Raw genomic sequence first — 144179 nt, forward strand, 5'->3', positions numbered from 1 at the left:
TGCAATATGCTAGTTTCAATTTGGCCGAATTATGAAGAGTAAATAACGGATGTGTTAAAAGGCCTGAACTTAGCTTTACTTAATATGTACTCATTGTGTTAGCATTCTCTAGAGAAATAGAACCAATAGAATACAGATAAGCAGGCAGACAGATATATTTCTATCTACCTGTAAAGAGATTTATGATAAGGAATTAGTTCATGTGATTACAGAAGCTGAGAAGTCGCAAGAGTTGCAGGTGGTAAGCTGGGAAATCCAGGATAGCTGATGGTGTAAATAATGGTAAAGTTCCCGCTGAACATTGGCAGGTTCAAGACCCAAGGCCAGCCCAGGTTTTAGTCCAAGTCAAAGGCCAAAAAAGAATGGCATTTCATCTCAAAGCAATCAGGCAAGGGGAGTTTCCTCTTACTGGAGGGAGAGTTAGCCTTTGTGCTTTGTCAGGACTTCAACTGATTGCATGAGGTTCGCCTACTTTAGGGAAGGCAATCTACTCAGTCCACTACTTCAAATGTTACTCTCATCCAAAAACACCCTCACAGATACTCCCAAAATAATGTTTGACAAAATACCTTGTAGCCTAGTCAAGTTGACACAAAATTAACCATCATACCCATCATGTTTCTAGATTGAATAACCCCTCCAAGCCAGTGATAATTCTGTTCTACCTTTTCACACTTATTTCACTAATATAGAGGCTGATCCTTTGCTCTCAAAAATGGCAGTTCTTAGAGTGACTACAATACATATTTGTGCTATATCCTAAACAGGCAATGATCAATCAATACCTACTAACATATTCAGTGGCTCCAGTGTCTACCTCTAATTTGATTTCTGAAGTTAAGCCAACCAATTTCTTTGAAACTACTGCTACTTCTTTTACCCAGAAATCTGTAAGAGTGATATTTTTCACTAAAAATGTTTTTCATTGGGTATTTCAAGAAATATAATGGTAATCCCACATGAAAGCTCCATGAAATAGCCAATTAGATATAATGCTCAAACTCAAACTGGTCATATGTCCAATCTGTGGGAAACTGTTTATTGCCTTCACTATCTGATAAGCATAGACAGAGAACTCCCCAAAACCCCCAGAAGGCTGGGTGCCTTTGAAGCCCTAGCAAAGCTCGGAGCTAGGTGCCACCTCTGTTTGTCCAGACAGTGGTAGCTGAAACTACTCCCCCATTTATTATTATGTAAATCCTTGCTGATGGGCTAGTCTGCCTGTTACAGGGGGTCACCTGCCTAAGGGCTATGCTATGGGGGCATCCCAAATCAATAAAAGCTTGGTGAGGCCTGAGCACAGAGGAAGTCTTTCAGGACTTGCAACCTGGTCCCCCAATATTGCAAAATTATCTCGTGTCTTTTTCTCTCATTTGTTGTGCGGCTCCTCTTTCAGATACCAAACCCTACTCCACGCAGAACGTGGAGGGAGTCTTACTCGACACAATCCATTAGATTTGTAACAGAAAATAACTGCACACTTGTCATCCTGCCTTTGTCATTTCATTTCTATTACTATTATTAACACAGATGAAAGGACCCAGGAGTGATACATAATAACTAGAGAAGTTGAATAAGTCTTAGAAGCCCTTTATGCTATGCCTCTAGCATAGAAAATGCACCTTTATAGTTGTTCAGATTAACTCATAATTAAATGTCATCTTAAAGGCAAAATATATGTATTTCCTAGTGAATTAATGGATATCTTATGAAAGATGGACTAATGGCATATACTTCAGTGAGATGTTATCATGGATATAACTGATAAAATGTAACCTTATGTATTGGAGAAAATTTTTGAAAATATTCAGCTATGTCCATGAGCTTAAATAATTCATCCCAAGTTATTTCCCTCACAAGCACTCAGGTTATTCTACTCCCTTGAGACCATATTGGAATCAGGAGTTGAAAGTCAACAACTTTCAATTAAAATTTTGGAAAGGCATTTACATGAAGGAATATAATAGTCTCTTCAACATTGATATTACTTACTTGTATTACCTTCAACAACAACACAAGTTTCAAGTCTCATTGAAAAGTGATGGGATCAGTAGATGAGTGGATAAAAAAGCTGTGGCACATTTGCACCAGGGAATACTATGCAGCAATAAAAAGAAAGATCTCTTACCCTTTGAGACAGCATGGAGGGACCTGGAAAGTACTATGCTAAGCAAAATAAGCCAGTCAGAGAAAAGTAAGTATCACATTATCTCACTCATATGTGGAATCTAATGAACTGATGAACAAAATAGATCCAGAGACATAGAACCATGAACAGATTGAGGAATCTCAGAGAGAAGGCAGGGGAGGGTGGGTGGATCGGAAGAGATCAACCAAAGAACCTGTATGCATATATGCATAACCCACAGACACAGACTATAGGATGGTGAAGGCCTGGGGCAGGGGCGGGGGTGAGCTAGAAGAGGTCAATGGGGAGCGGGGGAAGGGGACATATGCAATATTTTCAATAATAAAGATTTTTTTTAAGTAATGGGAAAACTGTTTGAAAAGTATAGCTAAGTAGGAATGTATAGCTATCCATACAGATTCCCTCTTGCTATAAAAAGTCCACTTCCAAAAAAACACATTAGGCACATATACTCAGTGTCTAGGATGCACAGTTTTAGAGGCTCATGAAAAATGTCTGATTTTTTTTAATCAGAAGAAAATAATAAAGTTAATGTCAAAGAAAAATTTCAATATATAAATATATTCTTCATATCAATACAATCACAAAACATATTTTTAAATAATTTTTAGGGATGATGAAGCCCATGAAGACAAAAGGGCTTAGAGCCTATAAAAGTTATAATGTAGCCCTGCTCCCAAAGCCATATTCACCCTATATAGCCCTGCTTCCCTGGTCATAGCTGATTGAAATATGGATAAACACTTGGCCTAGGCCAGGTCTATCAGATTCTCCTATGAGTATAAAATTGAGATTTAAACGTATCAGCATTTGTTCTGTTTGTGGAAACCTGTACCCTTGTAGGCTTTGGTGCAGTTATGTCTGTGAAAAAGTGAAGAATGTCTACAAAAGTAAAAAAGAAGAGAGATAATATGGCCTGTGAAAAAGAAGAATGAAACTTGGAGATGTTGCCTGAGTTCTTGGTGGTCTCCAGTCTCTGTATATTGAAGGCTGTTTATAAAGACTTTCTCAGATTCCATGAGATGCCCCAGTATCCTTCCTTAAATTCCATGATTTGGCCACACTATTTGAAATGATTTTCTGCTCATTTTAATCCAAGAGTACTATATTAGTTTGCTGAAGCTGTTATAACAAAGCGCCACAAATTGGATGACTTAAACAACGGAAATGTATTGTCTCACAGTTCTGGAGACTAGAAGTCTGAAATAACGTTATCAGCATGGTTAGTTTCTTTTGAGGGAAAGCTGTGTTGCCCACCTCTCTCTTTGGCTTGTCAATGGCTAGCAGCTCTCTATATCTCCTCCTATTGTCTTTCCTCAATGTGTGTTTGCGTCCAAATTTCCTCTCCTTACAAATACAATAGTACTATTGGGTTAGAGCCCACACTAATAAGCTCATTTTCACTTGATTACCTCTCTAAAAACCCAATTGCCAAAGAATGTTACATTCTGAGGGGTTAGAACTTCAACATGTGAATTTGTGGGAAGACACAATTCAACCTATAACAAGCACTAAAACAAGAGGGGCAATGTATATTATATTGTAGAGTGTCCATGGATTATTGTCATTGATATTTTAAAATATTGCTTATCTTTTTATTGAATTTTAATTTTTAAAAGGCACTTTTAAAAATTATATATATAATTTATATATTTTCTTCTCCTTTTCTTAAACTTGGCTCCCATGAACTGAATTTAAATTTCCAAAACATGAACAATATCTCATAATGGCAAAGAACATGTACTCTATAGTCAGACTGTCTGTGTTCAAAGCCTGCCTCTACCGCTAAAGCACCGTTGTAGGCAAGATGTCCCATCTCCTGTGTCTCAGTTTTCACAACTATAATGTAAAAATTAAAAGAATATCTTACTCTTGGGGATGTTATGGAGATTACATTAACTGATGTATGTAAAATGCTTGGCATAGAGTGAATGCCAACTAAGGGCTTGCTAATATTGTGGAGACTGAACCCTCACTTCTGCACTGGTCTTCTTTCATGAATTTTGCCCTTTAAAATGGCCATGAGCCAAACCTTAGCTGCTGACAGCCTTCTTTTGATAGATGTTGGGAGCACAGACTTACCTTGGGGCCAGGTTTCCTGGGTTCAGATCTGCCACTTACTTCCCTCTGAGGAGAGCATACTACTTCTCTTTCCTCTCCTGTAAAATTTAGATAATGATGATGTCTACCATGAGGGGTTTATTGTCATAATTGAATAAGTTAATTTAAAGCTTTCAGTACATTTCAAGTGATGATAACACTTATGCTAGTTATCATCATTACTATTCAATGAATTAACCAGGTGGCAATCCTGACACTAACCAGAGCAACCAGTGACATAGCACTGACCCTGTTGAAGCTCATTGACAGACCACTGCTGGACCTCAGAGCATCTTGTGGGTTTTCAAATACTCTCTACTTTTTTGGAATTTATAGTCAGGGTAAAAACCCTAATTTGAATAGCTTTGGCCTTTGTATTAACATCAATTAGTCTTCTCTTTTGGTTTATTTCAAGTTTATTTTTTTAACATTACATGGGCTTAAGAAACATAAATCTTAAATTTGTCATTTTACTTACAAGTTAAAGGATAGATACAACCTCCATGCAAAATATCTATAACCACATGCCTGCAATTAAATATCTCTGGACCACTGTTCCCAAAGCACAGGAAATGATGTGTAAAATGTTCATTGGTATTTATACTATATATAAATGTACTTGAAATTTATTAGCCTTCCTTTGGAAAAGAGAATCTAATTTTCTTATTAATTACTAGAGGCCCAGTGCATGAATTCATGCACTGGTGGGGTCCAGCCAGCCTGCTTCAATCAGGGTGGATCAAGCTGGGCTGACCAGGGGGAGGGGATGCGGGAGGTTGGCCAGCCAGCCCTGCCCCTGATCAGGGGTGTGGGGGGGCTGATCAGGGGAGGGGCCACAGGCAGTTGGCCTGCCCTGCCCCCTGGTCAAACTCCCGAAGGGACAATTTGCATATTAGTCTTTTATTATATAGGATAAGGAAAGTAATTTCCCTAAGGTAAAGAAATCAACAGAATTTATATATACTTGATAACAATTTGATAACCACTTTCTTCAAAGTCTCTGTATATGTGACATAAAGAAAATAACAATTAGATGGAAAATATGCAAAACAAGATCCTATTTTATTTGCATTTCAGAGCAAGCAAACTGACAATGCAATATTACTTTGCTGATACTATAGTGTAAGCAAGAAATTTAGTCACACTTTTGATAAAAGAGATCACTTTAAAATTCTATACTTGTATAATTTGGGGAGTCCTACACATAGAAGTACAACATTTCCCATAATGGTGCTAATTACTGCACAGTATTCATGACCTTTAGAACACCAAGATTAATTCAAACAAAAATAACAGATGGTCGTTCAGGAAAACAAACTTTTATATTACCTTTTTTTTTTCTTTTCATGTGCAACTGTTAGAGAAAGCCATGTTAGAAGTTCATTGAGACCTAATTATGTATTGTTTTCTATACTGCATTCTGCATATTTTATCTCAATAACTATATATATATATATATATATATATATATATATATATATACACACACACACACACACATATATATATACATATATATATATATAAATTTTAGCTTAAAAAAGAAGAATATTATCCTGATTAAATATCATGTTGGAAAACATATTTTATTTATCTTGGCAAAAGTTCCACTCATTTGATAAGATAAAAGAATAGACTTTCCAAATATTTTAGGTCATGATTTATTATTTCATGCTCTATGTTTGCTTTTGGAAGTTGACCACTTTGGGAGAATTCAGATGAGAGCAAATGAAAGTACTAACTGGAACTTGAAGCAAGTGACATCTCCCTACATCAGTTTATACCATTTTTGTAAACAAATAAAATCTGGGTAAATTTACAAAAATAATTGAGAGACTTTCAGGGAGATACACAGAGGATCTCTCAAGGGAGTGGCATCATAATTCATAAAAAATATGTTAAACTTAAAATATATTCATCTTGACAAATTTACACACTGTGTTTTGCAAAACCTGCTAATTCAGCTTTGTGGGTTTTAGCCCCTTGCCTCAGATGATAGAGTAGACAAGTTTTCAACAAACTATCTAAGTGGTTGTTGTCATCTGGGACAGTACTAAGCAGTCCCATTCCTGACCTAAATCTCAGTTCAACAACTAGCACCATTATGCAGTCCTGTATACCTGTCTTTACTTCTACTCTTTGACTACCAGCTATTCTCCTCTACCTCTATGATATAGAATTGGAAATGAATTTATTAGTGACTGAATTAAATAGTTCAGTTTTTAAAAAAGACTGAAGTCAAATGTTACCATATAATATATGGAACCTAATATATAGCAGACAAAAATAGGATGACCTCACTATATGAGTAGTATTTGTATTAGCTACTACTTGCCATTCAGAGAGATTTCACACACACACACACACAACAAACAGCTGGATTAATTTTAATAATCAGCATCCTCTGGTACAAATTGTGTGAACTACTTGCCTGAATTTTGCTACTATATAGCCAGTATTAGCGAAGATATTCTACTCTGCGTACTGCAACATGATCAATTTCAAAAATTAGTTAATGATAGTCGTTCTTTAAAGCCCAATCGCCAAACCTGGTGATTTCTCTCTGGATTGTTTCAGATTTGGTCCTGGTAGAAAATTACCTTTCTAGATTCTCCCCTGTCTTACTATTCTGAGTCTCTACTGAAAACAATTTATGATCACATACTCTGTGGTCTCAACATCAAGACTGCAATTATAAATGAGTTGATAACTTTCTCAGTCATTTGGACAGATTCTAAACTTAGCAGTGTAAAATTAAATGATTTTCATGTTATTAATGTCATGTTACACAGAAGTTCCAGTGTATAGCATAAGACCTAATGCAAACCTACAAAGATCTCACCTTAGTAGTGACCACCCCTCCTTGATATTATTCTTAGAATCTTACAAATAAGCTTAGGAATTAGTTCATTCCTCATATAACAATATATGGAGTCAGAATTTGGCTCATGTGATTAGACTGAAGATGAAATTTTCACTAAACCATGAACTCTATATTTGGCAGAAGAAATGATGTCATCATGAAAACCATTGGCCCACTCACTCCACATCAGTATAAATCCTTGCTGAGGCTAGAGATTTACATTTTCAGTTTGGCCTTCCTTTTCATTACTGGAGACTTTGATTTCTTTTCATTACTTGGGGTTCTCTCATTTTCTTTCTCTACTTTCAATGTTCTGCATATATCACACACCTGTATTTGTCTTTGATAATGGAAAAAAAAGACTCATCACTTTCAATGCTCACTCAACATTCCTTCATCATCTTGGGAATATCTTCACCAAAATATATTGAAATGTCACTAGAGAAAAATGAATGCATATAGAATGTCTGAATATTGCTGGGCTAGATCTATATCTCTATCTCATTAGTTAGCATGCAGCCTTCTAGATTTCAAACCCAGCAAAAATAAAAAAAACAAATGGATTTGAGAACATCAGGCACAAATAGAAATGGCCCTTTCTCTGATTGTATTAATGTTCTACCAGATATTTATCAATTTATGTCTTTTTCTTAATCAATTTTTTACATCATACTCAAGTAAATTTCATTTGTTTCTTCACTCCACAGATATTTTTTATTGTGTACCTTCTATGGGCCAGCAGCTACTATAGGCCCTGGGAACAAAGAATGAACAAAACCAGTAAAGTCCCACTTTCATAAAGTTTACATGTTAGTGGGAGGAAGGGGCAATAAGCAAATAAATGTACAGTATGTCAAATGAGTGGAAAGAACTAAGAAAATAATCCACGAGAGCTAGAATGCATCATGGGGCAGTCAGGTTGCCATTTTATCAAGGTGATATTTGAGTAGAAACTTAAAGGAAAATAAAGAAGTAAGTCACATGTATATCTGGGAAAAGAGCACCCCTGGCAGAAGATGGATTATAAAAGAAAATTCTTTGCAGTATGAACTGATCAGGACTGGCTTAGACGAAACGTCTTCTCCCAAATAATGAGCAGGTCAGAATGAAAAATCCTTTCAAATATTGTATACCATGTTATTTTCTAAAAATTTTGCAGAAGTTCTCTAAATATATTATTCATTTAACCCTTACTTATACTTTCTAAATTCTTACAAGTTTGTATTACAAAATCAATGTCTCTAAACTAAACTTCAGCTCTCTAAGGTTTTCTGTTTTTTAACAATGGAGGGTAAGTTAGTGAGGTTATATTGTGCTGTATAGTTGTTTGGTTACTTGCTAAGAAAACTTTCTGCAAGTTTCTAGACTGTGGGAGTAGAGGGAGGACAAGGAGCATGACAAATATCCTCCTCCTTATTTAAGAGCTTAGATTTCAAGTGACACGTGTATATTTCTAATATAGGCTGCTGCTGCTCATAGTAGTATGGACGTTTCCTATAACAAGATGCTATACTCATTGAAAGTGAAAGAAAATCCCTATCCTCACAGGCAGCCTCCAAAGGCAGTCTGATAAATGCATTTAGATGTTTGAACATAAGCAGGAGAAAAAGAATACTTACCAAATGGAGCAGATGCTAAATGAATGAGTGCAAGCTATTTTATTCTTTGAGAGGAATGAAATGCTTCATAGTTATTCCTTTTCTTTCATGTTTGTACCCAGTAAATGGTTCAATTAACACTAGGCATTTAGACCTCTTTCTTTGACCATAAGACCAGCAGGAAGATGAAGGAAACAGTAAAGATTTCTAGAGGTTCAAACTGATAAGAGTGAAAATGAGAGATGACACTCTCATCACTGGCTTTAAGCTCTTTCAGCTTCAACATTGATTATTCTCCACAAGTAACTATCTTATGTGCAGGAACAGCAGATGAATTTACACACTGTAGAAATAATTTAGAATGCTGATTCCATAATGTTTATCCCAAAACTAAGAAACATTGACCAAAACAATAGGAAAATTCCCATCCAAAATAATGTGAGCAGTTTGAAATTTTATTTTTGTGTCTTGCCTTTATTCTCGGTACCTCCTATAAAGAGCTTAGTAGTCCCTCTTTGTCATTTATCTTCTCAGTGTTTACATGTATAAAATAGTAAAGAGAAAAATAATCATTTTTAATGACTGAGACAAAGAGAGCTTAGATAAAATGTTAAAGAGCTCAGTGGATTATTGAAGCAATTAAGCAAAGAATTTATGCAAAAATTCATAGATATTTATTTGGAATAAACATGTTTTTTTGTCAGGCTTTAGGCCTATCTCTTTCAAATAATCACTTTGATTCCTTCTTTACTCTTTATGGAGAGACACAGGCTAAGTAATCTGCATAACATATATTATCTATATGCTGCTTTCAGTACCATCATCTGCTTAATCAACATTTATGCTTACTTAACTTTTTTAATTTAAAAAGGAAGATTAATTTAGCCATTAATTTCTGATCTAAAAGTATAAGCTTCTACCTTGCCAAACAAATAACTCGCACTTGCAAATGACTGTGTGATTCCCCTTGACTGATTTTTAGTGACAAACGGGCATAGTGACTTTAAAAAGGATAACATGCTACTACTGCAGCACAAAAATTTATCAGAAAAATGTTTATTAAAAAATAGAATACACTATTGCATCTCTGCTTTCATTAAAACCATGTTAAAAGTAAGACAAGGAATGAATGGAAATAAAGAAGATATATTATGGGTTAGTTTGTTACCATCATGAGTAGTTAGGTTTAATCATATTTATATTCAACTGAAATTTCCTAAATACCTACTACATACCCAGCACTATGCCAAGTTCTTTCATCCTTCTTTATCTCATTATCTGTCATCTATTCCATTATGCTATTATTATCCTCATTTTACATAAGCAAAAACAAATAAACAAAAAAACAACAACCCAAGTTTCAAAGAAGAGACTTTAGATTATACAACTTTGTATGAAACTGGATATAAACCAGGGTTTCTAATGTCTTCATGTATTTCCAACAGCACATAGTGGTTTTGATATAGTAGGCAGTTAGACATGAGCAGAGTAAGAATGATAGGCCAGGTACTGAAGGTCACCAGAGAGGAAAGCCCCAGGTACCCAGCAGCCAGCAAAACTGCGGTGGGAGCTCACCCCCAGGGTGACCTTTCCTCCCCTAGCACATCACAGGCCATGCAGTTTACACCCCCTGACCTTTCATATCACTGGTCATGTGGTTCAGACCCTCCCCTGACCTTTCCTCCCCTCACATGTTTCTAGTCATGTGGTAGAACCCTTAGGGGAGGAACAAGGGGGCCAGAGATTAGCCTCATTTGACTCCCATGCAAGACCCTACAGAACTGCTCTTTTAAGCATTCAGGACTAGAGATAACATCTCAGGTCCAGGCCCAGAAAAGCAGAAAGGCCATGCAGGGCAATGCCCAGGCTGACATAAGGACATGGACCAGCTGCAATGACTAATGACCTCCTGACCTGGCACTAACCAATCAATGAAGACTACAATCCTGAAAGGATACACCTGGAAAGCTAATGAATATTCTACTGGGATCCTCCCCAGAGATCTCCAGATAAAAACACTCAAGACAAAGGACTCAGTGCCTTTCTCTCTCTCCCTCCCTCCCTCCCCTTGGAGCATGCCCCTTTCCTTTCCCCAGGCGAGTTTTCTTTGCCTTTCTTTCTCCTAAGCTCCAAGGGCCCGTTTTTTGGCCTCTGTAACTTGTTTTTTTCTACCTCTATGGCTTATAAACTTTTGCTTGTATTTGAGTTTCTTGGCTCTGAATTCTTTCCCAAACTCAAAAACCAAAGTCTAACATCTGGTGCCGTTCGCTGTTAACAGTTTGTTGATGTAATAAACATCCAAAGCTGTAGAGAATTTTTATAAGACTTTATCTGTGCCAAACTGACAATTGCTGGGAAGCAATATCTCCAATGGCCTGGAGAATGACAGTTTTGCAGTTTCTTTGGCATTAAGGAGAAAACATAAAGAAGATGACATGAAGACGGGAGAAAGTAAGGCAGGGATTGGATTACATAATAATTACAAAATTATGTGCTCTCTTGAGTGCTGTTAAGCTTCTGAGATGTCTGAAAAAGAGACATTTCAAAGGTGTGTAAAGCTAGATGCACAGAAACAATGAAACAAGGCTTGTTAAACAAAGATAAACCTTTTGCTAATGCCTGGGCATGCCTAGTTCAGAATTTATCATCAGATCACCCTGTAAGGTCACTTTCAGTTAGAATATAGTGCTCCTTTTTTATCCACAGTTTAAAAATAATGCGTATATTTTAAAACTTGATGATTTCAACTATCCAGTAGTTTAAAAGATACACAATATATGCCATATTTACTATACCAGGCCTCACCATCATTAGATATGAGGCTTGGGGGAATTACGTCTCACATTATAGAGCAGGGCAATCATGTAAGCCAAGGTGGATAGTAGTTTCAATAAGGTTGTGGTAAAGAGATTCAGAAAACACCACTGTGAAGAGACAGTTTTGGAACTCCCTTATCTGCCTAAAAGCAGAGCCTCCCAAAAGAATTCAACTCTCATAAATCTCTTCTGGAGAATTTTATGGCCTTGAGGAAGATGGAAAAAGACCACTTGCAGCTGCATAACATTGTTCCAAAATGTCTTATCTCCTTTTTGTTCCTCTAAGAACCCCTTTATTTTTCCTGAAGGAACAATTTTTTCTTCCCAGAAGCCTTTTCTCTCCCCTCCCTTTCCCCTTTTAAATTAGATAGATAAGACCCTAACTTTAGACATGGAGTGAGATACACTTCTTTTGTGTGCTCCATGTCCATGGGAATTAACTTGGTGAGGTTATTTTTTCTTGTTAATCTCTCCTTTGTCAGTTTAATTCACAACTTTCAGTCACTTAACCTAAGTAGGTGGAGAAAATTTTTTGCCTCCCTGACAGTTTGGTGATGGACTCCTCGATCACTTTGGAGGCTGCAGCAAAGATCTCAGGACCACAAAGCAAGCAAAGATGAATTTCCTTGCTCATGAGTCTCCTCGATCTCTATGCAAGGGTCTGGTAGAATGAGGACAGTAAGAGTCTCTCCTGACTTTTCCTTCCAAGATTTAGATTAGCAGGAGGAAACACTTGAAGAAACTAATTCTTTAAGCATTGAGACTCGTTTGAGTACACTTGTTATAGATCCTTTCCTTCTCAGGAATTGCCATTCTGTCATGTTTGTTCTGTTTTGTATCCTGAGAGCTTGGCTTGGATCTAGAGAGAGCATTCTCTCTCTGGTTTTATGCCTGCTGGGTCTGCAATCAAAGGTGGCCAACCGTCAGACTGGGGAGGGAACCCAATAATTTATAGTTGACTGTACAAATATGTGGATAGCCTGAGCATCCCATTTGCAGTTGGAGTCCTACAGATAATTTTCAGCTCTCAAGGAGTTCATCTAAGTCTCTTTTTTTCTCTTTGTCTATCTTTGGAAATTACTCTGGACTATGGGGGCTACATCTTTTGTATCCTCCTGGGAGATGCCTTTGTGTCCATGATTAAGTCATAAAAGGGCTTCTTATTGTTGAGTCACATTTATGGAACAATTATATCTTTGGTGATCCTAAATCATCAATATCCTGATGACATATCCTTTGATTTGGAAATGCTTTTATACTTAAAAGGAATTTTAGAGACCTCTAATCCTAGACAAATTTCCTATAGGTACCTATAGGAGGATCAAATTGAAAGAACAGCTATGTTGTGCCTAGTTTAAATACTCACTTGACAAAATTAAAGAACAGAAATCAGATTTAGTACAAAAATTAAAATCCTAAACCCACCATAAACTCTCTCAACCACAATTGTGTTGTAGTCATGTAAAAAGTCAGATGACCCATGGAAACATTCCTCTTCACCAAGATAACTAATGGGCAGACCCTCTTCCACAGCTTCCTGTAAATGATCAGAAGTTGGCTCAGGGAGGCCAGTATAAAGAACCTGATAGTAGCTATTTTATGTCTTCCTTCCAAATGTTAATTGGGCTAATATGGAATTATGTACTCATAAGAAAAAAAATATATCCTAAAGGCTTTGTTAAACATCTTATATAAACATTCCATAGCTCTAAATCCAAGAACACCAGAACACAGAAATCTATTCATGGCTTGGTTTGAAATTTTCATGATGTTAAAAAAATAATAAACAAATTCAAAATAATGTGATTGAGTGGGTGAGTCAGCTCTTAGAATTATCAATGAGGCTATTACCAGTTCTGTGAAAATATCTTGCAAGAAAGCAATAAAAAGTAGGAATTCAAATTAATAATTCTCACCTTAAAAATCAAGTCTTTGCAGAAATGGAAATATAACTCTAGGAGTAAAAAAGCCCACCCATTTTTCTTACAAACCACAAAGTTTTCCCCATTTCATTCATCTCAAGACACTTGAAGATACTCTAAAAAGCCAGAACCATGGAAAAAGGACTGTCTTGCACTTAAAAGAAAGGAAAATGACAATTTCCTTAGGTCTCAGCTTCCTTAGTCTTAACTAGGTCTCAATCTGGGCCTGTAAAAACTGCAGAGTCCTAGCTGGGTAGCTCACTTGGTTAGAGCATCATCCCCATATGCCAGAGTTATGGGTTGGATCCCTGGTCAGGGCATATACAAGAAGCAACAAAAGAGTGCATAAATAGCCAAAACCGGTTTGGCTCAGTGGATAGAGCGTTGGCCTGCGGACTGAAAGGTCCCAGGTTCGATTCCGGTCAAGGGCATGTATCTTGGTTGCGGGCACATCCCCAGTGGGGAGTGTGCAGGAGGCAGCTGGTCGATGTTTCTCTCTCATCGATGTTTCTAACTCTCTATCTCTCTCCTTTCCTCACTGTAAAAACTCAATAAAATATATTTAAAAAAAAAAAAGAGTGCATAAATAAGTGGAACAACAAATAGCTGTTTCTCTCTCTCTCTCTCTCTCCTCTTTCTCTCTCTCCCTCTATCTCTCTTTCCCTCCCTTTCTCTCTTTATCTAAAATAAATGATTTTTGAAACTGCAGACTCCCAGCAAAAATCATTTTTTCTTCCTTCCCCATGCCAGTTTTTAAAAAAATTATAAATTGTTTTTTAAAACTCAGAAATATAAAAACTAACTGAAATATTGTTTAATTCCTGCAGTTTGGAGAAATCTTTAGTAACTAAGAGTTTGCTAGTAAACTTTGTATTCAGAGTTGTCAACACTAAATAAAACTCAGACATACAATTTTTATTCTACCTGGGTTTATTAGCCAAGTAAGCTTATGACATATCTAATATATGTTTAAGATTATAAAATTTATAGATTTGATTTTAATCAAATTGAGTCATAGTTGTTATAGACTTTATTTCAATAATAATTGTGTTTTATATTTACTTAGAAGTAGATTCCAATTGAGATCTTATGCTCAATTAAGGATAGATACTCACTGAATATCCACAACATGTCTAAATAAAATAAAATATGGAAACATTAATTATTAAACATAAATTTTATACTTTTGGCTTCTTATTTTTATAGAGAGAGTAAAGATATTTGGGTTTGTTAATAAATATGTTCTTTTTGCCACATTAAGAAATTATACTATAAAGAAGCTTATGAGTAGAAAATATGAAATGGTGTATTCATAAACTTGCTAATCCACTACAGGTTACTGATTTATAACATACAGTTCACATTGTTTATTTCCTCTTTTTCTCTGGAAATTAAGATTACTAAGGATTAAGAATTTTAATTAACATATGTAAATGAAACTACTAAAAATAATAAAGAATGAAGGAAAAAATTTCTTAAGTAAAGTATTTTAAAAATGTAGGGTATTTTTACTAAGAAAAAAAGGAGAGTAAATTGTGCTAAAGTAATTATATAGAGGTAGTTTAAAGGTCATTGCTGATGAAAATATGAAGAAAAATACATGAATAGATATAGAAAGTTATAAAGGTTTGGTAGAAAACAAATATGTAGAGAGAGAATGGGAGCGACTGTTACCTCATGTAGTCAAGCTGGCTGAATGAATAGATTTATTATAAGGTTCTCAAATAAGCTTTAATATCAATAATGTACCAATGCAAAAACTAGTGGGGGGTTTTTATTCTTAAAAGGACAATTATTTTTGAATTATTGCCCTTTTCTTAATAAGAGATTATAAAAGATCCTTTTATTTTTTTAACGTTTTTGAATCACCAAGCTAGGAAGCAAAGAGTCTGTGTCTCATCAGAATAATTTTCTTTGTGTTGTCTTCATCATGTCCTCAATTAGTTAAGAGGACCTAGTCTTCTGGAGCTTTCTCGATGTTAAAAGAACTAATTTTTTAAAAATCATGTTACCTCCTGTATTTACTTTAAAATATCACTTTGGGTGAATAGATAACTAAGTATGGTTTCATAGTGATCTGTAATCCTATTAAATCAAGTGTTTCAATGTTCTGACACTTTTTACTACTTTCCAAAATCAAATTCTAAATGGAGTCTTCTTGACATCAAACTAACTTTGACATTTTAAGAGAGCACCTAGAAGAATTTGTTCTCAAAGGATTTGCTCTACCACCTTATAAAAACATAGATGTTAAACATTATATTTATTTAATGCCAAATTTCAACCAATTGGAAGCATTGTGAAATAAGTAGAGACACTTAACCCTCTTAGGTTATATTTATATGTGTATATGTTATAAGTATTTCAGAAATTTTATAAAGTTCCTGACATTTGACAATATCCTTGCTGTCCATGATATGTCTTGGTATAATAGTATCAATCATCATTTAATTTATTAACTTAAAATGTGCTATGTGACAAAGACAACCAAATTCCCTTTCAATTATAATGAACGTTCATCAAATATTTAACCATGATACTTAAAGCTTTTTTGTCATTCACAGTTATTGTTTCACTCTGATGCTTTCTTGTCTCAGAGATTGATGAAAAGGGCTATAACAGGTACTCTAAAGTACAAACTTCTGATAGCATTGCTGAGATGACTTTAAAATCATACACTGGATTTCCAAAATGGTAACAGAGTAAGTGGATGCTACACTGACATGTTTCCAGGACCAAACTGGAATTTCAACTAAAATACAAAAAACAAAACAACAACAAAAAATCTTGAATAATCAACTGAAGATTAGCTGGAGAGAACCCTGATAACCAAGGATAGAAAGTGGAGCCCACATAGAGACTGGTAGGAAATGCAGAGGTGAAAAAGGGCTAGCCATTCTAAGCAAATAGCAGCTGAAGTTCCAGAGGGATGTCTCAGCTGTGGAGGGTTCTAACTGAAAACTCTGGGGTCTAAACCACAAGCTGGGCTCCCCAGCCAAGAGAACCAGAACTGAGAAAAGTGCTCACATAACATCTGGCTGTGAAAAATAGCAGAGTTTCTGTGTGCCACAAAGAGAAAGCTGGAAATGCAGGCAACTTCTCAAAGGGCCAATGCACAAAATTTCATGTATAGCTACTCACCTTGGGCTCCAGCAGAGGGAGGATAGAGGGGACTGGAGATGTGTAAGCAGAAGGCAGGATTGTGGGCACTGGGGTTAGACCTCAGAAGGCAGAAAGCCCGGTTTCCTGTGCTGAGTCATTCCTTCATGCTGCAGATAACATCTTTCTCCTGCGAACCTTTGATAACCAGTTGGTGCTTGCCTGGGGAAAAGGCAGTTGCCCTACCCTTTTGGAAAACCCATTACCCAACCTGTATAGTTTCTGAGGCCCATTAAGAGGCTGAGAGTAACAATCAGCCTACAGGCAGAAGCAGTTGCCCCACCCAGTTGGAACACCTCTCACCCCACACTGTGGTCAATAGCCTAGGGATAATCAAGACTGAATACAATCACACTGGAGGAAGAGGTGGGTATCTGGGGGCTTTGAGTCTTTGTCTTATCTAATTCAGGGGATGGAGCACATCTTGGTCTTTTCTGAAGTCACCCAGCCCCAACAGAGGGAGTCACAAGCTGAGGATTGCTGGTAGCTCCAAACAGAGTACTTACAGCCAGTAAGAAACAGTATCTAATACTGTCATGCACTAGAGTTTCAGAGGCTTATCATATCTACCTAATACATAGTCACAAATACAAACAGGCAGCCAAAATGGCGAGACAATAACACAAGCACCAAACAAAATAACAAGAGAATTCTCCAGAAGAAGAGCTAAATAAAATGGAGATAAGAAATTTATCAGACATATACTTTATAATAATAATGGCAAAGATGCTAAACAATATGAGAAAAGATATAGGAAGTATGAAGAATTGCATACCACTGATAAAGAACATAGTGGAAGGCAGAAACAGCAACTTATGAGAAGCTGAAGTTTGGATCACTGGAATTAGAAAAGAGGATAGAAAAAAATCACTCAATCAGAGAACCAAAAGGAAAAAAATAATTCGAAAACAGGGTACAGCTTTGGGGAGCTGTGGGACAACATAAAACATGACAATCCTATATAATAAAGATGTAATATGCAAATGGTCATTCCATAACAACTGACTGCATAACAACCGGATCACGGATCAGCAGGAGGGTGGGGCAGTGAGCTACAAGTGGGCGGCAGAGAGCTACAGGAGGGGGCAGGGCTACAAGCTATGGGAGGGGGGTGAGGGGGAGGGTGGCCGATGGGAGAGGGGCCAGGGGGAGCTACAGGAGGGCATGGCAGCAGGCGGAGAGCCACAGGAGGGCAACAGTGAGCTACTGGTGCATGGATTTGTGTGTAGGGCTACTAGTATTCATATAATAGTAGTACCAAAAGGGGGAGAAAGTGAGCAAGAGAGAGAATGTGTTTGAAGAAATAATGGCAGAAAACTTTCCTAACCTGGTGAAGGAAAAGTATACAAGTTTAGGAAGTCCTAAAAGTTCCAAGCAAAAAGAACACAAATAGGCCCAGGACCACACACACCATAATTAAAATGCCAAAAATTAAAGACAAAGAGAGAATCCTATAGGCAGCAAGAGCAAAGCAATTTGTTACTTACAAAGCATCTCCCATAAGACTACTAGCTGATTTCTCATCAGAAATTCTACAGGCCAAAAAGAAATGGCATGAAGAATCCAAGATAATAAAAAGCAAGGATCTGAAACAAAGATTACTATATCCAACAAGGCTATCATTCAAAATAGATGGTGAAAGAAGGAGCTTCCCAGAAGAAAAAAGGTTAAAGGAGTTTGTCACCACCAAACCAGGACTGCAAGAAATGCTCAAGGGACTGCTGTAATTAGAGGAAGAAATAGAGAGAGAGAAAAACACACATAGGCATAAAGAAATAAAATGGGAATAAATAGTACCTAATAAATAACCTTAAGTGTAAATGGATTAAATTATCCAATCAAAAGACAAAGGGTAGCTGAATGGATATGAAAACATAACCCAAATATATGCTGTCTATAAGAGACCCACCTTAGAACAAGAGTCACACATGATGAGAATGGAGGGATGGAACAAAATTTACCATGCAAATAGAAACAAACAAACAAACAAAAAAGCTGGGGTGGCATTACGCATATCTCACAAAATAGACTTCAAAATGAAGACCATCACAAGACACAATAAAGGGCGCTACATTTTACTAAAGGGATCGATCCAACATATATGTTTGCCCTCATAAACATATATGTACTCAATATAGGAGCACCTACACATTAAAAAAAAAAAAAAAAAAACTAGAGAAATTTAAGTGAGAGATCAACAGCAATACAGTGATAGTAGGGGACTTTTAACAACCCATGAAATCACTGGGTATATCTTGCAGACAAAAAATTAACAAGGAAATAATGGCTCTTAATGACAAACTGAATTAGAGGGATTTAATTGACATTTACAGAACATTTCACCCCAAAGCTGCAGAACATACATTCTTCTCAAGTGCACATGGATCATTCTCAAAGATAGACCAGATGTTAAGATACAAAACAAGTCTCTAAAAATTCAAGAAGATCAAAGGTATAAGCGACTTCTCAGATCATAATGGAATGAAATTAGAAATCAACGGCAATAAAAACACTAAAAATATTCAAGCACATGGAGACTAAATAGCTTGTTATTAAACAATGAATGGGTCACCAATGAGATCAAGAAAGAAATAAAAAACGTCCTAGTAACAAATGAAAATGAACACACAACAACCAAAAACCTCTGGGACACAGAAAAAGCTGTCCTGAGAGGGAAACTCATAGCACTACAGGCCTACCTAAAAAAAAAAGAAAAAAAAAAAAAAGAAAAATTAATGATAAATTATTTAACCCCACAACTTGAAGAATTATATAGGGACCAATAAGAAAAGCCAAGCATAAGTAGAAGGAAGGAAATAATAAAAATTAGAGTGTAAGTAAATGACAGAGACTAAAAAAACAATACAAAAAAATCAATGAAAACAAGAGCTGGTTCTTTGAAAAGAAAACCAAGATTGGTGAACCTTTAGCCAGACTCACCAAAAAACAAGGAAAGAGGAACCAAATAATTAAAATTAGAATGAAAGCAGTGAAGTAACAACAGACATCACAGAAATGCAAATGAATATAAGAAAAATACTATGAGCAACTTTATGCCAACAAGCTGGACAATATGGATGAAATAGACAAATTCCTAAAAAAATAAAATCTTCCAAAACTGAGTCAGGAAGAATCAGAAAAACTGAATATGCCAATAACAATTGAGAAAAATGAAGCAGTAATAAAATAAAAAAAACTCCCAGCAAACAAAATCCCTGGCCTGGACAGCTTCATAAGGGAGTTTTACAAACATTCAAAGAACTATCACCTATTCTCCTCAAAATATTACAAAAATTTCAAGAAGAAATACTTCCAATTTCTTTCTATGAGGCTGGCATTACCCTAATTCCAAAACAGATAAAGACACTACAAAGAAAGAGAATTACAGACCAATATCCCTGGTGAACATAGATGCTGAAATCCTCAACAAAATTTTGGCAAATTAGACACAGCAATACATTAAAAAGATTATATATCATGACCAAGTATGATTTATTCCAGGGATACAAGGCTGGTCCAATATTCACAAATCAATAAACATGATATATCACATAAACCTATGAAAAGACAAAAATCACATGATCATATCAATAGACTCAGAAAAAGCATTCAACAAAATCCAACACCCATTTTTGATTTTAAAAAAACACACAAACAAACAACTCTCAACAACATGGGAATAGAGGGATATACCTCAACATGATAAAGACCATATATGACAAACCTACAGTCAACATCATACTCAATGGGCAAAAACTAAAACTATTTTCACTAAGAACAGGAACAAGACAAGGATGTGCATGCAAAGCCGGCATGGCTCAATGGTTGAGCGCCAACCTATAAACCAGGAGATCCTGGTTCAATTCCCTGTCAGGGCACATGCTAGAATGCTGGCTTGATCCCCAGTGGGGGAGGTGCAGGAGGCAGTTGAACAATGATATTCTCTGATCATTGATGTTTCTATCTCTCTTTCCCTCTTCTTTCCTCTCTGAAATAAAAAAAATATATATGTATTTCAAAAAAATGTCAAGGATGTTAGCTCTCACCACTCTTATTCAACATAGTACTGGGAGTTCTAGCCACAGTGATCATACAAGAAGAAAACATAAAAGGCATCCAAATTGAAAAGGAGGAAGTAAAACTCATTATTCGCAGATGACATGATATTGTACATGGAAAACCCTAAAGACTCTACCAGGGAAGAAGCAAGATGTCAGCATAGGTAAAAACCAATACTCACCGCCTCCCATAAACACACCAAAATTACAACTAAAATACAGAACAACTATCATTCAGAACTGTCTGAAAACTGGGTGAATGGAAGTTCTACAACTAGAGAAGTAAAGAAGATAGTGTTTGAGACTGGTAGGGGGAGTGGAGGTGTAGAATGGCCTGGTCTGACACTCACTTGTGATGTTTAGTATCCAAGGAGGTCACCCATGAGGTGCAAGGGATCCCAGCCACACACCAGACCCCCAGCTCAGGATTCTAGAGTTGGAAAGAGAAGTCCCCTTAACTTCTGGCTGTAAAAACCAGTGTGGATTTTGGCTGAGTGATGGATAGGCTGCTGGCGACCCAGGTGTTCTTTTTTAAGGGCCAGATCATGAACTTACTCAAACTCAATCCCTCTGAGCTCTTGTACAGGTGGCTTTGGGGGACCCAGACACATGTGGGAAGAAACTGGATTGTTTTATATCAGGGAAGGAACTCGGGGACTACTTTCTCCAAGACTGCCAGACTCTGGTGCTTGCATGGATCGTTTTTCCTGCGCTGGGACCTCCCCAGTCAAATGGGATGACTGGCAGCTATATTTGAGTTTCCATCAGCTGGGCTCACACTGATTGCTCCACCATGGTGATTCCCTGAGACACCACCCCATCCAATCTGTAACCCCAACCAAGCTGTTTGTAGAAGCTTTTCCATATGAATGGTTTGTCCTGGCTCAGGCTTCAGACTTTCTTAAAATATCTCAAACAAGCTGCTACTGGTGTCATGTGCCCAAACCTATCAATAAAAGACTCAAGAGCATGCACTATCACCAGGTCTGCCTTGCTTCACAGTTGATACTTGCATGGGGACTTCCTAGCCCAATACAAATAGCAGCAATCTACAGATCTATCTGTAGCTCCTGCTGGTTGACCCCAGGCAGTGGCTGACTTGGCACCTCCCTGGAGGCCCTAGAGCAAATGCACCCATTGGGCAGCTTCAGATCATAGTAAATTACAACTCTACACATTCACAAGCCACACACTCAAGAGGCAGACTCAGTGAGCACCAAAGCTCCACCAAAGCAAATCTTTCTCCACAAGGGTGTTTACTGCACAGCAGCTCTCCCACTGTCGATGCAGTGGGTCCTCATAGCCAATTGGCCTGGAGGTCAGTTCCTCCAGTGAGGCCAACAAAAGTTAAGGCTCAACTAGAAAAAGACTATGCACACAGCCCACACAGGAGTGCACCTGGAGCCACTGGGCCCTACAGGACACCTACTACACAAGGCCACTCTACCAATTCCAGGAGACATAGCGGCTCTAGCTCTACCTAATACATAGAAACAAAGACAGGGGAAAAGCCAGAATTCAGAGACAAAGAAACATGTCACAAATGAAAGAAATGGAACAAGCAAACTGCTGGATACAGAGTTGGAAATCATATTATAAAGTTATTCAAGGATCTTCATGAGAGCTTCAAGGGACTTAGTGAGACTTTAAAGGACCTTAGTGAGAAGACAAAGATATAAAGAAGGAACAGTCATAAATTAAGCAAACGCTAACTGAAAAAAAGGATTCAACAGTAGAGTAGAGGTTTCTGACAATCAAATAAACAATTTGGAATATGAAGAAGCAAAAAACACCCAATCACAAGAGAAAAAAAAATCCAAAATTATGAAGTTACTGTAAGAAGCCTCTGGGACAGCTTCAAGCATTCCAATATTCACATTAGGGGGGGTGCAAGAAGAAGAGAGTGAGCAAGATATCGAAAACCTATTTGAAGAAATAATGACAGGAAGGAAAATGGCGACTGGCAGGAAGGTAGGGAGGGAGAGAGTGTGAGAGAGTGAAGGAGCGATAGAGGAGTGTGTGGACATGTGTGGTGTGTGTGTGTATGAGCTCAGGACAGTTAGATTCTGCAGGTCTTCCAAGGGGCTGCCAAACCGGGCAGTCTTAGACAGCGGAGCCCTGCTCCCAGCGCGGACACTCCTGGGCAGCCAGCGCGGGCACAGAGACCATGCCATCCTGAGAAAAAGAGCTGCTTGAGACTAGGATCCTGGCCTCAGCACCACCCAGTTTGGTCTCAGATGCAAACTAGGACCCTGCAGCCCCTGGGGACAGAGGCCTGCGACTGCAGCTACAGACCCACAGGCACCAAGAATCCAGACATCCCTACGGCAGATTTCTGTGAGTAACAGAGCCTATCCCCCCTCCTCACAGGCTCAAGGGCAGCGCCATAATAACTGATAGACCCGCCCTTTGTACTTCGTGCACTGCTGCGGAATTTGAGCCTGAGAATTTGCAGACACTGGTAATCTGTTCCCTGTAGCACCTCTGCAAGAATTTGAGCCTAGGAGTGCTCAGACACAGGGAATTTGTTCCCCGCAAGGCAATCGGGCTACCAAACCCGAAGCACATGCAGGGTGGTAGTGCCACCTAACTTGGATTCTGGGCAAGTGCTCACTGAAGTCCCCCAAGCTGACCTGGACCCCGATTCTCCAGGCGGGAGGCAGCACTAAGCACCAGTGACTTGACTCTGTTTCTTATCACGTGTGCCTGGGATCCCTGATTCCCAGTGCATTCACACTAAGAGCCAGTGACTCCAATTCTTGGTGCATGCGCACACAGGGACCCTGAATCTCAGTGCAAGGCTGAGATACTGTATTCTTGGGGAACTCTGACTCCTGGCACACGCTATGGGGCTCTGATTTTCAACACACGCCAGGGGGGTCTCTATTTCAGCGTGGTGCAGGCGGGGTCCCTGATTCTAGGTGAGCACATGAGGCCACACTGACCGCTGGTAACACTGACTCTGAGCGAGCCTGATTCCCACCAACCCACCACAACCACACATCTTAGTGTCAGAGCTCTTCAGTGACACTAGGATGGTGCAAAGCTCCCACTGCACACGGCCCAGGCCCACGCAACTCGACGTTTGAATATTCTGGTGATAGTCAAAATGGGGAGACGACACAATCCCCAGAGGAAAGAAAATGAGGAGTCTCCAAGAAAAGAAATTAGTGAAATTGAAGCATGCAACATGACAGAAAAAGAATTCAGAGTAATGGTAGTACAATTCATTCACCAGATAGATGAGAAAATCAACAACCTATGCAAGAATCAGGAATAAATGAAAAGTGATATAGCTACAATAAAAAACACCATGGAAGGTTTCAACAGTAAACTAGAAGAAGCAGAGGACCGAATTAGTGAGTTAGAAGATAAGGTAGAGAAACAAGTTCAATCTGAACAGCAACTGGAGAAAAAAATTAAAAAGCAGGGGAGAGCCTAAGTGAGCTTTGGTACAACATGAAACTAAGTGACATACACAAGATAGGGCTGCCAGAAGGAAGGACAAGAAGAGCAGCAAGGATTAGAAAATCTATTTGAAGATATAATGACAGAAAACTTCCAAGATATGGGGAAGGAAAAAGTTACACAAGTACAGAGTCCCAAGCAAGATGAATCCCAAAAGACCCACACCAAGACATGTCATAATAACGATGGCAAATGTACACAACAAAGAGAGAATATTAAAGGCTACAAGAGAGAGACAGAGAGTTACCTACAAAGGATCCCCCATCAGATTATCAAATGATTTCTCAACAGAAAAACATCAAGTTAGAAGTGAATGGAAGGAGGTATACAAAGTGTTGCAAAGCAAAGGACTGAATCCAAGAATACTCTATCCAGCAAGACTATCAATCAAAAGTGAAGGGGAAATCAGGAGCTTCCCAGACAAAAAAGGGCTAAGGGAGTTTATCACTACCAAGCCAGCAATGCAAGAAATGCTAAAGGGAATGCTGTAAAAAGAAGTAATAAAAAGGTAAGAAAGAACACAGGCACAAAAATAGAAATGACTACAAACAAGTACCTTTCAATAATAACTTTAAACATAAATGGACTAAATGCTCCAATCAAAAGACATCGTGTGGCTGAATGGATAAAAAGACATGACCCATATATATGCTGTCTACAAGAGACCCATCTCAGAACAAGGGACTCACACAGACTGAAAGTGAAGGGATTAAAAAATATCTTTCAGGTAAATGGAAATGAAAAAAGCTGCGGTGACAATACTTATATCTGACAAAATAGACCTCTAAGTGAAGGCCATAACAAGAGATAAGGAAAGCCACTTCATAATACTAAAGGGATCTATACAACAAGAGTATATAATCCTGATAAACATATATGTACCCAATGCAGGAACACCCAAATACATAAAAAAACTGCTGGAAGATATCAAGGGAGAGATTGACAACAATAAAATCACAGTAGGGGACTTAAACACACCACTGACATCATTGGATAAATCCTCTAGACAAAAAAGCAGCAAAGAAACAGCAATCCTAAATGACTCACTAGATCAGATGGACTTAAATGACATCTTCAGAACATTTCACCCCAAAGCCACGGAATACACGTTCTTCTCAAGTGCACATGGGACATTTTCAAAAATAGACCACATATTGGGTCACAAGCAAAGTCTCCCCAAATTCAAGAAGATTGAAATCATACCAAGCATCTTCTCAGACCACAGTGGCATAATATTAGAAATAAACTGCAATAAAAACAACCCAAAAAACTCAAACACTTGGAAGCTGAATAGCATGGTACTAAATAATGATTGGGTTACCAATGAGATCAAAGAAGAAATTAAAAACATCCTGGAAGCTAATGACAATAAAAGCACAACAATCCAAAATCTATGGGACACAATGAAAGCAGTCCTGAGAAGGAAGTTTATAGCTCTACAGGCCTACCTCAAACAACAAGAAAAAATGATAGTAAATCATCTAACTCTACAACTCAAATAATTAGAAAGAGAGCAACAAGAAAAGCCCAGAGTGAGCAGAAGGAAGGAGATAATAAAGATCAGAGAAGAAATAAATGACATAGAGACAAAAAATAATAATAATACAAGAGATCAATGAAACCAAGAGCTGGTTCTTTTAAAGTATAAACAAGATTGATGAGCCTCTAGCCAGGCTCAACAAGAAGCAAAGAGAGAGGACTCAAATAAACAAAAACAGAAATGAAAGAGGCGAAATAACTGCCGGGGTCCAACCCCAGCAGGTCCAGGGGTCCCCAAAGGTGTGGACGGAGTCGGCGAAGAAGGAACGACACAGAGGCAGCATTCAGTTGATCAGCAGCCTAGCCAGGATCTCTAGCCAGGATCTCCAGCCAAGTTCTGGTCTGGATCTCCAGCGAAGTTCTGGTTAGGATCTCCAGCCAGGTTCTGTGTCCATGTTCTCTTGCTAGGTTCTCCAGGTTCTCCACACAGGTTCTGTAGCCATGTTCCCTCTCTAGGTTCTCCAGCCAGGTTCTGTCCAGGTTCTCCAGCCAGGTTCAGTCACCAGGTTCTAGTCAGGTTCTCTTGCCAATTTCTGTAGTCAGGTTCAGTCCAGGATCTTTTGCCATGTTCTCTCCAGCGAAGTTCTTCTGTCTCTAGGTTCTGTGTAGGTTCTGTGTAGGTTCCTGTGTCTAGGTTCTGTGTCTGTTGTCTTGTTACATCTGTATTTATACCAGTTGATTCCAATCCTATCAATCTCTATTCCAAAGGTTAGGGCGTTTCTTATCTCCATTCCAGGGAGTAAAGATTATGTACCTTAAGCATGATTGTTCATAGTTAAAGTGATTAATTACCCGCCTGGCACTTAGTTAAGAGGTTTTATTCCCTCAACTTCAGGGGGAAATCCCTACCTGGGGAAACAACCTTTCTCAGAGACCTTGGTTAAAACACATAGTGCTAAGAAGGTGAGCAAACATATTAAGAACAGTATGCCATATATGCCAGGTCCCTTGAAACAGCAAGCATGGACCGGCTCCTGGCAAATTCCCCCTTTTTAATTTTTTAAAAGCAGGCATTAAAAAGAAAAACCCGAAATGCTCTCTTGTATCCATTTTAAGAGTAGGATTGGCGCTTTCCTCTATTACCTGAGTCCTGATCTATCACCCCAGGGAGAGCTTGCCAATCCTGCACTTTCCCAGGGTGGAAAGGCTGCAGTGGGGTTAAGGATAAGGTTCCTTGGGCCTACCTCCTCCCATGCCTTTGCATTTAAAAGATTCTGGACCCGCTGGGGTTGGACCCCAGCATATGCTTGCTACAAGAGAGCATTTGGAGTTTTTCTTTTTAATGCCTGCTTTTAAAAAATAAAAAAGGGGGAATTTGCCAGGAGCCGGTCCATGCTTGCTGTTTCAAGCAACCTGGCATATATGGCATACTGTCCTTAATATGTTTGCTCACCTTCTTGGCACTATGAGTTTTAACCAATGATATCACCAATAAGGGTTTAATCTCCAATATTTTTTAATTAAATCTTTATTGTTCATATTATTACAGTTGTTCCTCTTTTTTCCCTCCATAGTTCCCCTTCACCTGGTTCCCACCCCACCCTCTGCCCTTACCCGCCCCCCCACTGTCCTCATCCATAGGTGTACGATTTTTGTCCAGTCTCTTCCCACACCCTCCACACTCCTTTCCCCCTCGAGAATTCTCAGTCCACTCCCTTTCTATGCCCCTGATTCTATTATATTCACCAGTTTATTCTATTCATCAGATTATTTATTCACTTGATTTTTAGATTCACTTGTTGATAGATGTGTATTTGTTGTTCATAATTTGTATCTTTACCTTTTCCTTCTTCTTCCTCTTCTTACAGGATACCTTTCAGCATTTCATATAATACTGGTTTGGTGATGATGAACTCCTTTAGCTTCTTCTTATCTGTGAAGCTCTTTATCTGACCTTCAATTCTGAATGATAGCTTTGCTGGATAAAGTAATCTTGGTTGTAGGTTCTTCCTATTCATCACTTTGAATATTTCTTGCCACTCCCTTCTGGCCTGCATAGTTTCTTTTGAGAAATCAGCTGACAGTCATATGGGTACTCCCTTGTAGGTAATTGACTTTCTTTCTCTTGCTGCTTTTAAGATTCTCTCTTTGTCTTTTGCTCTTGGCATTTTAATTATGATGTGTCTTGGTGTGGTCCTCTTTGGATTCCTTTTGTTTGGGGTTCTCTTCGCTTCCTGGACTTGTAAGTCTATTTCTTTCACCAGGTAGGAAAAGTTTTCTGTCATTATTTCTTCAAATAGGTTTTCAATATCTTGCTCTCTCTCTTCTTCTGGCACCCCCATAATTCAGATGTTGGTACGTTTTAAGTTGTCCCAGAGGCTCTTTACACTATCTTCATATTTTTGGATTCTTTTTTCTTTTTGTTTTTCCGGTTGGGTGTTTTTTGCTTCTTCGTATTTCAAATCTTTGACTTGATTATTGCGATCTTCTAGTCTGCTGTTGGAACTCTGTATAGTATTCTTTATTTCAGTCAGTGTATGCTTAATTTTTAGTTGGTCCTTTTTCATACCTCGAGGTTCTCACTAGATTTGTTGAGGGTCTCACTAAGTTTATCGGCAGTTTCTAGAGAATTCTTGAAAAACCTTAAAAGTGTGGTTTTGAACTCTATATCCAGTAGTTTGCTTTCCTCTATTTCTGTCATTTGTGACCTGTTTCTTTGTCTCTGCATTTTTTATGCTTCCCCATGTTGGTAGAGTGGCTTTCTGTGCTAGGTGTCCTATAGGGCCCAGTGGCTCAGCCTCTCCAATTACCTGAGGTGGACACTCTTGGTGCACCCCTTTGTGGGCTTTGTGCACAGTCTTATTGTAGTTAAGCCTGGATTGTAGTTGGTATCACTGGGAGGAATTGACCTCCAGGCCAATTGGCTGTGAGAATCAGCTGTGTCAACAGTGGGAGAACTTCTGAGCTGGAGACACCCTTCTGGGGCAAGACTTGCTTCAGTGGGTCTTTGGTGCTCCCTGAGTCTGCCCCCTGAGTGTGTCCCTTATGGTTCTGAGGAGTTGTAATCTGGATGGTCCCACTCTGACCACTAGGTACACTGACTCTTGGATCTCTAAGGAAGTGCTAATTTAGCCTCTGCCTGAGGCTACCCAGCAGGAGCCCAGCTGTAAAGTAATACAAGCTTCTGTGAGGCCGTGGGCCTTCTTTTGGAAGTTCTGGGTTTCTCTGACCCAGCTGCAGTTTGTTAGGTAATTTTCAGATTGCTAAGGGCCAGGCCTTTCATATGCAAAAGCCTCTGGGCACAGCTTGGGTGGGGCAGGGTTTCTGGGGATCAACAGGGTGGAGCAAGCAGCTATGGCTGCTCCTCAGTCCTACCCTAAGAGGCCCCACTTCTCAGTGACCCAGTAATCACTGCAAGTACCTCTGAGAGAAAGCCGCCCTCAAGTTCTGACTGATGCCAGAGAAGTCCAGTTTCTCCTGTATGAATCTGGGTCCCCAGAGACTTGCCTGGAACTGGAGTTCAGAGAAGTCAGGAGCTTGAGACTCCCTTCCAATTGAAAAAGACAACTGTGTCCTCAGTTTCCAGACCTTTCCACGTGCACCTCTGTACCTCTGCACTTTATTTCTGCGCCTCCCCTGAGTCTCAGTGTGCTTTTCTCTTTCCTTCTAGTTGTAGAATTTCCACTCAGCCAGCCTTCCTGTGGTTCTGGATGATGTCCATTTTGTCTTTTAGTTGTATATTTGAAGTGGTTGTGCGAGGCCGCAATTTCCGGTGTTTACCTATGCCGCCATCTTGGTTTCTCCTAATCTCCAACATTTACAGGGAACTCATACAACTGAACAAAAGGAAGATAAACAATCCAATCAAAAATGGCAAAGGACCTAAATAGAAACTTTTCAAAAGAGGAAATACAGAAGGCCGAAAGACACATGAAAACATGCTCAAATTCACTAATTGTAAGAGAGATGCAAATCAAAACGACAATGCGGTATCATCTCACACCTGTCAGAATGGCTATCATCATAAAATCAACAAACAACAAGTGTTGGAGAGGATGTGGAGAAAAAGGAACCCTTATGCACTGCTGTGGGGAATGGAGACTGATGCAGCCACTGTGGAGAACAGTATGGAGTTTCCTGAAAAAACTAAAAATGGAACTCCCATTTGACCCAGTGATTCCACTTCTAGGAATATCTCCCAAGAAGCCAGAAACACCAATCAGAAACTATATATTCACCCCTATGTTCATAGCAGCACAATTCACCATAGCTAAGATTTGGAAACAGCCTAAGTGCCCATCAGCAGATGAGTGGATTAAAAAACTGTGGTACATCTACACAATGGAATACTACGCTGCGGTAAAAAAGAAGGAATTCTTGCCATTTGCAGCAGCATGGATGGAACTGGAGAGCATTATGCTAAATGAAATAAGCCAGTCAGCGAAAGATAAACACCACATGATCTCACTCATTTGTAGAATATAGAGAACAACATAGACCAGGGATGGGCAAACTTTTTGACTCGAGGGCCAAAATGGATTGTTAAACTGGACCAGAGGGCCGGAACAAAAGCATGGATGGAGTGTTTGTGTGAACTAATATAATTCAAAGTAAACATCATTACATAAAAGGGTACAGTCTTTTTTTTTTTCAATAGTTTTATTCATTTAAAACATTTTAACAAGAAGAATGTAAACCCTAATTATTATAATTTGAAACTTCAAAAACTGGAGGAATCATAGCACAATAACATACCTTATATTGAAGATGGCAAAGGCAAAATAAAATTGCCTAACAAAGGAAAGGTACAAAAGCCTTTCAAATCAAACTTAAATATAATAAAATAATTTAAAACTAAAACAAATAGAAAAAAACAAAATGTATAAACAGTAAATTAAACATTTTCTTTAGTGCAACTTCCAATTTATGCCCGGGACGTAGATGTAGATGACAATGTAGACTCGGTTGAAAGGTTTTTGGTCTTTAAAACATCAACTTCAGTTTGTCAATACTCAGGTACTTGAGCTTTTATATAATTTAGGACTCAAGTCCTCAACTCTAAAATCTGGAAGGTTTAGTAATATGAAGCTGGAGGAAATGTAAATCCCCAGCCTCAGTTTTCCCATCTTTAAAATGGGAAGTCTGGAACAAATGATACTGTATCAATCTGTGATTGTGGCATAACAAAACACTCCAAACTTAGTGGCTAAAGACAATAACCTCTTATTCCTTTCTTTCAACCAATGGGTTGGGAGGTCTCAGGTAGGTTCACTCATACATCTGCTGTGAGCCGGCTGGTCAGCTGTGGTTAGCTAATCTAGATAGCATCACTGGGGAAACCCACTTCTTCTGTGCTGGACTCCTCTTGTCTGTCCTGCACACTAGGCATAGAATGTTCTCATGGAAGTACCAGGAGCCACAAAAGGAAACAGAAATGCATAAGTGAGCTTCAAGCTTCTGTTTGCATTAAGTCAACTATAAGCCCATTAGCCAAAGCAAATCACACAACAAAGTTAGGATCAGTGTGGGAGCTCGCTACTGCAAGGCATGTAACAATTTTCCATGGACAATTGAAGACACTAATACAACCAATTTATTATAATCTTTACAGTATATTTTCAATAATTGAGTGTAGGGTTGTTTGTCTGTTTTTAAGAGACCTGCAGCACAAACTACAGAGAAATACATTGAGGGTAAAGAGGAAAGAAAAATTGCTCCTCTTCTTTAAAAATAAGGCTCCATGTAATTGGCTATGACTAGCCTATACCTGACAAAATATTAGACATTTTAGATATTTTAATTAAAAGTTAGTGCCATACAACTGACTGATCTACATTTCATTCTCTTTCCTCTTAATATTTTTCTGTCAGTTTTTAAAAATCAATATAGTAACTAGGCAAGAAAAATTCAAAGAATAACCATGTTCAATGAATGCATGATTACATACATTTTCACTTTTCATTCCCATTCACAGGCCAAAAAACGAAAAGACAAAGAAATAAAAAGAAGGGGAAAGGGATATAGCATTTTTTAAAAGAAAAATTAGTGGAAGGTTTATTTTCGCACATTTACTTAAATGCTCATTGAAGTCTTCTTACAATATCAAATTGCATCTTTTTCTTGGGATAGTAATACAGGTAGATATTGAGGAGTAAATTGGATCAAGTAAGTTGCATTGCGATGTCATTCCCAGGAATTTACAAACCACATCCAAATAAAAGAATTCTTTCTTTATTGACCTCTTCTTTTAGGAACAGAGAGGGAATCTATTAAATTTCAGGCTCAAGTCATGCCTATAGACAGTCTTAAAATCCAAGGCTATAAGTCATAATCTTGGTGACTGGTTAAATCATCCAGTAATAAAAAATGCATTTCTTCCTTGTTTTGAAGGGTAACCCTGAGAACCAAGGTATGGTAGAGGACAAAGTTTTGCAAGCACATATAAATCATAGTTATGTTTTAGTAATAGTTATGATATCTGCTTCCAAGCTCTCTCTTTTTTTCTCTCAGGTAGATCCCAATATTTTGAACAAACACACTTACAGTAGTGTATATACCTCTACCCATACAAATGGGTTAAGGCAATAAATATTCAACTCTAAAATGCTAATTTTCTAACACTTCCTCAATTGGGTTAAAAGCTGTGATCAGTTTTACATTGTAAAGTTAGCTGACATCAATCATTCAGTATGGCAAGACAAGAAATCTGATATTTGGCTTCCAAAGCCTTTAACTAATATACCTGAGGGTGGGGAATAGGAATCATCTATAGTGGGCCTTTTCCTGTTCAAAATTTCTTAAAAGCTCATGTTTTGTCCTGAACAAATCATTTTAATTTTAGAATCTACTTCATAACATGGCTCTGTTAAGATAGTATAAAAGTACAGTGTGTGCAAAAGTAGATTTATAGTTGTTTATATGGAAAATAATGCAATAATTAATAAATAATACAAGAATAGTTTTGTGTACTCACTCCTGTAAACCTAACTATGCCACACCCTGTATTTAAACTGTAAAATTTTTTATCTTCTTTCATTACAAATCCCTGTGTAACTTGGCACAATAGGACGAAGCTGCAAGCTTATCCTGTGTTTTCAGTGACCCATGTCCCACTTCCAGGTGTCCCAGTTTGGGAAACACAACTCTAGGTCAGTTTGGTGCAGTATCTGTAGTGTCCTGATGATTAAAGTTTCATTTTCTCTAAGTTAAACCAAATTCTAATATAAGGCTGTGCATTGGGTATTGAACCTGAAATTTCTGGCTTCAGTCATTACAGACTCCATGCTTGCCTCCTCTGTCAGGATCCAATTCTTGTTTGAAGAATTACATGAGGTTGATTCCAATTTCTCTGCAGATTTCACTTGGATAACACAAATTGCTACTTTTTGGTTTACTATCTCTGATTTACTATCTGATGAATTGTTCTGCCCTACCATTATAGTTATTGCACCTATGGTTATAAATTGAGCCCCCAAAAGGAGGTAGAATCGGTAAAACTCTATGCCAGTCAGAAAGTATCAGTGGAAGATTGGAACTATATTCCAAAAAAAGGTTAGAATCCACCTACTAGTTCTGGGAAACATAGATTCTTTTAAAATGTCACATAACACGATCAGTAATTACCTATCACACTGCTAGGCAAGCCCATCATTTCAGAAAGTCCTTCCCAAATGGTTCAAGGTAAAACCAAGTTTCCTCAACTGCCATTTAGATCATCAAACCAAAATATACTTTTTTGCTTTTAACTTAATTTTAATTTGTGTCTGGTGGGAAGCCCATCAACCCAATCCCCTCCACCGCCACCCCCCACTCCCGCAACCCCTTGGGCAGTTTTCGAAGACAGAATTTGGATTGGGGTGGGGCAGAGGTGGCAGTGTCCAGCCCAGGCAGCGGGGTCACATGTTACAGGTCTTGAGAAAGAATAATGGTAGGGAAATAGGAAAAGGAATAAACTGGAGAGAAGAAACATGTTTTGTTGAGATTTTATTTCTTATTTATAAAACTGAAGAGTGAAATATATTTTCAGCTTATCTCTTCATTTAAGGGAGAAGGAAAGAAACCTAAAGGAAGCCCCCTGCTGGCCACTCTAATTTCTATCCTATTTGCTCCTGTCAAAATAAATAAGTAAAAATCTTTCTTTACCTATATTTAAGGCACAATTTAATCTTCTATTATTATTTTTATCTATTATATCTCTCTTTAATAAAATAAATGCATATATATAAATATAAATTTCTAAAGGCAATTTGGTAACTTGTCTTTCCATTATCATAAGAAAATAATTAGTGTTGTAGAAATATATATTTAATTTTAAAGTTGCATTTAAAAATGATATCACCAGTATATTTCTTTTTGTTATTTATACATTATAGCAAAAATATTTATGTTGATTATTTCAAACTTATGGAAGTCTTTAAAAATAAAGTAATAATTCAGAATTTCATTCAAAATATTGATAATAACTTTTTTTGTCTTTTCTAGAAAATTAACAGTACTATGCATAGCAAAAATCCTGAGGCTGGAGAATAAAAATGGTGACAGAGTAAGTGGATGCTACATAGATATGCTCCCAAAGTGGAATTACAACTAAAATATAGAAGAACAACCCTGAAAAATCTACTGAGGAATAGCTGGAGAGAACCCTGATAACCAAGGGTGGAAAGTGGAGACCGCATAGAGACCGGTGCGAAGGGTGGAGGCATGAAAGAGTTGGCCAGGCTCCCACAGAGAGCAGCTGAAGTTCCAGTGAGATATCTCAGGTTTGGGGGGCTCCCACTAAGAACTCTTGGATCTAAATCCCAAGTTGGACCCCCCAACAGAAAGCACCAGAACTTAGAAAGGTGCCCACATAATATCTGAAAGGCAGCAGGACTGCTGTCTGCCAGGGAGAAAGAGCTGAAAATGCAGGCACATTCTTAAAGGGCCAACACACAAAATTTTATGTGTAGCCACTCACCTTGGGCTGCAGCAGAGGAAGGCCAGAGTAGACTGGAGCTATGTGAACAGAAAACAGAGTTGGGGACTCTGGGTTTAGAGCTCAGAAGGCAGATATCTTAGTTTCCTGTGCTGAGTCATTATCTCACACTGTGGAGGTCATCTTTCTCAGACTGACCTTTGCTATCCAGGCAGTATTAGCCTGGGGGAAAGACAGTTGACCCACCCTATTGGAAAGCTCTTTGGCTCACCCTGTGGAGTTTCTAAGGCCCATTAAGGGGCTGAAAATAACAATTTGCCTCCAGGAAAAAGCAATTTTCCCATTCTCTCATCTCACCTGTGCACCATTGCCTGAGGCTACTCAAAACTGAATCCAATCAGCCTACAGGTAGAGGTGGGTCTCTGGAGGCTTTGAGTCTTTGTCTGATCTAATTAGTCAGAAACAGCATTTGGGTCCATGCCACAGACACTGACACAGATGGTACAGGGAGGCAAACAGCAGTGGAACCTTGCATGCATCACCCAGCTGCAGACGCCACCCTCAACTTCACAGTGAAGCAAAAGCCATCAGGACCCCAAGCACCTGAAGCTGACACCAGTGGAACCAACTCCATGGGGGAGAGAGTACAGTTCAGAACTGGGACAATCAAGGCATGAGACTCAAGGCAGACCTAGCCTCTGGACTAAGGAATCCCTAACCAATGGCTGACTAGGGACTTCCAGCTCTCAGACCTCAATAAGATTGCCCAGGGCCAGAAAGGGGCAGTGAATCATATTCAGCTGCACTAGAGAAGCTCCCAAGAGACCCAAGGTAGATACATGAAGGGACCAGACTTAACAACATCAGAGCAATATCCAGCAAGCCCCACAAAGAGCAGACCCAGAGCACCTGTATAACAGCTGGCACAACGACATTAGCGTTGACACTGGCAGCAAGTCAGAGGGGAGATCGCTCCAATGAATGGGACATCAACAATCAAGTCCCAATTACAAAAGGGGAGCCAAAATAATGATCACAAAGGGGCAGTCCTAGAGCATTCAGCTCAAGTGAACAAAGGGAGTGCACCACTGGACCCCTTAAGACACTTTCTACATAAAACCATCCCACAAAGACTGAGAGGCATAACAGTTCTATCTTATACATAGAAGCAAATACAAAAAGATAGCTAAAATGGGGAGACAAAGAAATCATCCCCTAATGAGAGAAAAAAAGGAATATCCAGAAAAAGAACTAAATGAAATAGAGGAAAGCAATCTATTAGACATAGGGTTCAAATCAATGGCTATAAAGATTCTTAAGAAACTTAGTGCAAATTACAACAGCATGAAAATGGAAATAGAGGCCATCAATAAGAACCAAACAGAAATGATGAAAGATATGTCTAATATCAAGAACACACTGGAGGGATTAAACATAGATTGAATGAAGCAGAGGATCTAATCAGCAATTTGGAAGACAAGGTAGAAATAAATACCCAGTTAGAGCAGCAAATAGAAAAAATAATTAAAAAGCAGGAAGAACGCTTAAGGGAGCTCTTCGACAACATGAAATGTAACAACGTCTTCATTACAGGAATACCAGAAGGGAAAGAGGGTAAGCAAGGAACAGAGAACCTGTTTAAATAAATAATGATAGAAAAATTCCTCAACCTGGTGAAGGAAAATGTCACACAAGTTCAGGAGGCATAGAGAGTCCCAATCAAGATGAACCCAAAGAATTCCATACCAAGACAATCATAAATAAATGGCAAGTGTTAAAGACAAAGTAATAATCTTAAAGGCAGCAAGAGAGAGACAGAAAATTACCTACAAAGGAGTTCCCATTAGAATGTCAGCTGACTTCTCAATAGAAACACTTCAGGCCAGAGGGCCGTGGCATGAAGCACCCAAAGTAATGAAAATCAAGGGCCTTAATCCAAACCTACTGTATCCTTGTAAAAAAAAAAAAAAGGCTATCATTTAAAATTGAACATGAAAGAAAAACCCTTGCAGACCAAAAAAAAAAAAAAGTTAGAGTACATTACCACCAAACCAGCAATGCAAGAAATGTTAAAGGGACTGCTTTAAGAAGAAAAAAAAGAGAAAGGATAATAGTCATATAAAACAGAAAATTGGAAATAAATAAATGCCTATAAATAATAACCTTAAATGTCAATGGATTAAATGCTCCAGTCAAAAGACATACAGTGACTGATGGATAAGAAAATATAACCCATTTATATGCTGTCTACAAGAGACCCATCTCAGGAATAAAGATACACACAGACTGAGAGTGAAGGGATGGAAAAATATATTCCATCCAAATGGAAAAGAAGAAAAAGCTGGGGTAGCAATATTCATATCTGACAAAATAGTCTTCAAAACAAAGGTCATAACAAGAGACAAAGAAGGCCACTACATAATACTAAAGGAAATGATTCAACCAGAAAATATAACCCTTGCAAACAAATATGCACCCAAAATAGGAGCACTCAAGTACATAAAAAAACTCTTGATAGATTTTAAGGGAGAGATTGACAGCAATACCTTCACAGTAGGGGACTTTGACACACCACTGACATTATTGGATAGATCTTCCAGACAAATAATTAACAAGGAAACAGAAGCCTTAAATGACACAGTAAATCAGGTAGGTCTAACCAATATTTACATAACAGAATATATATTCTTCTCAAGCACACATGGAACAGTCTTAAAAAAGATCACATGTTAGGGCATAAAAAAATACTATACAGATTTAAGAAGATTGAAATCATACCAACCATCTTATCTGATCACAATGGCATGAAGTTAGATATCACCTACAATAAAAAAAAAAAAACACTCTAAAACACTCAAATACATGGAGGCTAAATAGCATGTTATTAAACAATGAAATGGTTAACAATGCCATCAACCAAAAATTAAAAATTTCCTGGAAACAAATGAAAATGAACACAAAACCACCCAAAACCTATGGATCACAGCAAAAGCAGTCCTGAGAGAAAAGTTCATAGCACTACAAGCTTATCTCAAGAAACAAGAAAAAGCACTAATACATTATCTTACCCTACAACTAAATTATTTAGAAAGACAACAGCAAGAAAAACAAAGAGGAAGTAGAAGGAAGGGAATAAGGGAATAATAAAGATCAGAGCAGAAATAAATGACATAGAAACAAAACAAAACAAAACAAAAAGTAAAAAAGATCACTAAGTCCAAGAATTGGTTCTTTGAAAAGAAAAACAAGATTGATGAACCCCTAGCCAGACTCATCAAGAAACAAAGAGAGAGGACCCAAATAAATAAAATCAGAAATAAAAGAGGCAATATAACCACGACACCACAGAAATACAAAGCATTGTAAGCAAATAATATGAACAACTATAAGCCAACAAACTAGACAAACTGGGTGAAATAGACAAATTCCTAGAAACATACAATCTTCTAAAACTCAATCAGGAAGAATCAGAAAGCCTGAATCGGCCAATAACAACTGATGAAATTAAAGTAGTAATTAATAAATTTCCAGCAAATGAAAGTGATAGGTTGGATGGATTTACAGGATAATTTTATCAAACATTTAAAGAAGAATTAACACCTATCCTCCTCAAACAATTCCAAAAAATTCAAGAAGAAGGAAGACTTGCAAGCTCTTTTTACAAATTTGGCATTATCCTGATTCCAAAACCAGATAAAGACACTACAAAGAAAGAAAATTACAAGCCAATGTCCCTGATGAACAGAGATGCTAAAATCCTCAACAAACTACTTGCAAATCGAATCTAGAAATATATTAAAAAGATCAGATACCATGATCAAGTGGGATTTATTTCAGAGATGCAAGGCTGCTACATTATTCACAAATCAATAAATGTGATACATGACATCAACAAATGAAAACCACATGACAATATCAATAGATGGAGAAAAAGCATTTTACAAATCCAGCACACTTTTTTGTTAAAATCTCCCAGTAAAATGTGAATAGAGGGCTCATACCTCAACATAATAAAAGCCATATATGACAAACCTACAGCTAACATATTACTCAATGAGCATTTCCCTGAAGAACAGGAACAAGACAAGGATGTCTGCTTCACCACTGTTGTTCAACACTAGGGGCCTGGTTCATGACATTTGTGAACTGGGTGGGGTCCCTCGGCCTGGCCTGAGACCTCTCGCAGTCCAGGACCCCTTCGGGGATGTCTGACTGCTGGCTTAGGCCCACTCCCCTTGGACATTGAAAAAATAAATAGAGGAAGATACAAACAAATGGAAGCATATACCATGTTTAAGAATTGGAAGAATTAACAGCATTAAAATTATATCACCCAAAGCAATCTATAAATTTAACATAATCCCTATTAAAATACCAATGGCATACTTCAAAGAGCTAGAACAAATACTCCAAAAATATATATATGGAACCATAATAGATCCTAAATAGCTGAAGCAATATTGAGAAAGAAGAATGAAGTAGGAGGAATCACAATACCTGATATCAAACTATACTACAAAGCCATTATAACCAAAACAGCCTGGCACTGGCACAAGAACAGTCATATAGACCAATGCATCAGGACAGAGACCCCATAAATTGACCCACACCATTACAGTCAATTAATATTTGACAAAGGAGGCAAGAGCATACAATGGAGTTAAGACTATCTCTCCAACAAATGGTGCTGGGAAAGCTGGACACACACATGCAAAAAGGTGAAACTAGACCACCAACTTACACCATACACAAGCATAAACTCAAGATGGATAAAATACTTAAATGTAAGGCATGAAGCCATAAAAATCTTAGAGGAAAACATAGGCAGTAAATCTCAGACATCAAACATGTTTATAGATACATGTCCTAAGGCAAAGGAAACTAAGGAGAAAATAAATAAATGGGACTACATCAAAATAAAAAGCTTCTGCACAGCAAAAGAAACCACCATTAAATTGAAAAGGGAGCCCACTGAATGGGAGAACATATTTGTCAATGATACATCTGGTAAGGGGTTAATTTCCAAAAAATATAAAGTGCTCATACAACTCTATAAAAAACAATCCAATTAAAAAATGGGCAGAAGACCTAAATAGACATTTCTCCAAAAAGGACATACAAATGACCAAGAGACATATGAAAAAAATGCTCAAAGTCACTAATTATCAGATAAATTCAAATTAAAACCACAATGAGGTATCTATCACCTCACACCTGTTAGAATGGCTATCACCAACAAATCAACAAACGACAAAGGCTGGAGAGGATCTGGAGAAAAGGGGGCACTAGTTCACTGCTGGTGGGAATGTAGATTGGTGCAGCCACTATGGAAAACAGTATGAAACTTCCTCAAAAAATTAAAAATAGAACTTTCATTTGACCCAGCAATCCCACTTCTGGGAATATATCCCAAAAAGCCCAAAACACCAATCAGAAAGTATACATGCACCCTTATGTTCATAGCAGCACAATTTACCATAGCTAAGATTTGGAAACAGCCCAAGTGCCCATCAGTAGATGAGTGGATAAAAAAGCTGTGGGACATTTACACTATAGAATACTATGCAGCTGTAAAAAAGAGGTATCTCTTATCCTTTGGGACGATATGGATGGACCTGGAAAATATTATGCTAAGTGAAAAAAGCCAATCTGAGAAAGACAAATATCACTTATTTCTGATCTCATTTATTTGTGGAATCTAATGAACAAAATGAATTGACCAACAAAATAAGGTTTGAAGCATAGAAGCATGGAACAGACTGACATACCTTGATTTAAGGTTGGAGGGAGGAGAAGAGATAAACCGAACAACTTATATACAAATTCGTGCACCTTGAAAGGGACTGTGGGCCATGAGGCTGTGGTGGGCACAGAGTGGGGTTTTGACCCATCCTCCGTACTCCTGCCTGGCCCCTCCTGCCACAGCCCCCAGACCCCTGTCTGCTGGCAGCCGCTCCCATACACTGACATCAACGGAGCAACTGGGGCCAGTGCCAGCAGCAGATGTGAGCAGGGCCAGTGCCAGCAGTGGGTGCGAATGGCAGCTGCTGCCCCGATCACCCGTCGGGAGCAGAGGGAGGTGGAGAAGCCCTCAGGAGTGATCAGGGCCAGCAGCTGCCACTCACACCACTGATGGTGCCAAAAGATTGGAACCAGTGCCGGCCACCGGCAGTCGGTGAGAGTGGTGGCTCCAGCACCAGTTGCAGGTGCGAGCAGGGACATCACTGTCAGCAGGTGCGAGAGGCAGCTGCCAGCCCTGATCGCCCCTCAGGAGCAGGGGGAGGTGGAGAAGCCCTGAGAGGCAACTGGGGCTGGCGCCGGGTGCCAGCAGTGGGTGCAAGTGCCCAGCAGGACAGCAGCACACAGAAGCAAAGAATTTTCAGTAACCACCACAGGCTCGCCCCAATGATACCAACTGGCACTCCACCTTGGTGTGACACCCCCACTCACCTGCTCCACCACCCCACCATGGCTGATGCCCATGTTCTGCACTCTGCTGCCTTTTGCCAACACCCGCCATGTTCTGCATGTGCCCCCTGGTGGCCAGCACATGTCACAGAGACTGGTTGTTTGATTGTTCAGCCATTCTGTCTATTTGCATATTAGGGTTTTATATATATAGACTAGAGGCCCGGTGCACAAAATTTGTGCACTCGGGGGCGGGGGGAAAGGTGCGTCCCTCAGCCCAGCCTGCGCCCATTTGCAGTCCAGGACCCCTTGGGGGATATCCACCTTATTGACTTAGGCCCACTCCCCGGGGGATCAGGCTTGAGCTTGCAGTCAGACATCCTTCTGGCAGCCAGGGAGCCCTCAGGGGATGTCCGACTAAAGGCTTAGGCCCCCAAGGGTCGGGCTTAAACTGTTAGTTGGACATTCTTAGTGCTGCCACGAAGGTGGGAGAAGCTCCTGCCACCATCACTGCACTGGCCAGCCATGAGCCAGCTTCTGGCTGAGTGGCACTACTCCTCGGTCTGACCTAAACCCTAGAGATTAGTATTTCATTTTACAACTTTTTCTCGGTTTATAGGCAGCAGCAAACTCAGACCACACAGTCGGGTGTGCACGAAATGTTGCTTTCTTTATCGTTTAGCAACCAAACCTAACTTCAACTTCAGCCCCCATTCTGCCAAGTGAAAAAACAAAAACAAAGTATTATTTAACTTAGGTTCCCCACCCTGTTCTCTGGAGCTGTGCTTCTGTGTCAGACAGTGTATGTCTCAGGCAGAGGTGCCAGAGAACCGAGCAGGTCAAGGACATCTGGACCTCACTCAGTCTTCTGTCTGGGCTGGGCCCCACCCAGCTGCCCTTGACCCTCACCTCAGAGCTCAAGTCCATGCTGATCCCTGGTATATTCTCCTCATCTGGGCCTGGAGGCCTCTTGAGTCCAATTCGCTCTCTCCCTCCCTCCCTGCCACCTTCTCTCTCTCTCACACAAAGAGCTATTGGGCTTTCTGGGGTGAGGTCCTCTGACACCTCCTCAGCCCCGTTGCAGGGGCACCATCTTGGTGCCTGGGTCACGGCCACAAAGCTGTGTGGCTGCTCTCAGACCCTCCGTCTCCTGCTGCCTTAGGGAGTGACTCAGCGGGAGGGGAGGGTCACAGTCCTTTTTACATGGCCGCCAACCAACACTCAGCGTTCTTTCCCTCTAGTTCTCCTTCTCCTCCTCACCCCAGTCCAGGCACGTCTATGTGCAGGGCGGGGGAGGGTGGAGGCAGGCGTGTCTCTGAGCCAGCACACAGGCTTCCAGATCCACTGCTCCCCCAGGAGGCCTTCCACGCTCTGGACCTCGACACCCAGAACCTGCCCCCTCTCAGCTGCAGGTCTTTGCCCGCAGTGGTCAAGTCTGTTTAGATCAGTGGTTCTCAGCCTTGGCTGCACATTAGAATCACCTGGGAATCTTTTTAAAATCCTGATTTCTGGGCCTCATCCTCCGGAAATTCTGTGTCTTTGTTACTAATGTTGTGGCTCTACCCCATAACAAAGAAACAGAATTTCCGGAGGATGAGGCCCAGAAATCAGGATTTTAAAAAGATTCCCAGGTGATTCTAATGTGCAGCCAAGGCTGAGAACCACTGGTTTAGAGGCTTGAAGTCAAGAAGTGCCTCTTCATTCTCTGCTTTCTGGAGGCGGTCAGCGTGGAACATTCCTGCCTGGAGTGGGGAGGGGTCTCTGAGTGTTAAGAATACCAGGAGGGGGAGCACAGACTCCTCCTAGAGCTCTGAGATGGGAAAGGCAGCACCCCCTCCCCTCTAACCCCAGGATGTTTCTTTAGAAGCAGAAGCCTCATCCTGTGCAGGGGCCTGTGCTGGCTGCCTCAGTTTCTCAGCGACAACGAATTTGATGAACATCTTTTCCCCACTGCAGTAGCTGCTTCATTTGTTGGTTCCCGCATTTTTCATTAGCTGCTAAATCGCCCCTGTGGCTGCAAACCTGTTGTGCCTGACTCAGCCAGTGGGGAGCTATGGGAGCTCTGCAGGGACAGGGGAAGTGGGAGGGGGGCCCGGCCTGCAGAGAGGGTCAGTGGTGCCTGCCCGGCTGTCTCAGAGGATGTGGCTTAGGTTAGGTCCTGTCCTTTGGCGACTTTAGGAGGGGAGGCCGTGTCCTCCGCTACCCACTTTGACTCAGGGGTGGAAGTTCTTGCTCTCTGGCCTCATAACTCAGTGGATCATAGTGGAATGCGGCAGGCAGGCAGCTTCTGCCGCTGCACACAGGCACGGGCTGGTGGCTTCTGCAGCCGCACACGGGCACAGGGCCTGCAACCCGGACCGGATCAGGTCACAGGCGGCGGCAGGCAGCTTCTGTGGCTGCACATGCTGTGGGCAGGCGGCTTCAGAGGTTGCACATGGGCTCGGGCTGTGGGCTTCTGCTGCCGCATAGGGGCACGGGCTGTCGGCTTCTGCTGCCGCACACGGGCACGGGCAGGCGGCCTCTGGGGGGTCGGGGTTGCCGCCTGGCCTGCTCCGGGGGCCCTCCCGCCCTGCAATCACCATGGCGATCTCGGGGTGCAGGCCAGCCGCCTGTCCCGGGAGTCCGGTGTTGCGGCAGCTCCCGCCCTCTGATCGTGGGGCGCAGGCCCTCCCGCCCTCCAATGGCCATGACCATCGCTGGGTGCAGGCCAGCCGGCAACCCCGCCACGGGGGGGACCGGGGTTGCTGCCTGGCCTGCTCCTGGGCCCTCCCACCCTCCCATAGCCAGGCTCAGGCCCTACCCCTCCCATCGCCATGGCGATCTCTGGGCGTAGGCCAGCCAGCAACCCCAACCGGCTTTCCAATGGCAATCACCGGCTGAAGGCAGCCTTTACCCACCCCCCAGCTCTTGCCTGCCGCCTGGGTTGCGGATCACCATTCTTCAGTCCTTCCCCTTTGGCCTCCCAGCATTGGGACGTATGCAAATTCACCTCCATCTTGGCTGGCAGTTAATTTGCATATTGCCCTGATTAGCCAATGGGAAGGGTAGCGGTCGTATGCCAATTACCATGTTTCTCTTTTATTAGAAAGGATATGCATAGCCTGTAGACATGGACAATGGGGTAGTGACAACTTGGAGGCTTTGGTAGGAGCTTGGCAGAGGGCAGTAAATGGGGAGAAAATGGGAGATATCTGTAATGCTATCAACAATAAAAAAATATTTTAAAAATAAATAATTTTTAAAATCCTGAGGCTGCTTAGCCCAGCTGGCATGGCTTGGTGGTTGAGCACCAACCTATGAACCAGGAGATCACGGTTCTATTCCTGGTCATGGCACATGCCCAGGTTGTAAGCTTGATCCCCAGTGTGAGGCTTGCAGGAGCAGCCAATCAATGATTCTCTCTTATCATCAATGTTTCTATCTCTCTCACGCTCTCCCTTCCTCTTTGAATTTAAAAAAAAAAATCCTGAGGGTGCATTTATTTCATGCTGTAACTTGAATCTCTGATTAAGTAATTTCATAGCCTTATTCTTTAGAAAATAGAACTCCTAAGGGCAGCCTGACCCAAGATTCACAGAAATGTAAATAACAAAAGTATTTCTCTCTTTACATAAAACAAATATTTTACTACATCGCATACTACAATAACCTTTCTCAAGTACAACACAGAAATATTAACATCTATAAAATATGATTAATACTCAAAGCCTACTTATAAAGCAAAAGCAGCAGGGGAAATGACACCCCATAAATTTAGTTACAGTTTTGATAGAAAGCGTGATAATTGAAACAGGAGTATTCCCATGAAGAATTTGTGCCCTGTGATAGTGATAATTATATCAAAACAAACTTCTTATAACATTTTTCTTCATTTAGCTCCAGTATCTTCTGAATGAAACTTTTGGGTATCTGTGAAAAGTGCAGAGAGACTGACAACTTTTGTGGTATTAACTTGACCCTTGTCCAGGCTTTCTCTTATATAAATGATCCCTTCCTTATCCCTGCTGTCATTGGTTTTGAAGAAGTGCATGGTTGGGCCATTTGACATCTTGTCTCTTAGACCAGGAATGAGTCAGTTACTCACAGCCAAGTTCATGAGTCATTTTTATAACATTACTATTCTACATGATACCCTTGACCTCTCAGATTGGTGGTGTGAGCAGAAAGGCTAAGTTTTTTCTGAGACAGAGTCTAGTCAACAACTTTATGGCAGTCCTTTTGGACTAAGCTTTGCCTAATACCTACAAGTTGGTCATGAGGTACTCAAGGGATTAGAAATGTATCACTTGACAAGTTTTTCAGGTTAGTAGCAAGAGAGTAAACAACTGTGTCATCTAGGAGGTTCCAAAGTCCAGGGTCCATTCAGGGCAACTGCAGTAGCTTCCCTTTCCTAAGTCTAGGAGTTCTACCAACAAGAGCCCCATAAGGAGAAACTTCCCAAAGCTAAACCTTGAAGACCATAGCCTGCCCAGCTAACAGCCAAATGAAAAGGCAAGGTTGCCCATGAGTCATCAGACAGTTGGAAAAGTCCTTGCAGCTGGCACATACCATAACATAAAGTGCCTCATGGCCATGTGGAAATGACATCAAGGAAGAATGTGGGGGTCAAGCCAGAATCTGCGCATTAAACCCAGGAGGATTTGTTTGGGCCTCCTGTTTAGATAGAGAACAATGGTTTCTCTATTGTTTCTGTTGTTTTGTTATTTTGTTTTCAAAAAATAAGAAATTCTCTCTCTGGCCTGACCTTATCCTGCTCTTGAAATTGCTGGATGGTCATTGAAACCTTCCATTGCAGAGATGTTTCTGATGGAGGTGCTATTGAAACTGGTTAGGGGATGGATTTTCTCTTTCTGGCTGTGACTTCCATGTGCAAGACACTATAGCCTTCACAGATAGAAGAACATCTTTGTCCTTAAAAGGAAAACTGCCAGCACACTTGAGAGTTGGACTGAGCCACTGAAGCAATCCCTGAGAAGAGTGAGGTCGTCTTTAACAATTCCTGTTTACTTTCCTGAAGAGAGATTAGGAGAAGGAAATAAGACTTCATTTTTACGTAGTTTTCATGCTGCAAATTATCAGCTGAAACCAAATATTATTCTGAATCAAACAACCCTAAAGTTATGCACAATTCTAATATCTGTTTAATTAATCAACATATTCATTAATAAATAATAAACCATTTTATTTGTTTTAGAGTGTACATATAGGCTATATACTCATAAATATTTGAATATAGGCAGTATGCTTGGCAGAGAAAAACAAGCTTTTCAGAGGTCTTTGTTATCTGAAAGTTTGGAGGGGGAAATAAAATTTTAATAAACATATTTTTACCTAATCATAGAAAAAGCAAATAAAATGAGTTTCTAAATTCTGAAAGAAAAAGAGATAGATTATAAACTATAAATGCTTTCTCACTTCAGACCTTCATCTTATGACAGCATTGCCTGTGTAATATTGCTAATCTTGAAATAGTAAGAGGATGGTGAAATTGATATAGTTACATATACATGTATAAATAGGCATTGGTAAAAGTAGGTTTACAGTTGTGATTACTCAAAACAGTTTATTGTATTATTATTTATTAATTCTTTTTTCTTTTTTTATTGTTTAAAGTATTACAAATAGTAGTACATATGTCTCCTTTTTCTTTTCTTTTTTTCCCAATTGACCTTCCCCCAGCCTCCCCTACTATTAATTAATTCTTGTATTTATTGTTATTGTTAACCTAGTTTTGCCCACCTCTGTATGTAAAATTATATCTAGAAGCTAATAAGCCTATATCAGTATTAGTATATTAATACTGATTGAAATAACTTAGGAGCTTATACTAATAGAAAATATATTCTGATGTACTAAAATTTTAATAACTATACATATAAATATACATCCTATATAATAAAAGGGTAATATGCAAATAGACCGAACAGCAGAACAACCAATCAAAGCGTAATATGCTAATGATATGCTAAGGCTGCTCAACCACTCACTATGATGTTCACTGACCACCGGGGGCAGATGCTTCAACTGATAGGTTAGCTTGCTGCTAGGGTCCGGCCAATCAGGACTGAGTGAGATGGTCTGGACTCGCCCTGGAGCCCTCCTGTAGACCCTCCCTGGCCCTATGTGCCCCAGTGAGGTCCCTCAGCTTGGCCTGCACCCTTTCACAATCAGGAACCCCTCAGGGATTTCAGAGAGCTGATTTAAACCAGATCCTGAAGGCCACTCCCCTTGGGAGGGTGCCAGATGCAGGGCTCATAGTGAGCGCTGCTGTGGCAGTTCTCGCCTCTCCTGATCAGGACTGATTGGGTGTGAGCCCGCAGCAGGCACAGTGGGGCCAGGATGAGTGGAACCGGCAGGTAGGAGCTGCAGGCAATGTTGGACTGCAGTTTTTTGGCCTGATCCCTGCAGGCCACCCAGAGGGACCCCACCCATGCACAAATTCATGCACCAGGCCTCTATTATACACATAAATAGGAGGAATGCCATGTGACAGCGAAGGCAGAGGTTGGAATGATACAGCTACAAGCCAATTAAAAACCAAAGATTATCGGCAAACCACCAGAAAGAAGAGGCAAGGAAGGATTTGTTATAGGATCCAGAGGGAGCATGTTCTTGCCAATATCTTGATTTCAGGCTTCTGTCCTCCAGAACTGTGAACAAAATGTTTCTGTTGTTTTAAGCTACCCAGCTTATGGTACTTTGTTATGGCATCTCTAGGAATCTAATATAGATACTACTGACAAAATATTTAGTCTTTCCTTACCACATTTTCTTAAAATACTCTTGGCCACAGACTTCTGTACACCATAGTTTTCCAGAAGACCTGCTACACAATTCACAGGACTCCTTGCTGCCCCTCACATTCTGATGTCCTTTGAGAGACCTCAATAATTCCATTGTATCAACTATCATTGATATGTTAGGGCCTCTCAAGTTCATATCTACAGTTTGAACTTCTCTAAAGCTCCATGAGCCAACCTATGGCTAACTTTTCCCACAGCACACCAAACTCTAATATTCATTAGCCTCGCTCATCCTTTGAGGTTCACCATTCTTTCAGCCATGTCCCCTGGGAGTCCTGAGTGAGGCTGACACTCCTCTGGTTTTATAATGTTCTTAAGAACAAGAAATACATCTCTGTGAAACCTGTCCTAAAGATAAATTGGAAAAGTCTTAAACACTCTGACTAATTTGGCATGTTTTCCTTCCCTTCTCTGTTGCTCTCAATGCCTTGAAGTGAAATATGACATCTCCTACCCCCTAGGATTGCTCCCAAATGGGCCTCGGTATGGAAATAAGATTTGTCTCTCTCTCTTTGGCCCCAGGTAAAGGGCAGGAAAAAAAACAGTCCAATAACAATGTTGCCAATGGAAAGGCTACAGATCAGACTAAGATGAGGAAACAGAGTGAAACCGAGAGTGTCCGCCCTTGAGGTGACCAGGAAGCGATCCTTTTGAGCCATGCCAACAACCTATTCCCTTTTCAGTGAATAATTTTTAAATCAGTGCTGTAATGTGTGGTCCAGTAATCAAGATGGCATCTGGGTTGCTCCCCCAACAAGAACACATTGTTTTTGTCATGAGCCAGAATCCCAGCGTCTGTATTCTGGGTCTAGGAGGCAGAGTTCTCTCTGACTTCATCTGTCTCCTTTGACAAGGTGATCGATTTTAGCTTCTCCAAGAAAAGATAACCCCTGCTGCTCCTTCTTGGGGAGGAAAAACACATCCTCCTTCTTAGGAGAGGTTGAAAGAAAAGCTAAGTACAAGAGTGTGTAAAGAATATCCATTTGCATGTGGTCTCCCTTTAAATGTTATACCCAGAGAAGGTATGTGTTGAGTGATTGTGGCAACAGGCTGAATTTCTCCTTCTTGCCTAAACCCGTGGTCGGCAAACTGCGGCTCGCGAGCCACATGCGGCTTTTTGGCCCCTTGAGTGTGGCTCTTCCTAAGCCTTAGAAGTACCCTAATTAAGTTAATAACAATGTACCTATTCATATAGTTTAAGTTTAAAAAATTTGGCTCTCAAAAGAAATTTCAATGGTTGTACTATTGATATTTGGCTCTGTTGACTAATGAGTTTGCCGACCACTGGCCTAGACAATCACTTATTTTGACAGGAGCCTCTTTTCAGTAATAAGATATCAATTCTAGTTTCCTCTATTTACATAACAAAAATACTGGCTGCTTGTTGATGCAACTTTTACATATTTTTTGAGATCAAGAATGCTGAACTTTGAAAAAAGACAAAAAGCTTTTTACTACAAAACAAAAAACAAACAAACAAACAAACAAAGAACAGCTATAAGACAGCTACCCTAATTTGAATGGAACAAAGCTAATCCTTGTACTTCCTGTTCCTTTTGACACACCTGAGTTCTCACAGTCCCGGAAAGTCATTAGAGACAAGAAAACTTTGTGATTATTTTAGAATGTCAAAACCAATGTGCAGAATTGACTTTCTATCAGAAGGTCCTTGTGGAATAGGATGTGAAGATATCTTGTTAAAACAGCTACCAGCTGCATAGTGAAACTTTTAAGATAAAAGTTAAGAATGAAAACTTATTTTAGCTCTTCAAATGAAAAAAGAAAGAAAAGCAATTTTGCTCCTGGTTGGGAAAATGTTGTTTTAATGTAGACAGCTTTAATTTGTGAGTGAATAAGAAAACTCAGTTATTAAGTCTTTATCATTTTATTAGTATTGACAACTAAAAATATATAAAATACTAGAGGCCTCGTGCATGAAATTCATGCACTTCGGGGGGGTGGGGGGAGGCTGTTCCTCAGCCCAGCCTGCACCCTCTCCAGTCTGGGACCCCTTGGGGGATGTCCAACTGCCAGTTTAGGCCAGAACTGGCAGGGATTGGGCCTAAACCGGCAGTCGGACATCCCTCTCACAATCCAGGACCACTGGCTCCCAACCACTCACCTGCCTGCATGCCTGATCGCCCCTAACCGCTCCCCTGCCGGCCTGATTGAAGCCTACTACTCCCCTGCAGGCCCAATCACCCCCAAGTGGCCTTCCCTGCAGGCCTGATCACCCACAGCTGCCCTCCTCTGCTGGCCATATTGTGGCAGCCATCTGTGAGGATGTGGGGAAGGCCATCTTGTGATGACATGGGGGCGGCCATTTTGTGGCAGCCATCTTGTGATGATGTGGGGGTGGCCATCTTGTGACGACATAGGGCAGTCATCTTGTGGTGGCCATCTTGTGATGACATGGGGGCGGCCATTTTGTGGTGGCCATCTTGTGATGACGTGGGGGTGGCCATCTTGTATGATGTGAGGGCATGATGGTCACCTAGGCTTTTATTAGTACAGATATGTATGAGTTTATAACAAATGAAAGTTTATAATTAAAAAATACATACATATATATATATATATATATATATATATATCCATTAACTTGGAAAAATAATTAAATAAATAAATAATAAAAAATATATAGGTATGCCCTGACTGGTTTGGCTCAGTGGATAGAGTGTCAGCCTGCCGACTCAAGGGTCCCAGGTTCGATTCCAGTCAAGGGCATGTACCTTGGTTGTGGGCACATCCCCAGTAGGGGGTGTGGAGGAGGCAGCTGATCGATGTTTCTCTTTCATCGATGTTTCTAACTCTTTATCCCTCTCCCTTTCCCTCTGTAAGAAATCAAAATATATTTTTAAAAAAATATATAGAGAGGTATATATTTCTAAATAGAAGATCTCAACACCCTCTCTATTTATATCTTTTTAAACTGAATATGACATATCATACTTATTCAGATTATTTTCTCTTATTCAATCTTCAGTGAAGGAAAATGTAGCTTTCTTCCTGAGGAAGAAGAGATTTCACAGCAGGTTTAATAAAATCAATCAGTTTTACTACTAGATATGGAATATTTCCTTGAGGACTACAGAAAGCTGAAGCTGATTTTTCTTTGTCAACAGACAAATCATTAAATGAAAGAATCAGTATGAGAATACTTCTCACTACTGAACCAGGAGACTGGAATGGATCAGATTAACTTCACATGCATGCATACATATATTCCTGTTCTCTTCATCCATATCTTGTTCTGTTTTCTCTCCAGTACTGAGAAGGTACCTCAACTCTTTTGACAGATACTAAAACTTCAAAGGAAAGGAAACTTAAAATGTGTAAACTATATTATATAGAGAAAATATATTATTGTTCAATAACTTTGAAAATTACTTTGTTACCTTAAGATTACATGCTTTCTTGCCTCCCTCCCCTCTCTGTCACATTCTCTGCCACTAGGTATGGGCTTGGCTCTCCCTTACACATAGTCACCCAGAGAGTTAATATACGGATACCTGGTGGGGATTTCTTACTTAAATCTGTTTCCTCTCCAAACTGAGAAGAGTTGAAGACCTGGGTCCTTTAAATGAATGATCATTTCCTGATCTATAAAATAAACAATCTAGGAAAGCAATTTAAATGAATATAAGGAATTTACCAAAACTCAATAATAAGTGGACAGGAGGAGGGTTTAAAAGTACGCAGTTTTCTTTTATCACTTCCTCATGCCAAAAACAGACATGGGAAGTAGGCATACATAAAAAACTTATAAAATGCTAATAGTTCCAGTTTCAAACTCCATCCTAATAAACATAAACATAATTACTTTAATAGAGTTCTCTATTCTGGATACCAAATTCAAACTTTCTATGATAGATAAATCTTATACTTTTTTTTCTCTCTCTCCCTTAAGGCTAAGCCCTATGAGTAAGTAGAGAACTTGTAAGACTGGTTCTACTAGCAAACTCTAAAGGCTTCATGCCCTATTTACTACATTGGAAGAAAGCAATGTTCTCCATTTATCTCATTTTTGGTTTAGCCTGAACACATGGATTTTTCTGAAGCTCTGCCAGGTTCAGACCAGATACTACTAGGGCCACAATGACTGTAGGTTACTACACGGACTACCCCCACGGTTTACCTGTGAGATCACTTTAAAATTTCTATCTGGACCTGTTTTCATGTATGTGTAAATAGCTCTGGAGAATATTAAGCAGTTGTATTATCAATAAATTGTGCTTATCTCTGGATTCCAGCATGCAAGACTTTTGAAATGACCAACTAAGATAAAGACCTAAGTGACATGTGTTAAAGAGAAAAGACACTATGAATGGAAAAGACAGAAGAGGAATATGTGGAGGTTACTTTCTGCAATATGTATCTAGGGTGATTGTTCTCCAGTGCTTTTTTTAGAACCCCTTGCTGAATTGGTTGTTTTCTTGTTTTGTTTTGTTTTTTTGCTTCCCTGTAATGAATAACAAATCAACACAAAGAATTTAGAATTACTTAGCTGGTGATATCAGATGAGTTCAGAATACTCAATAAAGGTTTTATGTAATAAAAATAAAAAGGGGAGGTCTGTTTTTATTCCACTCTCATTTCTGAAGAACTATAAATATCTCTGTAGCACAACTCTTGCTTCCACACTGTGTCCTCTACCCTCAACCTACCCCCCTTTTATTCTTTTCTCCTAAAAAATATTTAATATAGAGAGAAGGAATAAGAGCAGGGCTTCATAATTTTTATTCTCATCACCAACCCTGGCTAGAAGTTTTTTCTAGTAAAAGGAGGTAGTCATCCATTTTAGTTAGGTAGGCTAAACAATTGAAGTAAATATCTATGAAAATGTAATGGGTGAAATAAAATAGTAGTGGATTTATCTCTCAAGTGACAAAGAAGGCTAGAAGTTTAGGTCATTGGGTTGTAGCGGGTAGACGGTTGCTGTGCTACCCAACCCAGTAGGAGGGTAATGCTTCTCCTTCCTTAATATGTGATTTCTAAGTTCTGCCTTGTCATCACTATTTCAGCTTGTGGGAAGGAAGAAAGAGCTGTAGGAGTAGGCATGCAAATTTTCAAGACAAGACTTGAATGGCATCCATCATTTTTGCTCACACTTGACTGGAGAGAGCTTAGTTCTCTGGCCACAAGGAGCAGAAAAACGCAGTCCTTAACTGGGTGACTGTCCCAGTTATGACTCTAATGTGGGAGAAGTGAAGCATAGGTTTTTGTAGAAAACTTGTAATCTCCACCACACCCTCCAATCCCTTTCATAATCTCAAAAGAACATGAGGATAAGATGTATGTCCAAGGTCCAGCCAGTATTGCTCAGTGGTTGAGCATTGACCCATGAACCAGATCAATGTTTGATTCCTGTTCAGGGCACATGCCTTGGTTGCAGGCTCGGTCTTAGTAGGGAGTGTACTAGGGGCAACCCATTGATGATGCTCTCTCATCATTGATGTTTCTATCTCTCTCATCTCCCTTCCTTTCTCTGAAATCAATAAAAATAAATAAATAAATAGATAGATAGATAGATAGATGGATGGATAGATAGATAGATAGATAGATAGATAGATAGATAGATAGATAGAAAGATAAAAAAGATGTAGGTCCAAGAATTAATTGTTCTGAGTCCTTTGCAGAAAAAAACTATTCCTATGGCTTACATAAATCATCTACAACAGAAATGCATTTGCCTGATGAAGTGTTAAGGTCTTCTTATGAATTATTATATATTCTTATTTTATAGAAGTACTAGAGGTCCGGTGCACAAAATTCATGCATGGAGTGAGGGGGTTCCCTCAGCCCAGCCTGCACCCACTCCAATCAGGGAGCCCTTGGTGGATGTCCGACCACTGGTCAGACACCCCTCTCACAATCTGGGATTGCTAGCTCCTAACCACTCACCTGCCTGATTGCTCCTAACCCTTCTGCCTGCCTGCCTGATCACCCCTAACCTATCTGCCTGCCTGCCTGATTGCCCCTAACTGCCTCTGCCTGCCTGCCTGATCACCCCTAACTACCCTCACCTGCTGTCCTGATCTCACCACCAACTGCCCTCCCCTGCCAGCCTGGTTGCTCCCAACTGCCCTCCCCTGCTGGCCTGATCTCAGCCCCAACGGCCCTCCCCTGCCAGCCTGATCTTGCCCCTAATTGCTCTTCCCCACTGGCCTGATTGCCCCCAACTGCCCTCCCTTGCCAGTCTGATCTTGCCCCTAGCTGCCTCTGCCTGCCTGATCACCCCTAACTGCCCTCCCCTGATCTCGTCCCCAACTGCCCTCCTCTGCCGGCCAATTTTGTTCTGATTGGTCAGTTTCTAAGCTAGTCAGTGTCAAAAGTTCTGCCTCCTAGGTAGCCATTGGCTCCTCACATTCACCCAGATTTGGTTCTCATTGGTCAGTTTCTATGCCAGTCAGCATCTCTGGGCCTATCAATGGGGCCTGATTAGAAAGGTGGGGCTAATCAGCAGGCCCAGTGGAGGCCAGGAGAAAAAGAGAGGCAAGTTCTGATCAATGGCTGCCACAGAGGCTATGGATCATACCCTGCCTCTCTCTCTGTAGGCCTTTCTCCAGGCCTGATCCACAGCCCCCTAGGCAGTCAGTGCTGGGTCAGTGCACCCACAGAGGCCTCAGTCAGTGCTGGTCACCAGGGCAACCCAGCACTGACTTCCGGTCTGGTCAAGCCTTCGGTCCTTACGACCCTCACTCTTTATTATATAAATTGAGGGTAATATGAGAAAATATATGAAATCCATTTGGAAAAGCTAAAATTATTATATAGTTATACAGTGTTAGAATTAAATTGAATTATTGCTTCATTGTTCAAATCTAAGAATTATAATTAGTTTGGGCTAATGAAGCCAATGCCCAACATTTCCATAACTAAATAAAATGTTGCCTTGTCAGGTGGCTCAGTTGGTTGGAGCATTGCCCCATATGCCCAAAGGTTCAATTCCTGGTCAGGGCACACACCTAGGCTGCAGGTTCAATCCCCAGTTGGGGCACACATGGGAGGCAACCCACTGATGTTTCTCTCTCACATTGATGTTTTTCTCACTTTCCCTTCCTTTCTCTCTAAAATTCAATGAAAACATTCTTGGGTGAGGATTTTTTTAAAAGGTAAAAAGAAAAACTTAAAAAACAAATTTATTGACTAATAGGCAAAATGAAATAGCAGTCAACTCTCAGACAAAGTTCAAACAGAGAGTATACATGAATAAGTATAGATAGAATATATGTCATAGTAAAGCTAGCACTCTTTTGTTGAAAATGGGTCATAGAAAGAAGGCAGATTTAGCAATACAGACAGCACATTTTGTTCAGTCATTCAGCGTCACAGTTCAATGAACATCAAAACTACCATTCTGGTAATATCACTGAGGTTTGGAGGATCAATGAAGTTTGAATGCAAATTATGGAAGCTTAGGAAATGTTAAGACCCTCAGTCAGTGAACCCTGTATAGAGTGTTCAGAAAAAGATTTCAGTTTTGTCCAGATAAATCAAAGTAGGAAGATAAACAAGAGAACCCTTCATAGGGATCATGCAGAAATGCAGATCATAGAATATAACATATTGGCTAGACCCAGGGTTTTAAGAACATCAAAATAAGGATATAGAACTCTATGCCCAATCCCACATAACAATTCTGATCAATACTCTGATATGTCATGTAAAGAGGCCTGCTAAGCTTAGGTAGTTGAGGTCCCCTGAACAACTGACTTTTCTACAGCATTAGAGAGTCAACATTTTGCCATTAAATGTCAGATCAATTCCCAATGATTTAAACATTACCCAGAAGTCTCTGGCTTCCTAGAATCTATAATAATAGTAAATAAAAAACTTCAAACACTACTATTTTCAAGAGTATAAGGAATTACTATTTACTACAAGTTTACAAGGAATTGCTAAATTACTAAATTACTATTTACTATAAGAGTACAAGGAATTACTAAACTACTACATTAGTTTAATCTATCTCACTTGCTCAATTTTTAACATTTTGGTCTCAATTCATTTCCAATGTTTATAAAGCAGTGCCTGTGTTTTTAAAAGATGTATATTATAATTATAATTATTATTATTATTATTATTATTATTATTATTATTACTAGAGGCCCAGTGCATGAGTTTGTGCACAGGTGGGATCCCAAGTTGGGGACGGGGGGGAGGGGGGGGACTCAATTGACCCTCCAGGTGGGCGGTGGGATGCCCTTGCCAGGCCTGGATCCAGATCCGTCCCGCTGACACTCATGCTGATTGTCAGGAATCACCTGGCAGTCGCTTTTATATTGCTTCTTCCTTGCAGAGCATCTAGGGAGGGGAAGCGGCCATGGTGCCCGAGGCTGACTTCCAGGAGCCCTGCGGCACTGGTCCATTAGTGCCTGGCCTGTTCTCCAGAGATTGGACCTGCAGGACAACTGAGAGAGTGAGTGGTTGCCGCTGGGCTGGTGGGCCGCTGGGATGGGTTGGTCAGCTGAGCAGCGCTACTGCTGTGAGAGCACACTGACCACCAGGGGCAACACCTGCATTGAACCTCTGGCCCCTGGTGGTCAGTGAAAATCATAGCAAGTGGTCGACTGGTCGTTCCAGTTGTTCCAATCTTCCGGTCGTTTGGTCACTTAGGCTTTTATATATATACTAGAGGCCCGATGCACAAAAATTTGTTCACTCGGGGGGGAGGGGGGTCCCTCAGCCCGGCCTGGGCCCTCTCACAGTCTGGGACCCCTCGGGAGATAACGACCTGCTGGCTTAGGCCTGCTCCCGGGTGGCAGAGGGCAGGCCCAATCCCTAGGTGCAGCCCCTGGTTGGGTTCAGAGCAGGGCTGATTGGGGAGTTGGGGTGCCGCCCCCTGTCATGAACAGAGCAGGGCAAATTGGGAGGTTGCAATGCCACACTCAGTCACGTTCAGGGTAGGACCGATTGGGGGGTTGGGGCACCGCCCCCTGTCACACTCAAGGCAGGGTTGATGGGGAGGTTGTGGAGCCACCACCTGTCATGCACAGAGCAGGGTCAATAAGGGAGTTGGGGCGCTGCCCCCTGTCATGCACAGAGCAGGGCCCATCAGGGGGTTGGGGAGCTCCCCCCTGTCATGCACAGAGCAGGGCCGATAGGGGAGTTGGAGCACCATCCCCCGTCACACACAGATCAGGGCGGATCAGGGGGTTGGGGCACTGCCACTGTCACACTCAGGTCAGGGCCAATGGGGAGGTTATGGCTCTACCCCGTCACACACAGAGCAGGGCCCATGGGGGTGGGAGTTGGGGCACCACTTTCTATCACCCACAGAGCAGGTCCGATCAGGGGGTTGGGGCACCGCCACTCTCACACTCAGGGCAGGGCCGATGGGGAGGTTATGGCTCTACCCCATCACACACAGAGCAGGGCCGATCAGGGGGTTGGGGTGCCACACCCTGTCACACACAGAGCCACAGGGCGATCAGGGGGTTGAGGAGCCCCCCCTATCAGGCACAGAGCAGGGCTGATCAGGGGGTTGGGGTGCCTTCCCCTGTCACGAACAGAGCAGGGCCAATAGGGAGGTTGTGGCCCCGCCCCCTGTCACACACAGAGCCGCAGGGCGATCAGGGGGTTTGGGCGCTGCCCCCTGTCACACTGATCCCAGTGCTGGGAGGCCTCGCGGCTCCGCTGATCCCGGTGCTGGGAGGCATATTACCTTTTTACTATATAGGATAGAGGCCTGGTGCACGGGTGGGTGCCGGCTGGTTTGCCCTGAAGGGTGTCCTGGATCAGGGTGGGGGTACCTACTGGGGTGCCTGGCCAGCCTGGATGAGGGTATGATGGCTGTTTGCAGCTGGTCACACACCCTTCAGGGTGGGGGTCCCCACTGGGGTGCCTGGCCAGTCTGGGTGAGGGGCTGAGGGCTGTTTTCAGGATGGCGGGTGACTAAAGCTCCCAACCGCTCCTTTTTTTCTTTTTCTTTTTTATTCTGGGCCAGCTTTAGCTTTGAGGCTTGGCTCCAGCTCTTAGGCCTCTGCTGCTAAAAGCAGGTTTCTGGCCTTTATTTACCTTCTCTATTTGAAACAATGTTGCAATCCTGCTGGCTGAAGCCCAGTGGACTAAAGCAGGTTTCTGGGGTTTTGTTTAGCTTCTATATTTGTAACATAGTTGCTTAGAGTTGCAGCTCAGAGGCCCGCAGCGGCAGGCAGGGAACGTTGGAGTCCTCCGTCACTGAAGCAAGCAAGCCTCATGTTAGTTTCAAGCTGCCTCGCTGCCGGCCACCATCTTGGCTGGCAGTTAATTTGCATGTCGCCCTGATTAGCCAATGGGAAGGGTAGCGGTCATATGCTAATTGCCATGTTTCTCTTTTATTAGATAGGACTAGAGGCCTGGTGCACAAAAATTTGTGCACTGGAGGGGAGGGTCCCTCAGCCCAGCTTGCCCCCTATCACATACTGGGAGCCCTCAGGGGATGTCGTACTCCCTGCTCCCTGTTCCCCTTGGGGAGCGGGCCTAAGCCACAGTCTGGCCTCCCTTTATGGGAGGCGACCAGGTTGACCAGGGGAAGGCACCAGCCTCATCACCCCGCTGTTGCAGCCACTGCCAGTCACCGCAGCCACCAAGGTGTTTTCATCAACACGGACTCCAGTCCCTTTTCCTTGAAAAAATGACAACTTTCTTTAGGCATTTTCAAGATGTGTCTTTCATAGAATATGACATTTCTTTCTTTCTTTCTTTTTTTATCCTCACCTGAGGATATGCTTCCATTGATTTTTAGAGAATGTGGAAGAGAAAGGGAAAGACAGAGAGAAACATCAAAGTGAGAGGAACACTTTGATTAATTGCCTCCTGCATGAGCCCTGACCTGGGCCCAGGCCAGGGAGGAGCCTGCAACCTAGGTACATGCCCTTGGTCCGAATTGAACCCAGACCCAGCAGTGGGCAGGCCGAGGCATTATCCACTGAGCAAACCAGCTAGGACCGGATATGACATTTCTTAACCCTCCAGCAGCAGACCTTCCTTTTTTTCTCCAGGAGTGTGGTAAAAAACCCTAGATCACCTATTTGGATTCTTATTACCCAAGTTACTAAGAATATTACCAGTGCCATACAGGGAGCTAAGCCAATGAGCAGTCAGAAAAGGTGTTTCCTCTGTAGTTCACACAAATTGCTGGCTTGGCCCCTGCCCAGGCCTAACGCCTCTGGCCAAGTCATTAGCCCTGGGTAGGGGACCTCCAGCTCCCTCAATCGTTGGTTCAGCCCCTGTGTTGCCCATGATTGCTGGCTCTGTCCCTGCTCCCTGCCATTGCCAGCCCCCTCCCTGCAATCGCTGGCTCCACCCCTGCACAGGCCTAATGCCTCTGGCCAAGGCCTTAGGCCTGGGCAGGGGACCCGCAGCTCCCACCATTGCCAGCTCCACCCCTGCTACCCCTGATTGCTGGAACCATCCCTGCCTAGACCTAATGCCTCTGGCGGGGGCATTAGGCCTAGGCAGGGGACCCCCAGCTCCCACCATCACCGGCTCTGCCCCTGCTACCCGCAATCTCTGGCACTGCCCCTGCCCAGACCTAAGGCCTCTGGCGGAGGCATTAGGTCTGGGCAGGGGACCCCCAGCTCCCCACGATTGCAGGATCCACCCCTGCCCAGGCCTAATGCCTCTGACCAAGGTGTTAGGCCTGGGCAGGGGACCTCCAGCTGCCCACGATCGCTGACTCCGCCCCTGCTCCCCGCGATCTCTGGCACCGCCACTGCCCAGACCTAAGGCCTCTGACCGAGGCATTAGGCCTGGGCAGGGGACCCCCAGCTCCCATCACCAGCTCCACCCCTGCTTCCCGCGGTCACTGGCCGGGGGGCAGGCAAAGGTGCCCGGTTCTCCGATCACCCTCAGGGCCGCCTTTGCCCTGCCACCCGGCTCTTGGCTGCTGCCTCGGTTTCCGATCACTGTCAGTGGCAAGGGGCTTCTTCTGCCCTTCCCCTTTCACCTCCCAGCATTGCGCCTACGTATGCAAATTAACCGCCATCTTTGTTGGCAGTTAATTTGCATATCTCCCTGATTAGCCAATTTGAAGCATAGCGAAGTTACGGTCAATTACCACGTTTGTCTTTTATTAGTGTAGATAGATTATTATTATTATTATTATTCCTAATGTATGTTTATATCTATCTTTTTATGCTCAAGAAATAACTTATCTCTAGAATTCTTATAAACAACATACTATAGATTGTCTATTTTCTTATAGTCCTTACTGGAACTATTCTTAAATTACAACTACCGCCAGAACCGGTTTGGCTCAGTGGATAGAGCGTCGGCCTGCGGACTGAAAGGTCCCAGGTTCGATTCCGGTCAAGGGCATGTACCTGGGTTGCAGGCACATCCCCAGTAGGAGATGTGCAAGAGGCAGCTGATCGATGTTTCTCTCTCATCGATGTTTCTAACTCTCTATCTCTCTCCCTTCCTCTCTGTGAAAAATCAATAAAATATATTTAAAAAAAATTACAACTACCTATGGAAAGTTTTTCTCAATTTAGGTCAAGGATGGCCTATATTTAATTTATCTTTTATCTCATATAATATCTTGCATTTAGTAGACATTCTATGCATAAATTAGTAAAATTTTGGCTCAACTGTATCTCCCTCAACTTGAGGAAGAAGGAGGTAAAAAGGGGGCCCATCCATATGGCTACCATAAATTTGTAGGGGAATTTTTTAATTTTCCTCTCAGGAGTAAAGTGGACCATTCTCTCTGGTCCTCTAAAAGGAGAAGCAAATCTGGTTTTCAATAATCCACAATATGTCAGAACCTCTGTTGTACAACCCTGACAAACAGGCATTTAGCAATAATATTTCCTAACTTGTTCTTTTATATCTTAGGGGTCACCATAAGATTCTTGTATTCAGTGACCAACATATCTCTTTGATGGGCATGGTACATGTTATTTGAATGACCAATTGAAAGAATAAATGAGCCAACAATTGCCATTTCTAGATGCCTAGAAATTTTCAACTGCCATCTGGCTGCTTGATAGTGTTACTTTCATTAGGTGTGATAAGTTTTAATCTAAAATAGCACCTAATTTAGAGAATAGTTCACTTTCAAATCTTCAAAGGAAAGAAGGGGGAAGATTATAGCTCCTTGCACCCCTAGCCTCCCACTTCCATTGTACCTGCTCTACAATTACTGCTGACTTGCCTGCCAGAGTTCCATTAAGGTCTCTGGAGCCCCTGGCACTTGCCTAACTATTCTACTAAATTTAGTCACCAAAGATGACTTATTCTTGACAACTGGGTGCATCAAACCAAAGGGATAATATCAGACCAATATATGAGTGTCTATTTTATCTAAATGCATGAAGGAAGGAAACAAAGAAGAGGGGCTTTGGCTGGTGTGATTTTCCAGTTTTTTGTGGGTGGTGTTTTTCATGTTTTATTATAAATTTAAATATTTGTGCCAAAAGAGGTAATATTCCCGAGAGAATTCCAGAGGCAAGGAACTGACTTCTTGGCTGAGTTGGGTTGTGGGTAATTAGAGTCAGCAAAAACTACTTATTGTACACTGCTTTTCCACTTACCTTGGGTGGGGCTAGGGCAGCTCCCAAATGAGGTGAGGGGTGTGGCTGCCCTTTGCAGCACTCAGATTCTCCCACCACCAGGGAGATATTGGGGCCCAGCTTGAGGAGAGTCCTCACTGTGGATAATTCACATACTGGATTATTTGGCACTGGCACTCTGGAATGTGTTTAACTCTATTCTTCCATTGGCTTAAGATTCAAATACCTGAAAAATAAGTAAATTTTTAAAAAATAGAACTATCATCATTGCCTTGAGTTGAGCCACCTGGAATTTGCTTTAGCCAATTACTAACAATTATGGCATAAACTTTTTATTATTATTATTATTTCTCAAGTGCAACATATATTATTTGCATCGTGATACTTTCCATTTAGGGATAGCTGGCAGACAAAACCCAGTCCTTTCTAAGTTTCCTTTCTAGATGTTGATAAAGGTAAGTGTCAATGACTAGTTTCATGATAACAGTCTGCTCTGCCTGGTGACTTGTCACCTCCCTCCTTGGGGGATTTTAAGATTAACATGACTCTATACTAGACATCTACAATTAAAGGAAGCTATTCAAAACTAGAAAACGTGAGAGGAATTGAGCAAATGGATAGGCCTTATGGAGCAGAAAAAAATTGGTACTAGTAATTTGCCCACCAAAACCCCCAACTAACAGTTATTTGCAGCCCACTGGTCTGTAAGTTCATAGCCTGATCAGATATATTTACATTAGTGCAGTTCTTTGCTCAAATAGTAATCACCTGCCATGGCTGGCCCTCAGAAGAGGAAGAAGGAAAAAATGAGATTGTAAAGTAGAGTAAATCAGTTCAAAGCAGCTGAGAGTGGCTGAGGAAATAGGTGGGGAAACATCTGTGATGTGATGGGAGTTGAATACAGTTGCTGGCACTATGACCCTCCACTTCCAGGCCAAGCAGATAGGCCTCCAGCCAGCCAGACATTGCCTTTGCCCTCCCCTCGAGCTGTTGCTTCATGAGGACCCCAGACAGGATCCTACAGTCCCATCTCCCTCACTTCTTGCAGGGAAAAGGAGAAAAATCATTGCTCACCCTGATCCAAACTTGCCTCATCTCAGAGCTCAGTACCAGTTCCATGCTTTAGTCACACTGGGAGGGTCTCTTGTGAATAAGAAAAGGACAGAATGTTGGATGGAAACACTCCTTGACAGATGGGCATGACAGTGGGGTGAGTAACTAACTGGAGGCAATAAAGGTATTAGCAAATAGCAGGAGGGAAGAGTGGGCTCCGCCCATTACTAGCTCTCCTACTTGCTGTGCCTTGTACAGGAGCCAGGGAGAGCTGCCTATCTAAGCTTCAGATTTAACAGCATGTGGCTCTGGCAGATTCACAACATATTTGTTGGTTTTCTCAGTGTCACAAGTATTGGCTGGGTTCCCATGCAACTACCATTTCTTTGTCACTCTCTTTTCCAACGCCTTTTCTCCTGGTCATCCCTCCTTTCTTTGTGATTCTTTTCTTCTTCTCCTCCCTGGTTCTTATGACTCCTTATGTGATCCTCCATTCTTCCTTTGGGATTCCTGTATTTCTTAAAGAGAGCTTCATATCAATGTCAAGCCTATTGTGATATAACCAGTAACCCTAAAATAACAGTAACCTAGCTCTATCCTCCATGTTAAGGAAAAACAACTGTTGCTGAGAGTCCTATATCTATACAGTGTTTAAACATGAATCACAAAACTCCTTAAGGCAAGAATACCACTGGACCAAAAAAAATGCTATAACAGAAAGGAGTTGTAGATGCTTATTACCTCTTCCCAACTACATTCCATTTTGCAATCAAGCAAATCATTACTTGGGAAATTTAAATGAGTTCCTAAGGTTATAAAACCAATAGTGTGAAGGAGTCACTTAGGACCCAAACTCTTGACTCCATAGCCAGTGATTTTTTTTGCACTTCCTAAGTTTCAATGTAAAATAAAAACCACAGGTCCTCTAGGCCCTTATGCTACATAGGAAACTATTTCTTGCCCCCAATCATGTTTAAATCCCTCTATTACTAAGACAAATGCAGGTAATGAGTCAGAAAGTCTCTTTCGTTCTATTAATTGTTTGACCTTAAGGAAGTCACTCAGCTCCCTGGTTTTCAGTATTCTCTTTCAAAACTGGGGAGGCTTCATCTGGGGTTACTTGTAGCTTCAAAATTCAAGCTTTACTTCTTTCACCAGAATACCAGTCATTTCTAGGTAAATAGTGTTTTCAGTCTTTTAAGCTAAAAATGGTTAAATAAGTAAAAAGGAAAGATTGGGCTATGCTTTTGGCCTAAATGATAACTTTGTGACCAGGGATGAAAGAAGTTAATAGTAATAAGAAAGCTTCCAGGGTCTACTATTTAGAATTTAAATACTTTACTTGAGAGGTTAAAAGTTCAAAGTTGAGTCATAGTCTGAGGTGGCTCTGCTCTTTCTTTTTAATTATCTGAGGTCAGGAAGTTAATAATACCAGAAATCCCCAGTGGAGACTTCTTGTGCACTGTGTGAACTTTAAACTTGCTCATTTTTTTTAAGGGTAAAAAGTTCAGTAGAAACACAGTGGACTTTTCCTCTTAGCTTCTACCCATTTATGCCCCAAGGTCAAAAGTTGAACTGTAAAACAGGAACCCTTGTTCTCTGATCCACATTTAAACAGATCACTTATTAAAAGGTAAACATTCCAAAAGCAAGCCAAGATCCAAAGGCAATCTGTTCAATAAAAGTGAAAATATTGCAGTAAAATGAGTCTTTGATCTTTATCATTTGCCTTGGAATTGAACATCAGAATTTATTTTCTTATTTTTTTTAATCTCAGAGAAAGAGCAGTCACAAAAACTCTTTCCTCACCTAGCTCTGCCCTGAGATTGGCAAATCTGGAAAAGATAAACTTAAGAAGTTTTTAACTGGCCAGTGTGGCTCAGCATCAACCCAGGAACCAAGAGGTCACCAGGTTCCATTCTCCATCAGGGCACATGCCTGGGTTGTGGGCTCATTTGTCACAATTTATCTGTTCAAATGGTGATAATATCAACTGCTTTCCTACCTTAACAATGTTTTACAAATTAATAAGAAAACTACAGAAAACAGAGCCTTAAAATAAAGATATGGGATAAACACACTCATAATAGATGCTTTCCATTTATGTCAATTTTGACAATGTCAGTTAAGTTTTTGGACTTTCTGATTAGTTTTAATATAAATCAAAGCTAGAAGATATGGCTCTGAAGAATCTGTGACCTAAACCCAATTATACTGTAAGTAATTTTTCAGGACATCCTCTGGGACTCCTGGATGCAGCTGGATGACCCAGACCCAAGAGGGACACAGCCAGAAAGGAAGTGAAGAGATCACACAGGGTACTTCCTCTTGCTGGGACTTTCCCCTCAACAGCTGTAAGGAAGTGTGGAAATTCCTTATGAGTCAAAGTGTGACTTCAAAGTAAGGAATGAAATTTGAGAGACATGATCATATTGATTAGGATAGTGAATGAAAGCAAATCCCTGCATTCAGGACAGTGTTTAGGGAAGATTAGGTATTAAATCAGATTATTAGGAGAAGAAGGGGATTTAGACACACATTTAGGCAGGTATTACATTCATGAGAATAACTTCTGGTTTCAATTCATCTTGTGAATATATTCCCATGAATATTTATGCTCCAGTTTATTTTTAAACTATAGTCCTGGTGCATGAATTCATGCATGGGTGGGGTCCCTCAGGGTGGCCTGTAGGGATCGGGTCCCGGTTCACACCCCCAGGCTCACAGCCCCAGCTCACAACCCCAGTCTTGCAGCCCCACAGCTCCACCTGGCACCTCATCTTGGCCTGGCACTGCCCCCTCACCTGCTCCACCGTTGGGACCAGGCTCCCCTCCTGGCTCCTTCTGCAGGGTGATTGGCAGGGCAATCGGGCCCCCACTCGCACCTGCGTTGGCCTGGCACCACCTGTTCATCTGCTCCACCATGCCGCCATGGTCCCTCTCTTGTCGGTGCCCATCGGGGCTGGCAGCACCTCCGCTGCCGCCCGTTGCCAGCACTGTGTCACCAACACCTTCCATGTTCTGTGCCACCACCTGGTGGTCAGCGCACATCATAGTGAGCAGTTGAACTCCCGGTCAAACTCCTAATTTGCATATTAGGCTTTTATTATATGGGATTACTTCATTATGTGTGTGCTACTTGTCTTTTAACCTTCTATCTGACTGACTTCTCAACCAAAAACACTTTTTTCCTGCAAATCACTTCAGTTTATAAGAGGCTATTATTGAGTAAGACTGTTTTGTCTTCTAGGCAACACCCTCAGATCCTCATAGGATAAAAATAGGACAAGATCCATATAAAATCAACCACACACAGCAATCTGAGGAATGTGCTACAAGGGCCACAAGAACCCAGGGTCTTTGCCATCTTTTTTTCATTCCCCTTTGCCTTACATGTTCGTATCCTTCTTCCTGGAATAAAGCCCTTGTCCTTGATACCTGGGAGCTGTACTCTGCCTCAGTACTGCTCTTCATTTTGTTGTTATTTTATTTTATTTTTTAAAACTTCTTGTTAAGAGTATTACAGATGTCACTATTTTTCCCTCCATTGCCCTTCTACATCCGGTTCCCGCCCTGCCCCAGGCCTTCACCACCTTATTGTCTGTGTCCATATGTAATGGATATCCTATCTAATAAAAGAGAAACATGATAATTGGCCGTACCTCCGCTACCCTTCCCATTGGCAAATCAGGGCAATATGCAAATTAACTGCCAGCCAAGATGGTGGCTGGCAGCCAGGCAGCTGGAAGTGAGCATGAGGCTTGCTTGCTTCAGTGACAAAGGACTCTAATGTTCCCCACCTGCCGCTGCCAGCCTCTGAGCTTGCAGTTTGAAACATTGTAACAAATATAGAAGCTAAACAAAACCCCAGAAACCTGCTTTTAGCCAGCCAGGATCTCAGAGCTGGAGTTGAAACAGTGTTTCGATTTTAGAACCCAAACAAACCAGATACCTGCTTTCAGCAGCGGAGGTCTAAGAGCTGGAGCCAAGCCTCAGAGCTAAAGCTGGCCCAGAATAAAAACAAAAAGAAAAAAGAAAAAAAGGAGTGGTTGGGAGCTTCAGTCACCCGCCAGCCTGAAAACAGCCCTCAGCCCCTCACCCAGACTGGCCAGGCACCCCAGTGGAAACCCCCACCCTGAAGGGTGTGTGACCAGCTGCAAACAGCCATCATACCCTCATCCATGCTGGCCAGGCACCCCAGTGGGGATGCCCACCCTGATCCAGGACACCATCCAGGGCAAACCAGCCAGCCCCCACCCGTGCCCCAGGCCTCTATCCTATATAGTAAAAGGGTAATATGCCTTCTGGCACCGGGATCAGCGTGACAGGGGGCAGCACCCAAACCCCCTGATCGCCCTGCGGCACTGTGTGTGACAGGGGGCGGGGCCACAACCTCCCTATCCGCCCTGCTCTATTCATGACAGGGGAAGGCACCCCAACCCCCTGTTCAGCCCTGCTCTGTGCCTGATAGGGGGAAGCTCCCCAACCCCTTGATCGGCCCTACTCTGTGGGCGATAGAGGGTGGTGCCCCAACCGCTCCCCACGGGCCCTGCTCTGTGTGTGATGGGGTAGAGCCATAACCTCCCCATTGGCCCTGCCCTGAGTGTGACAGGGTGTGGCGCTCCAACCCACTGATCTGCTCTGCTCTGTGTGTGACAGAGGGCGGTGCCCCAACTCCCATATCGGCCCTACTCTGTGAGTGACAGGGGGAGCTTCTCAACCCCCTGATCGGCCCTGCTCTGTGTGTGACAGGGGGGAGCTCCCCAACCCCCTGATCGACCCTGCTCTGTGCGTGACAGGGTACGGAGCCCCAAACCCCCTGATGGGCCCTGCTCTGTGCATGACAGGGGGTGGCGCCGCAACCTCCCCATCGACCCTGCCTTGAGTGTGACAGGGGGCGGTGCCCCAACCTCCCAATCGGCCCTACCCTGAGAGTGACTGAGGGTGCCATCGCAACCTCCTGATCCGCCCTGCTCTGTGCATGACAGAGGGCAGCACCCCAACTCCTCAATCGGCCCTGCTCTGAACCCAACCAGGGGCTGCACCTAGGGATTGGGCCTGCCCTCTGCCACCCAGGAGCAGGCCTAAGCCAGCAGGTCGTTATCTCCCGAGGGGTCCCAGACTGCGAGAGGGCACAGGCCGGGCTGAGGGACCCCCCCGCCCCCTCCCCCCCCCCCCCCCCCCCGCCGCCGAGTGCACAAATTTTTGTGCACCGGACCTCTAATATGTATATAAGATCTTTTGTTAATATCTTCTGACCCTCACCCTCTTCCCCTCTGAGATTTGTCAGTCTGTTCCATGTTTCCATGGCTCTGATTCTATTTTATTCATCCATTTATTTTGTTCATTAGATTTCTTGTTTGATTATTTTGATTTTTAGATTCAATTGTTGATAGATATGTATTTATTGCCATTTTATTGTTGTTCATACTTTTTATCTTGGCAGCCTCCACTCTACTATTGAATCCTTGAAAATTATTCTTCATTTCAGTTAATGTATGCTTAATTTCTGACTGATCCTTTTTAATATCTTTGAAATTCTAAGATCCCTGAAAGTCACACTAAGTCCCTCGAAGCTCTCACTAGTCATCCTTGAGCAACCTTAAAACCATTGTTTTGAACTCTGCATCGAGGAGTTTTCTTGTTTCCATTTCTTTCATTTGTGACATGTTTCTTTGTCTCACATTTTGGCTGCTACCCTGTGTTTGTTTCTATGTATTAAGTAGAGCCGCTGTGTCTTCTGGAATTGGTAGAGTGGCCTTGTGAAGTAGATGTCCTGAAGGGTCCAGTTGTTCAGCCTCTGTACTCACCTGAGCTGGACACTCTAGGTGTACCCCTGTGTGGGCTGTGTGCACAGTCATGTAGTTGAGCCTTAATTGCTGTTGGTGTCACTAGGAGGAAATGACCCCCAGATCAATTGGCTGTGAGTACCAGCTGTGACTACAATGGAAGAGTTGCTGTGCAGGAGACTCTCATATGGAGCAGGACTTGCTTAGACGGGCTTTGGTACTCACTGAGTCTTCCCCAGAAGAGTGTTGCTTGTGAATGTGTAGAATTGTAATCTGGTATGGTCTTAAGCTGTCCACTGGGTGCACTAGTCCTGGGTCCTCTTGGGAGGTGCAAAATAAGCCACTAAAGGGGCCACCCAGCAGAAGCTACAGAGAGATCTGCAGATGGCTACTACTTATGTTGGGCTTGCCTATGCAAGGCCAAACTGTGAAGCTAGGCAAGCTGGTGCTAGTGCCAAGTCCTGGGTCTCTTATTAACAGGTTTGGGGCATGCTGATGCCAACTGCTGCTTGTCTGAGAGATTTTAGGAAAGTCTGAAGCCTGACCCAGGACAGGCTAGTCACATGTAAAAGCTGCTGCAAACACTTGAGTGGGGCTGCAAATTGGATAGGGTGGGGTTTTAGGGAATCACCAGGTTGGAGTGAACAGTGTGGGCCAGACTGATGGAAACAGATATGGCTGCCTGTCAGCTCTATGACTGGAGAGGTTCCAACACAGGAACAATAGCCCCTGTGAGCACCTCAGCCTGGGAGAAAGTAGCCCCCAAGTGCCTGTCCCAATGCCAGACAATCCAGTTCTTCCCTTGATGTGTCTGGATCCCCCAAAGCTGCTGCCTGGTGCTGAAGCTCAGAGGAAGCTGGACCATGTAAGTTCATGTGCCATCCCTTTAAGAGGAACTGCCTAGGTCTCCAGCAGCCTCTGTGTCACTCAGCCACAATCACTGCTGGTTTTTACAGCCTGAAGTTACAGGGACTTCTCTTTCCATCCCTGAAACCCTTGGCTTGGGGTTCCCCTTGCTTCTCTGCAGCCAAGATATCCCTCCTGATTATTGGGAGGTGTCATACCAACCAGTTCCATGCCTCCACCCCTCCTACTAGTCTCAATGTTTTTTTTTTTTTCTTTATTGATTAAGGTATTACATATGTGTCCTTATCGCCACATTGCCCTCCACCCAGGCTCATGCCCTCACCTCCCTAGTGTCTGTGTCCATTGGTTATGCTTATATGCATGCATACAAGTCCTTTGGTTGATCTTTCCCCCTTACCCCAACCCTACCTTGCCTTCCCTCTGAGGTTTGACAATCTGATCAATGCTTCTTTGTCTCTGGATCTGCTTTTGTTCATCAGTTTATGTTGTTCATTATATTCCACAAGTGAATGGGATCATGTGATATTTATCTTTCTCTGACTTATTTTGCTAAGCATCATGCTGTTGCAAATGGTAGGAGTTTCTTCCTTTTTATAGCAGCGTAGTATTCCATTGTATAAATGTTCCACAGTTTTTTAATCCACTCGTCTACTGATGGTCACTTGGGCTGTTTCCAAATCTTAGCTATTGTAAATTGTGCTGCGATGAACATAGGGGTGCATATATCCTTTCTGATTGGTGTTTCTAGTTTCTTGGGATATATTCCTAGAAGTGGGAGCACTGGGTCAAATGGAAGTTCCATTTTTAGCTTTTTGAGGAAACTCCATACTGTTCTCCACAGTGGCTGCACCAGTCTGCATTCCCATCAGCAGTGTACAAGGGTTCCTTTTTCTCCGCATCCTCGCCGCCAGCACTTGTCATTTGTTGATTTGTTGATGATAGCCCTCAATGTGTTTTCTTCTTTACTTTTGTAGTTGTAGACTTCCATTCAGCCACTTTTCAGGAGGTTCTGAATGATGGTTGTTCTGTATTTTAATTGTAATTTTAATGTAGTTGTGGGAGGCAGCCAGTACCAATGTTTACCTATGTTACCAACTCGGTTTTGTTTCCTCAGTATTTCTCTTACTTCACACCTCACCTCACTTTCCATCTCTGAAGTAAGTATCCTTCCGTAGCAATGTGTGCAAGGAGTAAATCAGAGTAACTTTCTCATCATATTATAATGTTCAGTCATTTTTTCTGCCTCCAACAATAAAACATGGTCAAATTGAGAGAGTAAAATTTATAATTTTACCCTTAAAAAATTCCATGGGAGGTCCGTCTTCAAAAATATAAAATCAAACCTGACAAAAATGAGATTCGGTGTACCCCTTAACAAATGGCAAAGTTGGGCTAAGACTCAACAGGGTATATAATAGTGAACTTCCACAGTCCTGCCAGCTTTTTGGAATATCACCAGCACAGCAGTTCTCAACTCTGACTGTGCTTTGATATCACATTGGAACTTTAAAATATCCTTGGTGTCTGGGTCCCAGTTGTAGAAAATTTTAATTAATTGGACTGAGGTAGTTCAGAGTCATTAGGGTTTTTAAATGCTCCCAGACAATGAGAACTTAAGGATAAGGACAACTGCACAGGAAGATGTTGTTAAATGGGAATAGCTTCTAGAAGTCAGTATTGAGATTGGGAGTCACAAATGGACTGTCAATGTAAGGACTCCATATTTTTCATAATTTTCTTGAGAAATAAGTTATTCTCCCTTCTGAACTGATTTAGTGACTCTCTGTCACCCTCATGGTAAAATCAAACATCTTGACCAGTCAACATGTTACACCAACCTCTCCATGAAATAGTCCAGTGTTTTTCTTCTTTCTTAACTTCTATGCTTGAGTCAGACAAAACTGCTTTCTAAACTCAAGCTTGTCCTTCTCTAAGTGCCTTTTCTAGTGACAGTAATTTTATAAATTGCTCCTGTTCTGTGATCAGTTAACTGCTCAATTGTACAGTTAACACAGTAGCTGAAAATGGCAGCCTCTGTCTGCCACTGACAATGGGTTATTTTAAATTCCATGGGGCAGAAAGTGTGTCTTTTTTGATGCTAGATTTCCCCCAAAGCAGCTCCTCACCTCTACAGTAATAGAGTTCTAACTAGACATATGTTTTCCTAGAAGAGAGTATTTTCTACCTTCAACTGCAGATGAGAATAATACTCTGGAAGTGAGCAGAGTAAGAAGCTGGAACAAATCTGAGACCCTGAATGACTTTGTGTTTATCCACCCAGTAATTCTGATATGTGTGGACTGTTTGAGCCAAAGCATTTATTTCTGCTTTCCTTATAAATTGACATACCAAATAGTGTAGTTTTTAAACAGTGCAATATGATGTCTACTACCATTATGTCAAACATCAATGCAAGCCAAAAAGACACAATTTAATTGAAATATTAATACTGGTTATCTGCCCACAAAGTGGTTGGAGAAGCAAACATTTTTTCATTCCAAATTTAAAGCTTCATTTAAAAAAAAAAAAAAAAGCTTCATTTGCAAAAGATTTCAAGGTCTCTGACCCAGCCAAGCATTAAACATTCATAGTCACCCTCTTGTTATTAACTGAAGGAAGGAAAACATAGTCAAGTCAGGGAAACAATGTGCTTTATATAGATAATTTTCCTGAGAAATCATTCATTTACCCCCCCCCTTTTTTGAGAGAGAGAGACGAAGGGAGAGGAAGAGAAAGAGAAATATTGATCAGTTGCCTCCCATACACATAACCCAACCAGGAATTAAACCCTCAACTAGGGATGGATTGAATCAGAAACCCAGGCATGTGCCCTGACTGGGAATGAAACCCACGACCTTTCAGTGTATGGGACGATGCTCCAACCAACTGAGCCACATTAGCCAAGGCTCAAGTTATCTTTTATTTTTTTAATATATTTTTATTGATTTCAGAGAGGACAGGAGAGGGAGAGAAAGATAGAAACATCAGTGATGAGAGAGAATCATTGATTGGCTGTCTCCTGCATGCCCCCTACTGGGGATCGAGCCTGCAACCCAGGCATGTGCCCTTGACCAGAGTCAAACTCGGAACCCTTAAGTCCGCAGCCTGGCATTCTATCCACTGAACCCAACCAGGTAGGGCTCAAGTTAGCTTTTAACTACAAATACATAGTCTATTCACCCTTCAAACAAATTTAGGGTCCTTACTAGCATATCAGACAAGAAAGCTGTATATTAAAATAACTGGGGAGATTGCCCCAAAAGTTATTTTCCTTATAGTCCCAACCAAAGGGTAAGAGAGTTTACTATCTCAGCTTTGAGGCAATACTGGGCAATCCCAGCAATTTAGACATTAAACCAATTGTGGGATTACCCTAGAGCAGTGATGGCGAACCTATGACACGAGTGTCAGAGGTGACACGTGAACTCATTTTTTGGGCTGATTTTTCTTTGTTAAATGGTATTTAAATATATAAAATAAATATCAAAAATATAAGTCTTTGTTTTACTATGGTTGCAAATATCAAAAAATTTCTATATGTGACACGGCACCAGAGTTAAGTTAGGGTTTTTCAAAATGCGGACACGCCGAACTCAAAAGGTTCGCCATCACTGCCCTAGAGTCTAGGGCCTAGACCTATCGACCAGACTAACAGCCTTGATTTTATACATTTTCATTCCATTTTTTATCTTACATACATTTGATAATATATATCACTTATAAATCAGTCCATGAACTATCCTCATAATGGCTGAACCATTCAGAAAATAAGTTTTGAAATCAAATGAACCCATTTAAGGCAGCTACAAATCTCAAAACCATTCTGTCAACTACCCAAGCTGGAATGAGATCAGCCTTTAAGAGTGAGGACACCAGAGATCCTATGCCAAGGGAGAATAGGTTAAAAAAACAGACACAGGCCCTAGCCAGTTTTTCTCATTGGTTAGAATGTCAGCCTGCAGACTACAGGGTCTCAGGTTTGGTTCTGGTCAAGGGCATGTATTTCAGTTGCAGGCTTGGTTGGTGCATGCAGGAGGCAACCAATCAATGTGTCTCTTCTCTCTCTCCCTCTCTCTCTCCCTCTCTCTCTCCCTCTCTCTCTCCCTCTCTCTCTCTTCTCCCTTCTATTCTCTCTAAAAAAATCTATGGAAAAAATTTCCTCAGGTGAGCATTAATCCAAAAATAAATAAATAAATAAAATAAATAGACACGGGTTGTAATATATGATTTCTTTTTGTGAGCTACCAGGCATGCAAGGGCCAAATTCCTGATTTAATGCCAAAATGCTGCATTTGTCATATCAGAAAGAACTACTAAGCACAGTGAGTTACCCGGGAATACATGGTCTTCATGGAGCAGAAGAGAACTGTCCTTACATCATCTAAAAAATCATTTAAGCCTATATCTTTTCATCCGTGATTTTAATAATGAAATTACTAAGATGTGAGATAAGGTGACTCAGAAAAACTTACTACCTGTAAGTACTTTAAACAATGTCTTTTCTAGGCATTTTTTTCACATTTTCTAAGTTTAAAAACTCCCAAATGTTCTTGATCATGGCCAGTATTTGATAATATTGTGAGATATATCTGATTTCCTATTCACATTTTTATAAAGTGACTTTCTTTTGTTACCATGACATTGTTCTATCCTTCATCTAAGACATCAATTTTGTGACAGGTGGTATTTGATATTGTGACTAATCTAACATCCACGGATTCAAGGGCAATAATAACACACTACTAACAGTCGCTACATACTTATAATGTGTCAGGCACCTTCAAGACATATTGTTTATTATAATGTGTATTAATTACCATGACAACCTTGGGGAATAGATAACTTTATTATTCCCACTCTATAAGTAAGAAAACTGAAGTTAAACAATACAGCCAGCAGCATACCACTAAGAAGGATCAGGGCCAAAATCTAAAATCGGATGACCCAGCATGTGACATAATACCTGGTGGTGCTATTCCCATTTAACCAAAACTATTTGGAAAGAAGTCATAAAAGTGCATGAATTGAAAAGTTATAGAGTCATAGAAACTGTGGACCAAAGGAAGCTTAAATGTCCCCTAGCTCTTCCTGCCCAAAGTATCAATCCAAGAAATTAACTGGCTGTTCATCAAAAGCAGACAACCAGGCAAAAGAAGATCTAAATAGCTCAAAGAAAATAGCCTAAAAGACAAACCGAAGACTGAACAGAACCACTTCAAAAAGAATGTTAAAGTATTTGTGAATAAAAGACAGACTTCTGAAGTAGAACTCCAGCTTGGCCAGATAACAGACTCGCCAACATATAAGTGCCAGGTGATGTTGTAGATGGGGATGATAAGATTAGAGGAACACAAACCCAGAGAGGATTTTTGTTTGGTTCTTTGGCAGGACTTGACTCTAGGAAATGATGGGGAAATTCTAATTTCTGTGAACAATTTTCACAAGAACGAGAGGTTACAGCTTCCAATGAAGAAGACATGCTGCAAGTGAAGGAAGCAAAGTGCAGTTGGCTCTCAGGCCAGATGGCATTTATCTGAGTGTTTTTTAGAAAATACGGTGTGAAACAGTAGAGTTTGATGAGGACATATATAATATTGGTAAAAAATAGAAGCTATTCTTGAAGATTGTCCAGTTTCTGACACAGTGTCTTTTTTTTTTTTCTTTTTTTTTAAAGAAAACCTGGAGAGACCCCTAGGGATTCAGATAAGTGAACTTTGTCTTGGTGTGAGGACACTGTTTGCAGGGGGAGATGTGTGGGGGAAATCTGAGGACAGTACCAAATAAAATCTGGGGATTAAAATTTGAGGGGCTCCCATCAACTCTGCAGTAATGGGGGTTTCCACTTCTACAACTTTAACATTGACAATGGCTCAAAGCACTTGTCTTTTCAAAAGGTTTGCTAATGAAGAAATGTATGCTAGCTTGCATCAAAACTAGCTAAAGAAGTTAGAATCATTTATTGTGGTTTCCTAGGTCAAAGAACAGAGATTAAAATCTGGTGTTGGAATGAAAATGTAATCACACAAGCATTTTTTAAATGTGGAGGTCTGTGCAAGCCACAGGTAATTGACTCTCATATGACTGACACTATGTGTGGCAGCACCTACAGGGCAAATAATAAAATAAAACACATGTAATCATATGATTGTATGGTCATCATCACTAACATTTACTGACTGCTTACTACAGGGCAGGCACACTGCTTACTCTTTGACATCCATTACTTCAGTTATTCTTAGTCCGCTAACCTCCTTCAGACAGCTGCTCTTTCAGGAAGAAAAATGAAGAGGTACGACAGGGTATCAGCCACAGTCATGAATTTCAAACAAAACTCATCTGAAATATTCTGAATAAAACATGGTCTCCATTTAGAACTGAGTGAAGCCAAGAGGGTTGTAAAGGAAGCCAGAGATGGAATCTGTTCTCTGACCCTCAATCCCTGGGCCTACCAGGAACTTGTATCTTTTAAACCTCAGATAATTGGGCTGACATTGGTTCCAGACTCCACATAATTGCCAGCCCTGAGACTTGAGAGTTCTTATTGTCCTTTTCACTTTTTTTGTTTTTTAATTTCCTGGTCCTTACCTAGTTCTACCTAACTCTGTCCCTACCTAATTATAAATGTTTTGCATTCATTTCCTGATTCCTGCAGCTTGGCTTCTCTTCCCCAAGCCTTTATCTCTGTTGCCCACTTGGGGTTTCAGAACCATGTGGGTCTAAAGCAGGGGTCCTCAAACTTTTTAAACAGGGGGCCAGTTCACTGTCCCTCAGACCGTTGGAGGGCCGGACTATAGTTTTAAAAAAAAACTATGAACAAATTCCTATGCACACTGCACATATCTTATTTTGAAGTAAAAAAACAAAACGGAAACAGATACAATATTTAAAATGAAGAACAAGTAAAGTCAAATCAACAAACTTACCAGTATTTCAATGGGAACTATGGGCCTGCTTTTGGCTAATGAGATGGTCAATGTCCGGTTCCATATTTGTCACTGCTAGTTGTAACAAGCGATGCAAGTGTGCATCAGTTAGTCTAGATCTGGTTGGAGATTTCAGATGTTTCATTCTGAGACTGAGAGGAGGAGTTGAGAGACAGAGGGAAGGAGGGGAGTCGGAGAGTGCGGCGCACATTCCACACACGCGCACAGCGGGCCGGAGACAAGTCGGCTGCTAAGCAACAGGCAGCAGCGGCAAAAACAGCCAGCTGGCAGGATAAATGTTTTCGGTGGGCCGCCTGCGGCCCGCGGGCCATAGTTTGAGGACCCCTGGTCTAAAGCCTTGTCTCAGTGCTGTCTGAAACTCTCCCAAGCATTGGTCCATAACCTCCTGCCACCCAACCCAGTGCTGATGGACATATTGACGCATAAAGATTTAGACACTTCTATTAATTAGTCGGTGCCCCTTCCCAATTAAAATACTTAGTTCAGGGATCTTCACACAATGCTCAAAATACTTTCTGTTCTATCAAGACTTGTTGACTGAAATTTACAGTGTGTGCTGTAACATGACCAAAATCCAAATTACAACATGTGACCTCTATGGCAAGAAAGAGTAAAACATTTAAAAAGCCTTGGACAGATGCCAGATGGTGCTGGACCATGAAAAACTCCAGAGAAAACTGCACTAAACAGAAATAGTAGTACACATACCACAGCCGCTTGACACTTCATTGTACCTTGATTCCTGATCATAAACTATGATTGGGTTGCTTTTCAATATGATAAGCTTATGGAGAGCAGGGTACAATGAAGGGTCAAGTGCAGAGTGCCTACCTTCCCCATCAGTCCTGATGCCAGCAGGAAACTTGCAGAAGCTGAATTTTATGTTAGATTTCCTTTGTGGAGAAGCTCTGACAATTGCCTTGAGTAGCACAAAGCCACACTTAGGAAAGTGGAAAGTTTTGTCATAGCCACATTACACTAGGCGGATAGCTATTTGGAAAAGAATATTTCTGCATTTCATATTTTATGTATTAATTTTTCTATACAGACTCTCTTTTTTCACCCAAATCTAGTTCCCTCCTAGTCTCTCTGTCTCTGTCTCTTCACAGAGCTTACTTTCTCTAAATAACAACTTTCCCTAATGCCTGGAGTGATGGTTACTATTATGTGTCAACTTTGCTAGAGAACAGTGACTATTTATTTAATCATATACTAATCTAGTTGTTGCTGTAGAGATATTTCCTAGATGTAGTTAGCATCTACTATCAGTTGACTTTAAAGCAGATTATTATCAACAATGTGGGTGGGCCTCATTCAATCAGTTGAAGATCTTAAGGGCTAAATTAAGGTTTCTGTGGGGAAGAAATCCTGCCTCAAGACTGCAACATCAGATCCTGCCAAAGAGTTTCCAGCTTGCTCATCTTCCTTGCCCTACAGATTTGGAATTGGCCAACCCTCAAAATCACAAAAACCAATGACTGAAGTAAATCCCTTCATATATATTTTACATATATAGAAAAACTTTCTATATATGTTATATTATATATTATACTAGAGGCCCGGTGCACAAAAATTTGTGCACTTGGGGGGTGGGCCCCTCAGCCCGGCCTGTGTCCTCTCACAGTCTGGGACCCCTCGGGAGATAACGACCTGCTGTCTTAGGCCCGCTCCCGGGTGGCAGAGGGCAGGCCTAATCCCTAGGTGCAGCCCCTGGTCAGGCTCAGAGCAGGGGCGATTGGGGAGTTGGGGCACCACCCCCTGTCATTCACAGAGCAGGGCGGATTGGAAGGTTGCGATGCCACCCTCAGTCACGCTCAGGGTAGGGCTGACTGGGGGGTTGGGGCACCGCACCCTGTCACACTCAAGGCAGGGTCAATGAGGAGGTTGTGACACCACCCCTGTCACGCAGAGAGCAGGGCCAATCAGGGGGTTGGGGCACCACCACTCTCACACTCAGGGCAGGGTCGATGGGGAGGTTATGGCTCCACCCCGTCACACACAGAGCAGGGCCGGTGGGGGGGGGGGGGGCCGCACCCTGTCACACACAGAGCCGCAGGGCATCGGGGGGTTTGGGCGCTGTCTTCTGTCACGCTGATCCCGGTGCTGGGAGGCCTCACGGCTCCGCTGATCCCGGTGCTGGGAGGCATATTACCCTTTTACTATATAGGATAGAGGCCTGGTGCATGGGTGGGCTGGCTGGTTTGCCCTGAAGGGTGTCCTGGATCAGGGTGGGGGTCCCCACTGGGGTGCCTGGCCAGTCTGGGTGAGGGGCTGAGGGCTGTTTTCAGGCTGGCGGGTGACTGAAGCTCCCAACTGCTCCTTTTTTTCTTTGTTGTTTTTTTTTATTCTGGGCCAGCTTTAGCTCTGGCTCCAGCTCTGAGGCCTCTGCTGCTGAAAGTAGGTATCTGGTTTGTTTGGGTTCTATAATCGAAACAATGTATAACTCCAGCTCTGAGATCCTGGGGTGCTGAAAGCAGGTTTCTGGGGTTTTGTTTAGCGTCTATATTTATTACAATGTTTCAAACTGCAAGCTCAGAGACCGGCAAGGCAGGCGGGGAACGTTGGAGTCCTCCGTCACTGAAGCAAGCAAGCCTCATGTTAGCTTCCAGCTGCCTGGCTGCCGGCCGCCATCTTGGCTGGCAGTTAATTTGCATATCACCCTGATTAGCCAATGGGAAGGGTAGTGGTCGTACACTAATTACCATGTTTCTCTTTTATTAGATAGGATGTGAGAAAGTAACCTCACTTATAAATTTTAAGAGTTCCTGAAGCAAAAATAATTTTCCCCCAATATTTCAAATGAATATACTTTAATGAAGGAACCATGCAATGAAAGTGTGGGCAGGGCTAAGGAAACAAAGAAAGGACGGTTAAGCACCAGAGACTAGCAATAGAGAGCAGCAGGTATGTTTCTCTCCACCCCACACAAACCTGGGGCTGAAGGGGTAGGGGGAGGATGCAGCTCTGTTACAATCAAGGGATCTGTGGTTGGGAGAATGCAGCACTGACACAGGGAGGGGGCAGGGAAAAAAAGCCTCTGACCTCTCTCTCTTCTCCTGCTCCCAATCTCCTGTCAGGCAAGTCGGTCTCCAGTTGGTAGAAGCCAACCATGAAGGGAGCCTGGAGATGATGCTAGCAGGAATCACACTGCTCAGGGCACAGAGCAAGCAAAACATGAAGAATGGGTCTTGGGTGGGGAGAGGACCAAACCAAAAATATCCATTATACTCTGGTTCTTCTAAGACTCAAACTGCAAGTTCATACGATTTCTAGCTTTCATAAGAGACTGTTTAATTTTGCTTCTTACCTGCTAATCTACCATACCAATAGATTTATTTCTTATCCAATGCCATTATTTTTCCTGATCCCAAGTCTTATTTATTATTTAATTACATTTGCAATAACCCAGAATTTAATTGCTCTCCCTACAATCTCTATCACTTTTATCAAGCCCTCCCTGAACCCCCAAACTCAATTTTAATCAATTAATAAAGACACACATATCATTTTATAGAAAAATTATAGCCAAAAAGTTTTATAAAGTAATCTGTATATGTGCCGTAGTCGTGGGATAAATATTGTATACCCATCAGATTGTAATCCACCACAATCAGAGAACATGAAGTATGTATTATAAAATATTAGTGGCCCAGTGCATGAAATTCATGCACATGGAGGGGGTGTCCCTCAGCCTGGCCTGCACCTTCTCAATCTGGGACCCCTCAGAGGATGTCCAACTGTTGGGAGATGTCCCTGTGGGATCAAGCCTAAACCAGCAGTCGAACATCCCTCTTGCAATCCGGGACCGCTGGCTCCTAACCGCTCACCTGCCTGCTTGCCCGATGCCCCTAATCACTCTTCCTGCCAGCCTGCTTGCCCCCAACTTCCCCGCCCCCTGCTGGCCTGATTGCCCCCAAATGCCCTCCCCTGCTGTACTCATGGCCCCCAACTGCCCTCCCCGGCTAGCATCCTGGCCCCCACCTAGCCTCCCCGGCCAGAGGCCCTCCACAGCCAAGCGTTCCATGCCCGGCCAATGCCGCTGCCGAGACAGCCAGGCTGCCAGACACAACATCCACTGTCATCACATGCAATTGGTTTAGTTACATCATAAATTCCACCCCCAACTCCATTCAGTAGGAAATGCCAACTACCTGGAACCTATGGAATAATGCCTGGTGACTCCCTGCAGGTGTCTGAGGTGCATATGTGGGAAAAGGTAGGATGTGTGTGTCATATATATATGTATCTATCTCACAGATATGCATGAGTGCGTGTGCCGAGGGTAAAGGACACACAAAATCAAGAGAGTTGGCAGCTACACCTCAGGAGCAATGACTGGCAGGAGACTGGCTCTAGACTGTAACTTTCCAAGCCTATCACAGTACATTTCCAGGACTCATCCCACCTCTGTCATGCCCCCTGCTGACAGGAGGCTGGATCCTTCAACACAGCTATTTCATGTGAGTCCTTTTGACCCCTAACCTCCCAGCATCCTTGGCCAGTATGTCAGGCATGCTGGTCGTTCACAGGGGGCCATAGCCACAGGCTGTGCAGGCCCCCAAGCTGATGTCTTGTTAATCACTCAGTGTGGGCAGGCAGAGCCACCTGAGAGGCTGGCCTCTCACACGGGCACCCAGCTGCAGGGGAAAGCAGGAGCGAGAGTCCCTCTATATGCTGGGTGCTCCTGAGAGAACTCCCACTCCTGGCAGGTGATTATGTGACCCTCCCAGGTGGGAAGAGAAGCTGGATGGCTGTGAAAGGTAGGGTCCTCCCCAAAAGGCAACTGTGAGGCAGCGGGAAGTACAGGCTTTCCCCTGCATGTGTGGTTTCTGAACTGCGTCACCTGGACCTCCAGCCTCTTTAACAGCATGAGACTCAGAGGAGTGCTGTGCCATAGATCCCACCCTCCGAACGCACTGGCAGCTGCACTTGGGGCTCCATGATTCATCCCGTCCTTGACCCACCAAGGGCTGTGAGGCCTGCCAGGTACCCTGCAGGGCTGCTCCTCCTGTCTGCGCCCAGCCTGGCCGGGAGGCCCTCCCTCCGTGGCTGGGCGTGGAATGCTTGCTTCATCACTGATGAAGCAAGAATTCCGCCAGGCTGCTCATGCTGCCCACTCTCAGCAGCTGCCCCCCTGGGACTGAGGGATCCTGGGGGGGCTGAGAGGACTGGGCGCTTTCATCTTGTGGCTATGGGCGCCGCCAGCTTTGTGATGAAGTGACAGTTAATTTGCATATTACCCTTTTATTAGATAGGATGTGTTTGAATAATTTTATTTTCCTTATAGGTGTTCATCTCAAGATACAAAAAAAAGTAGACTTCTCATGTGTCATTTATTATTATCAAAGAGAGAAAGGGGCCTACTCTTATGTGTAGACAAGGAGATAACTGCAGCTGGCACATATGGGATTATCTGTCCATTCCCCTCATCTGGGAATTGCCTGTTTTCTTCATCCCTTTCATGAGGTTATCATAGAAGCTATTCTAGGGCGACAGTAGACTTTAGACTCAAGATCACTCATCATAATCCCTAACCCAGACCTCATCTTCCTAACCAAAGTTTCTAAGTCCCAGCCTGGCACCTGATTTGGGTGGAAAAATTAGAATCTGTTCTTGAGAACATTTCATCTAGAATTGATAATCATTCTTTGGGTACATGAACCATGATGTGTAAAACTAGGAGGCTAACTATCAGTAAACACATTTTCAATTTAGAACAAAAAATAAGGAGAGGATAAGATAGAGAAAACAAATCATATAACCAGAAAAATCAAAGAAAGCCACAGAGAGTCATCATGGTACTCAAATATCTATTTCCAGTTCTGCCTCAAGTCTAGGGGCAATTCTAACTGTGGGTCTTTTAAATCCCTTACTTTGTTTACCTTAGTTTTAGTTATATGGAAGCCAATAAGTCCTAATGAATATACTTTCCACCATCTAAACTTATCAAATGGAAGGCTTAGCCTCACACTGACCAATGGACTTATAAGAAGTAACTTAGAAAATTCCAACTATGCTTATGAATTTTCTACCAATGAATATGACTGACTAATTTTCTATTTCTGTATTGTTTTCTTCAATGGCAGGAAAGTTCAAACCTATCATTGCCATTAGGCTTCACACTAGGAACATGAATTTAAAATATTCTAAAAGCAGGGAATCCTGGGGAAAAGAACACAATTATATTGAAACCTCATTTTAAAAGCTAATTGAACCATATTTTAACTAACACCCTTTGAAATGGAGTAAACACATCATGAAATCCAAAGAAGCTCAGTTACTTAAGCAGACACAACATGATTAGTATTATCACAAAATGACTAACACTGTTTCAGCTGCTCATAGCTTTTGTAGGGGCATAGTATTTCCATCAATCCTAGTTTCCATTTATCAAATAAATTTCCCACAACCTATACAACTTTAATATCTGCTCTTTAAAGGAACATAAGTCTAATAAATAAGCAAATATATGAATTCAGAAAGGGTCTAACTCATCTGTTTTATTTTTAGTGCCTGTTAAGAAAGTATCAAAGGACAAAATACCTAGCACAATGGCCACAGATAAGTAAAATTTACAAATACAAAATAACTAAGTTTCCAAAGAAGGGATTGCCAATACTAGAAGTTTCTTCATATATAGAGTGGTGTAGCCTTGTGTTTAAGAACTTGAGTTCTGCAGGAGGTCACAGTTGGATTCCCAGTCACGACACATGCCCAGGTTGAGGACTGGATCCCCAGTAGGGAATGTGCAGGAGACAACTAATCAATGATTCTCTCTCATCATTGATGTTTCTATCTCTCACTCCCTAACCATTCCTCTCTGAAAATAAAATTACATTTTACAAAAAGAACTTGAGTTTTGGGACCAGATTGCTAGTTTTCCCATCTATAGTCTACTACTTATCATCTATGTAACCTTGGGCAAATCACTTATCTCTGTGCCTGAGTTTTTTATCTTTAACAACAACCACACACAAAAAAACACAGAGCCTCCACAAGTGGTAGTTGAGATTATTTAATAGATTTAACACACGTGAAAAAATCTGGCAGACATTAAACCAGCCGTGGGCAAACTACGGCCCACGGGCCGGATCCGGCCCGTTTGAAATGAATAAAACTAAAAAAAAAAAAAGACCGTAGCCTTTTATGTAATGATGTTTACTTTGAATTTATATTAGTTCACACAAACACTCCATCCATACTTTTGTTCCAGCCCTCCGGTCCAGTTTAAGAACCCATTGTGGCCCTCAAGTCAAAAAGTTTGCCCACCCCTGCATTAAACACTCAATAGGTGTTATCTCTTATTAAGAGGTAATGTATCAATTAGTTTTGTAGCTTCAAATAAAGCATTCAGCAGATTTAAAATGGCAGCATAGTAAGTGGATGCTATATAGACATGCTCCTAAGAACAAACTGGAATTAAAACTAAAATATGGAAGAACAACCCTGAAAAATCTACTGAGGAATAGCTGGAGAGAACCCTGATAACCAAGTATGGAAAGTGGAGACTGCATAGAGACTGATAGGAAGGGTAGAGGTGTAAAAGGGCTGGCCAGGCTCCCAGAGACAGCAGCTGAAGTTTCAGAGAGATATCTCAGCTGGGGGGGGGGCGGGGGTGCAACTGAGAACAGTGGGGTCTAATCCCCAATCCGGGCTCCACAGCAGAGAGCACCAGAACTAAGAAAGGTGCCCGCATAACATCTGGCTGTGAAAAGCTACAGGGCTTCTGTCTGCCAGCCGAAGATGGCTGGATATGCAGACACCCTCTTAGACGGCCAACACATGAAATTTTGAGTGCAGCCACTCAACTTGGGTTCCAGCAGAGTGAGAGCAGAGTGGACTGGAGATGTATGAGGAGAAGCCAGGATGGGGGACTCTGGAGATAGAGCTAGAAAGATAGACACCTTAGTTTCCTATGCTGAGTCATTCCTTCACACTGCAGAGGTCATCTTTCTCAAGCAAATGTTTGCTATCCAGACAGTATTTGCCTGGAGGGAAGACAGTTGGCACACCCTATTGGAAAACCTCTTTAACCATGGTGTGAAGTTTCTGAGGACAATTTAGAGACTGAGAATAACAATTAGCTTCCAGGCAGAAGCAATTGACCCACTCTGATGGAAAACTCACCCCACATAAGGAGGATTGGTTGAGGCTACTCAAGACTGTAAACAATCAATCTACATGCAATCTACATTCCTAAAGTATATATGGAGGCTTTGAGTCTTTACCTCATCTAATTAATCAGAAAGAGCATTGAGTTCCATCATAGGCATCATCTTGGACCACTCAGCAAGGCAAAAGCCAGAGGGATGCGAAGCACCTGAAGCTGACACCTGCAGGACCAGCTCCATCGGGGAAGGGAGTACAGCTCAGAACAGGAACAATCAAGGTGTGATATTCAAGGCAAACCCAGCCTCTGGGCTAAGGAATCCCTGACTGCTGGACTATTAGGGGCTTCAATCACTTGGACCTCAATCAGGTTGGCCAGGGCCAGAAAGAGACAGTGACTCACATTCACCTGCACTATGGAAGTTCCCAGGAGGCCCAGGATAGACACACAAAGGGACCAGATTCAACAACATCAGTGCAAAAATCCAAGGAGCCCCACAAAGAGCAAACCCAAAGTACCTATATAACAGTGGGAACAACAACAATGAGGTTGATCCTCACTGGCATAAAGTAGGAGGGGATATCTCTCCCACAAATGGAACATTTATAATCAAGTCCTAATTACAACAGGAGAGCCCAAATAACACACATAAGGTTCATTCCTAAAGTATCCTGCTCACGTGAACAAGTAGACTGTAGCACTGGACCCTTCAAGACACTTTCTACAAAAGGCCATCCCACAAAGACTGGGAGGCATAACAGTTCTACCTAATACATAGAAGCAAATACAAAGAGGCAACTAAAGTGGGGAGACAAAGAAACCATCCCCTAATGAGATAAAAGAAGGAATCTTTAGAAAAAGAACTAAATGAAATAGAGGAAAGCAATCTATCAGACATAGAATTCAAAGTAATGGTTATAAAGATGCTTAAAGAACTTAGTGCAAATTACAACAACATGAAAAGAAAAATAGAGGACATGAACAAGAACCAGACAAAAATGAAGAATGATATGTCTGACATCAAGAACACACTGGAAGATATTAAAATTAGATTGAATGAAGCAGAGGATCAAATCATCGAATTGGAAGACAGGGTAAAAATAAATATCCAATTAGAGCAGCAAATAGAAAAAAATAATAAACAGGAAGATAGCTTAAGAGAGCTCTGGGACACCATGAAACATAACAACATCCACATTAAAGGAATACCAGAAGGGGAAGAGGATGGGCAAGGAACAGAGAACCTGTTTAAAGAAATTATTACAGAAAAATTCCCCAACCTGGTGAAGGAAAATGTCACACAAGTTCAAGAGGTGTGGAGTCCCAATCAAGATGAACTCAAAGAGACCCACACCTAGACACATCATAATTAAAATGGCAGATGTTAAAGACAAAAAAAAAAATTTAAAGGCAGCAAGAGAGAGACAAAAAATTACCTACAAAGGAGTTCCCATTAAAATATCAATGGACTTCTCAATAGAAAAACTTCAGGCCAGAAAGCAGTGGCATGAAGTGCTGGAAGTAATGAAATGCAAGGGCCTAAATCCAAGACTACTTTATGCAGCAAGGCTATCATTTCAAGTTGAAGGTGAAATAAAAAGCTTTCCAGACCAAAAAAAAAAAGGTTAAAGGATTACATTACCACCAAACCAGCAATGCAAGAAATGTTAAAGGGACTGCTTTAAGAAGAAGAAAAGGAAAGAGAGGGGATCATAGGCATAAAGAAAATAAAATAGCAACAAATAAGTACCTATCAATAACAACTTAAAATGTAAATAGGTTAAATGCTTCTGTCAAAAGACATGGAGTGACAGAATGGATAAGAAAAAAATGACCCATCTATATTATATCTACAAGAGATCCACCTCAGAACAAAAGATGCACACATACTGAGAGTGAAGAGATGGAAAAATATATTCCATCCAAATGGAAAGGGAAAAAAAGTTGGGGGTAGCAATATTCATATCAGACAAACTAGACTTCAAAACAAATATCATCACAAGAGACAAAAGAGGCCATTTCAGAAACCTAAAGGGAATGATTCAACAAGAAAAGATCACCCTTGTAAACATATATGCACCCAATATAGAAGCACCCAAGTACATAAGAAAAAAATCTTGATGGACTTCAAGGGAGAGATTGACAGCAATACAGTCATAGTGGGGGATTTCAACATTCCACTGACATTACTGGATAGATCTTCCAGAGAAAAAAGAGAACAAGGAAATAGAGGCCTTAAATGACACAGTAGGTCAGATGGATCTAACCAATATTTATAGAATATTTCAAACCAAAGCAATAGAATGTATATTCTTCTCAAGTGCACATGGAACAGTCTCAAAAAAAGACCAAATGTTAGAGCACAAAACAATCTATACAAATTTAATAAGATTAATATAATAACAAACATCTTTTCTGATCACAGTGGCATGAAGTTAGAAATCAACTAAAATAAAATAAAAATTTGAAGAGAGTCAATGGGGGGGGGGAGGACATATGTAATACTTTCAACAATAAATATTTAAATAAAAAGTTTTTGAAAGATGATAAAAATTAACCTCAAAAACACGCAAATATATGGAGGCTAAATAGCATGTTATTAAATAATAAATAGGTTACTAATGACATCAAGCAAGAAATTAAAAACTGCCTGGAAACAAATGAAAATGAACACAAGTCCTATGGGAAACAACAAAAACAGTCCTGAGAGGGAAGTTCATAGCCAACCTAAAGAAACAAGGAAAAGCAATGATAAACTATCTAACCCTACAACTAAATGAATTAGAAAGAGAACAGCAAAAAAAGCAAAGAGGAAGAAAAAGAAAAGAAATAATAAAGATCAGAGCAGAAATAAATGAGATAGAGAATTTTTTTTAAAAAAGTACAAAAGACCAATAAATCCAAAAGTTGGTTCTTTAAAAAGATAAACAAGATTGGTGAACCCCTAGCCAGACTCATCAAGAAAAAAAGATAGAGGAACCAAATAAATAAAATTAGAAATGAAAGAGGCAATATAAGAATGGACACCACGGATATACAAAGGATTGTAAGAAAATACTATGAAAAACTACATGCCAACAAACTGGACAAGCTGGGCAAACTGGACAAATTCCTAGAAATATGCAATCTTCTGAAACTCAATTAGGAAGAATTAGAAAACGTGGATAGGCCAATAACAACTGATAAAAATGAAGAAAAACTTACAGCAAACAAAAGTCCTAGACTGGATGGATTTACAAGAAAATTTTACCAAAAGTCAAAAAAGAACTAACACCTATAATCCTCAAATATTCCAAAAAATTCAAGATGAAGGAACACTTCCAAGCTCTTTTACGAAGATAAAGACATACAAAGAAAGAAAATTATAGGCCAATATTTATGATGAACACGGATACTAAACTCCTCAACAAAATATTTGTAAATGGATCCAGTAATATACTAAAAAGATAATACACCATGATCAAGTGGGATTTATTCTGGCAATGCAAGGCTGGTACAATATTCACAAATCTTTAAATGTGAAAAATCACATAAACAAATTGAAAGATAAAAACACTTCATCATATCAATAGATGTAGAAAAAGCATTTCACAAAATTCAGCACTTTTTTAAATAAAAACTCTCAGTAAAGTGGGAATGGAGGGATCTTACCTCAACATAATAAAGGCCATATATGACAAACTTAAAGCCAACATAATACTCAATGGGCAAAAACTAAAAGCATTTCCATTAAGATCAGGAACAAGACAAGTATTTCCATTTTTACCACTCTTATTCAACATAGTACTGGAAATCCTAGCCACAGCAATCAGACAAGAAGAGATAAAAGGCATCCAAATTGGAAAGGAGGAAGTAAAACTCTAATTCTTTGCAGATGGCATGATATTGTACATAGAAAACCCTAAAGACTCTACCATGAAACTACTAGACTTAATAAATGAATTAAAAAATATAGCAGGATAGAAAATCAACATCCATCAGTCAATGGCATTTTTACACACCAATAATGAACCCTCAGAAAGAGAACTTTTAAAAAAAATTTCATTTACCATTGCAAAAATAAAATATAAGATATGTAGGAATAAACTTAATCAAGGAGGTAAGAAACCTATACTTGGAAAACTATAGGACACTGAAAAAAGAAATAGAGGAAGACACAAACAAATGAAAACATATACTATATTCATGGATTGGAAGAATTAAATCATCATTAAAATGTCTATACTACCCAAAGCAATCTATAGATTCAACACAATCCCTATTGAAATACCAATAGCATACTTCAAAGAGCTAGAAAAAATACTCCAAAAATTTATATGGAGCCATAAGAGACCCTGAATAGCTGCAGCAATCTTGAGAAAGAAGAATGAAGTAGGAGGGATCACAATACTGGATATCAAACTATACTACAAAACCATTATACCAAAACAGCCTGGTACCGGCACATGAACAGACATAAAGACCAATGGATCATAACAGAGACCCCAGAAATTGACCCACACCATTATGGTCAATTAATATTTGACAAAGGAAGCAAGAATATACAATGAAGTAAAGACAGTCTCTCCACAAATGGTGCTGGGAATGCTGGACACACACATGCAAAAAGTTGAAACTAGACCACCAACTTACACCATACACAAGATAAACTAAAGATAGATAATAGACTTAAATGTAAAGCATAAACCCATAAAAATCTTAGAGGAGAACATACGCAGTAAAATCTCAGATATCTCATGCTGTGATATGTTTCTGGATATGTGTCCTAAGGCAAATGAAACTAAGGAGAAAATAAACAAATGGGACTGCATAAAAATAAAAGTCTTCTCCACAGCAAAAGAAAATACTATCAAAAGGAAAAGCGAAGCCATTCTATGGGAGAACATATTTGCCAGTGATACATCTGATAAGGGATTGATATCCAAAATATATAAAGTACTCATACAACTCAACAAAAGAAGACAAACAATCTAATTTAAAAAATGGACAGAAAACCCAAATAGACATTTCTCCAAAGAGGATATACAAATGGACCAAGAGGCATGTGAAAAATGCTCAGTCACTAATCATCAGAGAAATGCAAATTAAACCACACTGAAATATCACTTCACACCTGTCAGAATGGCTGTCATCAAAAAATCAACAAACAACATTTGTGGGGGGGAGTATGTGGAGAAGGGAACATTAAGTCACTGCTGGTGGGAATGCAGATAGATGAAGCCACTGTAGAAAACAATCTGGAGTTTTCTCAAAAAATTAAAAATGGAATTTCCATTTGACCCAGCAATCCCACTTCTGGAAATATATCCTACTCCCCACCCCACCCCAAAAAAAGAATATATGCACCCCTATGTTATTTACAATAGCTAAGATTTGGAAAGTGCCCATCATTAGATGAATGAGTAAAAAAGCTGTGGGACATTTACACTATGGAATATTATGCAGCTTTAAAAAAGAGGGATCTCTTACCCTTTGGGACAACATGGATAGACCTGAAAAATACTATGATAAGTAAAATAAGCCCATTTGAGAAAGACAAATATCACATGATGTCACTTATGTGTGGAATCTAATGAACAAAATGAATTGACCAACAAAATAACACTGAAGCATGGAAGCATGGAACAGACTGACATACCTCAAAGTGGGTTTGGGGGGATGAGAGGAGATAAACCAAACAACTTTTATATACTTACTAGTAGCCCGGTGCACAAAATTCATGCACTGGGGTAGGGGGGAAAAAGGGCCCCTCAGTCTGGCCTTCACCCTCTCCAATCTGAGACCCCTCAGGGAATGTCCAACTGCCTGTTTATGCCCACACTTTTAACAGATAACAGCTCCATTGTTGTTTCTTTCTTATGCTTAAAACCATTAGAATTAATAGGTATTACAAGTGTGTACACATTTTGGGGGGACACCCTGTATATCTCTAGTCAGCGGTGAAAGAAACCAACAGCAGATTTGGAACCCCCAGACAGGGAACCTCGCTCACTCCCCACATGTCTCCCCACTTCACTTTCCACCTTCGTGGTCAGCAGGAGAATCAACGTTTTCTCTCATTAATTTGGAAAAGCATGTCCTGTCACCCGCTGCCTGGCAGGAGTGCACTAGGCCCCAAGCAAGCGAGGCTCAGTCAGGGCAGCCTTCGCTCATGGGTGCTGGCACCCAAAGTGCACATTCCTTCTCTACAGTCGCCCCGACTATCCCACTGTTTCACTGAGAGGGCGGAATTCCTCTCTGCCTCTGGATTCTTGATCTTGAACGCTGACCAAAGGCACCTCAGCGAGGGCCGCCCGCACCCACCAGGTGTGTCTGTCTGCACCTGCTCCTGCCTCAGCACCTGCATTAACCCCCTAGAGGTGATCTCATAGCTGCACTGGCCTCCATGGGAACAGGGCATCACCACTCTGGCCTCTCACTGTCATCTCACAGGCGCCCACCCTCAGCACCCAGAACACCCAGACACTCTCCAAAGGACGTGAGCGCATCAGAGGGGATGTGTGCATATCCTGTGGGCGTGTTAGGCATGCTGGGTTGATGGAAGTGCGGTGGAGAGGCGGGGGGAACTTGTGCACACCTTGGTTTGCAACTGTTGCAGGAGCGGGAGGGTGTCAGTGTGCTTGGGGATGTTCACACGCCGGGGTGGGGGGTGGAGGGTGGTGGGGAGAGGGGTGTGTGCACACCGGAGGCCTCTGGCTTTGCAGATCCGCAAATCCCTGTGGTGAGGCCAGGAGGACGTCACTCTGGCCCGCCACGGTGGCTGTCCCTGCGATCCTGCACCTTCTGGGCCAGGAGGCGGATCTTGCGCAGCCACTCCTGGGTGCTGATGGCCTGCAGGCGCTACTTCAGCTCAGCCTGCAGGCTCCACTTGGCGCGCTCACAGCTGCCACCACCGCCATGTGGGGAGTACAGGCTGCCCTCCGCTGGCCTGCCTCCCCTGTCCAGAGGCTCTCTGCGCTGCTCACCTGCCCAGAGTGACTGAGGCTGGGTGGAAGCCAGGCGTCCTGCCCTGCCCAACCCTGGCCGATCTGGCCCTGTGCAAGCTGTCGCCCCACCGGGAAGGGTCACGGATCCGGGTCCCAGGAGCGCGGACAGCCTCAAGCACTGACCCCACCCGGCAGGGTCACAGATCCGGTCCAGGACTGCGGACAACCTTGCCCGCTGCTGCCCCCCTTCAGTATGCAAATTAGCCCACATATTGTTGCTTCAGGGTGGGGGACCCCACTGGGGTGCCTGGCCGGTCTGGCTGAGGGGCTGAGGGCCATTTTCAGGCTGGCGGGCGACTGAAGCTACCAACTTCTCCCTTTTTTCTTTTTTTCTTTCTATTCTGGGATTTATTTAACTTCTATGGCTGTCACCAGAGCTGAGAGCCGGCTTTAGCTCTGAGGCCTGGCTGCAGCTCTGAGACCTCGGCTGCTGAAAGCAGGGATCTGGATTTGTTTCGATTCTATAATTGAAACACTGTTGCAATCCTGCTGGCTGAAGCCCGACTGGCCGAAAGCAGGTTTCTGGGTTTTGTTTAACTTCTATAATTGCAACAATATTTCTTAGACTGCAAGCTCAGAGGCTGGCAGCGGCAGGCAGGGAACCTTGGCTTCCTCCATCACTGGAGCAAGCAAGCCTCCTGTTCGCTTCAGCTGCCTGGCTGCCGGCTGCCATCTTGGTTGGCAGTTAATTTGCATATAGCCCTTATTAGCCAATGGGAAGCATGTCAGAGCTATGGTTAATTACCATGTTTGTCTATTATTATATAGAACTAGAGGCCCGGTGCACAAAAATTTGTGCACTTGGGGGGAAGGGGGGGTCCCTCAGCCCGGCCTGTGCCCTCTCGCAGTCTGGGACCCCTCGGGAGATAACGACCTGCTGGCTTAGGCCTGCTCCCGGGTGTTAGAGGGCAGGCCCAATTCCTAGGTGCAGCCCCTGGTCAGGCTCAGAGCAGGGCCGATTGGGGAGTTGGGGCGCCGCCCCATCATGCACAGAGCAGGGCAGATTGGGAGGTTGTGATGCCACCCTCAGTCACGCTCAGGGTAGGGCCAATTGGGGGGTTGGGGCACCGTCCCCTGTCACACTCAAGGCAGGGTGGATGGGGAGGTTGCGGCGCCACCCCCTGTCACGCACAGAGCAGGGCCCATCAGGGGGTTGGGGCGCCACCACTCTCACACTCAGGGCAGGGCCAATGGGGAGGTTATGGCTCTACCCCATCACACACAGAACAGGGCCCGTGGGGGGGGCGGGGGGGTTGGGAAGCTCCCCCCTATCAGACACAGAGCAGGGCTGCTCAGGGGGTTGGGGCCCGGCCCCCTGTCATACACAGAGCCTCAGGGCGATCAGGGGGTTTGGGCGCTGCCCCCTGTCACACTGATCCCGGTGCCGGGAGGCATATTACCCTTTTACTATATAGGGTAGAGGCCTGGTGCATGGGTGGGGCTGGCTGGTTTGCCCTGAAGGGTGTCCTGGATCAGGGTGGGGGGTCCCACTGGGGTGCCTGGCCAGTCTGGATGAGGGGCTGAGGACTGTTTTCAGGCTGGGGGTGACTGAAGTTCCCAACCGCTCCTTTTTCTCTTTTTCTTTTTTTATTCTGGGCCAGCTTTCCCTTGAGGCTTGGCTCCAGCTCTTAAGCCTCCCTCCAGTCCTGAAAGTAGGTTTCTGGCCTTTGTTTACAATGTTGCGAATCTGCTGGCTGAAGTCCGGCGGTATTTGTTACAATGTTTCTTAAACTGCCAGCTCAGAGGCCTGCAGCCGCAGGCGGGGAACGTTGGTTTCCTCCATCACTGAGGCAAGCAAGCCTCATGTTAGTTTCAAGCTGCCTGGCTGCCGGCCGCCATCTTGGCTGAAAGTTAATTTGCATATCTCGCTGATTAGCCAATGAAAAGGGTAGCAGTCATACGCCAATTACCATGTTTCTCTTTTATTAGTGTAGATTATTTAAGCAATAGCTGAAACCATAACTTGGATATATATGTCATGACTTGTCATTTTAACAATTAGCCTCAGGACTTTACATTCTACAGTTGGCCCCTTATCCATGTGATTGCACACCTTCTCCATACCCAGCATGACTTCCAACTGAGACTATGGATGTATCCAAACTTCCAGGCTTCAAATCATACATCATTGGGAAGGAAGAAAAGACATTTTAAAGAAGCATATTCTCTTATCTTAAATAGTTGCATATTGACAGATTTCTAATTTGTTCCTTTTCCCACCATGTAGTGAACCCAACAGTTTTTTACTTTATTATTTATTTATTTATTTATATTTATGTTTTAATGTTATTGGGGTGACATTAGTCAACATAAACATATAGGTTTCATGTGCGGATTATTTTTTTAATTAAATCTTTATTGCTCAGATTATTACAGTTGTTCCTCTTTTTTCCCCCATAGCTCTCCTCCACCCAGATCCCATGCCATCCCCTGCCCTTACCCCTCTCACTGTCCTCATCCATAGCTGTATGATTTTTGTCCAGTCTCTTCCTGAACCCCTACACCCCTTTCCCCCCAAGAATTGTCAGTCCACTCCCTTTCTATGCCCGTGGTTCTACTATATTCACCAGTTTACTCTGTTCATTCCATTTTTTATTCACTTGATTTTTAGATTCACTTGTTGATAGATATGTATTTGCTGTTCATAATTTTACCTTTACCTTTTTCTTCTTCCTCTTCTTAAAGAATACCTTTCAGCATTTCATATAATACTGGTTTGGTGATGATGAACTCCTTTCTTATCTGTGAAGCTCTTTATCTGACCTTCAGTTCTGAATGATAGCTTTGCTGGATAAAGTAATCTTGGTTGTAGGTTCTTCCTATTCATCACTTTGAATATTTCTTGCCACTCCCTTCTGGCCTGCATAGTTTCTTTTGAGAAATCAGCTGACAGTCATATGGGTACTCCCTTATAGGTAACTGACTGTTTTTCTCTTGCTGCTTTTAAGATTCTCTCTTTGTCTTTTGCCCTTGGCATTTTAATTATGATGTGTCTTGGTGTGGTCCTCTTTTGATTCCTTTTGTTTGGGGTTCTCTGTGCATCCTGGACTTGTAAGTCTATTTCTTTCACCAGGTATGGGAATTTTTCTGTCATTATTTCTTCAAATAGGTTTTCAATATCTTGCTCTCTCTCTCTCTTCTTCTGGCACCCCTATAATTTGGATGTTGGTGCGCTTGAAGTTGTCCCAGAGGCTCTTTACACTATCTTCATATTTTTGGATTCTTTTTTCTTTTTCCTTTTCTGGTTGGGTATTTTTTGCTTCTTCGTATTTCAAATCTTTGACTCAGTTCTTGGGATCCTCTTGTTTGCTGTTGGATCTCTGTATATTATTCTTTATTTCAGTCAGTGGATGCTTAATTTCTAGTTGGTCCTTTTTCATATCCTCCAGGGTCTCACTACATTTTCGGCAGTTTCTAGAAAATTATTAAAAAACCTTATAACTGTGGTTTTGAACTCTATATCCAGTAGCTTGCTTTCCTCCATTTCTGTCATTTGTGACCATTTTCTTTGTCTCCTCATTTTTTATGCTTCCCTGTGTTGGTAGAGTGGCTTTGTATGCTAGGTGTCCTATAGGGCCCAGTGGCTCAGCCTCCCCAGTTACCTGAGGTGGACACTCTTGGTGTACCCCTTTGTGGGCTTTGTGCACAGTCTTGTTGTAGTTAAGCCTTGATTGTTGTAGTTATCACTGGGAGGAATTGACCTCCAGGCCAATTGGCTGTGAGAATCAGCTGTGTCTACGGTGGGAGAACTTCTGTGCTGAAGATACCCTTCTGGGGAAAGACTTGCTTCAGTGGGTCTTTGGGGCTCCCTGAGTCTGCCCCCTGAGTGTGTCCCTTATGGATCTGAGGAGTTGTAATCTGTATGGTCCCACTCTGACCACTGGATACACTGGCTCTTGGATCTCTAAGAAGGTGCTAATTTAGCCTCTGTCTGAGGCTACCCAGCAGGAGCTGTGAAGAGATCTGCAGGTTCCCCTTCCTTGTTTTGGGTTTGGAGGTGCCAGATGAGGCCCAGCTGTAAAGCAACGCAAGCTGCTGTGGGGCCTTGGGCCTTCTCTTGGAAGTTCTGGGTCTGTCTGGCCCAGCTGCAGTTTGTTAGGTAATTTTCAGATTGCAAAGGGCCAGGCCTTCCATATGCAAAAGCCTCTGCCGAAGCTTGGGTTTGGCGGGGTCTCAGGGAATCAACAGGGTGGAGCAAACACCTATGGCTGATCCTCAGTCCTGCCCTAAGAGGCCCCTCGTCTCTGTGTCCTGGTAATCGCTGCAAGCACCTCTGAGAAAAAGCCACCCTCGAATTCCAAGTTCTTTCCACTGCCAGACAGTCCAGTTTCTCCACGTATGAGTCTGCGTCCCCAGAGACTTCCCAGAACTGGAATTCAGAGCAGTAGGGGTCTTGTGACTCCCTCCCAATTCAAAAAGATAGCCGCGTCCTCAGTTGCCAGCCCTTGCCGCGTGCACCTCCATACCTCTGCACTTTACTTCCGCACCTTCTCTGAGTATCAGTGTGCTTTTCTCTTTCCTTCTAGGTGTAGAATTTTCACTCAGCCAGCCTTCCTGTAGTTCTGGATGATGTCCATTTTGTCTTTTAGTTGTATTTTTGAAGTTGTTGTGGGAGGCAGCAATTTCCGGTGTTTACCTATGCTGCCATCTTGGTTTCTCTCCTCATGTGTGGATTATTAATTTACAGAGTCTGTATATAGGACCCAAAATCAAATATTGTCCTCTTTCTTAATGAAACCCAATGTCCTCAAGCCTCAGTCTGCAGCTGGAATGAAGGAACTTAATAGCTGCTCACAAAGTTACAGGCTTCTCTCTGCCACCTACTTATAAGAATCTTAATGCCCTGAAGAGTTTCTTCTACCACCCAAGAAACTCTGTGACCTTTTAGTGTTGAGAAGCCAGCGGTTGTGTTGGTTCAGACTTTCCTGGCTTTTGGCCATGGTCCATGGAGCATCAGGGTGTCTTCCTATCTTAGGTCATTGATCCTTAAAGAGAATATTACCATATGCAGCACAGCTCCTGGATCCACAACACTGCTCTACTTTGTGGCGCCATCATGTAACTGTCTTTCCTTCTCCTCCTTGCTGGGTGGAAATGGAGGAAATCGTTCTAATTCCTGAGTTCACAGTGCTCAGAACTAATCATTGCCCTCACCCTGTCCAGGAAGGAGATGCCATATCACCCTTTGTATATTCTTCTTTCTCATCTCCTAAAGCCTTCCCAGGTCTTCAGATACAAAACTTCATCCTCTTTCCTCTCCCCTCCCTTCTCTAAATGTAAATTGGACATGCAAATATATGGATTGCTGAATCCATAAAGCTGCTCTCAGTTTAAGTCAAGAAAAGACCACAATCAACACCTACATTTGCTCCTTTTGAACATAGACTACAAAGATGAGATTCAGTCACCTCTAAAACATAGTCTTTTGTATTTTCACTAAGAGGAACATCATTCCTCCTAGCTTGCCAAAATTTTTGCTACACTTGATCTTATCCAAAAGGCCGAGAAGCGATTGCCAAAATTTTTGAATGAAAATATGCTGAACTAGGGACAAAACTTTGTCCTGGCTAGGTAAAATGACATGTGATATTGTTCACAGGAAATTATGGCAAACAAAGATTTTCTATCTTGTCACAGAAAGGAAATAGTCATGAATAGAAAGAAGAGAGAAAATAGTAGAATAACCACCAGTTGTAAACTTCACAGAGAGAATTAATAGGTATTATACATTAAAGAGATGGGCTGAAGTGGTATAAGTGCAACGAGATGTAACTTATTTTACCAGTATAACTTTATGTCATCTGGTATTAATCATGGTAATTACAGTACAAGGAACCTGAAAATAGAAAAAATGAGCTTTCAGCAGAAGAGTTGAATTTGCTCACTTATTCCAAGTGTGCTACTGAATAGTGAGATGACTCAGGAGTGACCCAGGACAAGAAATGACCCTATTGAAGACTTACAAAGTGGGAGTTAAAACAAGAAGAAAGGAAAATAGATGCTTGAATTAAGGAAGGTCACCATAGCCTAAAAGAAAAAAGGAAGAATGTGTATTGAAAAACAATGATGACTCCCTTGCTAGTAGTAAAAACTTAATTTAGACTTAGTATGTATGGTCTATAAATCCTCAATTATTACAGCAAAGAGGTAAGTAGTTCTAAAACTAGGTATTTAAAAAATATTTCAATTATTCCCTTTAAAATAGAGACCAATCTCTACTCTAAATACAAAATCTTCTGATTTCATTCTACTTTTCATTATACTAGATATGTAAGACATTATTGTTAGATGCAACGTTCTGCTTAGTTGAATAGAGATATGATTGACATCTTAAATACAAACTGGATTATCAGGCCATATTGCTTTCTTAGAGTCTGAATCGGTGTCATCCCCATCCTTAGTCAATACCTAAGGATGTTTCCCAGGTATCACAATATTATGTTGGCCTAGTTACAAAAGAGAAAGTTACTTTTTAAATTCCTTATGTGCACATTCACACAAGCATGCTTGCTGGTGGATTAACAAGCAGCCTTTGGTCTATAACATTCCCAAGAAACTAATGCACTACTAGCAAAATTATAAGGCATAAACTAGCATGACTTTAAAAGAATCCAAATGTATGTTGCAGCTTTTAAAATATCTATTTGGGAGGCTGCACACTTTTTCTAATAAGGTTGCCATTACTCTAAACATTTCTAGAGCTACTCTTTAAAGATGGCCTTCATTTTGTGTGCCACATTTTTTGAATGGCATATGGTAATGTTTTTTGTTTATTTTTAATGTAAATTTGATTAGAAGTAGCCAAAAGTAAGAAGTAAATCTTAAGAACAAAAAAGAGATTAATAAACCAATAATAAAAAGTCAAAAAAAGCAGATTAAAGTGGGCAATGTTATAAAGAGATAAGATAAACATTAGAAAAGCTTTGTCTGGATGGATCCTTTTGGATGTACTTGCTTTTGATGAACTGTTAATTTTGTTATACCTCATACTTTCAAATATTTTTTGAGATAATTTTGTTACCTTCATTTTCAAAATTGGTAACATCTTGAATTCTGCTCCTGACAAAAAGAATACATTAAATGTGTGTATTACATAGTAAAAACAAAGAATCTACAGAATTACATCATTTACAATTATCAGGGTTGAAAACATTGCCCCAGATATAGTTTAATCCATTTTACAACTAAGCAAAGTACTTGCAAGTAACTCAAACTTTAAAAAATATACATGAAAATGTGAAATTTCTTTTAACTAATTCTTTCCATCTTCTGTGCACAGATCCACTCTGCAAATATGCTTTCACAGGAATTATAATAATATTTATAGTGTCATATTATATATATATATATATATATATATATATATATATATATATATATATAAAAAAGTTTAAGCGACCATCCGACCATTCAACAGGTAGCTATGATGTGCAATGACCATCAGGGAGCAGAAGCTCAATGCACAGGCATGGAAACATGGAACAGACTGATGAATCTCAGAGGGAAGAGGGGAGGGGGGAGGATGAGAAGAGATTAACCAAAGATCTTATATGCAAACTAGAGGCCTGGATTCGTGCACCAGTGGGGTCCCTCAGCCTGGCCTGCAGGAATCAGGCCGAAACCGGTAGTCTGACATCCCCCGAGGGGTCCCGGATTGCGAGAGGGTGCAGGCCAGGTCGAGGGACCCCACCAGTGTACGAATCCATGTACCAGGCCTCTAGTATTTTTATAAAACTTCTCCTATGCTATTTAGTTGTAACTATTAATATTTGTACATTTTTTCTGTGATCTGTTTGGGAAATTTTGATACGAAATGCAGTAAGATAATGTTTTGCTTTAAATTTTAGAACTTGAATTTGATACAAAATTATTCTTCTTACCTTTATATTGTATAAACTAAAACTTATTTATGCATAATCCTTTTCCCTAACACTGTGCTCATTGGCAAAGAGTGATGACTTGAGTGTTTTGTAGCTTCTAAAATAATTGTTCAACATGATATTCGGTTATAGAATGTGGGTTACAAGTCTCTGAAACCTAGAGCAGGCCTAAAACCAACATTCCACCATCTTTCAATTTACCATGCAGAGGCTTCATTCTTATGTCTTTCCTAAGGATTTAATTTGTTTTATAAAATACAGAATATATGTTCTGAAATTCAAATCATATCAAAGTTGAAAATGGCAGAAGAACAGTGAAAATGTGCAATGCATTAAAGGGGTCAAAGGCTAGCATGGAGATGGACATGGCTATAATAAAGTGGTGGACTCAGGGCCCAAGTTTCATTTCTTTCATGATTTTATTTAATGTAGTAATTTTGCCAAAAGACATACAAAATATTGTTTCTCTGAGATGTAGTCTTTAGAGCAGGGTAACTTTACTTCAGAATTATTGGCATTGTGGCCTAGGTGACTCTTTTGGGGGATGGGGTGGAGAATGTGCTAGGCATTGTAAGATGTTCGCAATACCCCTGGCCTTTACCTACTAGATACCATTAACATCTCCACCCCCAACTGAAATGATCAAAAATTATTTCAGATCTAGCTAATTTCTCCCCTTCCCCTCAGGACACTCCCTCCACTACTCCTCCTTCTTCTGAGTTGAGAACCATTGTTTTGAGTAACCATTTCAGTAATTAAAATAATTTTTTGACAGTAAGTTACAAAAGAGGGTTTATATCATGTCATTTGTTGCTCTTTTAGTTTTTTGTTTGTTTGTTTGTTTGTTTGTTTTACTACAAGTAATTGAGGGTGAAGGCAATATATACTAATCCATGTAATATAAATTCTTACCACTGTGTTCTTACATTCCTATGTTCTTTTTAAACTGCATACTTATGTTCTTGCAGTTGTTTGAAATGTTCACAATTAAGAAGAAAAAGTACTGATTATAGATAATAAAAAAATTAATATGGCCCTAAATAGCATATACTCAACATATATATCAAATATTTGCAACATTTATAGCAACAATATGGCTGTAGAGTAAATAGGTGAGAGTTACCACTGGTGAAGTAATGCCCAAAATACCACTGGAGTATTATAGGCCAGGCCAAAGCAAGCAGAGCTCACTTGATTGGAGAGGCACTCCTTTGAAGTGGCTAAAGTACCACCAGTTGGAAAGCATTTGCAAGAAACATTAAGTCTGACTTAACCAAGTAAGCATGCAGTAAGAGTTCAAATATTCTGGAAGATTCCAACATGGCACCCAGACCCAACTACAGAGGCAGGAAGAAGGCAGCAGTGTGGGAGAGAGTGTGAGTGAATGAAGGAGCAAAAGAGGAGTGTGTGGTCATGTGGGGTGTGTGTGTGTGTGTATGTGTGTGAGGCACAATTAGATACCGCAATACCTTCAGGGGCAGGCTAACCAGGCTCTCCTAACTAGGCAGCCTCTGCTACCATTGTAAACAGTAGAAGGAGGCCAACTCGTCCTCAAAGGCCAAGACTTTTTGAAGGGGAGAGCTTCTGTAACTGGGAGCCCAGCCTCACCTCCACCCAGGGTGCCCTCAGATGACACCTGGGACTCTACAGATACTCCTGCCAGGGACCTGCAACCTCGGCTGTGGTCCCATGGTCAATGAGTCTCCAGCCACACTGGGTGCAGGCTCCTGTGAATTCTGAAGCGTGCTCCCCTCTGATCACCCCAACACTTTAGCCCAGGGCACTGCAACACCACAAGCAGCAGGCACGTGAGCAACCTGCTCCTGTCCAAGGAGCAGCAGCCACACAAGCAGACCGCACTCATCCAAGGAGCAGCAGCCTTCTGCAGTCCGCACTGGTCTGAGGAGCAGCAGTCACACGCAGCCTGCACCTGTCCAACAAGCAGCAGCTGGGTGAGCGGCCCACCCCCATCCGAGGAGCAGCAGCCACACGTGCAGCTCACTCCCCCCTGAGGAGCAGCAGCCACACGTGCAGCTCACTCCCCCCTGAGGAGCAGCAGCCACTCGAGCAACTCATCCCACTCCAAGGAGTGGCAGCCACACAGGTAGACCGCCCACATTTGAGGAGCAGCAGCCCTGCACAGTCCACACTGGTCCAAGGAGCAACAGCCACATTCAGCCTGCACCTGTCCAATGAGCAGCAGGTGGGTGAGCAGCCTGCCCCCGTCCAAGGAGCAGCAGCTGCATGAGCAGCCTGCACCCATATGAGGAGCAGCAGACCTACAAGCAACCTGCACCTGTCCAAGAAGCAGCAGCCTCACTAGCAGCCCACCCCATCTGAGGAACAGCAGCAGCATGCAGCCAGCCCCAATCCAAGGAGCAGCAGCCACTTGAACAGCCTGCCCACGTCCAAGGAACAGCAGCCGTGATCAGCTCACCCCAATCCGAGGAGCAGCAGCTGCCGTAGACCAATTTCAGCATGTCATAATTTCAAGAGTTTCATCAAAAGGTTGATTAAACTTGGGGACTCAACAGGGTTGAGTCACACACATATAGTCACCTGTTGGAAATGGCTAAAGGCGTTTCCCCAAACCTGAATAGGAAACTGATTGTGGCTGCCAGACAGTTAAAGGGCATCTTAATCTACATGTTATTGCCTCCTACTGGCCAAACACCTGTACAGCCATAGGCTATTCCCCAAACTGACAATGCTTCTGTACCCTTTGAAACCTTACCCTTTGAAGTGTATTATCTCCACCTTGCCTTAGGACAAATTGTGTTAATAAAAGCAAGGATCCTATACAAGGAGGCACTCTTCAGTTCCTTTAGCTGAAGATCCTCTGACCCCCAATGCCTTTCAAAATTATATCTTGTCTCCGGACTCTTTATTAGTCTCTGGATTTCTATGTCATCTTCGCACAGCCTTTCCCAGATTCCTGAACCCTTCTTAATGCTGGGATATGAACCCCAGCAAGCAGCCTCATCATAGACCCACCTTTGCTCAAGGAATAGCAGCTGTGCAAGCAGCCTCCCCCACCAGCCAGAGGAGACACCACTGCTGCGAATAGCACACAACAGAGGAGCTGCTGCCAACAGAGGAGCAGCCTCTTCTATGACTGCCCAAGGAGCAACCGCACCCCGAGGAGCCACTGCCAGACAAGGAGCAGCCCCTGCATGACTAGACATCTAGATCAGTTGATAAGACCAAAACTAGGTAGACAAAGAAACCCCAAAGAAAAGGAGGACTTGCCAGAAAAGCAGCTAAGTGAAACAGAGGCATGCAATATGTCAGAAAAAGAATTCAGCTAAGGGTCATATGGTTCATAAACCAGATGGAGGAAAAAATCAACAACTTATGTAAGAATAAAGAAGAAATGAAGAGTGATATAGCTGCAATAAAAAAACACCATTGAAAGTTTCAACAGGAGACTAAGAGAAGCAGAGGACCGAATTAGGGAATTAGAAGACAGGGAAGCAAAACACATCCAAAGTGAACTGCAATTGGAGAAAAAAGTTAAAAGACAGGAGGAGAGCCTAAGGGAGCTATGTGACAACATGAAACAAAGCAACATACGAATAATAGGAGTGCCAGAACAACAGGAAGAGAAACAAGGGTTAGAAAACCTATTTGAAGAAATAATGTCAGAAAACTTCCCTGATATGGGGAAGAAAAAAGTCACACAAGCACAGAGAGTCCCAAAGAAAATGAACCCGAAAAGACCCACACCAAGACACATCATAATTATGATGGCAAATGTTCAGAACAAAGAGAGAATATTAAAGGCTACAAGAGAGAGAAAGAAAGTTACATAAAAGGGATCTCCCATTACATTATCAAATGATTTCTCAACAGAAACACATCAGGCCAGAAAAGAATGGAAGGAAATTGACAAAGTGATGCAAAGCAAGGGACTGAATCCAAGAATACTCTATCCAGCAAGGCTATCATTCAAAATTGAAGGGGAAATAAGGAGCTTCACAAGCAATGCAAGAAATGCTAAAAGGACTTGTGTAAAAAGCAGAAATAAAAAGCTAAGAAAGAACACAGGCACAAAAAATAAAAATGGCTACAAAAAATATTTTTCAATAATAACTTTAAACATAAATGGACTAAATGCTCCAATCAAAAGACATTGAGTGGCTGAATGGATAAAAAAAACATGACCCATATATATGCTTTCCACAAGAGACCCACCTCAGAACAAGGGACTCACACAGACTGAAAGTGAAGGGATGGAAAAATATCTTTTGGACAAATGGAAATGAAAAAAAAGCTGAGGAGCAATACTTATATCTGACAAAATAGACCTCAAAGTAAAGACCATAACAAGAGATAAGGAAGGCCACTTCAAAATACTAAAGGAATCGATAAAACAAGAGGATATAACCCTGATAAACATATATGCACCCAATGCAGGAGCACCCAAACACACACAAAAAATTCCTGGAAAATATCAAGTGAGAGGTTGACAACAATCCAATCATAGTAGGGGACTTTAATACACCACTGACATCACTGGATAAATCCTCTAGATAAAAAATCAGTAAAGAAGCAGCAATCCTAAATGACTCACTAGATCAAATGGACTTTATTGACATCTTCAGAACATTTCACCCCAAAGTCAAAGAATATACATATGCACATGGAACATATTAAAAAGTAGAACACATGCTCTGGCTGGTTTGGCTCAGTGGATAGAGTGTTGGCCTGCAGACTGAAGGGTCCCAGGTTCAATCCTGGACAAGGGCACATGCCTGAGTTACTGGCTCGATCCCTAGTAGGGGGCGTGCAGGAGGCAGCTGATCAATGGTTCTCTCTAATCACTGATGTTTCTATCTCTCTCTCCCTCTCCTTTCCTCTCTGAAATCAATAAAAACATATTTTTTTAAAAAAGTAGAACACATATTCAGTCACAAGCAAAGTCTCCCCAAATTCAGGAAGATTGAAATCATATCAAGCATTTTCTCAGATCACAATGGCATAATATTAGAAATAAATTAAAATAACAACAATCCAAAAAAATTCAAACAGTTAGAAGCTGAAAAACATGCTATTAAACAATGATTGGGTTACCAAAGAGATCAAAGAAGAAATTAAAAACATTCTGGAAACTAATGATAATAAAAACACAACAATCCAAAATCTATAGGACACAATGAAAGCAGTCCTGATAGAGAAGTTTATAGCTCTACAGGCCTACCTCAACAAAACAAGAAAAATGGTAATAAATCATCTAACTCTACAACTCAAAGAATTAGAAAGGGAGCAACAAGAAAAGCCCAGAGTGAGCAGAAGGAAGGAGATAATAAAGATCAGAGCAGATATGAATAACATAGAGATCCCCCCCCCCCCCCCCCGCCAAAAAAAAAATCAATGAAATCAAGAGGTGGTTCTTTGAAAGTATAAACAAGATTGATGAGCCTCTAGCCAGGCTCACCAAGAAGCAAAGAGAAAGGAACCAAATAAACAAAACAAGAATTGAAAGAGGCAAAATAATAACAGACCCCACAGAAATACAAAGGGTTGTTAAAAAATACTATGAACAACACTATTCTAACAAACTAGAAAACCTGGAGGAAATGGTCATATTCCTAGAAAAATGCAACCTTCCAAAACTCAATAAGGAAGATTCTAAAAATCTCAATAGGCCAATAACTATGGAAGAAATTGAAGCGGTTATCAAAGAGCTTCCAGCAAACAAAAGCCCAGGGCCAGACAGCTTCACAGAGGAGTTTTACCAAACATTCAAGGAAGAAATAAAACCTATCCTCCTCAGACTATTCCAAAAATTAAAAAGGAAGGAACACTTCCAAGCTTGTTCGATGAAGCCAGCATCATCCTAAATACCAAAACCAGATAAACACAATACAATGAAAGAGAATTACAGGCCAATATCCCTCATGAAGTTAGATACCAAAACCCTCAACAAAATTCTAGCAAATTGGATCCAGCATCTAATCTAATAAAAGAGAAACATGCAAATTGACTGAACCTCTGCTATGCCCCAAGGCACGCCCACCAACCAATCAGAATGACTATATGCAAATTAATCCAACCAAAATGGTGGCGGGCAGCCACGGAGCTGGAGCAAGCAGGAGGTTTGGTTGCCCGGGCGATGGAGGAAGTCAAGCTTCCCTCCTGCCCTGGCCGGCTGTGGCCTCCGCTTAGGGCAACAAAGTTTCAATTACAGAAGATAAATAAATCCCAGATACCTGCTTCCAGCCAGCCTCCACTGGAAACTTGGGTGGCTGAGGGCTGTGGCCAGCCTGAAAACAACCATCAGCACCTCACCCAGGATGGCCACACCCTCATAGGGTGAGGGTCCCCACTGGGGGTCTTGGCCAGCCTACAAACAGCCATCAGCCCCTCGCCCAGACTGACCAGGCACCCCAGCAGGACCCCCAACCTGGAAGGGGGTGTGACCAGCCTGAAAATGGCCCTCAACCCCTCACCCAGGCTGGCCAGGCACCCCAGTGGGGATCCCCATCCTGAAGGAGCTGTGGCCAGCCTGAAAACAGCCATCAGCACCTCACCCAGGCTGGCAAGGCATCCCAGTGGGGAGCACGACCCAGAGGGACTGTGGCCAGCCTGAAAACAGCCATCAGCCCCTCACCCAGACTGGCCAGGCACCCCAGGAGGACCCCCCTCCCTGAAGGGGGTGTGGCCAGCCTGAAAACGGCCCTCAGCCCCTCACCCAGACTGGCCAGGTACCCCAGTGGGACCCCCAACCTGATCAGGGACACCCTTCAGGGCAAACCAGTTGGCCCCCACTCATGCACCAGGCCTCTATCCTATATAATAAAAGAGTAGGGGCGGGGGACGGGCCAGCACGTGCTGGAGATGGCGGAGGTGGCGAGTTCCCACAGCAGCCTGAGCAGCCCAGCTGAGGGCTTGGTGTGCAGCGATGGCGCGGCTGCCGGGGGAGAGCTGGGGGGTCTGGGTGCCGCTGTTCTTGCTGCTGCTGGCGGGGCCCACTGCCTGTGCCACCAGCCCCAGGGACAACAGAGTGGGGCCGGGAGGGCGGGGACCCCAAGGCCACGAGCAGGACGACGCGGGTGCCCACAAAGCGGTGCAGCACCATGACTCCTCCTACGGCACCTTCACGGGGGAGTTCTATGACCTGCGCTACCTGTCGGAGGAAGGTTACCCTTTCACTACTGCTATTCCTGTGGATCCATTTGCCAAAATCAAAGTGGGTGACTGTGGTAAAACTAAGGGATGCTTTAGATATGGGAAACCAAGGCTGCAATGCAGAGACCTGTGACTACTTCCTTAGCTACCAGATAATAGGGGCCAATGTGGAATTTGAGCTGAGTGTGGACACAGATAGCTGAGTAGCAGTTGGATTCTCTTCAGACAGGAAAATGGGTGGTGACCATGTCATGGCCTGCATCCATGATGGCAATGGCAGGATCCTCATACAGCATTTCTATAACGTAGGCCAGTGGGCAAAGGAGATCCAGAGGAATCCTGCCAGAGATGAAGAAGGAGTGAATGAGAACAATCAAGTCACCTGCAGATTTAAACGCCCTGTGAATGTTCCCAGAGATGAAACGATTGTCGACCTGCATTTGAGTTGGTATTATCTGTTTGCTTGGGGTCCAGCCATTCAGGGTAAGCTTGCATTTTGGCATCTGGATTAAACATTAGACACTGCAAAAAAATTTTTTAAAAATAAAATAAATAAAAGGGTAAGATGCAAATTGACCCTAACAGCAGAACAACTGGGAATGACTGGTCACTATGACACACACTGACCACCAGGAGGCAGACACTCAATGCAGAAGCTGCCTCCTGGTGGTCAGTGTGCTCCCACAGGGGGAGCTCTGCTCAGCTACAAGCCAAGCTGACGGCTGCCAGTACAGCAGTGGTGGCGGAAGCCTCTCCCGCCTCCTGAGCAGCGCTAAGGATGTCCGACTGCAGCTTAGGCCTGCTCCCCACTGGCAAGTGGACATCCCCCGAGGACTCCCAGGCTGCCAGAGGAATGTCTGACTGCCAGCTTAAGTCCAATCCCCCAGGGAGCAGGCTTAAGCCAGGAGGTGGTCATCCCCCGAGGGGTCCCAGACTGTGAGAGGGCACAGGCTGGGCTGAGGGACCCCCCCTGAGTGCACAAAATTTTGTGCACCAGGCCTCTAGTTACATTAGAAAGAGCATACACTATGACCAAGTAGGATTTATCCCAGAGGTACAAGGATGGTACAATATCCGCAAATCAATAAACGTGATACATCACATAACAAATTGAAAGATAAAAATCACATAGTATATCAATTGAAGAAGAAAAAGCATTTGACAAAACCCAACACCCTTTCTTGATAAAAACTCTCAGCAAGGTGGCAATACAAGGATCATACCTCAACATAATAAAAGCCATATATGACAAACCTACAGCCAGATCATACCCAATAGGCAAAACTAAAACCATTTCCCCTAAGAACAGGAACAAGACAGGGATGCGCCCTCTCACCACTCCTGTTCGACATAGTACTGGATATACTAACCATTGTGATCAGACAAGAAGAAGAAATAAAAGGTATCCAAATTGGTAATGAAGAAGTAAAACTGTCCTTATTCGCATAAGACATGATACTGTACATAGAAAATCCTAAAGACTCCACCAAAAATTATTAGACTTAATAAATGAATTCAGCAGTGTAGCAGGATACAAAATTAACACCAAAAAATCTATGGCATTTCTATACACCAATAATGAACTTACAGAAAGAGAGGCTAAAAAATCAACCACATTTACCATCACACCAAAAAAAATTAAGATACCTAGGAATAAACTTAACTAAGGAGGTAAAAGACCTATACACGGAAAACTACAGGACACTGAAAAAAGAGATAGAGGAAGACATAAACACGTGGAAGAACATACCGTGTTCATGTATTGGTAAAATCAACATCATCAAAATGTCCATACTACCCAAAGCAATCTATAGATTCAATGCACTCCCCATTAAAATACCAATGGCATATTTCACAGACCTAGAATGAACTTTCCAAAAATTCATCTGGAATAAAAGTAGACCCTGAATAGCTGCAGCGATCCTGAGAAAGAAGAACAAAGTAGGTGGGATTTCAATACCAGATATCAAGATGTATTACAAAGTCACTGTTCTCAAAACAGCTTAGTACTGGCACAAGAACAGACATATAGATCAATGGAATAAAATAGAGAACCCAGAAATTGACCCAAACCATTATGCTCAATTAATATTTGACAAAGGAGGCATGAACATACAATGGAGTCAAGACAACCTCTTCAATAAATGGCGTTGGAAAAATTGGATACATGCAAAAAAATGAAACTAGACCACTGACTTACACCATACACAAAAATAAACTCGAAATGGATAAAGGACTTAAACATAAGACAGGAAACCACAAAAATACAAGAGGAATCCAAAGGCAGCAAAATCTCAGACATATGCCAAAGCAACTTCTTCACTGATACAGCTCCTAGGGCAAGGGAAACTAAAGAGAAAATAAACAAATGGGACTACATAAAAATAAAAAGCTTTTGCACAGCAAAAGAAACCATCAACAAAACAACAAGAAAGTCCACTGCATGGGAAAACATATTTGCCAATGTTATCACCGATAAGGGTTTAATCTCCCACATTTACAGGGAACTCATACAACTGAACAAAAGGAAGATAAACAACCCAATCAAAAAATGGGCAACGTACCTAAATAGATACTTTTCGAAAGTAGACATAAGGAAGGCCAGGAGACATATGAAAACATGCTCAAAGTCACTAGTCATGGGAGAGATGCAAATCAAAATGACAATGCAGTACCATCTCATACCTGTCAGAATGGCTATCATCAACAAATCAACAAACGACAAGTGCTGGCAAGGATGTGGAAGAAAAGGAACCCTCATGCACTGCTGGTGGGAATGCAGACTGGTGTAGCCACTGTGGAGAACAATATGGAGTTTCCTCAAAAAACTAAAAATGGAACTCCCAGTGATCCCACTTTTAGGAATATATCCCAAGAAACTAGAAACACCAATTAGAAAGGATATATGTACCCCTATGTTCATAGCAACACAATTCACCAAAGCTAAGATTTGGAAACAGCCTAAGTGCCCATCATAGATGAGTGGATTAAAAAACTGTGGTACATCTACACAATGGAATACTACGCTGCGGTAAAAAAGGAGTTCTTAGTCATTTGCAACAGCATGGACGGAACTGGAGAGCGTTATGCTAAGTGAAATAAGCCAGTCAGAGAAATATAAATATCACATGATCTCACTCATTTAAGGAATATAATGAACAACATAATGTGATGAACAAAAATAGATCCAGAGACAGAGAAACATTGATAAGACCATCAAACTTCAGAGGGAAGGTAGGGGAGGGTGGGGGTAAGAGGAGAGATCAACCAAAGGACTTACATGATGCATATAGGCCTAACCAATGAACACAGACTACAAGGGGGTGAGGGCATGAGTGGGGGGATGGGGAGGTAATGTGGAGATAAGGATACATATGTAATATCTTAATCAATAAAGAATTTTTTAAAAAATTAAATGACAAAAAAAAGAATAAACTCAAAATGGATAAAAGGCTTAAATACAATTTGGGAAACCATAAAAATCCTAGAAGGAACAAACACACAGCAAAATCTCAGACATCTCTCATAGCAATATGGTTACAGATACATCTCCTAGGGCAAAGGAAACTAGGGAGAAAATAAACAAATGCAACTACATCAAAATAAAAAACTTCTGTACAACAAAAGAAACCATCATCAAAATGAAAAGGTAGCCCACTCTGGGAAAACATATTAGCCAATGATACATCTGGTAAGAGTTAATATCCAAAATATTTAAGGAAATCATACAACTTAACAAAAGGAAGAAAAACAATCCAATTAAAAAATGGGCAAAGGACCTAAGTGGACATACAAATGGCCAAGAGGCATATAAAAAATGCTCAAAGTCACTGATCATCAGAGAAATGCAAATTAAAATGACAATGAGGTATCGCCTCACACTTGTAAGAAGGGCTACCACCAACAAATCAGCATGGAGGGATCTAGAGTGTATCATGCTAAGTGAAATAAGCCAGTCAGAGAAAGACAAGTATCATATGATCTCACTCATATGTGAAATATAAGTAACAAAATAAACTTATGAACAGAGTGGAACCAGAGACATAGAAGCATGGAACAGAGTACAGAATCCTGGAGGGAAGGTGGGGGGTGGTGAGTAGGTGAGAAATAATCACCAATAACCTTGTATGCATATATTAATGGTCCATGGCCACAGGCAATGGGGTGGGGAGGGCCTGGGTTGGGGGGCGAGGTCTAGCTTGTGGTTGTCAATGGGGGTTGGGGTGAGAGGGACACATATGTAATAAACAATAAAAAATTATTTAAAAATATAATAATGAAATATAAAAAAGCCATCGAATTTTGGCTGTTGATTTTGTATCCTGCTACATTGTCAAATTCATTTATTACATCTAGTAGTTTTTCAGTGGACTCTAGGATTTTCTATGTACGGTATCATGTCATCTGCAAATAATGAGAATTTTACTTCCTCCTTGCCAGTTTGGATGCCTTTTACTTCTTGTCTATCGCTGTGGCTAGTACTTCCAGTAATATGTTGAAAAAGAATAATTAAAGCAGACATCCCTCTCTTACTGCTGTTCTTAGGGGGAATGGTTTTAGTTTTTGCCCATTGTATATGATGATCCCAATAGGTTTGTCATATATGGCCTCTATCATGTTGAGATATGATCCCTCTATTTTCACTTTGCTTAGAGTGTTTTTCAAAAATGGGTGTTGATATTATCGAATGCTTTTTTGGCGTCTATTGATATGATCATGTGATTTTTGTCTTTCAATTTGTTTATATGATGTATCAGGTTTATTGATTTTTGAATATTGTACCCTTTTATCCCTGGAATAAAAATCACTTGGTCATGGTGTATGATATTTTTAATATATTGCTCTATCTGATTTGCTAATATTTTGCTGAGAATTTTAGTACCTATATTCATCAGAAATATTGGCCTGTAATTCTCTTTCTTTGTAGAGGCTTTCTCTGGTTTTGGAATTAGGATAATCCTGGCCTCATAAAAAAATCTTGGAAGTGTTCCTTCCTGTTGGATTTTTTTGAATAGTTTGAGGAGGATAGGTGTAAGTTCTTCTTTGAATGTTTAGTAAAACTCCCGGTCTTTTGTTTGCTGAAAGTTTTTTTTATTACTGCTTCTATTTTATCAGTTGTTATTGGCCTATTAAGGTTTTCTGATTCTTCCTGATTCAGTTTTGGGAGATTGTATTTTTCTAGGAATTTGTTCATCTAATCCGCATTGCCCAGCTTGTTGGCATATAGTTGTTCACAGTATTTTCTAACAATCCTTCGTATTTCTGTGGTGTCAGTGGTTACTTCTCCACTTTCATTTCTGATTTTATTCATTTGGGTCCTCTCTCTTTGTTTCTTGATGAGTCTTGCTAATGGTTCATCAATCTTGTTTATTCTTTAAAAAATAAACTCTTGGTTTCATTTATTTATTTATTTATTTATTTATTTATTTATTTATTTATTTTAGTTTCTATGTCATTTATTTCAGCTGTAATATTATTTCCTTCCTCCTATTTTTCTTTGGGCTTTTCTTGTTGTTCTCTTTCTAGTTTTTTTAAGTCATTAGTAGCTTATTATTAATTTTTCTAGGTTTTTTTTTTTTTTTTTTTGTGGTAGGCTTATAGTGCTATGAACTTCCCTCTCAGACTGCCTTTGCTGTGTCCCAGAGATTTGGGTTTGTTGTGTGTTCATTTTCATTTGTGTCCTGGAAGTTTTTTATTTCTTTCTTGATCTCACTGGTAACCCATTCATGATTTAATAACATCCTATTTAACCTCCATGAGTTTGAATGTGTTTGGGTGTTTTTACTGTAGCTGATTTATAATTTTATTCCACTGTGATCTGTGAAGATGCTTGATAGGATTTCAGTTTTCTTGAATTTAGAGATTTATTTTGTGTCCTAAAGTGTGATCTATCTTTTGTGAATAATTCATTTGCACTTGAGAAGAATGTATATTCTGCACATTTTGGATGAAATGTTCTATAAATATCAATTAAATCCATCTGATCCAGTGTTTCCTTTAGAGTCACTGTTTCCTTGTTAATTTTTTGTCTGGAAGATCCACCCAGTGAAGTAAGAGAGCTTTTAAAGTCCCCTACTATGATTGGATTGTTGTTGATCTTTCCATTAAAGTCCTCTCGAAGTTTTTTTTTTATATATTTAGGTGCTCCTATACTGGGTGCATATATGTTTACCAGAATTATATCCTGTTGTTGGATCAATTCCTTTAGTATTATGTAGTGACCTTTGATGTCTTTTGTGATGGCCTTCATTTTAAAGTCTTTTTTTTTTTTTTATCAGATATGAGTATTGTCACTCCAATTTTTTTTCTTTTCCATTTGCATGAAAAATTTTTTTCATCCCTTCATTCTCATCCTATGTGAGTCTTTTATTCTAAGGTGGGTCTCTTGTAGACAGCATATAATTGGGTCATGTTTTTGTATCTATTCAGCTACCCTATGTCTTTTGAATGGAGCATTTAATATATTTGAATTTAAGGTTATTATTGATAGGTACTGATTTATTTCTATTTAATTCTGTATGCCTAGGTTTCTCTCTCTATTTCTTCTTCTCATTACCTCATTTCCTTTAGCATTTCTTATAATGCTGGTTTGGTGGTGATGTACTCCTTTAGACTTTTTTGTCTGGTAAGTTATTTATTTCACTGTCTATTTTGAATGATAGCCTTACTGGATATAATAATCTTCGATTCAGATCCTTGCTTTCCATTACCTTGAGTACTTCACACCATTCTCTTCTGGCCTGTAGAGTTTCAGATGAAAAATCAGATACCCTTTGTAATACTTTAAGCAATAAATTAAAAAAGAAAAAAAAGAAAAAAAAAAGAAAAATCAGGTGTCAGCCCTATGGGAACTCCTTTTAGGTAATAGTTTGTTTTACTCTTGCTACTTTTAAGATTCTCTCTTTATCTTTAATTTTTGGCATTTTCATTAGAATGTGACTGGGTGTGGGCCTGTTTGGGTTCATCATACTTGAGACTCTCTGTGCCTTCTGAGCTTGAGTGATTTTTCCTTTACAAAATTAGGGGAGTTTTCTGCCATTATTTCTTCAAACACATTCTCTGTCCCTTTCTCCCTTTCTGCCTCTTCTGGCACACCTGCTACTCAATTATTGTTATATTTTATGTTGTCCTCCTGCTTATTAATATTTTTTTTCTTTTTGGTGGTCTGATTGAGTGATTTTTTAAACCCTGTCTTCCAATTCACTGATTGAATCCTCAACTTTCCCTAATCTGCTGTGTATTCCTTCCAATGTATTCTTTATTTGTGCTATGTCATTCTTTATGTTTTCATAGTTACTATATCTCTTCTCATGCTGTTGAGCATCTTTACCGTCATTATTCTGAACTCTATATCATATATTTCTTATCTCCATTTCATTCATCTCTTCTTCTGGAGAATTCTCTTGCTCTATCATTTGGGGATATTTTCTTTATCTCTTCATTTTTGCTGCCTGTTTGGATTTGTGACCATGTATTAGGTAGATCCTCTATGTTTCTCAACCTCTAATTCAGGACAGTGTAAAATGCTCTTTCTGACTATTTAGATCAGGCAAAGATTCAAAGTTTCCAGAGATTGCCTCTGCCCACAGACTGACAGGAGTCTGACTTGAATTGTCCCAGGCAATCTAACTCAGGTGTGGTGAGAGTTTTATTCATCAGTTGCTTCTGAGTGAAGGCTAAGTATTATTTTTAGCCTCTTAAATGGCCTCAATGCAAGGTCTTTGCTGATAGGGTGGGTCAAGTCTCTTCTCCCCAGGAAGGCAACTGTCTGTGTGGGAAAGATATCTTCCACTGTGTGAGGGAATGACTTAGCACAGGAAACCCAGGGTGTCTGCCTTCTGAGCTCTAACCCCTGAGTCCCTAATCCTGGTTTCTGCTCACAGTGCTCCCTCCCTCTGCTGAAGCACAAGGTGGGTGTATCCACAGAGAATTTTTTGCATTGACCCTTTATTTTTTATTTTTTAATCCTCACCCAAGGATATTTTTCCATTGATTTTTTTTAGAGAAAGTGGAAGAGAGAGGGAAAGACAGAGAGAAACATTGAAGTGAGAGAAACACATCGTTTAGTTGCCTCCTGCACACTCCCTGACCAGGGCCCGAGCTGGGAAGGAGCCTGCAACCAAGGTGAGTGCCTTTGCCTGGAATCAAACCTGGGACTCTTCAGTCTGCAGACCAACGCTCTATCCACTGAGTCAAACCAGCTAGGGCTGCTTTGGGTTTTTAAGAGTGTGCCTGAATTTCCAGCCATCACTCTCAGGCAGACAGCAACCCTGATGCTTTTCATAGCCAGATATTGCCAGGGCTGACCAGCAGACTCTGAACAATGGATAAATGATTACTCTAACACACGTTTCTGTGAAAGAGAGGGCTAAGGAACTACGTGGATGTCGCCACCAAGTAGGCCTGTTCGCCTGCCTCCTTTGGCTTTTATTGTTATAACAGCTTGAACAAAAATTAATCTTTCGATACAATCAGCAGGGTAAGCATCCTTGAGAAAGCTCATGCTTCTACAAGGTTGGGTCTTTAAAGTCTAAACATAGAGATTCCAGCAAAACACCCAGGGGATTGAACTTGTTTGGAAAAGTCAAGGTAGGGTCTGCCACCTTCTTTTGGCAAGGTCCACCCCAGAGGCGCCTGACCTTTTGGAGAATCCTCCTTTCAGACATTTCAACCAAGTCCCGTGCTTCCCCACAAGATGTTATGTGGGTACCCTTCTCTGTGCTGGTGCTCTCTGCTGGGGAGCCCAGCTTGGGGATTAGATCCCAGAGTTCTCAGTGGGAACCCCCCACAGATGAGATATCTCTCCTGATCTTCAGTTGCTGTGTATGGGCTCCCAGGAAGCCCTTTCATGTCTCCATCCCTCCTACAAGTCTCTACTTTCAGTCCTCAGATATCAGGGTTTTCTCCAGAGAGTCTTCTGTTGATTATTCAGGAAGTTTTTCTGTATTTTAATTGTAAGTCCACTTTGGTCCTGGTATCATATCCCTGCAGCATCCACTACTCCACTGCCATTTTTAATCTCCCTGATTGATTTTTTAATATAGGCCATATGATTGAGACTGCTAAATTCACTTATTAGTTCATTATTTATTATTTTGTATGTTTGGATTCTATGGAGTTTTACATAGGTAAAATTATGTCATCTGTGAATAATAATAGTTTTATTCTTTTTTTAGTATGTATGTTTTACTTCTTTTTCTAGCTTTACTTCTGTGACTAGAATTTCTGATGTGATATAAAAGTTGTGACAATCATTAAAATATTTATCCACATTTTTTTTCTCATGCTAGTCCTCTATGTCCTCTCCTGTAGATCCTGGCTTCTAGATAATATAATTTCTCTTCAGTCTAAAGAACTTCTGTATTTGTTAGGGTACTAACCTGCGGAAGACAAATCCTCTCAACCTTTTTTCTCTCTGATACTATCTTTATTTCAGCTTCATTTTTGAAGGCTATCTTACAGAATATAAATTATAGGCTGGTATTTTTTTCTTTCAGCATTTTAAAGAAGGTTTTCTATTCTTTCTAACTTTTATTGTTTGTGATAAGAAGGCAGAGATTATTTTTATCATTGATCTGTTTGTAGTTGTCACTTTTATTTGTTTATTTTTAAGATATTCTTTTCAATTTTGGCTTATCATAATTTGACTATGTATTTAGGTGGATATTTCTTTGTTTATACTCCACTTAGAGTTTTCTGTTTCTTCGATGGCTTTCATTAATTTTGGAAAATTCTCATTCATTATCTCTTCAAATATTTCTTCTTCCTCATTCTCAGCTCGCTTCTCTTGTGATAGCAATTATATATATGTTAGGTCATTTGATTTTGTCCCATAGATCTCAAATTCTCTATACCATTGTTTTCATTTTGTTGTTCTCTTATATTCTCTCTCTCTCTCTCTCTCTCACTCTCTCTCTCACTGTTTTTGTTAGGCAATTTCTACTGAATCATCTTTAAGTTCACCACTTCTTTTCTCTGCTCTTTTCACTTGCTAATAAGCCCATTGAATGGATTATTAATTTTTTATATCATATATTTTATTTATAGCATTTTCATTTTATCTTTTTAACACTTTTTTTCAAATACAGTTGACCTACAATATTATATTAGTTACTGGTGTACAACATAGTGATTAAATATTTATATAATGTATACAGTTAATACCTGATAAGTCTGATACCATACATATTTGTTACAATATTATTTCTATACTAGAGGCCCGGTGCACAAAATTCATGCACTGGGGAGGGGGTCCTCTCAGCCCAGCCTGCACCCTCTCCAATCCAGAACCTCTTGGGGGATGTCTGACTGCCAATTTAGGCCCAATTCCAGGGATCGGGTCTAAACTGGCAATCGGACATCCCTTTCACAATCCTGGACTCCTAATCGCTCACCTGCCTGCCTGCTGGGTTGCCCCTAACTGCCTCCCTCCCAGCCTGATTGCCTTTCGCTGACTCTGCATGCTGGCCTTGTCACCCCTTACTGCCCCCCTGCTGGCCTGGATGCCCCCAACTGCTCCCCTTGCCAGCCTAGTCACTCCTCACTGCTGCCCCTGCCAGCCTAATTGTCCCCAACTTTCCCCCCTGCTGGCCTGGTTGCCCCCAACTGCACCCCCCCCCTGCCAGCCTGGTCACCCTTAACTGCCCCCCCCACCAGCCTGGTTACCTCTTACTGACCCCCCTGCCAGCCTGGCCCCCCTCAACTGCCCCCCTGCTGTCCTAGTCACCCCTCACGGCACCCTGACCACCTAGTTGCCCCATGCAGCTTGCTGTTCAGTCATTTGGTCATCCCTCACTAACCCCCTTGCCGGCTTGGTTTTAGGCAGCCATCTTGTGAGGGTGTGAGGGTTAATTTGCATATTACCTCTTTATTATATAGGATTCTATGCTGTACTTTATATCCCCATGACTGTTTTTATAACTGGCAATGTGTGCATTTTGATCTCTTCCTTTTTTAACCCATCCCCTCAAGCCCCCTCCCATCTGGCAACCATCCAAATGCTCTCTGTATCTATGAGTTTGTTCTTGTTTTGTTTATTTTTTATTTTGTTCTTAAATTCCACATATAAGTAAAATCATATGATATTGGTCTTTCTCTTTCTGACTTATTTCACTTACCATACTAGGCTCTACAACCATTAATGTTGTCACAAATGGCAAGATTGTATTTTTTTTGTGATTGATTAATATCCCACTATATATTTGTAACACATATTCTTTATCCATTTGTTTATCAATGCTAATTTAGGTTGCTTCAATATCTTAGCTATTGTAAATAATGTGTCAATAAGCATTGAAGTACATTTATTCAAAATTCCTCTTCTTTTTTTTCTTAGTCGCCTCATCTTTTTCACCCAGTCCCCCCAACCCCCTTCCTTCTAACAGCTATCAGTCCATTATCTGTATCTATGAGTCTGTTTCTATTTTCTTTGTTTGTTTATTTTGTCTTATTCTTTTATTTCTGATTTTATTAACTTGTGTCCTCTCTCTTTTTTTCTTGATGAATCTGTTTAAAGGTTTATTGATCTTGTTTATCAATTCTTTTCTCTGCTCTCTCCACATGCCAATAAGCCCATTGAATGGATTGTTTATTTTTTGTAACATATATTTTATTTATAGCATTTTCATTTTACTTTTAACACTTTTTCAAATACAGTTGACATATGATATTATATTAGTTTCAGGTGTACAACATAGTGATTAAATATTTATATAATGTATAAAGTTAATTCCCAATAAGATCAATGAAACAAAGAACCAGATTTTTTGTACTGCTTTTTCAGACTCTGTTTTGTTTATTTCCTCTCTGATTTTTACTTCCTTCTACTCACTTTGGGTGTGAGTATTCCTTTTTTATTTTAGTTTCTCTACATGTAAGGTTAGAATTTTTATTTGGGATTGTTCTTGATTCTTGAGATAAACCTGTATTGCTATAAATTTTCTTCTTAAGATCACTATTGCTGTGTCTCACACATTATGGGTTGTTGTGTTTTCATTGTCATTTGTCTCAAGGAATCTTTTAATTTATTTCTTGATATCATGGTTAAACCATTTATTGTTTAGTAACATGGGATTTTCAGTTTTTTTATTATAATTGATATCTAATTTTATAACATTGTGATCAAAGAAGGTGCTTGATATTTTCAATCTTAAATTTATTAAGGTATATTCTGTGGCCTAATGTGGACTATTGTAGAAAATGTCCATGTGCACTTGAAAAGAATGTATATTCTTCTGCTTTGCAGTAAAATGCTTTGGAAATATCAATTAAATTTATCTAGTCTAGTGTATCATTGAAGTCCACTGTTTCCTTGTTGATTTTCTCTCTGGAAGATCTAACCATTGATATCAATGGGGTGTTAAAATCCCCTACTATAGTTGTATTACTGTTGAACTCTCCTTTTATGCCTATCAAGATTTACTTCTCTATTTAGGGACTCCTATGTTCGGTGCATAAATATAGAAACACTAGTGGCCTGATGCACAAAGATTTGTGCAAGAATGGGCCTTCCTTCCGCTGGCTGCTGGCATCGCCTTCACTCCAGTCCGGAGCCACCTTTCTGCCTTTGTTCTGGCCCGGAGCCACCTTTCCACTTTCCCATGCTACCCAGAGACCTGAAGGAGCAGGGGCGGTGCGGAACCCATCTTTGTTGGTTTAATTTGCATACTCACTCCTGACTGGTTGGTGGGCGTTGAAAAGGTATGGTCAATTTGCATCTTTCCCTTTCATTAGTGTAGATAAGTGTTTGCAAAAATTATATCCTCTTGTTGGATTGATCCCTTTATCATTCTGAAATGTCCTTCTTTGTCTCCTGTTATAACCTTTGATTTAAAGTCTAATATATGTATTGCTACCCCAGCTTTTTTGTTTGTTTGTTTCCATTAGCATGTAATACTTTTTTCCATCACTTACTTTTAGTTTATGTATGTATTTCCATCAGAAGTGGGTCTCTTTTAGGCAGCTTACATATGGGTCTTATTTTCTTATCCATTCAGTTACCCTATGTCTTTTGATTGAAGCATTTAATTTACTTAATTTTATAGTGATTGTTGATAGCTATGTATTTATTGTTATTTTATTAAACCTATTTATGTTTCTCTATTTTTCTTTTATAAAAGTTCTTTAAACATTTCTTGTAATACTGGTTTCATGCTTATAAACTCCTTTAGCTTTTTCTTGCATAAGAAGCTCCTTTTCTGTCCTTAAATTCTAAATAATAGCCTTTCTGCGTAGAGTAATTTTGTTGTAGGTCCTTGCTTTTCATTACTTTGAATATTTTGTGCCAATCCCTCAGACCTGCCAAGTTTCAGTTGATAAATCAGTTAGCAGCCTTATGGGAGCTACCTTGTACATGGTTGTCTTTCTCTTGTTGCTTTAAGATTATTTCTTTGTCTTTAACTTTGGCATTTTAATTATGATGTTTCTTGGTGTGGGCCTCTTTGGATTCATCTTGTTTGGGACTCTTTTTTTAAAATCTTTATTGTTCAGAGTATTACAGATGTCCCCCCATCTGCACCCTATTGCTCCCCTTTACCCAGTTTCTGCTTGACCCCAGCCTTTCACCACCCTATTGTATGTGTCCATATGTAATATATAGATGTATATAAGTTCTTTGGTCAATCTCTATCCACCCACCATCTCTCCTTCCCTCTGAGATTTGTCAGTCTGTTCCATGTTTCCATGCCTTTGATTTATTTTATTCATCAGTTTTGTTCATTAGATTCCTTGTTTATTTTGAGTTTTAGATTCAATTGTTGATAGATATGTATTTGTTACCATTTTATTGTTCATATTTTTTAGTCTTCTTCTTGTTCTTGTTCTTCTTGTTCTTGTTCTTCTTCTTCTTCTTCTTCTTCTTGTTCTTGTTCTTGTTCTTCTTCTCCTTCTCCTTCTCCTTCCTCTTCTTAAAGAATACCCTTCAAGATTTCATGTAATACTGCTTTGGTGGTGATGAGCTCCTTTAGCTTTTTCTTGTCAGTGAAGCTCTTTATCTGACCTTCAATTGTAAATGAGTGCTTTGTTGGGTAGAGTAACCTTGATTGTAGGTCCTTGCTATTTATCACTGAATGTTTCTTTCCATTCTGGCCTGCATAGTTTCTGTTGAGAAATCAGCTAAGAGTCATCTGGGTGCTCCCTTATAAATAACAAACTGCTTTTCTCTTGCTGCTTTTAATATTTTATCTTTGGCTTTAACCCTTGGCATTTTAATTATGATGTGTCTTGGTGTGGGCCTCTTTAGGTTCCTATCGTTTGGAACTCTCTATGCTTCCTGGACTTGTAAGTCTATTTCTTTCACCAGTTAGGGGAAGGTTTCTGTCATTATTTCTTCAAATAGGTTTCAATATCTTGCTCTCTATCTCCTTCTGGCACCCCCATAATACAAGTGTTGGTGCGCTTAAAGTTGTCCCAGAGGCTCCTTACACTATCTTCATATTTTTTAATTTTTGTGGGGTTTTTTTCTCTTCTGATTGGGTGTTCTTTGCTTCCTCATATTTCAAATTGTTGATTTGATTCTCAGAATCCACTACTCTACAGCTGAATTCCTGTATATTATTCTTTACTTAAGTCAGTGTATATTTAATTTCTAACTAGTTCTTTTCCATTATTATTTTTTTTTTTCTTTGGGCATTCTCATTATAAGATCCTTGAAAGTCTCACTAAGTCCCTTGGAGGTCTCAAGAAGATCTTGGTTTTGAGCTCAATACCCAGCAGTTTGCTTTCTTCCATTTCTTTCATTTGTGACGTTTCTTTGTCTCCACATTTTGGCTGCTTTCCAGTGTTTGTTTCTATGTATGGGGTAGAGCTGCTATGTCTCCTTGAGTTGGTAGAGTGGCCTTGTGTAGTAGCTGTCTTATAGGGCCCAGTGGCTTAGCCTCCCAAGTCACCTGAGCTAGGCACTCTAGGTGCACCCCTTTGTGGGCTGTGTGCACAGTCTTGTTGTAGTTGAGACTTGATTGCTGCTGGTGTCACTAGAGGAAATTGACCTCCAGGCCACTTGGCTGTGAGGACCAGCTGTGACTACAGTAGGAGATCTGCTGTACAGGGGACACTCCCATGGAGTAGAACTTGCTTCAGTGGGGCTTTGGTGCTCACTGGATCTCTTGAGTGTGTCAGTTATGGATGTGTAGAGTTGTAATTTGGTGTGGTCTGATGCTGACCACTGGGTGGTGCAGTCAGCCACTCTCTGGGGCCACCCAGCAGGAGATACAGAGAGATCTACAGATTCTTCCTATTTTTATTATGTTTGGAAATGCCCAGGCGATGCCCAGCTGTGAAGCAAGGTAGGCTGGTGCTAGTGCTGAGTCTTGGGCCTTTTATTGATAGGTTTTAGGCACCCTGACCCAGCTGCATCTTGTTTGAGAGATTTTAGTAAAGTCTGAAGCCTGAGCAAGGACAGGCCATTCTCATGCAAAAGCTGATACACACAGGTTGGGTGGGGCTGTAAATTGGATAGGGCGGGGGTCTCAAGGAATCACCAGGGTAGAGCAAACAGAAATGGCTGCCAGTCAGTCCTGCCACCAGAAGGTCCCAACACAGGAACAATGACCCCTACAAGCACCTGTCTGGAAGAAGCCACTCCTGAGTTCTTGCCCATGGCAAACAATCCAGTCACCCCACACCTATGTGTCTGGGTCCCCCAGAGCTGCTGCCCAGCACCATGAGTGGGAGCTCAGAGGAAATGAGTCTGAATAAGTTTGTGCACTGGCCCTTTAAAAGGAACAGCTCGGAGGGAGGGGGGAGAGGGCAATGGGAAAAAAAGGGATACATGTAATACTTTCAACAATAAAGTTTTATTTAAAAATAAAATAAGTAAATAAAAGAAACAGCTGGGTTACCAGCAACCACTGTGTCATTGAGCCCCTGGTTTTTACAGCCCATAGTTACAGGGAGTTCTCTTCCCAGCTCTGGGAGTCTGGTTTAGGCCTAGGACCCCTTGCTCTTTGCAGGGGGCCTCTTGCAGAGACAATCTCCCTCCTGATTACAAAAGCAGTAACATATGGTTGCCGGTCCAGCGCATTCCACGCCTCCACCCCTCCTACTAGTCTCAACATGCTTTCTTCTTTACTTCTGTAGTTGTAGAACGTCCATTCAGTCAACTTTCAGGCAGTTCTGGATTATGATTGTTCTGTATTTTAGTTGTAATTTTGATGTAGTTATGGGAACCAGTGAGTACAGACATTTACCTATGCCACCATCTTGGTTCTCTCCTAATTATTCTTTATTTCAGAGAATGTATGCTTAATTTCTGCTTGGTTCTTTTTCATGTCTTTGATGTTCTCACTAATCTCCTTGAAATTATCACTAAGTCCCTTGAACTTTTCATTAAGATCCTTGAGCATCCTCATAACCATTGTTTTAAACTCTGTATCTAGTAGTTTTCTTTCTTCCATTTCATTTTTTTTCTGGAGATTTCTTCTGTTCTTTCTTTTGTTTCTTTATCTCCACATTTTGGCTGCTTCCTGGTGTTTGTTTCTATATATTAGGTAGAGCTGCTATGTCTCCTGGAATTGGTAGAGTGGCCTTGTGTAGTAAATGTACTAAAAGGCCCAGTGGCTCATCCTCCCCAATCACCTGAGCTGAGCATTCTAGATGCCCCTTATGTAGTCTGTGTGTATTGTCATGTTGTAGTTGAGCTTGATTGCTATTGGCATTACTGGGAGGAATTGACCTCCAGGCTAATTGGCTGTGAGGACCAGCTACAACTATAATGAGAGAGCTGCTATGCAGGAGACACCCCTTTGGAGGAGGTCTTTCTTCAGGGGCTTTGGTACTCACTGAGTCTGCCCTTTGAGTGTGTTGCTTCTGCATGTGTAGAGTTGTAATCAGGCGTGGTCCAAAGCTGTTCAAAGGGTTCACTGATGCTGGGCCTCCCAGGAGGTATGAGGTCAGCTACTGCCTAGGGCCACCCAGCAGGAGCTAGAGAGATCTGAAGATGGTTGCTACTTGTCTTGGGCTTGAAATTGCCTAGGAGAGGCCAAGCCATGAAGCAAGGCAGACAGATGCTAGTGCCAGGACCTGGGCCTCTTAATGAGATGTATGGTGCATGCTGATGCCAGCTGTTGCTTGTTTGAAAGATTCTAGGAAAGTCTGAAGCCTGACCCAGGACAGGCCATTCATATGGAAAGGTTCCTACAAACAGCTTGGGTAGGGCTGCAAATTGAATGGGGTGGGGTAGGGTCTCAGGGAATCACCAGGATGGACAGAACAGTGTGAGCCAATTTGGAGGAGACTCAGATATGGCACCTGCCAGTCAACTCTGCAACAAGGGAGATCTCAGCATAGGAACAATGAACCCTGTGAGCACCCCTGTCTGGGAGAAAGCTGCCCCCGACTTCTTGCTCTGATTCTAGACAATCCAGTTCCTCCTGGTATATGCATGAATCCCCCCATACCACTGCCCCAGTGCTGAAGGAAGGAGGAAATTAGTCCAAGTAAGTCTCTGTGCCAGCCCTTTAAGAGGAACTGCCTGGGACTCCAGCAGCGTCTATGTCACTTGGCCATAATCCATGCTGGTTTTTACAACTCAACATTTTGGGACTTCTCTTCCCAGCACTGGAAAACTGGGCTAAAGGATCTGGTGTGGGGTTGGGGCCCCTTGCTTCTCACAGGATGTCTCCACATCTGAGATATCCCTCCCAATTAGAAAAACACCACGCAGCCCGGCCAATGTGGCTTAGTTCTTGAGCGTTGACCTATGAACCTGGAGGTCACAGCTCTATACCCGGTCATGGCACATGCCCGGTTATGGGCTCGATCCCCAATAGTGGACATACAGGAGGTGCCAATCAGTGATTCTCTCTCATCATTGATGTTTATCTCTCTTCCTCTCCCTTCTCTCTGAAATCAATTGCCGGGGCTGACCAGCAGACCCTGAGTGACAGATGAATGATTACTCTGACACAGGATTGCTGTTAAAGAGTGGGCTAAGGGACTGCCTGGCTAAAGGAAGCAGACAGCCCTGGCCAGTTTGGCTCAGTGGATAGAACGTCGGCCTGCAGACTGAAGAGTCCCCGGTTCGATTCCGGCCAAGGGCATATGCCTGAGTTGCGGGCTCGATCCCCAGTAGGGGACATGCAGGAGGTAGCCAATCAATGATTCTCTCTTATCATTGATGTTTCTATCTCTCTCTCTTCCTTCCTCTCTGAAATCAATAAAGAAATATATTTAAAGGAACCAGACAGCCTTGTTCACCTGCCTCTTCAGGCTTTTATTGTAACTGCAGCTTGAGATAAGGTTTAACTTTTAAATACAATCAGTAGGGTAAGTAATCTTGGGAGGACACATGTGTCTGCAGTCTCCTTTAAGCAAGACACCTAAAGATTAAGCATAAAGATTCTCGTAAACACCCAAGGGTCTGCACGTGCATAGACTTATTTGGAAGGGTCAAGGAATAATTAGGGGTGGCCACCTTCAGCCAACTTCCCTAAGTCAGAATTCTGAGAAACAACTTCCTTAAGTCAGAATTCCGAGAAACAGGGGCAGGCCACCTTCAGCCCATTCCCCTTTTCAGTATTTCTCCTTTACAACTTTCCAACCAAGTTTTCCATGCTTCCCCACATCTCCCTCTTTTTTGTTTCGCTGGATGTAGAAGATAGAGGGAGGTGGCAAACTTTCTGCTTTGGAATGTCAGGGTCTGAAAAGCGTGTTCACTGTTCAAGTTCTGATTTTACAGATTATAAGAAAAACAAGAAGAACAATAGTTAGTTATCTAGAGTGTGTGGAGTGTGAATACACTCCAATAATTGCTCAGCCTCTGCCATCAGCTTCTTCATCATTCCCCAGGTTATTCCAGGAACAGTCTAGGTCCAAGGAAGGCACAACATTTGGGGCTGCAGAGTCCCCAGGCACAAATTCTTCATTTCTGGAAGAAGATTGGTCCCATGCAATGCCATGGTAGGGTTTAATCTAGTGAGCTGGAATCCACAGCAGCCCTATGGGGGTAGAAACACAGACATATTTTCTTCCCCATATTAATAATTTATTGGGTCCCATACAGTTATTAGTGTCCATATCTCACCGCAAGACTTGTGATTTCTGAGGTGGGGTTATTGAGGTAAAGTGCCATTCTACAGAGGATTGAAAACGATCATTCGGGTTAAAAAAAATAAGGGTAAAGAGTGCTTTGGATAATATTATAGGAGGGCCCTTGAGTCCCCCTTTTTTATTTTACTAGAATACCCTTCAGGGTAGCATGGGCACATTCAATGATGGCCTGCTTTTGTGGATTGTAAGGGATTCTCATGGAATGCTGGATGGACAAAGTTCTGCAAAAGGCTGCGAAGCCATGGCTGCTATAAGCAGGCCCATTATCAGTTTATCTTGGTTAATATAGCTACAACTGGAAACACGTCTTATTGAATTCAGGAAAAGAAATATATTGCCACTTACTAAGAATTGCCATATTCTGGCAGGACACGTAGTGAGAAAAAACATAATTTACCAAATTGCTTTAAAAATGCTTCTTTATATCTGAAAAACAAAAAGTTTAAGAATTAGTAATACTTTCAACAAAAGTTATAAAACTTATATAATTATTTTCCATTCATTCAGCCTCATAATAAAATTTTTGTTTTTCCTGATTTTTTCTGCCAGTACTTCTGTAAATCCAGATACTTTATAGAGTAATACAAATGACATGGAATCTTGTCCTTTTTGCAAAACACAGTATTCCAGAATAATAATTAGAGCTATAAATAAAAGCATCAGATGGTTATTATTATTTGACAAAGCTTCCCATGTACCTTAAGCAGAAAATTTTCCTTCATGAGAGAGAAAAAAAACTCCTGAGGCATTCCAGAGCCTATTGGAATGATCTAAAACCAATTCTAGGTCAAGAAAAAGTTTCTTAAAATTCAAACCCTGGAAGGATTGTCAAACTTATTTTACCAAAAATTATATATCAAAGTATATTAGACACAAACATAGGCTAGCAAACTTCAGTTCCCAGGATTAAAATATGGCTTTTCTTTAAATACCCAATTAATATGACATATAACCATTTTAATAATTTATAAACTTTTGCTTCCTGGGTAGAACAGGAAATATCTTTTCACTTTTAACAGACTAGAAAAGGACTAACCAAATTTAGGTTTATTCTCTAACTTCATTTGTCCTTGGGTGTGGTCAGCAAATGACACTAATTGGACTTCCACTATCTGTCTCCCTGAGTAGGTGGATATAAGCTATTTATCCTCTGGTTAGGGAGGCAAAATGCAAATCATTTACTCTTTAGTGTCCTTGGTTTAGGAAAGATAGGATTTACTAGATGGCTCCAAATTGCTGTTTAACTATCTCAGTTTCCCTGTTCTGCTACTCCTGGCTTACTGGCCTGTGTCATTTATATAATTTCCTTTTCAACATTTCTCTTTACAAACATTATACAACTTTCACAAACTTTTCTTCAGAAACCTTACAGCTTTTGGAAATAACCAGTTTTAGAGCCTACTTTATTTTCTCTTCAAAATGCATCTCCATGCCTTCTATTGCACCAAAACCATAAACTCTTTCCCGTTAGAATTCTTAACCTTTAGAAACCTTAATTTTTAGGTGACATGTAAGTAATGAACATTCCTCAGATTAGCAATACATATTTCAAATAAAATACAAGACTTATTCATCAACAAATTCAACTCCATCCTCTACATTCTCCATATGAGGCAAACTCAGATTAATTAATCTTTCAGTATCCTGTTATTTCAAAATACCTAGATATTTAATAATTCTTACTATTTAACTCTGCAAAACTCTAAAGTTATAAGTTACCAAAGACTTTGGAAAACTATAGTTAGCCATATATAATTATCACTGAAAATGCTTTATCATGTACCCTTCACTTTGGTTATATTTATTTTGCCTTAACAACTTTGAGGTTTTTAAAGCCAATTATTATTACCCAAGGCATTTTCTTGGTAAATTTTGTAACAGGGATAACTCACTGACTTTCAGTGGCTTTAATGTTAAAGTACTATTATTTTATTTGTTTTACAAAAATGGGAATGGCCTCCACATTGCTATTTCTGCAGTGTACTGGAGGGCACTAATCATCTTAGAAAAAAGACTTGGGGGGGTTAAATAATTATTTCCTATATTTTTTCTTTCTGAGTAGACTAACAATATGAAATCTTGCATTATAAGAAGAGATCTTAAAAACAGAAACAGAAAAACCCCTACAGTAAATGAATGAGCACTCACAAAAGGGTGGACTGGGACATTAGCCTTAGAATCTTATCTCACATTAACCCAGCACAGCAAATGGGTTCTGAGTGGCATAAAGCCCAAACAGCAAAGACAGGATTCTCTATGTTCATAAAACAGTGAAGAGCAAACTAAGTCCCCCAAAGATAAAGCAAGCAAAGAACATCAGTCAATAACCAAATTACATTACAAACAGATAAGAACTCTCACTAGAAACCAAACAACAAAGAGACATAAAACAATAATCAACAGACTCTCTTATATATGACTAGAGGCCCAATGCATGAAAATTCATGCACTGCAGGGGTGTCCTTCAGCCCGGCCTGCCCCCTCTCACAGTCTGGGAACCCTTAGGGGCAGGAGGTGACCCAGTGATCAGGGGAAGGCGACGCCCCATCACACGTCTGCTGCTGCCACTTGTGCAAGCCTCGTCCAGCCCTGGTTACCTGAGCCTCAGGAGTTAGCTGGGCAGCTGCCATCTGAGGTTTGCGCTTCGGGCCAGCCCTGGGTGGCTGGGGGGCTGAGAGGATTGGGGGACTCTGGAGGCAGGCTTGTGTCAAGGCTGCACGCCTGCTGCCTCAGCGGGGCTGAGGGGACTGGGCACCGCCATCTTGTGGCTGTGGGCACTGCCATCTTTGAGGGTGTGGCAGTCAATTAGCATATTCCCTTCTTATTGGCTGTGGCACCACCATCTTTGAGGGCAGGGCAGTCAATTAGCATATTACCTCCTTATTGGCTGTGGGCGCCACCATCTTTGTTATGGTGTGAGGGTCAATTAGCATATTCACTCTTTATTAGATAGGCTATTTACAGGCATGCATAACCCACAGACAAGATTTAATAAATCAGAGTCTTTTTCATGTATCTTTCAGATGTCTTACAGTGCCTAGGACTTATAGCCGGAATGTGGCCCAGAGGGCTCCCAGGTGGGGTCACCAGTGAACACCCACAAACAGAATGTTGTTCACAGTTCTCATCATATTCTGCTCTCCATAGCAAATATTGATTGGTGTATACAGTCATTTTAGCCCAAATCTGCCAGTCCCAAGGCGTCATATGGTAATTTTCTGACAAGGCATTAAGGAGTCCTTTTGTAAATGGACTGTTAGCCCCATTTTCTCTAATACTTTTCCTTATTTCTCTAAAGGTATTAAAAGAGAGTGGTTCGTGTATCCAGTTACCTTGCTGATCTTGCATAACTGGGAAAGCCAAAAATTTCCTAACATAGCTTGCCTAACACATGATCCCATAACTGAGGATCTAGTTGATGAACCTTCCCACATCAGAGGTGGAGGATCAGGGAAGCGTTCCTCTGACAGCAGGGCTTTAGGTATTACAGGCTTTACAGGCTCTACTTCAGGAGGAAGGGGTGGTGGTAAATCCTCCTGGTGTTCTGTAGGCTTTTGATCCTCAATATGAAGTGGGCCTAGTACAGCTTGAACAAGTTATAGATGACAGGGGTACCCATTTTCCTTAGGCTTAATTTCTCTTTAAATTCCTACCTACTGTTCCAGAGATCAAGGTCTAGTGTTTCAGCATCAGCGAATATAAATTATAACAGCTTGTAACAGGCCCTTTAATTGTTCTTCTGTAACCAAGGCACTATTTGCTTCTAATAACTGTTTAAGTACTGATATATAGTGTTGTTGTTGTATGGACAACTTCTGTCCCATTGTGAAACCTTAGCTGAAAAACAATCCCCTCAAACTGGAAAATCCCAAGTGGGCTCCAATAACTTACTGCACAGTTACTTTCGTTTTCAAGGGTTCCACCATGTTTCATTGTGTTCCTTTGTCCTCACACGGGGAACCACTTTCCAGAGCTGACCAGCAGACCCTGAGCGACAGGACACAGGATTACTGTGTCACAGGATTACTCTGACACAGGATTCCTGTGAAAGAGAGGGCTAAGGGACTGCCTGGATAAAAGAGCCAGACAGCCTTGTTCACCTGCCTCTTCAGGCTTTTATTGTAACTGCAGCTTGAGATAAAGTTTAACTTTTAGATACAATCAGTAGGGTAAGTAATCTTGGGAGGACACATGTGTCCTTTAAGCAAGACACCTAAAGATTAAGCATACAGATTCTGGTAAACACTTGAGGATTTGCTCATGCACAGACTTGTTTGGAAATGTCAAGGAATAATTAGGAGTGGCCACCTTCAGCCAACTTCCCTAAGTCAGAATTCAGAGAAACAGGGGCGGGCCACCTTCAGCCCACTCCCCTTTTCAGAATTTCCCCCTTACAAACTTTCCAACCAAGTCTCCCATGCTTCCCCACATCAATCAATATATATATATTTTTAAAAAACTGAAAATGCCACACATCGGTGTCAGACCAGCCAGTCTGTGCCTCCACCCCTCCCACTAGTCCCAATATGCTTCCTTTTTCCTTTTTTAAAAGATCTTTATTGTTGAAAGTATTACATATGTCACTTTTTCTCCACTTGACCCTTTATTGTTTGCCTCCCCTCCCCCCACCCCATGCCTTCACCACCCTATTGTCTGTGTCCATGGGTTATGCATATATGCATACAAGTTCTTTGGTTGATCTCTTCCCACCCACCCACCTACCCACCCACACCCACCTTCCTTCTGAGATTCAACAGTCTGTTCTATGCTTCTATGTCTGTATCTATCTTGCTCAACAGTTTATTTTGTTCATTAGATTTCACATATGAGTGAGATCATGTGATACTTCTCTTTCTCTGACTGGCTTATTTCACTAAGTATAATACTGTGCTTTCTTCTTTACTTCTCTAGTTGTAGGACTTCCATTCAGCCAGCTTTAAGGCATTTCTAAATGATGTTTGTTCTGTATTTTAGTTGTAACTTTGATGTAGTAGTGGGAGGCAGAGTACCTCATTTATCTACACTGCCATGTTGGTTCTTCCTTGTTTGTGACTCTTTGCCCTTCCTAGATTTGTATGTCTATTTCCTTCTCCAGGTTAGGAGAGTTTTCTGTCATTATTTCTTCAGATTTATTTTTCTGCTTGCTCTCTTCTCTTTCTGTTATCCGTATGTTGGTATGTTTGGTGTTTCCTAGAGGTGCCTTAAACTATCCTCATTTTTTAAAAAAATTATGTACATTAGTGTTTTTTGTTTTTCTGTTCTGATGTGTATTTTTCTACTCTCTTGTCTTCCAAATTGGCAACTCAGTCCTCTACTTCATCTACTCTACTGTTGATTCTCTAATGTATTCTTCATTTTAATTGGTTCTTTTTTGTTTTCTATCTACATTTTCATGTCTCCTACTTTTTGTTGAAGTTTCATTTGACTTTTTAAAAATGCCCATGTCTCTAATTAAATTTGCCATCTATTCACACATGTAATCCATTCTTTCCACATTTTCATATTTATTTATTTTTTATTTATTTATTTTTTAAATATATTTTATTGATTCTTTACAGAGAGGAAAGAAGAGGGATAGAGAGTTAGAAACATTGATGAGAGAGAAACATCAATAAGCTGCCTCCTGCACACCTCCTACTGGGGATGTGCCCGCAACCAACGTACATGCCCTTGACTGGAATCAAACCTGGGACCTTTCAGTCCTCAGGCCAACGCTCTATCCACTGAGCCAAACCGGTCAGGGCTCATATTTATTTTAAAGTCTTTATCTGGTACTTCCAATATCTACAACAGCCCTGCTTTTGCTTCAGTTGTCTATATCCTCTCTTAAATATGGATTATTTTTTCTTCTTTTATCACTTGTCTCATAATTTTTTATTTTATTCTAGACACATTGTATAATAAGAAGAGTAATGACTAAAGTAAACATTGTTTTCCCACATAAAAATCAAGCCCTTTATCTGTCAGATGGTAAGTTTGATGAGCTGGATCAGCTTAATGTATCATTAAGCTATGTTTGGACATTTTACAGGTTTAGCTATGTTTAGTTTACTGCTTGATATAAAATAATTGAGTATTAGATTATGGCTTTTCCTTCAGTTTTCTTAGAAAGCTTAGCAGCAGTGATTCTCTGGGGATTTATTTGTGATATTCATTCAGTATTCAGCTTTCAAAGTCATTGGGGAGTTCTCTTTGCTTTCCTGCCAGAATTCTTGAATTTTAATTTTGGACCTACCAGTGACTGATTGTATGACTTGGGTGAACTTATTAAACTTTTTCATTTCATTGCTAAAACAAAATAAGAATCAGTACTCCTATGAATACTAAAAAATGACAACATTAAAGAGCTAATCTACATAGAGAAAGAGCACAATGTCTTTGGTGTTTATGTTTGGTTCAACTGAATGCGAAAGTCAAAATCAAATTTGCTATGGAAAATCAAATATTTTTTAGATTGATCTCTCTATAGCATTGATAAATTTAATCCAATAGTATTGAATCCAATAGTACTTAATACAATCATTGCTAAATCAGCAAGTTTACCATTTTTTTACTACAGGCCCATCTCCTTACTAATAAGAAAATTTTAAGTCACTCTAATTTGATAGAAGAGACAGTGAAAACACCTAATGAAATTAAAAACTATATGGACTTCTGAAACAATTTTATTATTTGTAATTTTCTAGTGACCTCCAGAACTTTAGAAAATGTAATATTTTAATGTTGAAAGACACACAACATGGATATTCACAACCTGATGCACAAAAAAGAGAGAGGAGGAAGGAAGATCACTATGAAATTAATCTTCAGTATTACTTTATCAGCCATCTGCAAAGGCTTCTCATCTGTTTCTATGGGATTATAGCCATATAGAGTAGCACAGAGAGTTCCTGGGCTCTCCATCTGTAACTATGGTTTAAAATAAGAAGTTTGCATCATTGAAATTACCCCATATCCACTGTCAAAGGTACATGACCCAGTGGCTAACATGTAATGATACTATTTCTGAAAACTGCTTTGTAATTAAATGTCAAAGTCTTGCATACGTTTTAGACAAGTAGGCATTGAAGTCACGTCAGGTCACTGATAGAAAGTTATTGGTCAATGATCCCATTAAGCAAGTGAAGGGATGCTGTATATTCAAAATGACTTCATCTTCTCTAAGGATAAAACCACCACATAACCTCAAAGGATGTTTCCTTGCTTTCATGAGAACTGCATTAAAAATTAATATCTCAATCAACTGTAAATAAGCTGTAAGGAAGTTTCATATTTCTTGTGGTAAAACTTTATTATAATGAGAACATTGCTAGAAAAACAAATCCTGGTACTGGCCGGGTAGTTCCAGTTGGTTGGAGCATTGTTTCATGCACCAAACTGTTGTGGGTTCAATTCCTGGTCAGGGCACATACCTGGGTGGTGGGTTCAATCTGCAGTCAGGTGCATGCAGGAGGCAGATGGTCAATGTTTCTGTCTTACATTGATGTTTATCTATCTATGTATCTATGTATCTATGTATCTATCTATCTATCTATCTATCTATCTATCTATCTATCTATATCTTTCTTCCTTTCTGTCTCTCTGAAATCAATAAAAAATAATATTCTCAGATGAGGATTAAAAAAAGGATAAAGAAAAAACATATGTATCTCAAAATAGCTGGGTATAAGGTAAAAAATTTTTGAAAGAACCATCTTCACCTTATTGTCTCACAATAAGGCCTAACAAAATATTTGCACTATAAGTTCTTTTCCTATGGATGATTTCTTATAAGATAAACCAAGCATACACTTATATCCTCCCTCTCACTCCAAATCAAAAATTTTAAAAAGAAAAAGTATTTTTAAAGTATTTTTTAAAGTATAAAAAGTAAAATCTATAAACCACAAAATTTTGGAATTTCTGAAATATAGAGAGCATATACAATCAGATCTTCGGCAAACAAAACTGGAGGAATCTAAAGGCTCTAAGAATGTAGAAGAGACCTGCTGTGGAGATAAGAGATTTCAAAGTCTCTAAGCCCACTGTCAGTAATTCTAAGAATTAAGGAAAAACCCTGGAACATTTAGAGGGAGATTTAATTGGAGAGTTTCATTTGGAACAGTCAGCTAGTCAGTTTATTCCCTTTTCATTCTTTTGTGCTATGTGGGCTATAACAACTGGCTAAAGAAGAATATTGGGATTGTAGACGTTTTGTTGTAATTACCAGGAGTAGTGGGAAATCTTATCTTTGAAAGGCAAGATTGTATTCTAAATGCCTCCCCCATACATTGAAAACAGGTTTAGAAATACAAAAAGCACATGAATGGTGATTCTCAAAGTCAATGCTATAGGCAACCAAGAAGCACTAACTCTTTTAAGAAAGTCAACAATATAGAAGCTAGGCAATAACAAAAAGAATAATGAACCTTCCAGGAAAGAGTTAATAAAGGTAACAAAAGACTTAGAATAAATATAAAGCAATATATATAAAAAAACCTAATATGCAAATAGACCGAATGGCAGAACAACCAAACAACCAAACAACTGAACAACTGGTCGCTATGATGTGTGCTGACCACCAGCGGACATGTGTGAAAAATGGCAGGCGTCGGCAACAGGCGGCAGAGCATGGAACATGGAGGGTGTCAGCCATGGCAGGATGGTGGAGCAGGTGAGTGGGAGCACCAGACCAAGGCAGGGCACCAGTCGCTGTTATAGGGACGAGACTCTGGTGGTTATTGAAAATTCTTTGCTCCCATGCACCGTGGTCCCACCTGGTGCTCATACCAGCTGCCAGTGCTGGCCATGCTTGCATCACTGCCAGCACTCGGCACTGGCCCTGATCACCCAGCGCCGTCAGCAGGTGCGAACAGCGGCTGCCTGCCCTCATCGCCCCTGAGGGCTTCTCCACCTCCCCCTGCTCCTGAGGGGCAATAAGGGAAGCAGCCTCCACTCGCACCCACTGACGGTGCCAGCCCCACTCCCACCTGCTGCTGGCACTAGCCCAAATTGCTCCACACCATCAGCGGGTGCGAGCGCCATCAGCACATGGGAGCGACAGCGGCAGCAGTGGGGCTGCTAGCAGACAGGGGACTGAGGGCCACAGCGGGAGGGGCTGGGCAGGGACAGAGAGGATGGGCCAAGACCCGCCCTGTGCCCACCGCAGCCTTATGGCCCACAGTTCCTTTCAAGGTGCATGAATTCATGCACTGGGCCCCTAATATAGTGATAAAGATTTGAAAATCCATTCTTCTATGAAAATATATTCCCTAGAACACTAGAATAAAAACTAATCATAAATGAAATTTTCAATAGGTACACAATAATGGTAGTAATACATACTACATAATGAATTAATGGATTGAAAATTTGAGCTGAGATATTCCCACATCTAAGTTAAACATATGGACAAAGGAAGGAAAATTTAAGTGTAGAGTTAAGTGATATGAAGAGTACATCCAGAAATTCCATCATCCAATTTCAGAACAAGAGAAAATGCAAAGAATTATACTGTTTTGGACCTTCAACAACACAGGTTTGAATTGTGTGGGTCCACTTATATGTGTATTTTTTTCAATAAATATGTATAATACTGTAAATGTAATTAATATTACTTATAATTTCTTTAATAATATTTTATTTTCCCAAAATTACTTTATGATAAAAATACAGTATATAATACATATAAGGTCTGTATTTTGTTATTTGTATGACTTCTAGTCAACAATAGACTATTAATAGTTAATTTTGGGAGAAGATAAAAGTTATAAATAAGTTTTTAATAACATGGGATGGTGAGGGTGGGGGTGCCCCTAACCCCTTATTGTACAAGACTCACTGAATAATCAAATAAATACCAAAAAAAAAGTTCTCAGGTATGAAGAAAACATGGATCTTCAAATTAAAACTGCTAAGAGATAAAACCACATGCATTATTGTAAAATTTCAGAATTTCATGGATGAATAAAACCAATTGATTTTTAGAGGGGGAAAAGAAAAAGCAAAACAGTTAATCAAAAAATAAAATCTGAAAAATTAGCCTGCCCTTAGCTAAACTTCTCATGAGTATAATTCAATGTTAGGTTATTACTATCTTCCAAATTAAACAGGGGAATTATTTTAAACCTATAATACTGTACTCAGCCAAAGTGGCATTAAAGTGAAAATAATGTAAGTAAATATGCTAAAAATCAAAGCCTGGGAGTGTTTACCAAGCTGAACAATCTCTGAAAGAATTAGTTGAGGATATATATTAACAAATAAGCAATGCATCCAAAAAAAAGCTATAATGTGGTCTCAAATATACAAAGAGAAAAAACAAACAAACAAAAAGAGCAGTAACAAATTTATGGTAACACCTAAATAATTATTGATGTGCAATGCAAAACCAAGAACACAATAAACACTTGGAAAGCAAATTCCAGTTAAACTCAACATGAGAGATGGACCTGGAGAGCAATATGCTAAGCGAAATAAGTCAGTCAGAGAAAGATAAATATCATATGATCTCACTCATTTGTGGAATATAGTGAACAACATAAACTGATGAACGAAAACAGATCCAGAGACAGAGAAGCACTGATCAGACTGTCAAACTTCAGAGGGAAGGCAGGGGATGGTGTGGGTAAGAGGAGAGATTAACCAAAGGACTTGTATGCATGCATATAAGCATAACCAATGGACACAGACACTAGGGGAGTGAGAGCATGAGCAGGGGTGGGGTTGGGGGTACACTGGGGGGGTGAGGACACATATGTAATACCTTAATCAATAAAAAAGTAAAATTAAAAAAATAAATGGATCTTAGAAAAAATACTAATTGAGAGTATCAGGCTTTCAGTTTTCCTTTGTATCTTTGAGGTTGATGCCAAATGCAGTCATTTTTCTGCCAGTAATGCATTATCATTACTAAAATATTTTCCAGTTGTTTGTCTGTTAGTATATTATTTTACATCATGTCACAATGCCAAGAATTCCCTAACAGCTTATAATTCTCTGAAGCCAAAGGAGATTATTAGATCCACCCAGTACAGGCTGCCATGTGTCTTCAACTCTTTTCACACTGACTAAGCTTAATCATTGGCTCCCTGCAATGTACTTGAAAAATCTCTAAAATTTTCCATTCTAGTCACTACTGGAGTATTGGGCTCAAGCACAGACTTCTGGAGTTTGCAAATGTTTGATGCATACATTCTGGTATGAATTCCAATCTGAAAAACATTCCATGATTTTCATAGATGAGGAATGTATTCTGATATGTAGAAACTAGTCTTCTGTTATGGTATTTAGACACAGAAAATAACTTCAAAAAATGAAAATCACAAGTAACTTTATTAGCATTGCATCATAAAAATGCAGCCTTTAAAAACTAGATTGTCTCTCCTTAGTTGGTCCAGTGAAGGACCTCAATGAAGGTGGGGCAAGAATGAACTTGAAGAAAACACTAGATTCCAGGCGTACCCAGAGATTTTATTTATTTAAGAGCATTGTATTTGTTTGTTTTTTGACATAACAACAAACTTTAAGGCAATGTTTTTATAAGTTTTGAGAGATGGTTGCTGTTTCATAAATGTGTGCTTCTGAAGCTATCATCAGACCATTATTGATTTTAGTAAATTTAACTGATTCAGTAAATTTAATTAGATGAATATTCAAAGATACCAATCATACATACAATATAAATGACAGAGCTATTTGTTCTAATTTCTTTACAATTTACATCACTTTTAATGAAATCATGTGAAGTAAAAAATGAAAGCTCCCCAGTGAATTTGATCTAAGAAATCACTAGTGACTTGCTAGGCATGTCTTGATAAAATCTACCTAACATTCAGAGTACATAGGGGCTAGAATCTAAAAATCTCAATAGGCCAATAACTATGGAAGAAATTGAAGCAGTCATCAAAAATCTTCCAGCAAACAAAAGCCCAGGGCCAGACGGCTTCACAGGGGAGTTTTACCAAACATTCAAGGAAGAACTAAAACCTATTCTCCTCAGACTATTCCAAAAAATTCAAGAGGAAGGAACACTTCCAAGCTCATTCTATGAAGCCAGCATCACCCTTATACCAAAACCAGATAAACACAAAACAATAAAAGAGAATTGTAGGCCAATATCCCTCATGAACATAGATGCCAAAATCCTCAACAAAATCTTAGCAAATCGGATCCAGCAGTACATCAGAAAGATCATACACCATGACCAAGTAGGATTTATCCCAGGGATGCAAAGATGGTACAATATACACAAATCAATAAATGTGATACATCACATAAACAAATTGAGAGATAAAAACCACATAGTCATATCAACTGATGAAGAAAAAGCATTTGACAAAATCCAACACCCATTTCTGATAAAAACTCTCAGCAAGGTGGGAATAGAAAGATCATACCTCAACATAATAAAAGCCATTTATGACAAACCCACAGCCAACATCATACTCAATGGGCAAAAACTAAAACCATTTCCCCTAAAAACAGGAACAAGACAGAGATACCCACTCTCACCACTCCTGTTCGACATAGTACTGGAAGTATTAGCCATTGCAATTAGACAAGAAGAAGAAATAAAAGGCATCCAAATTGGAAAAGAAGAGTAAAACTGTCCTTATTCGCAGATGACATAATATTATACATAAAAAACCCTAAAGACTCCATCAAAAAACTCTTAGAGTTGATAAATGAGTTCGTCAATGTAGCAGGATACAAAATTAACGCCAAGAAATATATGGTATTTCCATTCACCAATAGTGAACTTACAGAAAGAGAGACTAAAAAATGGACAATTCCATTTACCATCGCACCAAAAAAATTAAGATACCTAGGAATAAACTTAACCAAACAGGTAAAAGACCTCTACTCAGAAAACTACAGGACATTGAAAAAAGAGATAGAGGAAGACATAAACAGATGGAAGAACATACCATGTTCATGGATTGGTAAAATCAACATCATTAAAATGTCCATACTACCCAAAGCAATCTATAAATTCAATGCACTTCCCATTAAAATACCAATGGCATATTTCACAGATCTAGAACAAATGCTCCAAAAATTCATCTGGAATAAAAAAAAAAAGGCCCCGAATAGCTGCAGCGATACTGAGAAAGAAGAGCAAAGTAGGTGGGATCTCAATACCAGATATCAAGCTGTATTACAAAGCCACTGTTCTCAAAACTGCCTGGTACTGGCACAAGAACAGACATATAGATCAATGGAATAGAATAGAGAACCCAAAAATCGACCCGAACCAATATGCTCAATTAATATTTGACAAAGGAGGCAAGAACATACAATGGAGTCAAGATAGTCTCTTCAATAAGTGGTGTTGAAAAAATTGGACAGATACATGCAAAAAATGAAACTAGACCACCAACTTACATCCTACACAAAAATAAACTCAAAATGGATAAAGGACTTAAATGTAAGATAGGAAACCATAAAAATACTAGAGGAATCCAAAGGCAAAAATATCTCAGACATATGCCGAAGCAATTTCTTCACTGATACAGCTCCTAGGGCAAGGGAAACTAAAGAGAAAATAAACAAATGGGACTACATAAAAATAAAAAGCTTTTGCACAGCAAAAGAAACCATCAACAAAACAAGAAGAAAGCCCACTGCATGGTAGAACATATTTGCCAATGTTATCACCGATAAGGGTCTAATCTCCAACATTTACAGGGAACTCATACAACTTAACAAAAGGAAGATAAACAATCCAATCAAAAAATGGGCAAAAGACCTAAATAGACACTTTTCAAAAGAGGACATTCAGAAAGCCAAGAGACATATGAAAACATGCGCAAAGTCACTAATCATGGGAGAGATGCAAATCAAAACAACAATGCAGTACCATCTCACACCTGTCAGAATGGCTATCATCAACAAATCAACAAACGACAAGTGCTGGAGAGGATGTGGAGAAAAGGGAACACTCGTGCACTGCAGGTGGGAATGCAGACTGGTGCAGCTACTATGGAAGACAGTATGGAGTTTCCTCAAAAAGTTAAAAATGGAACTCCCATTTGACCCAGTGATCCCACTTCTAGAACTATATCCCAAGAAACCAGAAACACCAATCAGAAAGGATATATGCACCCATATGTTCATAGCAGCACAATTTACCATAGCTAAGATCTGGAAACAGCCTATGCGCCCATCAGCAGATGAATGGATTAGAAAACTGTGGTACTTCTACATGATGGAATACTATGCTGCTGTAAAAAAGAAGGAATTCTTACCATTTGCAACAGCATGGATGGAACTGGAGAGCATTATGCTAAGTGAAATAAGCCAGTCAATGAAAGAAAAATAACACATGACCTCACTCATTTATGGACAATAAGGACCATTATAAACTGATGAACAAAAATAGATACAGAGGCAGAGCAGCATAGAACAGACTGTCAAACTGCAGCGGGAAGGCCAGGGAGGGTTGGGGGCCGGGAGGGGGAGTAAGAGATCAACCGAAGGACTTGTATGCATGCATATAAGCATAACCAATGGCCACAAGCCACTGGGGGGGTAGGGGAGGCTGGGGGAATGTCAAGGGGGTGGGGGGGGAAGGAGACATATGTAATACTCTTTGTAATACTTTAAGCAATAAATTAGTTAAATAAATAAATAAATAGTACATAGGGGCTTAAGATTACTTAAATAAAACAGGGAATACAGTTTGCAAGAATGAGCAAAGACTTGGCTTTGTCAAGCAGCACACAGAGACTCCCTGAATTCAATACATGAAGAGTTCTTCATGTATTGAATTCAGTCCTTGGAAAGCAGAGATAAGATTAGTAATGGAGTTATTGACACTCCCAGCAGGTCTCTCCTCGTATGTCCAAACATTGACTCTGCCAACAACAGCAAGGAAATTCATCAGAAAACAAGAGCATCTGGGTAGGTAGTGGCAATGTCTAATTTTACAGGGCGACATGGCAAATTACGTGTGTACCACAGGGACTGGGAGATCCTGCAGGGTAGCTCATACAGTACCAAACGTTGAGACCTCTTGCTGTGTAGAGAAGTAAAACAAAAACTCTAGCTTTAAAAGCACCACACAAAATGCTTGGAAGACCTTGATACTTTGGTTTCTTTGAGGGATGGGGGTGTTTGTTTGAAGGTTGTTTTTAACAAAGCAGAAAAGTGATGTAAATCTTAGTAACTTTTCAGAGTAGATAGTAAATGTTTCCATTTATAGAGCTTTCTGACAGAAAAGTGAGATGTTTAAATTGAGGGGAAAAAAGAATACCTTTGGGAACCGCTTCTACAGGGCTTGTTTTGTCTCAAACACTGAATCTGTCATAGGTTTACAGGTGCTGACACAAACACACACTCACACACACACACACACACACACACACACAACATAATGTTGACTGATTAGCACCTATTTGAAGCCCTAATTCATATTTCACAAATCCTGGTGATTACTCTAAAAATAGCAATTATTTGAATTTTACTATGTACCAGACACTTTCAAGTGATTTAGGTATGATAACATAATATTTACAACAACTCTATTATGATCCCATTTTTTTATGCAATAAAAGTAAGGCTGAGAGAGGTTAAGTCACTCATTCAAGTTCAGACAACTAGTAAGTGGAAAGCCACACCTTAAACTCTGAAGGGGGCCTGCAGGGTCTACAGTCTGGTCACTGTACTGTCTCTCACTTGCTAAACTGCTTCTCAGTAAATTGTGAAATGACAAAACACGCACTTCATGATCCTGTTCTCTAAGTAGTGAACAAGAATTAAAATGGCTTTTCCGATAGTAGGAACCATTTCAGTGCCATAATGAGGATGTTCTCCTTGCTTCTCACAAATGGTGTGGACAGAGCAGCGGCTCTGCAAAACAACGACATGTCTGGACAGTATGTCCATTATTCATGCTGTTGCACCATTAAAACAGGTTCTCTAAATAAACTTGGTCATTTCCAAGATCTATTTATGTTCTTATATATTCATTTGATTTAATTGTTAAAATCAGATCTGTCCTGCTAAAAAATTAGCTAATTAACTTAAGAGAAACCCCAAATTTCCCCCTTATGTTCTTTTCTGAACAAGAACTCTATGTAACTTTATGGCTGAATCTGGAGCATGGAAAACTGAAAAATCTGAATTCTCTTCCTGCCTTTGCTGGTGCATACCTAGGTCAAATCATTTAACCATTTTGTTCCTTGGCTTTATCATCTGTAAGTTGTAAGGATTTCTTCCAGATCTAAAACTCTGATATTTCAGCTCACTACATCCTGTGTAGGCATTTTCATGAAATCCATGAACATTCTGATAGCATAAGAAAAACTTGAAAACATAGGTTATGTTCATTTCAATCACCATTACACATGCAGAACTTAGCACTTAGTAAGGGATCTTTAAGTACTTGTTGAATATTTGAAAATGTAAAAATATTTCACATATATAATAAACAAAACCCAGGGAGATTAAAAATTATGGCAGAGTAACTGGGTCCTATATGGACATGCTCCCAGGACCAAACTGGAATTACAACTAAAATACAGAAAAGCTTCCTGAATCATCAATGGAAGACTCATTGGAGAGAACCCTGATAACCAAGAACAGAAAGTGGACACCACATAGAGATTGGTCAGAGGGGCAGAGGTGTGAAAATTCCCCCACAGACAACAATTGAAATTCTGGAGAGATATCTCAGCTGTGGGGAGTTGCCAGTGAGAACTCTGGGCCTAATACCTAAGCTGGGCTCCACCAACAGAGAGCACCAGCACTGAAAAGCAGCGGGGTTACTGTCTGCCAGGGAAAGATGGCTGGAAAGACACCCTATTAAAAGGCCAAGGCATAAAATTCCCTGTGGAGCCACACACCTTGTGCTCCAGTAGAGGGAGGGCAGATTGGACTGGAGCTGTATGAGCATAAGCCAAGATCAGAGGGTCTGGGGTTAGAGCTCAGAAGGCAGACACCCCAGTTTCCTGTGCTGAGCCATTCCCTCACACTGTGGAGGTCATCTTTCTCACACAGACATTTGCTATGCAGGCAGCTTTGCCTAGGGGGAAGACAGGTGGCCCATCCTATTGGAAAACACTTTGCCCAATGGTGTGGAGTTTCTGAGGCCTATTAAGAGATTGAGAATAACAATTAGCCTTCAGGCAGAAGCAATAGGACCACTCTTTTGAAAAAACTCTCAGCATACTTCAGAATGATTGCCTGGGGGCAATTCAAGTAAAAATCCTATCAGTCTGTAGGCAGAGGCAGTCTCTGGAGCTTTGAAACTTTGCCTGATGTAATTAGTCAGAAAGAGCATTTGACACTTTCCTGAATTAGAGATTGAGAGGTGTAGCAGATCTACCTAATACATAGTCACAAATCCAAACAGGCAGCCAAAATGGAGAGACAAAGAAACAACCCCCAAACGAAAGAACAAGAGAATTCTCCAGAAGAAGAGATGGATGAAATGGAGATAAAAAATATGTCTGATGTAGAGTTCAGAATAATCATGGTAAAGATGCTCAAAAGCATGAGAAGATATATAGTAACTATGAAAATAGAAATAAAGAATAACATAGCACAAATAAAGAATACATTGGAAAGAATACACATCAGGTTAGGGGAAGCTGAGATCAAATCAGTAAATGGAAGACAGGGTTTAAAAAATCACTCAATCAGAGAACCAAAAAGAAAAAACAATTTAAAAACAGGAAGACAGCTTCAGGGAGCTGTGGGACAACATGAAATGTAACAATAATCGAATAGCAGGTGTGCCAGAAGAGGCAGAAAAGGATAGAGAATGTGCTTGAATAAATAATGGCAGAAAACTTCCTTAACCTGGTAAAGGAAAAAGTTATACAAGCTCAGGAGGAACAAAGAGTCCCAAGCAAGAAGAACCTAAACAGGCCCCCACCCAGTCACACCCTAATTAAAATGCCAAAAATTAAAACTCACACAGGATGAGAGTAAAGGGATGGAAAAAATTTTTCCATGCAAATAGGAAATAAAATAAAAGCTGGGATATCAAAACTCATATCTGACAAAATATACTTCAAAATGAAGGCCATCGCAAGAGATAATAAAGGTCACTACATAATACTAAAGGGATCAATCCAATAAGAGGATATAACCTGGTAAACATATATGCATCCAAATATAGGCGTACCTAACTATATCAAGAGACTTCTAGAGGACTTTAATGGAGAGATCAACAACAACATGGTCATAGTAAGCACCTTTAATACCCTCTGACTTCAATGGATAAATCTTCCAGACAAAAAATTAACAAGGAAACAGTGACTCTAAAGGATACACTGGATCAGATGGATTTAATTCATGTTTATAGAACATTTCACTCCAATACTGCAGAATATACATTCTTCTCAAAGGCACATGGATTATTCACAAAGATAGACCACATGTTAGGACACCAAACAAGTCTCTACAAGTTCAAAATGATTGAAATCATATCAAGCATCTTCTCAGATCACAATGGAATGAAATTAGAAATCAACTACAATAAAAACACACAAAAACATTCAAACACATAAAGGCTAAATAGCATGCTATTAAACAATGAATAAGTTACCAATGAGACCAAGAAAGAAATAAAAAAAACTTGCTCATAACAAATTAAAATGAACACAAAACAACCCCAAATCTCTGGGACATAGCAAAAGCAATCCTGAGAGGGAAGTTCATAGCACTACAGGCCTACCTCAAAAAAACTAGAAAAATTATTAATAAGCTATTTAACCCTAAAACTTAAAGAACAATAAATAGTACAACAAGAAAAGCCCAAAGAAAGTGGAAGGAAATAATAAAGATTACAGCAGAAGTAATTGACATGGAGATAAAGAGAGAAAACAAAAAATCTATTAAACCAAGAGCTGGTTCTTTGAAAGGTTAAACAAGATTGATGAACCATTAGACAGACTCATCAAGCAAAAAGAGAGGAGACCCAAATAAATAAAATCAGAAACATAAGTGAAGAAGTAACCACTGACAACACAGAAATACAAAGGGTTATAAGAAAATTCTATGAAGAACTATGTGCCAACAAGCTAGACAATGTGGATGAAAGGATCAAATTCTTAGAAAAATAGAATCTCCCACAACTGAATCAGGAAACCTGAATAAGCCTATAATAATTGATGAAATAGAAGCAAAAATAAAAAAAGCTCAAAGCAAAC

General features: G+C 40.9%; 1 pseudogene across 1 annotated transcript; it reads left to right on the plus strand.

Annotated features, from left to right (window-relative positions):
* The first annotated feature begins 105745 nt into the window (after positions 1–105745).
* On the plus strand, positions 105746–106508 carry LOC308515425 (DOMON domain-containing protein FRRS1L-like; annotated as a pseudogene). Its single transcript has one exon. The product of its transcript is annotated as a DOMON domain-containing protein FRRS1L-like (transcript).
* The last annotated feature ends 37671 nt before the right edge of the window (positions 106509–144179 follow it).

The sequence above is a fragment of the Myotis nattereri genome, assembly GCF_964212035.1.
Source record: "Myotis nattereri genome assembly, chromosome: 3".
Classification (NCBI taxonomy): Eukaryota; Metazoa; Chordata; class Mammalia; order Chiroptera; family Vespertilionidae; genus Myotis; species Myotis nattereri.